This window comes from Neomonachus schauinslandi, chromosome 6 (genome assembly GCF_002201575.2).
Source record: "Neomonachus schauinslandi chromosome 6, ASM220157v2, whole genome shotgun sequence".
In the NCBI taxonomy this organism is placed as follows: domain Eukaryota; kingdom Metazoa; phylum Chordata; class Mammalia; order Carnivora; family Phocidae; genus Neomonachus; species Neomonachus schauinslandi.
In genome coordinates this window covers 116569001-116713179 of record NC_058408.1, presented here as the reverse complement: position 1 = coordinate 116713179, position 144179 = coordinate 116569001, and positions in this window count along the sequence as shown.

Sequence of the window (144179 nt, the reverse complement as noted above, 5' to 3'; positions counted from 1 at the left end):
CCGCCGGAGGCCCCTCCCCCGCCGTCTATCCTCCCGAATATCGCCTCGGATTCACTTCTCCGCACGTCCTACCTTCCAGAAAGTGGTCGCTTTTCTGATGAGAGAGTTGTTGCTATTCTTTTCTTCGATCTCCTGTTGAGTTTGTAGGTGTTCAGAATGGTTTGATCTCTATCCAGGTGAATTCCTGAGAGGAGATGAAATCCAGGTCTCCTACTCCTCCGCCATCTTGCTCCGCCCCCCCAATACTATTAATTTATAGGCAGCAAGCACTGTCCAGGTGATCACTGATGTGAATGAGAATAGTTGTGTTTGTCCCTGAGCCATCTCTTATGCTTGGGAAGGATTAGGCCAGTGCTTATTCAATTCCGTGGGCATCAGGTTCACCTGGAGAGATTTGTGAACTCCCAAGGCCCATGTCCCAGGCTTCTCTGAGGGGCCTGGGGCTTGTGGTCCCTATGATCCTCTCAGGTGATTTAGACACAGGTCAAAGTCCAAGAACAACTGACCAGACAATATGGAGTCCTATAACATGTTTGTGGGACAGAAACACTACCTGTGTGGATAGAATTGCAACCAGGCTGATGGGAAGAGCAACAGAGTTCAGTCAGAATGTCTCTTTAGGGCCTGTCCAGTGTTTTTTACCCTGGCTGCCTATTAAACTCAGCTGGAGAGTTTGAAAAAATAAAGATGTCTGACTCCCCTCCTAGAGAAATTCTGTTTTCGTTGTTCTAGGGTGGGCCCCAGGCCATGGTACTGCTAAAACTTTTTAGGTATCTACTGTGCAGTCATGGCTGGTGATAACCCTTGGCGCACATGCCTGCTGTCATTTTTATCTTGATTTTAGATGCTATCTTTGCTTGCGGGTAATGCTTGGAAAGGCTACTTGATAAACGGCCAACCTTACTTTTTTAGATTGAGAATCAGATATTGGGAATCATAACCATAGTCTACCCCTAGGCATTCTGGGGGAAGATTCTATTGTGGTAGAAATGAGGAATTTGTTAAAAGCTGATTTTGCCTTCACATAGTGCCATTGTTGCCTCCCCTGGCCCAATACATGATAGGGGGAGGGTGACTGATGCAAATGGACAAACTTCCATAGAGACTTGTCACAGGACTGAGAACATAAACCACTTCAAAGAGAGGGTGGTGGATGGTGATGACAGTTTTAGCTGTACTCATTTTGTTTCCATGGCCCTTTTACTAGAGGATTACTACTTACCTATGTCTGTGTCTGAAAGACCTCATGAAGATGCAGTCAGGGAGCACGGCTCACACAGAGCAGCTGTTGACAGAAACAATCTTCAGGACTTTGCAAGCTGTTATTGTGCATTTTCATTCCCAAAGGCTCAGCTCCGGTGGAGACCTAAGAGAACAAAGGAAGCAGTGCTTGCCATGTGAGGCAAACGTGCTTCATGATCACAGAGGATGAGGGCTCAGCCAATGTAGCCTGCAGGCTGCCAATTGCCTGATGGCCCTACTGGAGACTTACTGCTGTGTGCACTCGGCTGACCTCCTTCTACTTCCCTAAGGACCATGCCTTCAGCATTTCCACTGAAGTGGACTCCCTTCCTTTACTGGCCTCAGAGTTGAGAGGAGAGGTTCAAGGTTGACCAAATAGGAGGGGAAGAACACCCATGGTCACTCAGTGCTATGGAGGGCTGTACTATAGGGCAGTGTGGACACTTGGTCCTACATTTGTCAGGCAGGAGAGGTTGCTCATGGGCAACATCCTGCTTATACAGCCCCCTCTCTTCATGTAGAGATCCTGTAGGCACACTGTAGTTTCCATAAATGACAGGCCAGGAGGATAAGAGAGTGGAATGTGACTTTAACATATCTTGAATAAGTAAACCAAGCATACTAACACACAAAACACTTGTTCTTGTCCAGGACAGTCCTTCTTTCTGAGATGTTCTTGGTCTGTTCAGGCTGCCCAGAGGTAGATGATGCACTGGCAAGGGAAGCTTTGGGGAGATCCAAGCTATGCCAGGTTTCCACTGGGACTTAAAGCTTATTTTCCCCAGGACAGTGGTTGGAGTATAGGAAAAGCAGCAAGGGCAGCCTACTTCCTTCTCAGCTCTACTGTTTCTACATTCAGTGCCCTAGGAGACAGAGCTCTATCTCCATTTCAATTCTGTCCTCTCCCCTGGGAGAGTGTTATGGTTTCGACAGACACTGCTAGGTGTTGCTATTTCTCTTGTTTTCCAGGCTACCAATGAGAAAGATTTTACAACAGGATCCCAAAGACACTTTATGCTTCTTCTATTTGAACATTGCTAACAAGGATACAAGAGGGTTGGAACTGGGACCAAGAGCTAAATACTAGAGTGAAGCAGATTTGGACACAATCTGGAAGTTTCAGTGATTGTAGTGGCTCACATGGAGTACTCTCAGCCTTGTGAGGAAGTAGAGCCCTATGCCACAAATACTACAATCAGAGGTAGATATTATAATTAAATAATTCACCAAATATTGGGTACCTTCTTTGTGCCGGGCACATTGTGCTGGGCCCTAGGGTTATAACAATGAAGGAGAACACCAGGATCCTTCTCATCTTGGAGTTGAGAGTGAATGTAGGAGGCAGAGAATGTAAACACGAAGCAAATACATCATGTAGGTTGGGACAAGTGCCTGATGGAAACAAATAGGGTGCAGTGACAGAGAATACGATAGGGTACTAATTTAGACAAGGTTGTCAGAGACCATTTTTGTCCAGGAGGTGCAAATGTAGCTGATTATAACTACAAATTCTGATTGCAAAATCCCAGATCTGAAACTAACCTTGAGAGCAATTGAGTATAAATATGCGTGGTCACAGAGGCAGAGATGTATGGGACCAGAACAGAATTACACTGGGGTTAGAGGCAGAGTGTGGCCAGGACCCAGCAGTCCGGGCTCCCAGTGTAGTCATGTCTCTTCCATTGGACTTCACCTATGAGTTCCCTCAGGTAAGTTAGGTTCTGAGATCTTATAGCCCTTTCCAGTTCCTAGGTAGTAGAATTCAAAAAGTTTGAGAGGCATTTATAGCACCTGGTTGTTGAGACAGTTAAATCAAATTCACCAATCTCCTTGTGGAATTGAATTTTCTTGACTGACAAATTACATTGATTTCAAATCAGATGGATAGCAAATCATCTTGGCTTGCTATTACATTGCTTCAGCTAGGAAATTAGCTCATGTCCTGACTTGAAAGACAAAAATGGGTAGTGGATGCTTGAGAGAGACTTATGGGAAGCATCCAGAGAGCTGGTGCCTTCTGCTAATAGTGAGCTTAGCACTCTTTGTTTCACTCAGGCCTTCCTCTGAAGAGCATATTCCTGGAGGAGACAAGCTTTTGGTTTCCAGCCCTTAGGTGTGGGTGTTTTTGTTGGAGCCTGTAGTCTTGTCTTTAGCAATGAAGCCAGGCATGAAGGCCTAGACACTATTGGAAGGGAATGGAAGAGGAGGATCTGCCTGGAGCAGCTAGGGTAGACAGGGCTCCCACCATCCAGGAGCCTCTGCCCTACTGCCCTCAGCAATGTTCTAGAGTGAAGGGCAAGGGACAAAGGCAGAGGCCTGCAGCTGCCTGAACTGAACCTCACTGAAGCTTTCTGACAGACTAGTCTACTTTTGCTAACCTCAGGTCCTCTTCATATGTCTAAGGTTCTTCCTGGAGCGACATCATCCATCACATGGCAAGTGCAGGGCTGTGCTCAGATCAGGACTTGGCAGTGTTGGAGGGAATCTGGAGCAGGGTGGCAGGACTCTAGAAGCAGACTCAGGATAGCTGGCACACTGGTTGCGTTTTACCCAGAGAAGAGATGACGCAGAGGGAAGGAGTTTGGTTTCAACACCAGAAGGACTGTCATATGGATCGTTCAAGACATTCAGTGGATGATCTTTGCATCTACGTTTTCTAGGCCTAGTTCAGTTCTAGCGTTGATCCAAGCTGACAATCTAACTGAATGAGGGCGGTGGGAGACAATAAACAAGACGAAAGTATGATAATACTGGAGAGTGATAAGAGTAGTAAAGAAAAAAAGATAATGTGATAGAAAGTTACAGATCTGGGGCTCCAGACTAGCAATGCCTCTATGAGAACATGTCAGATGAGAACTGAATGGCATGAAGAATCAGCCACAAGGTGACATGAGGCAGGGAAAAATGAACAGGGCAGAGGTCCCCAGGCAGGAATTAGGTTGGGGCATTTGCAGACTCTCAAGGGGATGAGGTACCCCTTCATATCTGTATCATCAGATATAAAGTGTGAGTGGGTAGGATCATATCAGTGCTTCAGTAGAGAGTAATGTAGTCAAACTGAGGAATTTGGATTGTTTTCAGAGGACGGGGGAAGCCACCAGGAAGTGTTAAATAGGGAGTGAAGGATTTCATTTGTGTGCCCGGGGAAAGAATGACTTGTTGGCAGGCAGAGGGAGAGGCTTGTTATGGAAGACCCAAGAGCAATTGCAGAGCCAGATACTGTGACCTGGGAGACATCACAGATGAAGAGAAGGGGACCCATTAACGATTTATTTCTATAAACAATATGGATTAGGTATGTGGTTTATACATAATGTGGATTAGATTCAGAAAGGCAAATTAGAGCCAATGGTGGACACTTGATGCAAGGCATATTTCAATTTGACACATTGCCATTTGAGAAGCAATACAGTAGCAAGAGCATAGGATTTGGTGTTTGTCAGGCTTGGATTCCACCTCAGCCCTTTCACTCAAAAGGTGAATGACATGGGGAAGCTCAATCTCTGGACCTCCATGAATCTCTGTGAAAGGGAGAGACCCAGATGCCCCTGCAGAGTCACTGCAGAGTGACCACAGAATGTGCTGGGCACACCTGTCCAAGGAGCTCAACACCAGTTAGTTCCTTTTCCCTTTTGTTGTTTGTTGGTTTCCCTTCCTGTTGCCCACAGGAAGTGCTCAGCCTTGGGGGGTCTCGACTGCAGGCCCTTCAAAGTTGGAGGGCCGTGGGAAGGTCTCTCTTCTAGGTGGGAATTTGGACTTATAACTTTAAAGGTCCCTCTCTGTTTTAATGCGACATGGTTCTGTGCATTAATTACCTCCACGTGTAGCCGCTGATAAATGCATGGGGAGGAGAGAGAGTCAAATGCTTGATTTATGAAGACTGTGGCAGTGTTACTGGGACAGCAAGAGCAGTGGCTGACAAAGTGCCATGGCAGGCTTGAATTGCAGGCCTCATGGAGGGCCCTCACGTGTGAGGGAGAGTTCTTCCATGTGCTGGATTTTATTAAATTGCAAAGAATGCGTGATAGGGAAGTTTATTTGAGCTTTTCAAATCAGTTCCTAATTTTTTTGGTCTTGTTTTTTTTTTTTTTCTTTTTAAAGATTTTATTTATTTATTTATTTATTTATTTATTTATTTATTTATTTATTTAAAAGATTTTATTTATTTATTTGAGAGAGAGAGAGAATGAGAGAGAGCACATGAGAGGGGGGAGGGTCAGAGGGAGAAGCAGACTCCCTGCTAAGCAGGGAGCCCGACGCGGGACTCGATCCAGGGACTCCAGGATCATGACCTGAGCCGAAGGCAGTCGCTTAACCAACTGAGCCACCCAGGCGCCCCAAGATTTTATTTATTTATTTGAGAGAGAGAGAGTGAGAGAGAGAAAGAGCACAAGAGGGGGGAGCGGGAGAGGGAGAAGCAGACTCCCCGCTGAGCAGGGAGCCCGACGTGGGACTTGATCCCGGGACTCCGGGATCATGACCTGAGCCGAAGGCAGTCGCTTAACCAACTGAGCCACCCAGGCGCCCCTTTTGGTCTTGTTTTTAAGATTTGGCCTTTAGAGATAAGGGTATTAGGTTTGGTTAAAATTAATAAGTCTTATGAAAGCTGTTGTGAAACAGACAATCAGATGAGTCCGCAGTTGAGTAAAACTGTTGAGTTGACATACATGTCATCCCAGTACAGTCAAGGAACTGTCTGCAGCTTAGAAAATCGCTGGTGGGAACAAAAATAAGTCCAGTTATTTGAAATGATAATTTTCAGATTTTGGATTTATGTAAAAATACAGGCAAATCCTGAAGTTTTGTATAAATGACGAGCCTTGTGTTTTCAATACCTGGGAGTTCTAGTGTCAGCGTGAACAGGAATCCCTGGTGATGGAAGGTAGAGACTTTGCTGGTTCAGCTTCTACTTAGGGAGAAGTTCTGGCATGGACACATTTTCTGAAACTGTGTGTATAGGTTATGTATACCTTAGAAGTCAGAATTCTTGAGGTTATAATACTCTTGAGCTTGAGTTCTTGGGAGTTCTGGAGTGTAACCTCGATTCTTTAAAATGAATAGAGGGTGAATTTATTAAGCCCTAGTTTCTCTGTGACTCAGTTTCTCCCTCTGTGAAGCAGTGGCAAAAACACTTGCTCCTTTACGGTTCTTAAGGTTGGGGAAGGTTTTCAGAATAGTAAAATAATTTGATATTCTTAAGTAAAATGTGCTCTAAAGCTGTGTTTCTCTCCATGGAAATGAAAATTAGCTTGTTCAATTTTTTCTTAGTTGTAATGGCCACTGGAAGATTGTGCTAAAATAAAGGAGTTTTAAAAATAGTGCTGTTCAAGGGCACTCTAATTAGATTACTTCTTGTCCAACTTAAGGGTGAGTTTCATTAACTCTGATTTTCATAAGTTGGAGGCCACTTCTGTTGTGCTCTGGTCAGAAGTCACCTCTAACATTGCTCATGGGTAATTGCACAGCTAGTTGTTAGAAATGCTACAAGTAGTGATTAGAAATGCTATGGTGTGGCCTCTTAAGGGAGTCCACACTGCACACATTTAAGGTTAATGTAAGTCATGAACTTTGATAAGGGTGTGTTTATGTCTGCCTTTCATGAAAATTGGTATTCCTCTCGTCTTTTATTTCAGCAATTATAGTTAAACTATAAAATAAACTTGACAAACTAAGTGTGTGTATTTTGCTTTCTTAGATCCAATATCTTTGCAGCTTGCAAGGAAATTTGAGATGATACAATTTCCTACAAATCATGTGGTGCAGGCTCCAATTTTCTCCCCCCACCGCTAGCAACCTTCCAGCAAATCGAAATGGAAGCTAAAGAATGGAACCTTCTCTTTTCCCTTCATGCCCTTGGCTGTTTTAAAGTCATATTTTATAGTTCTAGTGTATTACAGTTGAAGACATGTTCAGGGAGCTGAGGAAAGGGAAACAGGAGTCTTCTTGCTCTGATGTTTAACTACCTTCCTTCAGGATTATGCTAGAGCTCTATATTACAAGTTATTCCTAGCAGTTAGTCGTTGCGAACTCAGGAGTCCATGTATTAAGAAAACAAAAAGATGGCACAAATGATTTGGGTTGTTAAATGCTACAGGAGGACAATTTCCAAGTCTCTGCTCAGTTGTGGTTCCTCCAGTTTTAATTCTCAGCCATTCGAAGGTGACTGACCAGAAGGATGGGACTCTGTCATTCACTCTGACACGTTTGCTTCAGGTGGCATTCTGCCACCATCCGGAAGCTGGTGGACACTGGTGTCCTTGGGCTCTGGCGACAGAGGAATAGGAGTTGGGTGAATGGAGTGCTCCCCTTTGTATCTTCCAGCCTGTTTGCCTCCCCTCTCCCACCCTCCTTCACCTTCACCAGTCCACAAGTGTCAGTCATGTACTTGGCCCCATTAGATACTGAGGATCCTGAGAGAGACTGTCCTTCTCCCGGGAGAACCACTCATTATGAGACTCTGTAGAGAGTGTCAGGAGGACTCAGCTTAGACTACTGCAGAAATGCTAACTAACCAAGAAATCAGTTACAGGGAGTTGATCCTTCTGCATTTTGAAAGATCCCTCATTTCAGGGCTGGGGGCCCGTGAGGTGCAAAGGCTCCGTAAAGTCCGTGTTTACACATTCCCACTGAGTTGAACTACACACAGAAAACAATTAGTAGCATTTCTTATACCTCGTTATGCAACTTCACTTTGTGTTTGTGGCAGGATTTCTCTCCAGGTTTCTGACAGTAGAACGTCACTCATTGTCCCAAGCCACAGCAGGAACGGAGAGACCTGGAGACAAGGATGGGTCCGAGGCTGCTTGACCTGCACAGCCCAGGCTTGGCTCTGCAGCCTGACTTCCTGCCGCCCGGGCTGCCTGGCGCTCCATCCAGCAGTAGCTGCCAGGGTGGCTGAAGCTGCTGATTACAAAGCCACAGCTCATAGGTTAATAATTTTGTCTGGACTTCTATCAAGGCTGGGAACGCCAGTCAGCAGCAAATGCAGGAAATTTTAAGAGATCAAGAGCAGTTGACACAAAATCCATTCTGGGATGTTTTTAACAAAACAAGGATTCAGCACTTCCTGGGGGTGAGGACCAAAATGGAACATGACTGATAGCCAGCATCACCTCTCCAATCTTGCACGTCTGTTTTGAGCCATGAGGAATGGTCTAAAAATAATGCCTGGACCTCACAGTCTTGGTGCTTTTGTTATTTATCCTTTTATGCTTTGGTCTTTTTTTTTTTTTTAATGCTTTGGCCTTTTGAAAAACATCTTTATATGGGTTGAGAGTTTCCTATCATTTATATTTATAAAGTCCTTTATTCTGAAGGCGTCCAAGTGCCTACTCCCATTTCTGAGAACTAGGTGGCAGGTCTTCCCTGGGGGAAGTGTTAAGATGGGTTATAAAGAGAGTGGTAGAAAAATTAGATGAGAAGGCCAATCTTTTGGCAACTTAGGGGTTGGCTTGCTCATCAGTTGCTCTGATTCTTCCTAAGAAAGGATAGCACTCCCTCTTGATTTCACCAGGGCTGTGGTCCCCACTCGAATCCTCCCCTCCCCCCCATCTAAAGCATACCTTTCCTACTCAGTCCCATGGAGTCGGGCCCGACCTGCCCTTTGTTTCTGACCAGTGCTCCCCTCTCTGATTTCTGAGGGCTCTTATTGTTGGTTGTGACCCCTCATGCCACCTTCAAGTCCGACTTCACATGCATTTGTCTTTCCAACGTGGTCTTAGGCCCCTTGGGGACAGACACCTGACCGGTATATTTTTCCAAATGCCCACTGTCCCTAGTGCGACCAGTAGGGCCTTCATGTAGCCAGCAAGTCTGAACGGAAGTAGTTCCTAGTCCCTAATGCTAAAGATGATTCAGACCCAAATCACAAAAAAGACAACCATCTGGCAGCTGGGCTGTAACCCTGACACAGTGAGGACCATAGCTTATGATATCTGTTCCCTGCATTACTGTGTGATCCAAGGCCCACTTCATTGTTTCTCAGCATTTCAATTAATTCATCTGAGTTAGAGTAAGATACTACAGAGAATTGTGCATAGAGACTGAGAAACCAAAAGGAAGCCCTCTCCCCGTACTGGAAGAGTTTCATAAATGTGGAATAATTCTGATGTGCCAATCATCCTCATAGGAACAATGGAGTGAGAAGCTGTGGCTGAGTGGGCACCCCAGTGGGATTTGGTTAAGATCTAGCACTGATTTGAGAACACTGATCGCAGCCATGGGACAGGAGACTGAGGAAAATGCTACCCTCCTTGGGGGCAGTTCACACTTTACTACACACGCCAGGCTTTTTCATGAAAAGCACCTGGCTTGATGGATATAAAATAAGGTGCAAGCTGGACGGATCACCTCTGGGGAAGGCTCTGGTCTCAGTCCCACTGCCACAGCCAGCCTCAGAATATCAGCTTCTTGGCCCCTAGGTACCTCCAGAGTCCTGGCCACCCTCACCAGGTATGGGGTGCGTCCTGGCGGGCACACTACAGCCCTGTCCCTCAGATGTCTTGTGATCTGGTCTTGCTTTCTATGTTGATCTTGATGTGTCTAGTGGCCTGATGACTAATAGCTTCCAAAATGTGCACAAGGAAAATAGGAGTGAATATTGCCTATTGAAAAAGGAAGTTACTTACTTACAAACTTACTCAGAAAAGGGGGGAATTTTGGAAAGGGTTGGAGAGAATGTGGACATGTGGGGAGGCAACTCTGTCCAGATAAAGACATGGGGGATTGGAGGTCCTGTGTGTAGTCACGTGTGGAGGAGGTAAAACGGTGAAGGGACCAGGTCCCAGGTTCTCAATACCTGTGTGCCTAGAAGAGCCATTGCTAAGAGCCATGGAAACAGCACATAATAATGGAGACAGCTGACTGGGAATCAGAGGTCGTCTCAACTGCTTTATATTCCTCTTCTCCCACTTGCTTAATATATCCTGAACGATTTATTAACCTCCCTCAGCCCTGATTTTGTCATACATAAGATGGTGGTTAAAAGACATACCTTTCCAGAATAAGAATATTTAATGAGAAAAATATACATAGAATGACAACAAATACCATGAAACACCTAGAAGTATTTTTAAGGAAAATTGATGTGATCACAATGAAGAAAATGACAAATCTTTACTGACATATAAAATGTACACATAAAATAATATATACATTTGAACAAATATTATGTTCCCAGATAAGAAAATGACTATTGTGAAAATTTTGTTCCCAAATTAAAGCACAAATTTAATGTAAGTCACTTCAATATCCTAATGGCTATTTTAGAAACAGAAGAAATTCTGAGACTATTAATGTGAATATTTAAAATAAATCTTTGAATAAAAAGTAAAAATAATTTAGCTTTATAATTATTAAACTCTGTTATAAAGATACAGTTCTCAAAACAGGTTGTTTTTTGTTCATGAATAGACAAATCAATGAAAAAGAAAAATAACTCAAAGATCTTGATACATAGAGATACAGATATGTTGATATGTGAATGAATGAAGAGCTATATGGTACATAAAGCAACATGAGTAAGTACAAAATAAATGTATTATTCCACAAATCACATAGGAATAACCTGTTAGAAATTAGGGAGAAAAAGTAATTAGTCTTAAAACAAACACACAAAGAAAAGTTCAAACTAATATAGAAGTTAAAATACAGAACAACTAAAGAGCGATGAAAGGGAAAACTTCATCAGATATTTGGTAAAAGGATCTGCCCTTCATCCTGTGGGCGCAGAAACTCAATTTTTTTTTTCATTGTACCAGAGTTTATCAAACCCCTGAATGCTGTGTGTGTGTATATATATATATACCAGTGTATATATATATATGTGTGTGTGTGTGTGTGTGTATACATATATACATATATATATATATACCAGTGTATACCATTTAGTGACAACTTATTAATTCATAGGGGATGGGGATCTGTTAAGGCTGTCTTTTGTCCCACAGGACACTACAGGGTGAGTGTGGAATAAGAACAAGGAGAGGCTGAAACCTCGCTTAGAGTTTAATCTGCATCCTGCTGGATCATGTGGGAGTTAAGAATTGTGACACACAATCAGATGGCATCACATTCCTTTGTGTCCCCAGATACCGCTAAATCTGCTTTAGCACTCCTCCCCCAGCGTTAGCAGGAAGGCTATTGCAGTGTTGGCTCACCCTTCGGATTTGGATCATTCAAGAAGCCCAGGAAACCGTTTGGTGAGCCCTCCATCTTTCCAGGTGGAGGGGTCTGGTCCTTCAGCTCACTGGTGCCATAACCACAAGGCAACTCTGGGTCCAGGCCAGCGAGGGGATGCTTTGGGTGCCCCCCACTTTGGCTAGCTTGGTGTGGTTTCAGAACTCCTCCCACTAGCTCCTAGAGGTGGTAGAGTGCTTTCAGTTCTTTTCAGCTTGGCCTTCTAAGGCCCTGTCTCTTGGGAGCATCTGTGCTGTGGAGGAACCGGTTACAATCACCTTTCTTTTATGCTCCCCTTGCCCCTTTCCAACCCTCGAGACGGGAAAGGGTCCATCCTAGCCTTTTTGTGCAGCTTTCTGGTCCCCTAGAAGAGGGAGGCCTGGCATTGTCAAATCATCCATAGGAAGGTGACCATGTAATTTATTTTCTGAGACAATACAGTTTGAAAGTGAAATGGAGGTGAGTGAGAGGTATTAATAATAATGCTGAGAAAATGGGAGTAAACGAGGACTGTCCAGCCCCCTCCCTTACTTGTATGGTCTTTTATTTTCTGGGCTTGCCTGGCCAGCCCACTGCTACTTCTGACTGTGACATACTTTAGTTACATTGATGCCATTAATACTGTTTCATTCTTCCCAGCCTCCGTCCCTGCAGGGTAACATCTCAAATTTCCGAACTCCCTGATTATGGGTTGGTTATTATAGTAGAACTCTCAGAGGAAATCTTGTCTCCAAGTTCCTGAGGGCTTCTCAGGATGGTTGTCCACCTATTTCCTCTTGCCTTCCCTTTTCCTGTCCCCTGCCCACCGCGGGGGGGGGCTGGGGGGTGGATTTATCTAAATAAAACAATCTGAAATTGTAGTATTATTTAAAATAATGCAGTAATAAAATCCCAGGAGCAATGCAAATGTTCCACAATAAGGGAATGTCCAAATAAAAGTTGACAGTATCTAGATGATTGGTTAACATTTAGGAAGGTGATGATTTTGAAGAATTTGACAACACAAAAAATGCATATGCGATAATGATTATAATGCTATAATGGTTAGTGAAAAATTAAGAAGGAGGCATAAAGTTGTACCACTTTGACTATAATTATGTGAAAATAATAACAAATACGTTAAAATGTCAGGATGGAAAATGATGCCAAAATGGTAACAATAGCTTTGTTTCAATTATGGAATTAGGAGTGATTTTTTTTCTCTCTTTTCCTATTCTACAATTTTTCTGGAATGTGGTTAATATAATGGAAACAATGTCCTCTCCCTCCCCTTCTGCAGGAATTAAATGAGGTAATTATTATAAAGTGCCTTTCCTTTGTTTCTTCCTTCTCTGTAACCCCATTGTATCCTTAAGACCTTGTCCTGAAAGAGAGAATGGGGCTTGGGTGGATTCCCTTGTTGATAGGGGGTATTCTCAGGGCAAGGCTTTCTCCTGTTTTCTCTCTTGTCCTCCAACTATGTCAACCTTGAGTCACAAATGATATGCTCTTGACAACCCCACTGAACTTATCTTGGGGACCTCCTGCACCTGCAAACCAAAGGCTTCCATATCATTTCCATAGAAACTTCAACCCTGTCAAAAACAGCTTTGTTATGTGAAGTTTCATTGGGAAAGGAATTGTCCTGAGAATTTTCTACAGTTCAGCGTGTTACGAAAGTTCACTCCTCCTCTCTGACACTCACTCAGATTCCTGGCCACCTTGGTGGTCCTGGCTCTCAGCGTGTTGAACTATGATTCCCTGTTCAGGTTCTGAATTCTGAATTTAACCTCATCTTGATGGATGAGGCTATAGATAAAATCTTCAATTTTATTTTATTTTTTCTAAACGATTTGTGAAAAGGAAAGGGATTCTTCTTGAGGACGATGCATCTTTCTACCGTTAATTAATGAAGCCATCTCCAAATAGGACTCCCAAGACAGTCTTGGAGGAACCGATGTGTCCTGACAGCACAGAGCAAAGGGTATGAGCCTTGGAAAGGCCAAGGTTCTGCTGTCAGGGGGACCCTGAACACTCCTCTCAGATTTTCTTCTATGAGCCAACTAAACCCAGAAAACTGCCCCTTAGAAATATTTCCTACACCCTTTGGCAAATCCTAACCTCACTGATGTAAAAGAGCCTTTGAAATACATCCCCAAGGGGCGCCTGGGTGGCTCAGTCGTTAAGCTTCTGCCTTCGGCTCAGGTCATGATCCCAGGGTCCTGGGATCCAGCCCCGCGTCGGGCTCCCTGCTCTGCGGGAAGCCTGCTTCTCCCTCTCCTGCTTCTCCCTCTCCCACTCCCCCTGCTTGTGTTCCCTCTCTCACTGTGTCTCTCTCTGTCAAATAAATAAATAAAAATCTTTAAAAAAAAAAAAAAAGAAATACATCCCCAATATTTCAGCATGGCTTCTAAAGCAGACTATTGGACTCATTCTCATGACCATCAACAGAGGCTGGTTCATTCTAACAACAAAAGTCCTAATTTAAAAAGTGAAGTGCATTCATCTGTGGGTGGACATCTTTCCATAGTTTGGCTATTGTGGACATTGCTGCTATAAACATTGGGGTGCAGGTGCCCCTTCGGATCACTACATTTGTATCTTTGGGGTGAATACCCAGTAGTGCAATTGCTGGGTCGTAGGGTAGCTCTATTTTCAACTTTTTAAGGAACCTCCATACTGTTTTCCAGAGTGGCTGCACCAGCTTGCATTCCCACCAACAGTGGAGGAGGGTTCCCCTTTCTCTGCATCCTCGCCAACATCTGTCGCTTCCTGACTTGTTAATTTTAGCCATTCTGATTGGTGGTATCTCATTGTGGTTTTGATTTGGATTTCCTTGATGCCGAGCGATGTTGAACACTTTTTCATGTGTCTGTTGGCCATTTGGATGTCTTCTTTGCAGAAATGTCTGTTCATGTCTTCTTCCCATTTCTTGATTTGATTATTTGTTCCTTGGGTGTTGAGTTTGATAAGTTCTTTATAGATTTTGGATACTAGCCCTTTATCTGATATGTCATTTGCAAATATCTTCTCCCATTCTGTTGGTTGTCTTTTGGTTTTGTTGACTGTTTACTTATACAATGGAATATAATGCAGCCATAAAAAATGAAATCTTACTATTTGCAATTACGTGGATGGAACTAGAGGGTATTATGCTAAGTGAAATAAGTCAACCAGGGAAAAACAATTATCATATGATCTCACTGATATGTAGAATTTGAGAAACAAGGCAGAGGGTCATAGGGGAAGAGATGAAAAAATGAAACAAGAAGAAACCAGAGAGGGAGACAAACCATAAGGGGCTCTTAATCTCAGGAAACAAACTGAGGGTTGCTGGGGTGGAGGGGGGTGAGAGGGATGGGGTGGCTGGGTGATAGACATCAGGGAGGGTATGTGTTGTGGTGAGCACTGTGTATTGTGTAAGACTGATGAATCACAGACCTGTACCCCTGAAACAAATAATACATTATATGTTAATTAAAAAAATGCAAAAAAAAGTGAAGTGCAGAGCAGTATGTGCCCTGAGGTGTCATTCGTATTAAAATGTATTTAGCATGTATATATTTTCATGTGCATAGGATATTTCTGCAGAGATGAAATCAGTAACATACCTCCTCAGGGGTGAATAAGTGGAGGGCTGGAAAACAGGAGAAAAGACAGATTTTTCTTTTAATTAAATTAATTAATTAATTAATTAATTATTATTATGTTATGTTAATCCCCATACATTACATCATTAGTTTTAGATGTAGTGTTCCACGATTCATTGTTTGCATATAACACCCAGTGCTCCATGCAGAACGTGCCCTCTTTAATACACATCACCAGGCTAACCCATGCTCCCACCCCCCTCCCCTCTAGAACCCTCAGTTTGTTTTTCAGAGTCCATCGGAAAAGACAGATTTTTATGTGTATCTTTTAAAAAAAATTTCTTTTGACTTTTGTATATCTGTATCTATATTTTTATATCTTAGCATTCCTATTTATTATACATTTAATTTTTTTCTAGTAAATATATGTATATAGGTATGGATATATGTATGTATTATATTTATATTTACTAGAAAAAATTTAAATGTACAATTGGTGGAAATGCTAAAGAGACTTTTCCATTTGGGTAAATTACTCCTTAGGACAATTTTCTTATTTTCATCTATCTGCATTAAAAAGGGAAATAATTTCCATGCCTATATTTTTGGCAAGCCCTCTAACCCTACATTCTTAAATTGTGTCAGGCTGCTGCAAACACATTCAAGGTTTGCCTTCTTTGCTTTTCAGCTCCTCACTCTCTTGGGAGTCACTTTAAAATTTTTCTGGCTAAGAACCTGCCCCACCCTTCCCTGCTCCATCAGCAAAAGGTGCAAGAAATCTAAAGCATAAATACTGGATTTTTGATAAGAACTTAAGACATAATATTTATATAAACTTTAGCTCTTGCAAAGTGCCTTGAATATTCTGGATATTGAACGATAAGGAGAATGCAGTTTTCAGCAGCGAAGTCAAGGTGATCTAAAATCATTTACACATGGACAGAAGAATTAATAAATGGATGGTGTAAGTTATGAATTGCTCCTCCACATTCAGGTGCAAGAAGCATCACATTTCTTTATTTTTCTAAATCAAATTACACCTGGCTCCGCACGTCTATTCCCCTTACTAACAGGGTTAGCAAGAAACACAATACTGCCCATCCTTGGGCCTCCCTCCCCTTCAGTTAGATTGCACAAGGATGCTGGGACTCACGAGTCCAAGGAAAAGGGGCAGCTGCTTCTTGGCCTGTGTGTTGGGCATAATTGTCACTGCTGCCTTCCCTTTGCCGCATGGTGGCCCTGTCACCTGTAGGGCGCTGGGGTCTGGAAAGGCTTCTCACACCGCATCATTGGCCAGAGGGAGTGTTTGCCACTCGCTGGGCTCAGAAGCAGCAGAATATAATTTCCAGCTTCCCTGCAGCCCTGAAGGACTGACTCCCCTACTCCCTAGAGACTTAGCTCCCCCCCCACACGCCCCCAGACATTGGTGTGGGATGGGGCACAGGTTCCTAAGGCTCATTTGCCTGTGCTGCCCTGGGCATCTTCCCACTCTTGGGAACACCATCTTTCCTCTTTTTACTTACACAAAAAGCACTATTTCTTTTGAATGCCCAGTTTTCTGAAACAAAAGCTGGCGTTTTCAAGGCTGCTATCCTGTCTTCTGAGATTTGGGACTTGAGTGTTGAAGTCTCAGGAAGACAGTGGCTGTTTCTCTGAGTAGCAGTTTTCTCTGGCCCTCGTGGGTCAACAGCAACAACGCCTCCAGGGAAATGCTTGTTTCCTCGCTGTCCACCTTACGCTCCCCTCTTGGGCTCCCTTGAGCCACACAACACAGCAGCCGTGGGGCTCCTCTCCCGTTCAACTAGGAGAGGGAAGTGCAGGCTGTCTTTGCCTTGAACATTTTAGTTCCTCTCTGGTCCTAGGTCTCTGAGCTCGGTCACTCAGTGCTGCCCAGGATGCCCAAGGCTCTCGGCACCTGTAAGTCACCTGGGAACAGCAGGTTTTATGGCTCACCCTTGGGCAGCAACACCCTTGTGCTCTTAGTCATCATGTGTGGTTTCCTCTGCTCCAGGGAATGAGGTGCCTGCAGGATGTTTGGAAGCTCTCATTCAAGGCTTTGTAATATCTGGCTCACCTGAGCTTTTGCAGTCTATAGAAAAGTGGTTCTCAAACTTTGGTTGTGTTCAGAAATCACCTCTCTGGGTACTTAAGGAATGCAGTATCTGAGCATCAGAGACAGTAGGCCATGGGAAAGGGGACTGTTAACCACTCTCATAGTTAATTCTAATGTGGCTGGCCCTTGGAAACATTCCTTATACTTCCAAAAGACAAGTCTATTCTCACATTTACTCTAAAATCTCCACTCATCTTTCCAATGGTATATTCATTTCCAGAAAGTGGTTAAGTAGGGCCTTTCAGTGCCCTAATTAGCATTATTAGCATTATTTAATTACAGTGTGATGAGCTCTTCTGTTTGCTTTTGTCTACCATGCTATGCTGAGAGCATCTCCAGCTACACCTCAGCTTCTGGCAGAGAGGCTGGGCTGGGATACTGAGTGCTTGTTCTATGACTGAAGGATGGACCGAGGGCAGGTGGATAAAGCAATTAGCTGTAAGGTGCATTGAATACTGGAAAATGAGAGACCAAAACAGAAGGACAAAGGAGCTAGCATTCTGAAGAGAACTTTAAAAATTATTGCCTCATATTGTTGAAATCTGCTTTCAAATTTTATTTTTTTAGATGATAAAGAGTAATAAGTGTTCCAGTTCAATTTACACAATACAAATGTGCATGAATAAAAAGTTAATGCCCATCCCTTCCCCCAGACTCACGCCACAGAGGTAATTGATGTTAAGGCATTGGTATGTATCCCTCCACATTTTTCTTAGTGATCCCAAACTTATATAAACAGGGGTATGGGAATTTTTTTTAATAACCAAAAACAAATACAAAAGTGAAGACTTATTATTTTATTTGTTTCTGTCACCTAACATTAAATAAATGGACCTCTGTCACGTAACAATAAATCCTAGACATCGCCTAGGTCAAATCAAATAGATCTAGCTTATTCTTTTTAAATTATTTCATATATTCCATGATATGGCTACCCTGTAACTAAGTCTTTCTGAGTTTCTTGTCTTTTTCACTCTCTTCCTCTCCCTATGCTCTCCCCTCTACCCCTGTGCCTTATTTTCTCCTCCTCTTTCTTCTCGTTTATACAAGTAATCTTGTAAAATCTTTAAACCCTCCAAGCCTAAATGCTGACTTGGTGCAGTTAAGAAAAGACTCCCCAAGACATTCTACAGCCAGAAAGCTGTGATAAAATATACCTAAATCCATTTTAACATTGGGAAATGGTGTGTCTTAGAGCTCACAACTGTACAACCTTGTGCTGTGGCTTTCACTCTCCCAACATATTCATGTCTCCATGACATAAGACCCCTGACCAATGCATATGCACACTTTAAATTTTAATAGCTTCTGTCAAATTACATTATAAAAAAGTTGTAATATTACAATGTGTACAACTCATTAACCACACTCTTGATAGCATGAATTTCTAGTTTGAAGATGAATGCTTTAAAAATAATGTTATTGCTTCATTGTAAAATGATATAAGTTCATTGCTAAAAATCTCTAGATTCCCAATAGCCTAAGGTAGTCGTTGTTAACACTCAGATCAGCATTTGTTTTGGTATTTCTTTATGGTCATTGACACATATGCCAATACTCTTAAGTGAGTGGCATCACATTAAAACAGCTATTGTTTGACCTGCTTTTAAAACTCAGTGCTGTTAGTATGTAGAAATACATTTGATTTTTATATATTAATCTTCTATCCTGCAATCTTATTAGCCTTATGTACTAGTTCTAGTAGCTTTTTATAGCTTCTACAGGATTTTATATGTAGATAAAAGTGTCATCTGCACATAAATATAATTTTACTTCTTCCCTTCCAAGCTGGATGTCTTTTTTTAAAAATTTTATTTTATTATGTTATGTTAGTCACCATACATTACATCATTAGTTTTTGATGTAGTGTTCCATGATGTCTTTTGTTTCTTTTTCTTGCCTCACTGCCTTGGCTAGAACCTCCGTTTTGATGTTGAATTAAAAAAAAAAAAAGAAGGTTAACTATGGGGGTGATGGATATGGTAGTTTGGTTGTAGTAACCATTTCACAACGTATACACATATCAAAACATTGCATTGTACACCTTAAATATATACAATTTTTATTTTTCAGAAAAAAGAAAGAAAGAAAAAGAAAGAAAGAAAGAAAGAAAGAAGAAAGAAAGAAAAAAAAAGAGTGGTGAGAGCATGTGTCTTGTTTTGGACCTTGGGGGAAGTATTCAGTCTCTCGCCATTAAGTGTGAGGTTAGCTGTGGGCTTTTGTGGAGGACTTTTATCAGATTGAGGAAGTCCTTTTTATTACTAATTTGCTGAGAGTTTTTTAAATTTTATTTTTGAGATAATTGGTATTCTAATTTAAGAAATAACACAGAGAGACCCATAAAGCCTTCACTGTTTCCCCAATGATAACATCTTGCATAACTGTTGTACAATTTCACAACCAGGAAATTGACATTGATATGACCCTTGACCTTATTTAGATTTCACCAGATTTGTGATTTCATTTGTGTGTGTGTACATGTGTGTGCAAGTGTGTGTTTGTGTATGTGTGTGTATAGTTCTATGCAGTTTTATTGCAAGTGTAGATTTATGTTACCACCCCCACAATTAAGATATAAACAGTCCATCACAAGGATCTTTTAAGCTAATCTTTTACTTCATAGCTGCCTCCTTTCCTTTTCTCCTTCCTAAGGCCTGACAACCACTAATCTATTCTTTATCTCTATAATTTTGTCACTTCAAGAATGTGATATAAATGGAATCATACAGTATGTAACCTTTTGAGAATGGTTTTCTTCACTGAGCATAAGGCCCTGGAGATCCATCCAAGTTGTTACATATATCAATAGTTCATTCTTTTTTGTTGCTGAGTAGTATTCTATGGTATGGATGTATCATAGTTTGTTTCAGTATTCACCCATTAAAAGACACTTGAGTTGTTTCCAGTTATGGCTATTACAAATAAAGCTGATGTGAACATTTGTGTGCAGGTGCTTGTGTGAATGTAAACCTGGGATAAATTTCTTTGGGATAAATGGCCAAGAATATGATTCCTGGATCATATGATAATCCTTTTCAGTGAAATGTCTCCCATTTTTTGCCTATTTTCTAATTAGATTGATCTTTACTCTTGAGTTTTGAGAGTTCTTTATACAGTCTAGATACTAATCTCCAGTTGGATATGTAGTTTGCAAATATTTTCTCCCAGCCTGTAGCTCGTGCTTTTATCTTCTTCATACAGACTTCTGCAGAACAAAAAGATTTTAATTTTGATGAGGTCCAATTTATCAATTTTTCCTTTTGTGGATTGTACTTTTAGGGTCAAATGTTAAGAACTCTAGCTTCCAAATGAATGGGGGGAAATCGGAGGGGGAGATGAACCATTGGAGACGATGGACCTTGAAAAACAAACTGAGGGTTCTAGAGGGGAGGGGGGTGGGATGATGGGTTAGGTTGGTGATGGGTATTAAAGAGGGCACGTTCTGCATGAAGCACTGGGTGTTATACACAAACAATGAATCATGGAACACTACATCAAAAACTAAGGATGTAATGTATGGTGATTAACATAACAATAAAAAAATTAAAAAAAGAAAGAACTCTAGCTTCCAAAGACTTTCTCCTGTGTTTTTTTTTTTTCCTAAAAATTTTATAGTTTTACATTTAAGTTTGTGATTCATTTGGAGTTAACATTTGTACAAAGCATAAGGTTTAAGCACTTTTTTCCCCCTATGAATGTCCAATTACACTAGTATTTTTCATTAAAAAGGGCCACCCATCCTTCCTCCTTTGAATTGCTTTTGCACCTCTGTCAAAGATCTATTGGGCATATTTGTATGGGTCTACTTCTAGGTTCTATTGACCTATGTGTTTATCTCTGCTAATATCAACTTTCTTGATTACTGTAATTATATAGTAAGCCTTAACAGTGAATAGGGTGATTTCTCCCACCTACTTATCCTTTTTCAAAAATTGTTTCACTACTCTAGGTTCTTGCCTTTCTGTATAAATTTCAGATAAGTTTGTCTTATTTTATTTTATTATTTTTTTATTAATTTCAGAAGAAGAATTTAGTGATTCATCAGTTGCATGTAACACCCAGTGCTCATTACATCAAGTGCCTTCCTTAATGCCCATCACCCAATTATCCCTTCCTCCTACCCACCTCCCCTCCAGCAACCTTCAGTTTGTTTCCTAGAGTTCAGCATCTCTTATGGTTTGCCTCCCTCTCAATCTTATCTTATTTTATTTTTCCTTCCCTTCCCCTATGTTCATCTGTTTTGTTTCTTAAATTCCACGTATGAGTGAAATTATATGGAATGTCTTTCTCTGACTGACTTATTTCGCTTAGCATAATACTCTCTAGTTCCCTCCACATCATTGCAAATGGCAAGACTTTTTATTTTATTAAGTAGGCTCCATGCCCAGCATGGAGCCCAATGCAAGGCTTGAACTCACAACCCTAAGATCAAGACCTGAGCTGAGATCAAGAGTTGGATGCTTAATGGACTGAGATACCCAGGTGCCCCAAGTTTGTTTTATTTTAAAATCTTGCTGTAATTTTGATAGAAATCATATTAAATCTAGAGATTAATTTGGGGAATATTGAAATCTTTACTATGTTGAGTCTTCTAATCCATGAATATGGTGTATCTATTTATTTAGGTCTTTTATTTATTTCATCACATTTTGTGAGTTTTAGGATACAGATTCTGTGCATGTTTTGTAGAATTGTACCTACGTATTTCATTTTTGGAGAAGTAATTGTCATTTGTATTGTGCCTTTAATTTCAGTTTCCATGTGTTCAATTTTTGTAACTAGAAATTTGGTTGATTTTTGTGTGTTGATCTTATGTAACTTCACTGAACTCAGTTTTAGGGTTTAGTTTTTTTTTTTTTTTTGTAGATTCCTTAGGGTTTTCTATGTACACAATCATGTTATCTGCAAATAATGGTTTTAACTCTTGCTTTTCAATTTGTATGCTTTTTATATTCTTTCTTATAGCACTGGCCAGGACTTCCATTACTTTGTTTCTAAGTGTGGTGAGAGAGGGCATCCTCACTCTATTCTTGAATTCAGGAGTAAAGCATGCAGTCTTCCACTATTATGTGTGAAGTTTTTTTTTTTTTAAGATTTTATTTATTTATTTGACAGAGAGAGATACAGTGAGAGAAGGAACACAAACAGGGGGAGTGGGAGAGGGAGAAGCAGGCTTCCTGCCGAGCAGGGAGGCTGATTCAGGGCTCAATCCCAGGACCCTGGGACCATGACCTGAACCGAAGGCAGACGCTTAATGACTGAGCCAGCCAGGTGCCCCATGTGTGATGTTCTTATAGGCATTTTGTGGATACTCTACACCAAGTTGAGGTAGCTCCCCTCTATCTAGTTTGCTGAAAGCTTTTTTTAAAAAAAGATTTTATTTATTGATTTATTTGACAGAGAGAAACACAGTGAGAGGGGGAACACAAGCAGGGGGAGTGGGAGAGGGAGAAGCAAGCTTCCCCGCGGAGCAGGGAGCCCGATGTGGGGCTTGATTCCAGGACCCTGGGATCATGACCTGAGCAGAAGGTAGACGCTTAATAACTGAACCACCCAGGTGCCCTTTGCTGAGAGCTTTTATCATGATTTTGGATACTGGATTTTTTTTATCATGGCTTTGGATTTTGTCAAAAGCTTCTTCTGTATCAGTAGGTATGATGATATAACTTTTTCTCTTTAGCCTGTTGATATGGTGGATTATACTGATTGATTTTTCAAATGTTGAACCAGCTTCGTATTTTTTGGAATAAACTCTACTTGGTCATGGTGTAAAATTCTTTTTGTAGATTGCTGCATTTGATTTGCTAATATTTATATTGATGTATCTAGGTATCTGAGATAAATTATCCTGCAGTCTTATTGTATTTTTAAAATGAGTTGGGAAGTATTATCACCTTTTTTATTTTCTGTAAGAGATAGTGGAAATTTGGTATGAATTCTTCTTTAAATGTTTGGTAGAATTCTGCAGTGAAACCAACTGAGCCTGCATATTTCTTTTGGGAACTTCTAAATTACAAACTCCATTTCTACAATTATTATAGGATTATTCAGGCTTTTAATTTCATCTTCACAGAGTTTCAATAGTTTGTGGTTTTCAAGAAGTTAGTCTATTTCTTCTGAGTTGTTTTTTTTTTTTTTTTTAAGATTTTATTTATTTATTTGACAGAGAGATACACAGCGAGAGAGGGAACACAAGCAGGGGGAGTGGGAGAGGGAGAAGCAGGCTTCCCGCAGAGCAGGGAGCCCGATGCGGGGCTCGATCCCAGGACCCTGGGATCATGACCTGAGCCGAAGGCAGACGCTTAACGACTGAGCCACCCAGGTGCCCCTCTTCTGAGTTGTTTAATTTAGGAGTGCAAAGTTGTTTATAGTATTTCATTATTACTCCTTTAGTAGCTGTGGGAATCTGTAGTGATAACCCTTGTTGCAAATCTGATATCAATGATTTAGGTCTTTCTACAGGTAATGTTTCTCTGCTTTTAATTTCATGTATTTCTGCTCTTATCCTCATTATTTTCTTCCTTCTGCTTGCTTTGTACTTATTTTGCTCTTCTTTTACTAGTTTCTTGAGGTAGAAGCTTAGATTATAGAGACTTTTTCTATTTTCTAATGTAAGCATTTTAGTGTTATAAATTTATCTCTGAGCACTACTTTAGCTGCATCCCACATGTTTTGACCTGTTGTATTTTAATTTTCATTCAGTTTAATGTATTTTTATTTCCTTTGAGACTTCCTCTTTGATCTATGGATATATTTAATTTACAAGTGTTTGGAGATTTTTCCTGTTGTCTTTCTTATGCTGGTTTCTAATTATTTTATATGTTATGAATGTAGCTGCTCCTACTTTTTTTATTTTTTTTTATTTTTTATTTATTTATTTATTTATTTTTTTATTCTTATGTTAATCCCCATACATTACATCATTAGTTTTAGATGAAGTGTTCCATGATTCATTGTTTGTGCATAACACCCAGTGCTCCATGCAGAACGTGCCCTCCTCAGTACCCACCACCAGGCTAACCCATCCTCCCACCCCCCTCCCCTCTAGAACCCTCAGTTTGTTTTTCAGAGTCCATCGTCTCTCATGGTTCGTCTACCCCTCCGATTTCCCCCGCTTCATTCTTCCCCTCCCGCTACCTTCTTCTTCTTCTTCTTCTTTTTCTTTTTTTTTTTTCTTAACATATATTGCATTATGCTCCTACTTTTTAAAAACTAGTTTTCTTAATGTTTGCTGTAGGTGTGACAACATGCCTATGCAATAGTTTACTCTTACTGACATTCTACTAGTTCAAGTGAAGGCAGAAACCTTATTTTCATTAGGTCCCTTTACCCTTCCCTCTTTTAAAATATGATTGTCTTATCCAAATGGCCAACAGACACAAGAAAAAGTGCTCAACAATGCTCGGCATCAGGGAAATACAAATCAAAACCTCAATGCGATATCACCTCACACCAGTCAGAATGGCTAAAATTAACAAGTCAGGAAATGACAGATGTTGGCGGGGATGCGGAGAAAGGGGAACCCTCCTACACTGTTGGTGGGAATGCAAGCTGGTGCAGCCACTCTGGAAAACAGTATGGAGGTTCCTCAAAAAGTTGAAAATAGAGCTACCATATGATCCAGCAATTGCACTACTGGGTATTTACCCCAAAGATACAAATGTAGTGATCCGAAGGGGTACGTGCACCCCGATGTTTATAGCAGCAATGTCCACAATAGCCAAACTGTGGAAAGAGCCAAGATGTCCATCGACAGATGAATGGCTAAAGAAGATGTGGTATATATATACAATGGAATATTATGCAGCCATCAAAAGGAATGAGATCTTGCCATTTGCAATGATGTGGATGGAACTGGAGGGTATTATGCTGAGCGAAATAAGTCAATCAGAGAAAGACATGTATCATATGACCTCACTGATATGAGGAATTCTTAATCTCAGGAAACAAACGGAGTGTTGCTGGAGTGGTGGGGCGTGGGAGGGATGGGGTGACTGGGTGATAGACATTGGTGAGGGTATGTGCTATGGTGAGTGTGCGAAGTGTACAAGACTGTTAAATCACAGATCTGTACCTCTGAAGCAAATAATACATTATATGTTAACAAAAAAAAGAAGAAGATAGCAGGAGGGGAAGAATGAAGGGGGGGATATTGGAGGGGGGAGATGATCCATGAGAGATGATGGACTCTGAAAAACAAACTGAGGGTTCTAGAGGGGAGGGGGGGTGGGAGGATGGGTTAGCCTGGTGATGGGTATTAAAGAGGGCACGTTCTGCACGGAGCACTGGGTGTTATGCACAAACAATGAATCATGGAACACTACATTTAAAACTAATGATGTAATGTATGGGGATTAACATAACATAATAAAAAATATGATTGTCTTAAGCATTTACACTACATACACTGCATCAGAAGGTGCTATAATCTTTGATTTACCTATCAAATATGACTTAACAAACTCGTGAAAATTATATTTGGTCTTCTTTCAACCATTCTGATATTCTTTCCTTCTCTCTGTCTTTTTTAAGTTCTGTTATCATTTCCTTTCTGCTTAGAGAACTTCTTTTAAGCATTCTCTAAAGTTAGGCTTGCTAGTGACGAATCCTCTCAGTTTTCTTCATCAGAGAATTTCTTTATGTGCCTTTCCTTCCAAAAAGAGGTTTTAACCAGATGTAGAATTAAGAGTTGTTATACTTTCCTTTCAAAATTTGAAAAATGTTGTGCCACTTCCTCTGGTCTCCATGTTTCAGGTGAGTTGGTGATCCCTTATAAATAATGTATCTTTTTTCTTTGGCTTTCAGGTTTTTTTCTTTGTCTTTTGGATTTTGGAAATTTAATTATGATGATATGTCATGGTATGGATGTCTCTGAGTTTATTCTATTTGGATTTCACTCAGTTTCTTAAATCTGTAGATTTTTTTCATCTTTGGGACATTTTTATCTATTATTTTTTCAAATACTCTTTTAGTCCAGTTGCTCACCTTTCTTTTGGAACTCTTATGATACAAATCAGCTCTTTTGTTATTGTTCTACACGTCTCTGAGACTGTGTTTACTTATTTCAATCTATTTTCTGTTACTCAGATTGGGTAAATTCTACTCATGTTCACTGTTCTATCCTCTGAAAGCCCCACTCCACTATTGAACCCATCCAGTCATTTTTAAATTTTAGTCATTACATATTATGGACAGAGTGTGTTCCCACAAAGTTCATATGGTGAAGCCCCAACTCCAAATGTGACCGGACTTGGTGATAGGGCCTTTATAAAGGCTACTAAGGTTAAATGGGATCTTAAGTGTGAGACCCTAATTCAAAAGAACTGGTGTCCTTATAAGGAGTGAGGGACATTGAGGCTCTCTCTCTCCCTCTGAGCATGCACAAAGGGCATGGGAGTAAACTTGTGAGATGGTGGCTGTCTGCAAGCCAAGAAGAGATCTCTCACCAGAAATAGAATGTTCCAGCAATTTGATCTTGGTCTTCTAGCCTCCAGAACTGAGAAAATAAATTTTTGTTAAGTCACCCAGTGACTTATTATCACTTAAGTGATATTTTGCTATGGCAACCCAAGCAGACCAACACATTGCATTGCTTAGTTCTAAATTTCTATTTGGTTTTTTATCTTTATACCTTCTATTCATTTGTTGAGATTTTCTATTTTTCATTTTTTTTTAAGAGAATTGGTCATTGCTGATAGAAGCATTTTTATGGTATATGCTTCAATATCCTAGTCAGGTAATTCTCACATCTGATTTATCTGAATGTTATTGTGTGTTACCTCCCATTCAAGTTGTGATTTTCCCGGCCTTTGGAAAGGAGATGATTTTTCAATTGTATTCGGAATATTTTAGATATTATATTATGAGGCTCTGGGTTTTGTTTTATTTTAATTTAGTAGGTAATCCCCCTTTTGAGGAGTAGCATTTGGGCTGGGTGGGTGAATTTATCATGTTTCCTGATGGGCACCGCTGATGGAGCCTCAGCAAAAGTAGAGCACTGATTCACTGCAAATGACTGACGCAGAGGTTCAGCTTCCCTGTGGTCCTGCTGACACCGTCCTGGTGAAGTAGAAACCAACTCTCACCAACTTACTGCCTCTGAGTGGAGGTGTAAGCTCAGTTCCTTGCTGGGTGTCTGACACCAGGGAGGGAGGAGTGAAGGGCTGACCACTGCCTTGTTGCTGTAGGATGAGTAAGGAAGCTCCACTGCTTTCTACTGAGATCTGCTGAACCAGGGAGGAAGGTGGGGTGAGGGAAGTGCCAACTAGCTCTGCCTCTGACCAACCAGTTCCACCTCATTGATGCAGCATGGGAGAGGAGGCTTGGCTCTCTCTGGGCTATGTGAACACTGTGGAGAGAGAGGAGAGGAAACATCAGCCAGGTCAGGGTGGAATCTAATTCCCCACTTGGCCCTACTGACAGTGGATGGAGGAGAAACAGTCTTGTGTAGTCCTGTTTCACATTGCCTTCTTTGGTCTCCATGATGCTGGCTGCATCTGGAGGGTCAGCTCCCCACTGGGCTCTGATGACACCAGGAGTAGGGAATAGGGGAGTGCTGAGCTGTCTCACACTGACTCACTGATAGTGGGTAGGGGTAGGAAGTGACCTCACTGCTGTGGTCTTTTTCATGTTTCTCTTTTTAGGGTTAATGGAGGTTTTTGGATTTGTGGGTTTATAATTTTCCTCACCTTTGGAACATTTCCAGCAATTCTTCAATATTTTTTCAGTCTGCTACTGACTCCTTCAGGGACTCAATTTACACATATATTTGGCTGCTTGAAATAGTCCCACAGTTTGCTAATGCTCTTTTCATTTTTAACAATTATTATATCTCTCTGTTTCACTTTGAATGGTTTCTATCTCTATGTGTTCATGTTCACTAATCTTTTGTTTTGCAATGTCTAATTTGCTATCAATCCTTTTTTGTGTATTTTTTATCTCACACTTTGTAGTTTTCATTTGTAGAAGTTAAATTTATTTTGGTCAGTTTTATATGCTCCAGATCTCTATTTAATATGTTCAATATTACACCTTTTTGAGCATATGGAAATCAGTCATCACTTTTTAAAAATGTTCTAGTCTAGTAAATAAGTCATCTGTTTCATTTCTTGGTTAGTTTCAGCTCATTGAATTACCTCCTCACTGTGGGTTGTATTTTCTTGTTTTTTTGCATGTCTGGTAGTTTTTTTAATTGGATACCAGATATACCTTGTTAGATACTAGATATTTTTTTCTTTCTGTAAATATTTTTGAGCTTTGTTTTTGGACTCAATTTACTTAAAATATAAGTTCTATTATATTTAATTTTAAGTTTAAGTAGGTTAATTGTTCACTATAAGTTATTTAATAATATGTTCCCAATTGATTAGTACTTAATTTTGATTAATATGCTGGATTATGTTTTCCGTAATAGTTATCAGGAAGTTTCATGGATCATCCCCATTTGGATGACTTACCCATCTTAGATGCATTTCTATTGCTGATAATCTAGACATATGACAACTTGGGAAGTACTAGAGCTCCTGAGTCACACTTTTCCCTTCAAATTTCTATAGTTTCACTGTGTTCTGTAGAAATGCTGAGGAGAAGATTATAGTCAGCTAATAGTTTTCTTTTTAGGATACCAGTTTTTACTTTCTCAATGAATCTGTGATTCTTTATTGGACAAATCTAGATTTTTTTAATCTTATATTTTTTATTGGGACATATTAAGACTTTGTATTGTATTTATGTTTTCTTTCATTGAAAGAAATATCCTATTTGTGTCTGGATACATTTTGTATCTTACAATTTGTTTCCTAGAATTTACTTAGGTATACTAATTATTTTTATGTTAGATTTCCATTTCTCTCCTGTTTGTCTCTGTTATTTTCACTCCTGTCCCTTTCATTTCTTTACTTGTTTCCCTCTGTGTTTCTTATCATTAATTTTTTTCTTTTTTGTTTCCTTGGAGTAAATCTTCCACAGTTTTCTCTTCAACTACTGTTTCCATACTGTATGCTTTCCTTCCCTCAGCCTCTTCTCTTTCACCTCCTTCTCCTTTTCCCTTACTGATCCTATATCTTCATCTCTTCCTCTGTCTACTCTTCTTCTTCTTCTTCTTTTTTTAAGATTTTATTTATTTATTTGACAGAGAGAGAGCACAAGCAGAGGGAACAGTAGAGGGAGAGGCAGGCTCCCCGCCAAGCAGGGAGCCCAATGCCGGGCTCGATCCCAGGACCTTGGGACAATGATCTGAGCCGAAGGCAGATGCTTAACCATCTGAGCCACCCAGGTGCCTATTCTTCTTTTTGTTAAAATTTTACTTAATATTGAATGCTGTGGTTTTAAATATATTTGTCTTTGAATAGAGTGAGTTCTATTTGAATTCGATAACCAAAATAACATGGGTAGAATTTTCTTGACTCTGTCTTTTTTTTAACATAGACAACATTTTGATTATCTCCTTAAGATGAGTTAAAATAATGTATTGGACTCTGTATTAGGACAAAGGACATGCTGAGCTAGGAAGGAAACTGCAGTCATGATTCCATTTCATCTAAGAACCAGTGAGGCAAATCTTACTCAATGTTTGCTCACTGAACGGATGAACCACTGAATGCTTGCTTGACCTGTCTCATAGGAAAGTGCAAAGTTAGGTTGGAGGATTAAAGCCATCTTGATCATTACCAAGTAATCCTGGGCTGAGAATCTCAGAATAAGCCAAGGTGGTGGTAGTTGCAGGATAATGCATTTTGGTAAAACATTTCACTTTCCCTGACACAGCATAGGTTTTTATCCCAAAGAAATTGTACCATGTGCACTTGGGCTCTTTTGCATGACCACAGAACAATCAATGACAGTTATTACAAATTAGAAGTCTGTGGTTATGACCAAATTCCTGGAATGGGTGACTCTAGGGCCTCAGACAGACAATGTCTGCCCTTCTAAGTACAGACTGGGGAGGGAAGTCCCCAGGCAGTACTGCCATTGATGTAACACATCTGTGCAGGATGCTCAGTACAGAGCTCTCTTTTTCCAAACATTTCTACACTGCTGTGTGGGAGTAGATCCCTTGAGGTACATTAAATCTGTGCTCTGCTGAGAGGCCCATGACTCCCAGCAGCCTTCAGGGATGGGCAGTGTGTGTGATTTGGGGAGGTCACTGGGTCCCCTATCACTCTTGTTCTCTCTGCACTGTGGCATTTTATGGAGAGTTCACACTCAGGCATGTCAGAGCTAAATGGTGCAGGCTGATTTGGTGTCACTTGCTAATGCCCTAGATTCTTTATTGCTGTAGATATGCACATGTGAGGGACAGCTCAGACTCCCAGTCGCCCAGCTCTGCCCGTTACCATGCTGAATGAGACAGTGAGCCCAGTCCTTTCTTCACCTCCGGTCAGAGCAAAGTCTTTGCCCTCATCCTGTTTTATATAACTGCCTCTCAGACATTGATTGAACCTAGAATTTTAATATTCATTTGCTACTGCTTGATCTGGCCCATGATTCTGTGTATTGAAGACTAAATGCACCAAGAGAGAAAGGACCCAGAAGTTATTTGCAAAAACAGACGTGAGATTTGCATCACTGAAATTAGGCTTGAATTGATTAAGCAAGTCTCAATTAAAACTTAAAGAAAACTTCTTCTTGGATGTGTATTATAGAAAGTAGATGTCTAGCTCACAATTCTTGCCGAGTATGAATGGGATCATCTACACTGCTCCATGCCATGGCTGAATGATTCAAGGGAGAGGAGCCTGATCCAAACAACTGCATTTTCTCTTTCAGGACTATGAAAACCTGAGTGGAGATAGAAGAGCCAGAAAGTGTGGGAGCACATTTACCTTAGGAGAGAACCTTAGGCCTGAGGTCCACCGGCTGCTGTATCTGAGGTACTTGGCCTCTCCTCTGAGGTCCTCTCATTTCTGCCATACTTCTTCACTCTCGTTTCTACTCATTATGTCCTCTGAACTCAAGAGTCTGAAAATTACCACAGCCAGTCCCCTGCTGTTGGCCATGCCTGTTAGACATGCCCTATAGCTTATCCATGACACAGCTTGACGAAGCATTGCCAGAATCCAGATTTCTAAGCTCACTTCTAAGCTCCACCTTCACCCCCTTCATAGGTCACAAAACCCCAGCTGGGAAGTAAAATGAAGATGGAGGTATGTGGGGTATCTGCCTTTCTAAAATCCAACAAATTTGCTCATAGATCCTTCTGGTCCATTGAAGTAAAATATTACCCACTGTATTCAAGAACATATCTAAAGGCTCTAGGATTATTATTTGGAACTGAGATATATGCACTCATTTAACATATTTAATAATGATTATCATTTCAAGTTTGTGCTTTGTGTTAATGATGGTAGGTAAACAAAATATGGATATTGAGTCAGTCACAAGGAATTTAACATATAACACTGATTTACTTGTTAATTGATGAAATCATTATTTAATTTTAATGGCCATTCATCCCTTCAGAAAACTTTATAGAGAAAAACCTCATGGCAAGGCATGTGTTGGGGGAGATCAAGATAGGAGCAAGACATAGCACTTGTTCTAAGGGAGCTGAGGTGGGGAGTCAATTCTAAAAAATATCAATATGTGTTGATAGGCATGAGAAAAGACTTGTGGGCATGAACTCGATAAAGTAAATTTATACGGGCATAATTGAAGGGGAGTAGACTAGAAGTTTCTTGCAGTCATGCAGGTGAGAGATGGTAATCTACACTACAGTAATGGTAGTGGGTATGAAGAGACATTGGCAATTCCCAGAGATATTGAAGCAGTAGGAACTACGGAACTAAGTGATTGGAAGGGGTGGGGGTGGATGCTGAGGGAGGAGAGTTGAGGGTACAGACCGTATTGCTGAATTAGAGAGCTTGGTAGATGGTGGTAGAGATAAAGATAAAAAAGAACATTTGTGTGGGAAGTTTGTTTCTGTTTCCTCACAGGGACTGGTTAGATCCAAGTGGAAATGCTGAGTAAGTCTGAACTTAGGAGACAAATCTGTGCCAAGCACCTGATTAGAGACTCATTTTCTATTTTTTTTATTATGTTATGTTAGTCACCATACAGTCTCATTTTCTAAAGAGATGGTAATAAAGCCATGCAACTGGAAGAGATCACCAGAAAGAGTGATTCAGGACAGAATGAATAGTTTAAGGATCACCAAAATTTAAAAGAAAGTGTGGGAAAAGGAATATGGGAGATAAGTGAAAAAAAAGATAAAGAGATAGAAGAAAAAGTAGCAGAGTGTGGTGTTAAGGAAGTCAAAGAGAGTGTTTGGATTAGAAAGGAGGAATCATCTCTTTTGAACGCTACTGAAATGCAAAGAATGATGTGTACCAAGTTCTTTATTGATGATTTCTATTTTCTCTGAGCTGTAGGAGAGAAAGTGTTCTGAGGAGACTGAGTTTCAGAGGTTTGAGAACAGAATTTCTGGGCAACTTTCCAGCCTGATGTAGGAAGCAGGATGAGATAATCTATGTAATGTGCTTTGAATAGTGCCTGGCAAAGATTAAACTCTCAGTAAATGTTGGCAGCTATTATAATGGCACCAAATTGTTCAGCTTTGTGGTTTTTCTCTAACAGTGATTAGCACCTGGAATATAAGCACAAAAAAAGTTGGACAAATGCATTAATTCTGAGGGGGATTTTTCAAGAAGTGAAATGGAAGAATAAGGGAGTTGTGAAAATTGGCAAGTGTGATAGAAATATTGTTCTGTGGAATCTTAACTGGATTAAAAAAAAAAAAAAACAGAAGACAAGAGAAGGCTGCTAGATAATGAGAAAATAGACAGTTCCTGGGCCAGAAAGTCTTGATGATATTACAACACTGGTGCAATGGGAGTAATTAAATGAAAGGACTGAGGATGGAAGGTTGAGAAAGTGTGGGATTTGTAAATTTTGGACTTACGAATGCAACAGTAATCGATGATGACAAAGTTCTGGGAGACAATGGAAGCAAGTTGACAAAGTGGAATGGGGTGAAAGTCATTGAACTGATTAAAGGACTGAGAACGCAGGTGTAGGGCTTGAATGTTAAAGTCATGTGGGGGTGGTAGGACCTGGAGGTAAGGGAGTGACCAGGAGGCTGGCAGATGGCAGAGGTGGTAGCGAGAAATAGGGGATGTATCTTAGTCTGTTTTCCCCAAAAGCAAAGCCTGAAACAGAGACTTGAGTGAAAGTTCTTTATTGGGACCTAAGGGGTAGGAGTAAGGGTCAGGAAGTGTGAAGCAAGGGAAGAGGAGAAGCCATACATACGTCACATACGTCAGCCATACATGCTGGCACTGCTTCAGGCAACTGGTCGCTGGATCCCATTGGACAGTTTAAGGAGCCATGTGAAAGGGATCTCAGGATCTTCTCTATGGAAAGAAAGAGAGGAACATTTATCCATTGGATCCCATCCCCATTAGTCAAAGAACCCCTGGTATAGTGCTATCACCCCTAAATTTCTGGGTTGAGCATCTGTGAACAAAGCAGTTTGGACAAAGAGAAACAGTGGGGCAGGAGAAAAGATACTTCTAGGTTGTACCTGCGTGAAGGATATCAACTTCTACAGAGTACTGGTTGCTCCATAGTGGCTAAGAGGGAGGTGAGGCTGAGAGCATCTGAAAGGATGCCCAAGAGGCATCTATTGCAGGCCACCCCTTGTACCAGGTATAGCTGTTCATTCCATCCATTTAGTCCCACCTGTCACAAGTCACCTTCAAGGTAGTGGCCTGCAATCTCAGCAAATATTTAATTTAAAAGTATTAGTCACTACTGCATCTGGCTATGTGGCAATAACTAGTATTCAATGACTATTCCTCCACCACTTATTCTAAATTTCCCTCCCCCTTGGCCAGCACTTGGGCTGGTCTGGGTCACTTGCCTGGAGCTGGAACTTTTACCTTCTTACCCAAAGCATATAAGTCCTTGATTGTCTTGCCCTGTTACCTGGAAGTTGCTGCAACTGACTGTTTACCATCCTCACTGGCTGTGGAAACCCCAAGAGATGCACCAATAAATCACCTGGGTTCTATATAGGCCCTCTCTAAATCCATTACACAGGAGAAGCCCTAGCTCCTGAAAACAATCAGGATCCAGAGCCCCCACCAATAACCTCCCTCCTTCTCCTCCCCTCCTCCTCCTCCCCTCCTCCTCCTCCTCCTCCTCCTTCTTCTCCATACTCCTTCTTCCTCTTACTCTTCTTCTTCCTACTGGTTCACTGGCATTAATGGTCCCAAAGCGACCAGGTGAGAGTTCCAACTTCAAGCTGAATAGAATCTTTATTATGTTCACTTAGAGATAAGCCTCTCCCCTGACCGTCACTGTCCTGTCCTATGAACCAGGGTCTCTGATATATCAAAGCCTAAGGCTGTGCGACAGGAAGCACAAATTCCACATGAGGGTCGGTTACAGTGAGGGGAGAGGCCAGTCTTACTTCTGTACATTGCTTGATTTCCCTGATCTTCTAATCAGGTTCTTCTGGGCTCTGACCCATCAGTCAAGCCATCAGCTCTTCCCAGCAGTAATGTACCTAGTACCTCAGACTACTTCTCCATACAAATTCATCAGCCACATGGGTTCTTGCTACTCTGCCTACCAGGAGGATTTTCCTTTACTCTTGTCCTCTGGGGACCCTGGAGTGGATAGAATACAGTAGCAGTCTACTTCAACTAGTTAGCACCAACTTATGCCAACTCAGGTGTGGGGGCAGGCCTAGTTAGTCCCTCCTCTGGCAGCTGGCAGCAGGGAAGCTCCATGAGTCCATGGATGTGAGTAGAAGGAGAGACACTGGTGCCACAGTGGCGGTGATGTGGGAGACGGGGCCATCGATTTATGGAATGTTCTCTTCCTTTTAGGTCTGCATAGATCAGATCTTAAATGTACCAGTTCCTCTGTGCAAGGATTGCTGTTGTACCCACCCAAACTTGTGACATGTGGGACATCTGAGTACCTCCAGGCCCAGCTCCATGGTACTTTGGTCTCCCCTGGCTCAGAGCTTGTTTTTACCAGGGGCCCAGTGACATGCCTGGAGCTGTTTTTCAAATAGTGAGTAGCTTTCAACCATAGAAGGGTGGCCCTGCTCCAGCCCCCTTGGAGTCTGTGAGCCAGCTCTGCTATAGGGACTTTCTGGATGCTCTGCAGAATCCTGTTCCACCAAATACTGAGGGGCAGGGCAGTTTGCACACAGCTGGACCTGTGGTGGAATCTTTTCTTTCTCTGGGCCCCACTTAAAACTGGCAGCTTACTGGATCATCTGATAAATGGGTCAAATCAGTACTTCTAAGTGTGATCTATGATGTGTCCCAAATCCACAAGGCCTATCAAACATCATCTGCTTTCTTAGTGGTGGGAAGTACAAGATGCAACAGTATGCCCTTTACCTGAGAGGAAGTGTCCCAGCATATCCCAGACCACTGGACTCTACTGACTTCACCAGTGGGGCAAACCCTGGTGGGATTTATCTCCCATCTTCTGGCCCACATGTGTCCTTGATTACATCTAGAGTATGTTCATGTTTTCAAATCCGAGAACTCTGCACTTCATGCCTATTAAAGGTCAACCAAGTTATGATTTACAACATTAGGGTTCTCAAAGGCCAATTCACTTATTTCCAGCTGAAAAATGGGACCTTTAAGGTCTATCCTATATTCCTCACAGTTTTATAATGAGGGTCATATGAAATGATATACACAAAACACTTTAAACTGTAAAGCATTGTTCAAATATTAAATGATTGATATTACCCTTCCTTCCTTCCTTCCTTCCTTCCTTCCTTCCTTCCTTCCTTCCTTCCTTCCTTCCTTCCTTCCTTCCTTCCTTCCTTCCTTCCTTTCTGAAGGTTGAGAGAGAAATGGATTAGTGGTGTTCAGAAAAATCTTGGGAATAAAGCAAACAAGGGACTGCTCTTATTTATGCAAGCCTATCCTCAGGATTCCCTAAGTCCTAGCTGGTGACCTGAGATTGATAACTGAAGGGTGAAATAGAGCATTTCCAAGGTCTGACTTTTTAATTTATATCTCTCCTTTGTGGGGATACTAAATTGTAGCCAAGTTGTAATGAAACTCATCTTGAATAGAAAGTTCGCCAAGTACTTTATGAATTCTATATTGCATGCTTAGCCGGTTATTCCATGAAGAAGGCTGTGAGGGTCGATGCCCTTGGTGTGGGCCTTTGAGAAGGAGGGCAAGGTCCACATACTCTCAGCACCGGCACACTATTTCAGTCTGGGACCTTGGTCTGGGATGGATTAGATTTTCCCAGGCTTTCATTTCTCCTTGAGTAGAAGGTGTGCCCCAGAGTAAGCAATTTGACTTGGGAGCAGATGGATGGCCAGGTGCATGGATTCCTAGGAATAATGATTGGAGCATCATGACAAGTTGATGACAGTGGCACAGGAAGATGCTCTAGGAACAAACCTGGGGGATTTAGCTGTAGGAATGAGTTCCGTCCAGCCTCATTTGCACTATTACTGGGCTGCACCCAGGTTGAAGATGGGGAGGAGGCCAAGTTGCTCCCTTGCAGGTCGGCTTCCTGGGAACAGATATGTGCTGGAAATCCAAGCCTTCTTCCTGCGTGAAACTGAAGGAAATAACTAGAAATTCAGCTTCAGTGTGGATGTTGAACAAGTGTGACTTGCAAGGTACACTTTCAAAACAACTTTTATTGTCAGTGTGCTGATATTTATTTTTCCTGGTAATGTAGGAATCTGAAAGGACACAGGTACATTCATAAAGGTACATGAAAATGAATATCCAGTGAGAGAGGATGGGAGAGCAAAAGTCAAACTATTCTTTCCACAGCTTCATGGTTTTGGGCTGCTGACATCCAGCCTGACCTGAATCAAAAGCCCTCTTCAGAAAGCAGTGTCGGTCTTCATAAACACTTAGCTGTCTGAAACTTTGGTGTAGTATATATATTTTTCCCAGAATTAATTTTCGGACTCTTGGAAAAATCATGGCAAGTTAAAATAGTGAGGAAAAATACATTTGTTAAAGTTTAGGAACAAATTTGATGGAGTATTATTACCTTTTCTCATTAACAACAATTCTAAAGCTGGTCTAGCAAATGGAGTTTAGTCAAATAAATCCAACAACATCGTAAATATCTTGAGAAAACCAGTTTTCAAGCGGCTGCCTTTGGCTCAGGTCATGATCCCAGGGTCCTGGGATCAAGCTCCGCATCGGGCTCCCTGCTCCGCGGGAAGCCTGCTTCTCCCTCTCCCACTCCCCCTGCTTGTGTTCCCTCTCTTGCTGTGTCTCTCTCTGTCAAATAAATAAATTAAAAAAAAAAAAGAAAAGAAAACCAGTTTTCTTTGTATCATACTACAATCTCAATTTCAAAGCTCCATAGTGCTATAACAAACAGGACTAAGGATTTTTGCTGGTGTCTCAATGGAAATATTTTATTGCATTGTAAGGAAAAAATACATGTACTCTGTGAAAGAAGAACTTCACATATTTGTAAATGTTCCCAATACTTTTCTACATTTCTTGGGATTACAATCTAAACAAGAAAACCCATAGGAATCATTTCACTTGTGAGCCTGCAGAGAGCTCCCGTCTTCTCTGGGTCACAAAGCATGTCCTCAGAGACCAGTGTGGTGGAAAGGCCCACCACAAGGGCCGAGTCACACGGGCTGGCCAAGAGTCCCAAGGCTTTTGTTTATTTGCTTTTGACTATGGGAAGTTATATCACCTTTGTAAACCTGTATTTTCATTTGTAAAATGATGATAAAAAATAGCACCTATTTCATAGACCAGTTGTGAGAAGTGATTATAAATGTGAAGTGCTTATTAGCATAGAACTTAAAACTTTGAGGAGAGTTGATAAATGACACCTTTTTCTATTTTTATGATTACTATAAGGAACATTCATCAGAAGCTGAGTGAGTTGTCCTAAATTGAAATTATAAAGCACTTACTTTGTGCAAGACACTGTGAAAGGCTGGCCCATCGCAAGTACCTGAAAGAATAGCAGGATGTAGAGGAGCAATGCTGGGACACCTGGGGAATATAAAAGGCCCAGGCACACACACACAGGTACACGCCCCAGAAGCCCTTGAACACCCACACACCCACACACCCACACCCACACCCACACCAGAGCAGAGCTCTGCTCTTCAACATTTCATGTGCTCCCCGCATTCCCCAGCCTCCCTTGCAGGGGGTTGATGTTTTGGACAACAGATTGTGAGTGGAAGTGACAGGGTCACTTCTGGAATGAGCAGGTAAGGGCCAGCATGCCTCCTCTTTCCCTGCTATCAGGACCTTGGAGGCCATTTTCCTGGGTCACATAGCTCAAGGTGGAGGGGACTGCCAGAACCACATCAAATATTGAGAGATACACCTTTGTGTGTGGAGTAACTGAGGTATTGGGGTTAGTCATAGGAACTAGTCTCATTCACCCTGAGACATTTACCTATAACCTAACAGGGCAGAGCTCTAGAATAAACTCTTGGCAGAGGCAAGAACAACATCCAATGGTTGCTCTTATTAGAGATCTCATATAGGGTTGATTTTCAAAAAGCATCATACCTATGTATGTACCCCTGGAAAGACCATGATGGTGAACCGTTGACGTGTCCATCAAGCCTGTATTTAGAGAAACTATTTTCATCACCATAGTGGTTATGCTCATAGTGGTTGGAAATCTCTGAGAAATGGACTACTTCCCCATCTCTTTCTGGCCTTTCTGGTGATTGAGGCTAATGTCCCTCCCTAATCCAGATTCCAGAGCAAGGGATGTGGCTTCTTGGAAGAAGACAGGGAGGGGCCTGTGAAATACTAAAGGAGTCCTGGTCACAGGCAGAGAATATGACAAGAAAATTGGGGATGGGCAGGGGTGTTGCTATACAGTCTGTGGGATACCAGTGGAAAGTGGCAATCTGAGGTCCAGGCTATGGATGGCATCAAGCAGGGTCAAATGCCCTTACTGGTGATTGAGAAGAGGGAAGAGGCTGGTGGTCACAACTGGGCAAAGTGCTGGTTCAGGGCTAACTAGCCAATGAGTACAAATGTCTGTCTGTTACAGGCTGAATATCTTATGAACACTATCTTTTCTGATCTTCCTGACAACTTTATAAAATAGGATCGATTACATTTTAATAGTAAAAAAGCTGAGGCTCAAAGATGTTAAGTAAGTTGCCTGAGATCACAGAATTATTAAAGATCCAAAGATTCAAATTTGAGATTATTCAAGATCCAAAGACAGATTTCTTAGACTCCAAAGCTTCCTCTTTAGTGTATTACCTCCCAAGAAGAAGTAAAGCATGAAAAAAGGGTCGTTACCCATGCTACTTGGCAGGGCGTGTGTTGGAGCTTCAGCCAGGAGGAAGAGGAAACGGGGAATAGGTGTGGTAGATGCAGGCAAGATCCAAGCCAGTGTCATTTTCCAAGGGGAAATCTGTTCCAGTAGTTGGGCTAATAGCAAATGCTTCCAGTAAACACAGGTGGAAAATGAAGGTAGCGCTATTCTTGTTCCGCCTGATCTATTTGGCTCCTTGCTGGAAGTATAGGGCGGTGTCCAAGCACTTGAGAAGGGGTCTGGTCAGGACTGGGCGGGGCATCAGTCCTTCTACCTGGATCCCTGGGGCAGGGCTCTAGTCCCAGTGGGTGGCCTGGATTCAAATGAGAACATGGATGTGACACCCGGCACACTGACTAGGGACGCGGCAGAGCTCAGCAGAGCTTTGACTGCAAGGGCTGTGACGGTGTCCAGACTTGCCTGTGGGCCACAGGATGTGGACAGGCAGCAGTAGGGTCTGCTCTTCTGGCTGGTGGGTTTAAGTCTCCAAATACTTGGGCTGCGATAGGCCTACAGCTGAGGGTTTTGCACAAAGTCAGCGACTGACAGAGGTTCAGAGGTAACAAACATGGTTCCAAGTTGCATGTTACATTTCACCCTATGTGAGGGTTCAATTCTGAATGGAATTTAGGACCGTGAGAAGTGAAAACTGAGGCTCTGTAAGGTCGGGAGCTTGGCTGTGGACTAGCATGAAGATGAAGATGAGCCAGTTCCCAAAGACTTAACTCCAGGCAGATCCCAAGAAGGGTGGGACGGGAGATAAAGCAGCCATTCTTCAGATACCTACTGACAGGCTGTGGTGTGAGTCTCCAGGAGCCCCACGGAGGGAGTGCCTCCAGCCTTGCCTTTTGTTCCATGTAGACACACTGGTCTAGCTTCCGACTTTCTGGTGCAGGACTGACAGTGAAGGGAGGGCCAGCCTCTCACTCCCTGCTGCCCCTCTGCAATCATCTTCCCCAGGACAGGACATGGAAATACACCCGCGGCTCCCACCACCATCCTGCCCAGTCTGGAAAGGGAGACCAGGGAGGAAGAAAGGAGAGCACTTGTTGAGAAATGATAGCAAGACAAAGGTTGAGAGGGATTAGTAGAGACCAAGGGAGAAAGAATGGCTTTCTCTTGGCAGTCCAAAGGCAATGCTAATATGTCAAGGTGCTTTTATGCATGTATTTCCCAGGTTCTGGGGTTTTTAATCATAAAGTTTTACTTGAACTATTGAGTAAGGAGGACCGATGGAACAGCCGAGAGAGCCATGCTTCACGTACCACCTTCTAGGAGCTGGCAGGCATGGTGCCTTCGAGAGATATGTTTGGGAGTCTCCAGAGGAGGAGGAGACTCAGGTTTAGGGAAGCACAAAGATGTGAGCAGAACTGAGTAAGTTAGGACCGAGAGGGTGATCGTTCTTTGTTGTCCAGCCTGCTCCATCCCACAAGCTAGAACATGTGGCTATTGAGACGGAGAAGTTGCTAGTCCAAAGGGAGATGTGCTGTGGGTGAGGGTAAAATACACCCCACATTTCAAAAACCTGGAGTGAGAAGAAAAATGTAACCTATCTCAGTAAGTTTCACGTATGTTGTGTATTGAAGTGATGTTTTGGATATATTAGGTTAAATCAATATTATTATTAAGTCATTTTATGGGTTTCTTTTTGCTTTTTAAAATGTGGCTACCAGAAAATTTAAAGTTATACATGTGGCTTGTACTATACTTTTATTGGACAACACTGGTCTATGCTCTTCTTAAAGTTCCAGGAGCAGAATATGAGAACCCACAATGACAGACAGACAGACAGGGACACACACACACACACACACAGAGCTGAGAGTTCCAGGCAACTCTAGCATCTGGTAGATAAATCTGAAACGTTATAAATTCTCAAAAATAATGCAGACCCCTCCTCAGCCCTTGGTGACTCCTTGCTATTGATCAGTTTCCCCCTTTTCTCTTGGTCATCAGCCCCTCCATTCCTGATATTTCTGCTCCCCACATGTCTCTCCTCAAACTTAGGCTGTTTTCCACTTTCTAAAATGCCACCATAGATTCAGGGTGTGAGATGGGCTGGGAAAAAGCAAACAAGTACTTACATTTTGGGAATAAGAAATTGTTTTTCCCAGACTGTGGAAGAAAACATAATGGGGCTTTTCTGCATTCCAGCTGCAATGTTGGATCTGGCAGGCTGGCTGCTCTCGGATATAATGTGAAACATAACTCAGTGGTCATTTCAATGTGTAAAAAGTTCAGCAGTATTGTTGGAACTATCATCATAAATCAGGAACAACTTTCTTTAGGGACTCTATTGCCACTTGATTTAGTATTTCCTGGCAACTTGCCTATCATGGAATGAAGCCACAATTGCTTCCTACACAAAATGTTATCTGCAAAACATCCCGCCAGAAACCCTCAGAAAGAACGCTGACCAGCTTGCGGGTTTTGATAATCTATGGCTGCTCTTTGTATTGAGAATAAATTTGACAATGGGACTCATTGTTAAATTGGACAATATATTCCCTGGAACAGCTTCCAAATTAAAATGGGGTTTATACAGTGTTTTATATACCACGTGTTCCAAAGGAAAGAAAAGGGAAATCTTTCAGTTCCAAGAAGAAAATTCAGCAAAATATGTATACTGTGAAACATGAGAAATTATCCTAAGCAACTTTCATGCTAATGTGTTCAGTTATTGTAAATACAGGGGGAAATGTAAATTGCAGAGAGTAGAGGAGCATGACAGTCTTGAGTATAAGACGTTGGGGAATTTCTTTTAGGTTAGTTCTGCGAGGATGTGCCGTTCCTTACAAGTAAAGGAATGATTTACCTGGAAAGTACTAGGAGTGAAGGCTGGAAGAATCTCCTCAATACCCTGTAGTTTTGCCTGGCAGTGTGGTGTCGGGGAAGGGGTTGGGGGTGGATGGGCTGGGCCTAGGAATTCAGTGGATGCAAATGCTGTTTAGTTCACAATCCTGCAGTGGCACCAACACCCAGATGGCCCTTGTGGGCCATGAAGTCAGGAGCTCAGGTCAAGGATAGTACTCTGCAAAGAGCAAGGACACTTTCCCAGGAAACACCCAACACCCTCCAAAACTTAGAAAAGACGATTGAGCAGAGATGCAGAGCTCTGTGCAGGGCTATCTCAGAGTGGCTCACTCCGTAGCTCCCTGTCTTCCCCAGGCTGCTGAATCAGCAAAGTAAAACCTAAATCTATCTTTACTTCCTTTTCCATTCCCTTGGGTTGGAACAATTCAGACTGGGATCTCAACTACTGGTTTTGAACAAATATTGGACTCCTTGTGTAACAATGAACATGCGGAGTACAATTGCCAGGCAAGTGAAAAGACAGCACAGTTCAAAAGAAGGGACCACTCTGAGGAATCAGAGAAAATATCTTCCTATGAAATATAATTTCTGTAAGAGACAGGGGAAATCTTAAGGACACTCCCGATTTGTGTTTCCAACAAACTTCAAAAGGACATTTCTTTTATGAAATTCAAGTAGAGAACTATAAAGAGAAAAACAAATTTTGTTCATTTCAAATTGAAACGGAGGGAGTGAACAGCAAAATAGATCTTGTAGAAAACAGGTAAGTTGGAGCAGAAGTCAACTTGGACATCACAAAACTAAGAGATAAAGGATAAAAAGATACAAATATGGGAGAATATATAAAAAGCATGGACAAGAGATATTGTTAATATATAAATATTAGGAATTTTTTAAAAAAATATTTATTTATTTATTTTAAGTAATCTCTACACCCAGTGTGGGGCTTGAACTCATGACCCCAAGATCAAGAGTCCCACGCTCCCCCAACTGAGCCAACCAGGCATCCCTATAAATATTAGGAATTTCAGAAGAAGAACCAATAAAACTGGAGTCATCATTGAAGATCTATTTGGTGGAAATTTTCCTGAGCTAAACAAGACTTGCGTTTTCTAAATACCAGACAAAATTAACAATAGGTTTTTTTTTTTTAAAGATTTTATTTATTTATTTGACAGAGACATAGTGAGAGAGGGAACACAAGCAGGGGTGAGCGGGAGAGGGAGAAGGAGGCTCCCCGCCGAGCAGGGAGCCTGATGTGGGGCTCGATCCCAGGACCCTGGGACCATGACCTGAGCCGAAGGCAGACGCTTAATGATTGAGCCACCCAGGCGCCCAACAATAGGTTTTTAATACCTAGACTTATCTTGGTTATTCATTTATTTATTTATTAAATTTTATTTTATTTTATTATGCTATGTTAGTCACCATACAATACATCATTAGTTTTTGATGTACTGTTCCATGATTCCTTGTTTGTGAATAACACCCAGTGCTCCATGCAGTACGTGCCCTCCTTAACACCCATCACCCGGGCTAACCCATCCCCCCACCACCCTCCCCTCTAAAACCCTCAAGAATAAAAACAAATTCAGTGAGGATCCAAGCAGATAAAGCTTACCTCCTCCCACTTCTGCTTTGACACATGAAGACAATGATCATTGTCTATTGGAGTGTGAGGAAAAAAGAATTGTGGCCCAAATGTGATTGTCAGATAAAATGTGGGTGCCAGGCAATATTGCTGATATCCTATACTAAGAAGTTATTTGGTATTTATCAGAAATGCAAATTTAACTAGGTATCCTCTATTTTTATTTGCTAAATCTGTCACCGTGAGCTCCTGTGCCTGGCCAGGTTGATATGCATATCCTAGCCCACCAGAGTGACATTGTCTTGTACATAAGAGCCCCAAAGTGCATATCCCATGAGAAAAAAAAACTTACTTAAATAATTTTTAAGTCAACTGAGTGAGGAATCAAAACATCAAATTCAAGAATGGAGAACTCATGATGTAAAAGACTGGTGAGAAAAATAGTCAAACAGATAAACACCTCCCCCCTCCCCAAACAAACAGCCATTAAACAAAATTAATGAATTCTCAACATGATATTAAGACATAACGAAAATGCCAAAAATAATTTCCAAAAGAGGACACGTGACTAAAAATGATAATTTAGTAATGATGATCTAGTTCGGATCACCCACTAAAAATCACTAAAACAAGGAATTAGAGGGCCAGAAGATAAGAAGGACAAGCTGAGTAAATTCCTCATATTATACAAGAATAACCAGTTGAAACTGATTTATTTTTGCTAATGAAAATTAGTGAAAATAGATTCCAATATATATTTATTAAATATCACTACTAATAGAATAAAAATTATAGATCTGATTTCCAAAATCTCAAGGCAAAAGTTAAAACAATAACTATAGTCAATCTAGAAAATTAAAAAGAACTATAAAACAAAATAGTAGAAACAAAACTAAGCATTATAAATCTTGTTAATAAAATGGTTGGAAAGAAATGTTTGGAATCAACTCTCATTTTGAATCACAGACTCATATTGGGTTAAAAATAAAGTATAAATGTTGCATAGTGTACCCAATCAATACAAAAATAATAAAAATAAGGCAATGGGTAAAGATATAGTGGAGAACCCAAACCAAAGGAGAGCAGGAATGGGAACATAAAGACAGGGTGGAACCCAAGGGTGAAACAATCAATATGATAAAATAGCATTATATTTATCCCACTAAAAGAAAAAAATCCACAAAGAAGATATGACAGGGTTGCACTTTCCATGATGAATATAAAAGTATCAAATGTAGTAAAAAAAAAGTTTTCAGCAATACAAGGAGAAAAAGAGAGAAATGCTATTGTAGTGGGCTATGTTAACATCTATTGGGATAAAAAAAAAACCCACCATCTGTTGGGACAGATCAAGTGCAAAAAAAAAAATATGAATACATATGTAGAGGTTCAAACAGTGTAACATATTTGTATCCCAAACATGGAGAATGTATAACTTTTTCAAACATACTTACAACATTTCTATAAATTGATCACAAAAAATATCTTAATAGATTCCCAACCAGCAATTAAAATTGCATCAATGGGCCCAGGTTTTTGGTAGTGTCGTTAAACTACCCAGTGCTGTTGAGAGATCCTCATGATGATGGTTATCAGCATCATAAAACTCTGACCTAGAGCCTGCACTGGGCATGTCCTCTATAGTGTGCCATAGACTGGGAGATCAGGGGAGTTTTCGTCAGTTGTAAAAGTACCATTTCCTGATCCCCAGACTTTTGTTCTTTGTCCAAGTAGCAACTGCTGACTCTTCAGTCAATGATGGAACCAAAATCTAGTTAGCATCTCTGGGGTAAATCATTTCTACTTCCAACACAAACACAGAAACCCGTACTGACCCTCACTCCTGCTCCAGATTCCAGACTTAGTCACTTTGGAGGGCTGCTCAACTCTAGAAGGGTTGTGTTTCAGAAAGAAAGATTTTTATTGTGGAGCCTAAGTTGCTCTGGAAATATTAGCTGTGTAACCTAGGAAAGGCACATCTCATTTTGAGAAACATTGCAGGAACATGCGTGATCTTTATAGATTTATAAAGTGATTTATAAAGTGATTCTTCACTGCACAAACCAACTCAAGGGACCTTAAATACTCAACACTGTTAGTATGCTGCAAATCAGATTAGGTTTCTGTGCAACTTCTCTGGAATACGTTTAGTACACAAGGTAGAGCCAATGGGCACCTAGGAGGAAAAATCATTGAAGCTCTGCACGGCTGTCAGTGGAATGTCAGATGAAGAGAGCATGCGTCAGGAGGAATATGTGCTTAAGGACAAAGTCACCTGGTGCAAAAAGAGTAAATTATTTTAAATACGTAGATAATTGAGAAATAGCATGGAAATAGTTCCTCCAACATAGGGCAAGGGCTCTAACCACTGATGTGGCAGTGACCTTGTGTTTGTTTTTTTATTAAAGATTTATTTATTTATTTGAGAGAGCGTGCGCACTCATGAGCGAGTGAGCGAGAGTGGCGGGATGAGGGGAGAGGGAGAGGGAGAGAATCTCAAGCAGAATCCCCGCTGAGCTCGAAGTCCAAGGCGGGACTGGATCCCATGACCCTGAGATCATGACCTAAGCCGAAATCAAGAGTCCCACGCTTAACTGACTGAGCCACCCAGGTACCTCATGACTTTGTGTTTTTAAGGAGCTGACCTCCTTGGCTATCCTCAGCCAGGTTAGTTGAATCTGAGCAAAAAGAATGGCCCTGGAAAGCACCTCAGCCGCCGGGGTTCCTGGGTTCCCGAGATTGCAGGAGTCCTGCTGGTCTGGGCAGGTCCCCTGCTCGGCAGTGACTGAGTTGAGTTCACACACTTGGCATCTGAGACATGCACGCGTTTACATACATACACAATCTCACTGAGAGCTCCTTTGAATTTAAACACTTAATATCGGTTCTTTATAACTGTGTGATTTCATTCCACATGGTGGTGATATTTTTTTCTCCAAATAAGGACTCATTAGATGGTAATAAATAAAGCGGTCTGGGCGTAGGAAATGCAGTATCCTTCCCCCGGGGTTATTCCAGGGAAGCAGGGACGGAAGCGAGCCTTGCTATTTCAGGAAAGCTGGTGGAGGCTGGATCGGAGGGCTGGTAGCTGGGCGGCAGCTGTCTTCAATCTTGCAGCTTTAACGGAGGGGAGCTGCCAGATTTACATTGTTTAAACACTTAACTAAATTAGCTATGAAAAGAAGGATGGGAGGAGCCCTGCTTCGTGGGGGAACTCAGGCCCTCTGGCTTCACACACTACTTTACACACACACACACTGACTTTTCCTTAGTGTCTGCCCGGAGGAACTGGGGAGAAATTGTGTGCTCCTTATAGCAAGATTAAAAACAACAACAATAATGAAATGCCTGTTTTGGAAAGCTGCGTCTGGCAGGGGCTGGTCAGGGCTTCTGGGCTCAGGGCCTGTAAGCCAGGCTGAGGGTTGGAGCTGGACTCTGACTCAGCAGAGTGAGGACTGGTCTAGGGCAGTGGATCCGAAAACCTAAGGACAAGAACCTAGGGGCTCCAGTGCTGGGGATGGGAAACACTGGGGTAAAGGGAGGTGCTGTAGGTCTGGGTCTCTGAGGCTCTTTGGAACCACCCTGGTCTACTGGAGTTTTAGTTTAGCTACTGCTGATTAGGAGACAATTGGACACGTTCTCAAGGGAGAAATTTGTAAAGGGGGTTGGGTTATTGATCCTGGAAAAAAAGACTTTGCAAAGACATGATCTCCATCTCTGAGGACTCTCATGGAGGACCCTTGAGCGGCTGAGCTCCATCTTCAGCAGGTGGAAAAAGAAGTTCAATCTTTTAGCCAGAAAAATGCTCTAGGCTGAGGAGGCCTCGCTGAGACCAAGGCATGTTCTGGGCCCCACTTGACCTCCCGGGTCCCCCAGGCTGTGCCTGGGCATGCTGGGGACCCACTGCCTGAGCTATAGCCCTCAGAGATCGAGGTGTGTGCACCAGAAGATTAACCTGGCTGTGTGTTCATGTCACTGGACGATGGCCAGATTGGAGCTCTTCCTGTTCCCATTCCGGGGGATGGCAAGAAAACTGGTGTCTATGTTTTGGGGGCCTGGGGATGGGTGAGGGAGTCTTTGATAAAGCTGCATAGGTCCCAGAACCATCACAGGTCCCCAGTCTGTAATTTTCTTCCTAAACTGGTAGCAGAAGTTTTCCCGATTGCCACGGCTCTACTCTGGGCTTGTGACAACCTCAGTCCAGGTTCCATTTCTGCTTGTGCTTGCTGGATGACCCTGGACATGTTATTTGGTCTGTCAGAATTTCGGTGACCTCATCTATAAAGTAGGGAGAATAGTGGCTAACTCGGTGATTGTTGTGAGGTTTAAAAATATAAGCGTGCAGACTGTATGTCTGTAGCTCACATACCACAGGGAGAGGCACATATCGAGATCCTGGGTTATTATTGCTGTTGTTCTCACTATTTTAGGTGATTGCAAATATCTATTTTTCTTCTATGTCACCAGCTTTTTGAAGATAGGACTTATCTTATGTATAGGTCTTATACATTTTTCTATAACCCAGAACTAGTTCCGAATTTGGCACGTAATAGTTGCCCAGGGAATATTTATTACATAAATTAGTAGTCCATATTTTAATATAATGTACTGATAATTACAGAAAGACCATCAACATAATGAAGTAGCTTTGAGGTAACAATAAAAATAATGAGCAATTGTTAATCGCATCCTTTGTCCAGACACTTCACATGCAGTACTGAATCCTCACAATAACTCTCAGAGAAACTACTAAATCCGTTTTACAGATGGAGACATTGAGGCTGAGAGTGTAGATAGCTTGCCTAAAAGCCTATAGCTTGGATTTGAACCCCCAGGGATGTCTCCTGCCACAGCCTGTGCTCTCCACCACCAGGGGACCAGACCTTGGGGCAGGTCTCATTTTATCCACAAGATCTGCATGCAATGGGAATGGCCGCCAACCCCCAAGCCACTTCCGGGTCTGATGCAGCACTCCATCTAGCCCTTACATGGAGCCCTGCAGAAACCATGTTCCTTAACTCAGATTCTAATCAATAGCCTCACACTTTCTATGCATGTCCTTGCTGAGTGTGATTGCATGGAGAGCATCTGTTTGGGAGGCAGGCCACCCTTGATGGGTTCCTCTGCTTCCTGTCCGCTCAGGGCATTGATTTATGGCACACAAACAGTGAAAGACCCAACTGCATGAGTCTTGACAATCATTATTATCATCAGTATTCCTTTGTGGCCAAGAACATTCTGAAAGTAAAGGTCCTCCTCCTAAGTGAAACTCCTTGTACAATTCTGGGGTGTCATTCCCTTTGAAGGCACTCATCACTTGACTTTAGCACATATACTATGACTAATTTATCTCCCAGAAATACATAGAAAAAATGAAAATGAGATTGACTGGGAAGTCATCTTAAATACCTGTTAATTTGGATGTGTTTACTAGACTTGAGCTAACCCGACTGATTAAAGATAGAATTACATTTAAGTGACAGGCTGCAGATTGTGTTATCCTCATGAATATCAACAGGTTCATTTATTTCTGCTTGTTTTGAAGCCACAGAGCTCAAAACCAGAGCTGCCTGTGTGATTTGTTGCATATACTGCACTGCCATGATCTTGCTGAATGTATTTGTTAATATCCTTTTAATCTGTGCTATTTTCCTTAGTGGGCTGGGAGGAACTGGGATAAAAAAAGAAAAAAAAAACAGATAAAAACTTCTCCCCAGAAAATTTACCCACAAAATATATTTCTTTGATATTTTAGTAGCAAAACAATTTTGCATGGAGAGCTCCTAATAATACATTTTCTTATATTTTTATACAAATTTCTTTTTCCCCCCTCCTTCAGAGGAACCAAATTACCCAGACATATTTGTGAAGGTGGTCGACTGCTGGGAGGGGTAAAGCAAGAGGCTAGAGCAGGGGTTGGAAAATTTATTTATAAAAGGCCATAACATTTTTAGTTTTTGTCTGCCCCCACCCCCAAATTTTATTTACAAAACCAGGCAGATTGGTCTCTCAAGTGTAGTTTACCAACCCCTATTCTAGAGAGTTAGACTTCAGTTCAAGGCTTGTCTCCACCACCTATCAGCTCTGAGTGACTGTAGGCTGTAAGCCTCACTTTCCTCATCTGTAAAATGGTCATTATAACACATAATTTAAAGCTGTACTGAGGGTTAGATGAAGTGTAGTGCTTCTGAAGCACTAATTAAATGTGTCCCCCTAGAATAAAAAAGAAGGGTGATCTATACCATAAATGAAATCAATGCAAGAATTTTCTGGTGGAATTTCATGACTATTCTTTGGTCTTTAGACTTTGTCTTACTTGGAAGGATTAAGGAAGAAATAATTGCGTGGGATTTATTTATTTACTGAAAAGATAATGTTATAGATATTTTCTCCTATATTTCTCATCAGTGATGGTCTGGGCAAAACAAGTTCTGAGACAATCTTGTCTTGCCCTGAAAGGTTTTTATGTTGTTTTTACTTCAGGGATACCATCAATCACATTACTTTCCTATTTTTCCATGGCCACAGGGAAGCTCCACATGAAATCTGGGGCTCAACTTTCAAAACTTTCAACAGAAGTAATAATTTTATAATATTAATCAAAATAATGGTGGGTACTTTTTATTGGGCACCTAGTAGGTGCTTGGCACTGTTCTAGGTTACTGGGATATGGCGAGCCACATGACTCGCATGCTCCTGATCTGTTCGAGCGTATCTTTTAGTGAAGGATCTAGATAATAAACATGGTAGCAGAAATACTAAATAATTTCAGAGACTGACAGAGCATCTGATGAAGATAAAGCACCATGACTTGATAGTGATGGGGGGTGCTTCCTAGGAGTGATCGGGAAAGGCCTCTGAGGAGCCATGTAGGACACGTGTAGCGTGTTGGGCCCCTGCAAGAAGGACAGAGGAGCGTCACCAGGGTGGTCACAGAGATGAAGCTGAGTGCGAGTACTCCAAGAATTGCTGGGCATTTCAGTATAATCAGAAGGCTCCAAGGACCTCCCAGCTGGGGAGTCTGTAAGCCTGGATTTCCACCACACCCTGAACTTGTCTCGTTGCCAAAATGACATCTCTCCCCTACCTGCTACTCCTCTGAAGTCTTGGGATCACCAATGTTCTCCCAGTGGCAAGTCTAGTGGGCTTTTTGTTCAATTTAGTGAAAAACTTTACATACAATAAAATTCACTCTTTTCGGTGTCTAGTGAATATTGATGGGTGATAAGAGTCGTGTAACCACCCCCACAACCAAGCACAGTTCATTTGAATTCCCCATCTTATTATCCTCAGAGCATCCACACAATTGCCCATTTTCCCTCCTGACCTCAGCCTGCCTCTCTGGCCACCAGCTCCTGGTGTCCTGTAACCTTTTCTTAAACACGAGTTTTTCTCCAAGTTTCATCTTCCATCCTTTTCTCCTCTCATTCTGTATGTTTTCCCTTGAGGTCACCCACCCACCCCTGGCTCCAGTTGCTAGCCCACTAACAGCCTCCCTTCCCAGATGCCCTCAGGGACCGTGTGAGTCCTTACCTCCCTCCGGTCAGTGCGCAGGTCTGTTCTGAGTGGCGACTTTCCTTGACTCCCTGTCTAAAGCCGCCTCTGCCTTCCCAACTTCCCAGCATTTCATGTTCATCTTTCATAGCTCTTCTTATGCCGCATGGTGCAATCCATGGATTTTTATGCTTATTGTCTGTGTCCCCCACTGAAGATAAGCTCTAGGAGGGAAGGGATTTTACCGGTTTCGTCACATGTACAGCCTCTAGAACCAGGCTTGCTACACAGTAGGGTTTAATAAACTATTTGTTGGATGATCGAAAGATAGAATAGTAATCTATGACCTGGTGCTCCTTTGGACATCTCATTCTGATGCTCCTGGTTCCTCAAAGGCTCCTCGCCCAGCACCGTTCCCCAGCATCACTTCCCTCTGGGGGCAAGAAGGAGCCGAGTCATTTGACCAGGGATTAGGGCTCCCAAAGCTAGGGCTGCTCTGGGGAGAGCCGGACGGGGAACATAGCCCAAGCGCACAGTGTGCACAAACCCAAGCAGGGAGGTTCTGAGGCGCGAGGGCTGAGGGATATGCCTCAAGAGGGCAAAGGCGGTGTCTGCAAGGGAAGGGCCTGAAACGTGGATTAGGATGTTATACCAGGATCCATTGCCTCTTGTGGCAAACAAGATACCAGCTCATCCTTGCGGGAACAGGGAATTAAAGAGCCTGAAAGAGACCGTTTAGTTTTGGGAAGCACATTGGTGAGCTGTTGTATTTTCCCTCCCTTGTTGTGCTCCTCCTTTCCATAGGCCAAGTGGGGAGCTTTGAGATTAGTCCAAGGTCTTGAATCTGAGTCTTGTACAGCATGTGGGGCTTCAGCCATATCTAGGTCTGGCTGCCTCAGGGTTGGCCTCATGTTCTACATTTTGTCAAGGGGTAAGGGGTGCATGAGTGTGCCCCTCTACCAGATGAGACCCAGCCTGGAGACACCTTTGAGACTTGCCCAGCTGGGCCACCCCCCAGGGCACTGGTATTCCAACAGAGGCTCTTTGCATGGTGGGTTACCAAGGCCCAGTCAGGGGGGCTGCAGAGGAGGGAATTCCAGAGTCAAGGTTCTCTGGGGAGTGCAGAGATCACCCCAAGGGACCCTAGGGAGAAACACCATTGGATGATGGTAGTGCCTACCAAGTAAAACAGTTGTAGAACACCTCACCTTTCCTTCCTTGTCTTCCCCAGACCAGAGGAGTGAAAAACTTGGCTAGCAAAGCAGGGAGAGGGATGGGGTGGAAACACCAGGCAGGGTGGGGAAATAGAGCAGGTGTGCACACTGGGCTTCAGCCTGGGTTGGAGCTATGCTGAGGACAACTTTCAACTTTAAGAAGTTCATAGTTGTGACTATTGCAGGTGACTGGACACTTAGTGACTGAAATGGGACTATATTTGTGAGAAGTGATCGGAAAAAGTCTTTATTGTCTGAGATAACCCAACAGATGCCATGACTTACTCCAGGCACAGCAAGGAAGGAGCGAACATGGTGGATTAGGCAGTGAACGCTGCTGGTGCTGTGTGATTACATGGATGGATGAGTTGGATCCTTTCTACCCACTTTGAGGGGAAGAGATGCAGCTGCTGAGACCGCGGGACAGAGGCTTGGGGAGAGCAGGAGGAGGGGAGGGGCTAAGCCTGAAGCAGGAAGGGGGTCATGACAGCCTGCAAAGGTGTTGTGGGCTAAATTGTGTCCCCCCCCCCCGCACCACCAATTTCATCGGTTGAAGTCCTAACCCCTAGTACCTCAGAATGTATTCAAAGATTGGGCATTTTAAGAGGTAATTAAATTAAAATGGGGCTATTAGGGTGGGCCCTAATCCAATCTGACTGGTGTCCTCATAAGAAGAGGATATTAGGACACAGACGCACACACAGGAAAGACCATGTGAAGTCATGGGGGGACGACAGCCATCTGCAAGCTAAGGAGAGAGGCCTCACAAGAAATCAAACTCCTGACACCTTGATCTTAGACTTTTGCCCTCCAAGACTGTGAGAAAATAAATGTCTGTTGTTGAAGCCACCCAGTCTGTGGTATTTTGTTATGGCAGCTGTTGCAAACTAATACACCTCCTAACTATTTATTTTCCTGATTTCTCTTGGTTATTCTTGTATATTTAGTCTTGTTATTTAAAAAAGATACCCAAGTTTCTATAAAGGAAAACGTCAGGTTCTTTATTTCTAAATGTCTGTCTCAGCTCACCTCACTTCCACGGGGCTTCATCTACATTCGGTGCCCGTGAGTCCTTGAACAAAACGTTTTCATGGGGAGAAGACTCAGCATCAGGGGGTCCAGCACAGAGGATGGGATATAGGCACTGGGCGGAAGAGGCTGCTGGCACCATGGATGCGGGCTCCGGATTAATAGCAGGGTGTGGGAAAGTCATGCTTTAACTTGTTTGGTGACTATCCCTCAGCCTGACCTGCTGATCGGCAGCTTTTGGAAACACATTGCTTCGGGTCCCTACAGGAACTCAGGCGGACTATCAGGAAGACGAGGCACCTTTCAGCCCCACAGTCTCACAGGATTTATTACCAGGAAGCACGATTTTCACAGTTGGAAAACAGAATATGGACCGGGGTTGTCTGTGGTCCTGGGCAGCCCCTTGCCTCCGGGACTATTCGTTACTCCATGCCAGGCCGCAGGCCTACCCACGCCAGACCTGGGAGGGAGTGTGGGTCATGGATATTGATCTCAGCTGTTCTGAAGAGTTTTTTTAGTCCTTTCTATCAATTAAAAAAGATCCAGGGCACATTATTAGATTCTGGCTAAACTAAACCAACCTCAGGATCTATGGACCACGTGTCACTGATCTGTTCCCTAAATGAAGCTTCCATGAGTACTTCCCATTCCAAACCAAACTCCTGGCATCATCTTGCTTTGCTGCCTCTCCAAAGGGAGTGAAAATCTGGCCTTCTCAAATAGATATTGATGGACATTAGTGACTAGTGCTAATTTTGGTGTGGATTCCATAAATAACATAAATTTTTTTTGGGGGGGGGTGCCATTCTCAGGCAGCCAAGCCCATCCAGAAAATAAAGGGTGTGTACTTGACCTCTGATCCAGAGAACTAACCTGAGGGTGACCCTGAGCAGATGCCCTATGTGGCCTCAGCACTCTCTCATCTTCCCACCCTCCCCAGAGTGGGGTAGCAGGGGCTCAGCTGCCACACACTGGGCACAGAATCCGCCTGGAGGTGTGCTCAGGTCTCCCCATCTGGAGACTCCTGGAGACCACAGGAGGATTTGGGACCAGAGGAAGCTTGAAAATAATCTGATTTTTAACAGATGAGGTATAAAATGTGCTGCTTGTGTGTAGTTTTAGAATAAAACAGTTTCTAAAGCTTTTAAATGGAAGGAGGTAAAAGAATGCCCATTGTGAAGGCACTGGGCACTCAGAGGAGGAGGCCATGCACAGCCAAGCTGCTAAAACAAGTGAAGCTGGAGGGCTTCCTGCACCAGAATTCAAGAAGGAAGGCGGGTGTCAGAGCCCCTTCATTGACACCTTCCCTACCCTGGCTGGCCAAGAGGAGATGTGGTGTGGTGCCCCCAGACCAACAATTTTCCACTCATTGAAGATGGGTCTGGACCTGTCTTCAGTGTTTCTGATCTGAGTTCTGTCTCCCTCCAGATTCCTCCACCAAGGCCAGCCTGTGTCCTAGTCACACCAATGCTGTTCCACTGGGATAGTCTCGGTATTTCTCCCTGCCCTGGCCGTCCTGTCCTGGGGTAGGGACCATCCTTTCTAGGTGAGCTTCCCCGCCCTGTGACTTGGCCAGGCCCTGCTCCTTAGGGCTTCCCTGCATTCCTCCCTCAGATTGCCCTCCTCGTGAATGGGGTTTTCCCTCCTGCTGGACTGGGAGCAGCTCAGATGAGGGGCTGAGTCCTTCCAGGCTGTCCTCCAGCAGGGGAGCCAGGCAATCTGGATCTAGAGCAAGTCTGTCGAGGAAAGGAACAGAAAATGTGGTTGTGGTGCAACTGCTTTTAAAAGTGATCCTTTTGGGACACCTGGGTGGCTCAGTGGTTAAGCGTCTGCCTTCGGCTCAGGTCATGATCCCACGGTCCTGGGATCGAGCCCCGCATCAGGCTCCCTGCTCCGTGGGAAGCCTGCTTCTCCCTCTCCCACTCCCCCTGCTTGTGTTCCCTCTCTCGCTGTGTCTCTCTCTGTCAAATAAATAAAAAAATCTTAAAAAAAAAAAGTGATCTTTTTTCCTTCTCCATTCACATACAGCAGGCAGGGGCAACTGCCCTTCATAAAATAGGAAGGGGCTGCTGCCCACCTGAAGGAACAAAATCGAATCACTTCTCTGGCATCCCTTGTCCTTTGACAACTCCACCCTTTCCCATTTGTCTTCCTCTGTCTCAGGCTGGCCCGCCAACTGAGCCTCACAAAACCCAACCTCGGCTCAAGGGTGTGACAATGCCAGACTGTTACTTAACCTTTCTTATTTAAAGTTCTTAAGCCTCAGTTTTCCCATCTGTCAAATGGGAAAACTGGTACTTATCCAACAGAGTCGTTGTGAGGATTAAGTGAGGTAGCACAGTACAGAGTCAGTACTGAGCCCGCCTCTAGCGGGCCCACACTGTTCATATCATTGCATCCTTATGATCAGTTTCTCCTGTTCCGGGAACCGCATGGGAACCTCACTTAGCCATCCCTCCTTTCCCTGAATCTCGTGGCATCCATTCTTATATCCCAGCTCAGCCCTGTGGCTCCAACACCCATGAAAATTCCCTTTACTGCCCCCAAACTCACATCTTTGCCTGTGGGGTGGGGGTCATGATGTTATCTCGCTCACAAGGTTACTGCACCATTGAATAAAACAACCAAGTGCTTCAGGAGTGTCTGAAACAGATTACAGTTCCATAAGTGTTCTGGGAGTGGGGTCGTGTGTGATTGTGAAGCTGGCCTGTTCCAGAGTCTCAGCCTAGGAGACATCTGGACAGGAAGCAGAATGAACGGAAGCTGTGTGGGCCATTGCTGGGTTTGAGTCCATGTTCCAGACTGTATCCCCATACATGGGCTTTGGATAAGACTTGTCATCATGTTGGCCTCACTTTCCCTGGCCAAAATGCTTCCTTATACTTGGAGATGTCTGGATTCTGAAGTTGAGCCGTGCACGTGACTACTTAGGCCTATGTCATCCTCTAAGCCCATGGGTAGAGTTGTGACCCATTTACTTCATATTTCTTTGTGTGCTTACAATATTGGGCTTATTGAACTGTTAGCTTTTTGACCAAAAGAATTAGCACTAGGTCTGCATTTCTCTTGCATCTTTCCTCAGAGACTAGGTCACTGTAAAAATGTACAATTTTCCCTCACATGCCCATTTTGTGCTCTAGGGATGAGATGAATGAGCGTACTTTTTCCTCCCTTTGAATCCCATTGCCAACAGGTGACTTGGGCCTTTTAGAGAAGGTGGTAAAGAGAAAACTAGTTCTTTTTTTTTTAATTTTATAAAACAAGACTTTTACATTAGTACTTTTATTATATTATATTAGTACCTTTTATTATTAGTACTCTAATGGTAATATTCAGAAAATGGAGTATAAACTTATTATAAAATAGCACACTTGAGTTAATGAAGTCACTGTAATACACAATAGTAGGTTTTCATTGGTCAGGACTCTATTTATTTGCAGAAAGCATCTTAAGAGAAAAGTAATTCTAAAAGAAGATCATGTCAGAAATCTCTAGGACTCCCTAAACATATAGTTTAAAAACAAAAAAGAATAAAACAAGACTGCAGCGTATGTAGTAGAAAGACACAGGGGGGCCCCTGCAGTCCCCTGAAGTCTCAGCCGAATGGCTCCAGGCCCTGCACGGGGGGGTGGGGGGCGCGTTTCATGACATCGAACTGAGGTTTGTGGGTGTCAGGGGAGATTAGCTGTGTCACTGTGGCCACGGTCTCAAGAATGCATGTCGTGGCCCTGCCTTCAAAAGGGCCCCACACTTGGTTTAATGCTCTGCTGCTGTCATCTCGAAATTCTAAATAATTTTTGAACAAGGAGCCCAGCATTTGAATTTTGCACTGGGCCTGCAATTTATGTAGCTGATCTTACACCACCCTCACCCTAGACCTTTTAGAATCTCTGAAGGTGGGTGCCAGTTGCATGATCTTTGAAAAGAGCTGGACAGGTGACAGCTGATGAGCAGTCACAGCTTCCTGAGAGACCCCTGTCTGCTGGCTTTCCTGTTGTCATTTGCTCCTCTATGAGTGTTCAGGGTAAGCAAGAACAGATCTACTTAGAATTGTCTTGCCAGTTGACGCCCATTGAATTAATAAGCAGGATGCTAAAAACCCACCTGTCTCTTCTGAGAGTTCACAGTATAGCCCCAAGTCATCAGGTCCGAGTTCTCATTTAGCTCCCACACGTTCATGCCAATGTGTGGCACGGCCTGGGCCTTGGTTCGTCTTAGTTTCCAAACACTCTGCAGCTTTTATAATCTCCTGATTATTTTTAGGAATAACAGTCTTCTATGTGATACTGATGATTTTAAACTGCTGTGCCTTTGCTGGAGGTCATGGTCATCAGAAGCGTGTGGAGCCCATTGGGGAAGATGATCATGAATCAGATTGACTCAACATAGGCTATGAGTTGTGGAGGAGGGTGTGCAGGTTACACAGGAGGAGGCAGTGGTGGCACCCAGGCTATCTGGATGCTCAGGAGTGAGGGTTGAAGTGAGTCTCAAGGATGAGTGGAAATAGACACATGAGCATGGCTGTCGCTGAGCACTCCTGGCAGAGCAGGCAGGGCTGATTGAAGGCTGGAGGAGGCTGATAGGAAGTCCTATCAGGCTGAAGCATGGAGATTGCTGGGGAATAGAAAGAGATAAGACACACAGAGACTGAATCCTGGGGAGGGTAGCCAAAGCCACGTTCCATTCTCAGGGCCAAATCTGGAGGCAGAAGCTGACCAAATGGCTCAACAAGTGGCTCGATCCAATCCCCACTCTGACTGCAGAGGAGAGGGTGAATCCCACATTGGGAAGGGGTGAGGGAATGAGGGGAGCCAGGAAAAGTGGACCCCTGGGTTTCTGAAAATCAGCATTTGCAAGTTACCTAATAAGGTGGCTGGATCCAGGGGAGTCATGGGTGACGGATTCCATGTATTTAGAACTAGGACTTGGAGACTGAGATTAGGTAAGGGGTGTGGGGAATGGTGACCTGCTGCCTGCTTGGGGGGCTGTGTGGAGGGCCCTATCCCTGAGATAACATCCCCTAGGAGAAGCAGGTTTGCAATGAAGGCAAGGTGAATGAGTCTCACTCTGCAAAGGCTTAGTCTGTGTCCTTGTGAGACATCGACCAAGTGTCCTGCGGGTAGCTTCCCAGCTCAGAGATGGGGTCTGAGGGTGGGAGCAATCAGCAGACAAATGTACACAATGCTAGGGATGCTGAAGGGTCTGTCCAGAGGAAGTATAAGGGTGAGAAGGATAGGGCCAGGTCAGAACCCAAAGGAGCACCAGCCTTGTGGGTGGGTGACAAAAGAGAGCCAGAAAGTTTCTGTAACCCTTCGTACAAGCTTCTATTTCACTCCCTTCTGAAATACCAGTGGACACCCCTTTGGATGCTTGCCTCCTCTTGCTTGGGCCTACTTGTCTCAAATGTCTAATGTTCCAGAGAGGTGACCCACCTAATTCAGTGGTCCTGGACAAGGAGAAGTCCCCTTAACACATTATTTTCCCCAGAATGTCATGGGATGTGACAGCTTTCACAAGCAAAGATTAATAGTCAAAATTGCTGCACTTAATGATTGGGAGAATGCTTAAGAGAGTAGTCACTCAATAAATATTTGTTTAATAAATGAATACATGCTTAGCAATTTTAGATATTTCCCGGGCCAAACTGACTCATCCTCCATCATGATCTGGGTGATTAGTTTCTTCCTCTGGGACTGAGAAGAGCTGATGTGGCTCAGTCATTCACTCTGTCTGCTTAGGGCTTCAGTTCCTTAGAGGGGCTCTGTATGGTGGCCATTTCCCTCTGGGTACTTACTAGAGCACTGAGGGACAGACAGGTTTGCTTTTTAAAAAAGCATTATTCAATTTAATAGAATTTATTAAAAAATTTTCCAGTTTTATTGAAGTATGATTGACAAAATTATATATATTTAGTTTATACAACATGATTCTTTTTTTAAAGGTGGACAACGTGATGATTTTTTTTTAAAGATTTATTTATTTATTTGAGAGAGAGAGAGAGAGAGAAAGAGAACTTGGCGGGGAGGAGCAGAGGGAGAGGGACAGGCAGACTCTGTGATGAGCTCGGAGCCCGATGCGGGGCTTGATCTCAGGACCCTGAGATCATGACTTGAACAGAAACCAAGAGTCAGAAGCTTAACTGTCTGAGCCACACAGGTGCCCCTCAACATGATAATTTAATATATATATGTATATATATATATATACACACACACATATATATAGTAAAATGATTACCACAAGCAAGTTAACACATGCATCACCTCACATAGTTACCATTTTGTGTGTATATGTGTGTGTGTGTGTGTGTGTATAGTGAGAACACTTAAGATCTACTCTCTTAGCAAATTTCAAGTATACAAAAGAAAGGAGAACAAACCCTACTTACCCTCATGAATGACCAGTAGGGAGCCTGGGCCAGTAACCGGAGCTCCAGTATATAGAGTGAGGCCAAGAGACCTAACTGACCCGGACAAACATATCTGAAGAAAGAGTGTTTTTACTTTTTTTTTTTCAGTTTATCTTAATTGTGGTATGATATGCATAACAAAAAATTTACTATCTTAACTTTTTAAGTGCACAGTTCAGTGGCATTAAGCATATTCACACTATTGTACAACCATCAGCACTATCCATCTCTAGAACTTTTTCATCTTCCCGAACTGAAACTGAACATTTTCAATAATAACCTCCCATTTCTCCCTCCCACCAGCCCTAGCAACCAAACTTCTATTTTCTTTTTATGAACTTAACTATTCTCTGTTCCTCATTGTTTTGTGCTGGCCTCAGCCTATCAATAACCAATGTTGTGGCTGGACCAGCCCTTGTGGTTCTTACTATAATTGCAAGATGCCCTTCAACAATATATAACTGTCAGGAAACTTTGAAGAAAAAAGGTTTATTACTCACAAGACCTGGAAAGTACCCAGCACACTGGGGCCACACAGTGAGGTCCCGGGTGCAGAGAGAGAGAGGGAGGGAGAGCTCGCCAGTGCGTAACCTGGGGTTCTGCTTTTATTGGTGTTGAGGGTGAGGGCCTAGGATTTTGCAGACTCATTCTTTATTGGTGAACTTAAGACATAAGAGTGGGAATTTAAAGTGTGGGAAGAGAAAAAACAGTGGCTCAAATAATTAGTTATCTCAGAAGCAACCAAGATCTCTAAAACAAAGGAGCTTGGGGTGGAGATTGGCTCTCTTATCTAGTCATGTGGCTGGCAGTGCGTTTATTCAAGATAGCCCTTTTTGAAATAGATGCCTAGGCATTAAAAGCTTAAGTCAGATACTTTTATTATGAAAGAGAAAAGCCGACTGTCAAGGCTTACACTATACTCGTGTAAGCGGAATCATGTGGTATTTGCCTTTTTGTAACTGGCTTATTTCACTTGGCATAATGTTTTCAAGGATCATCCATGTTGTAGCATGTGTCAGGATTTCCTTCCTTTTTAGGGCTGAATAATACTCCACATTCCACATTTTGTTTATCCATTTACCCATCAATGGACGTTTGGGCTGCTTCCACATTTTAGCTATTGTGAACAATGGCCCTATGAACGTGGGTGTATGAAGATTTCTTCAAGACCTTGTTTTCAATTCTTTGGGGTATATACTGAGAAATAGGATTGCTGGATCATATGGTAATTGTATTTTTTTTTTTTTTGAGGAACCACCATACTATTTTCATTAGTGGCTATACAATTTTATATTCCTACTAACAGCACACAAGTGTTCCAATTTCTATACATCCTCACCAACACTTGTCTTTTTTTTTTTTTTGATAGTAGTCAACCTAATGGGGTGAGATGGTATCTTATTATGGTTTTGATTTGCATTTCCCTGATGATTGGTGATGTTGAGCATCTTTTCATGTTCTTTTTGGCCATCTGTTGCTTATCTTCTTTGGAGAAATGTCTACTCAAGTCCTTTCCTCATTTTTCAATCAGGTTTTTTTTTTTTTTATTGCTAAGTTGTAAGAGTTCTTTATTCTGGATATTAATCCCTTATCATATGATTTATGGATATTTTCTCCCATTCAGTGGGATGTCCTTTTACTCAGCTGATAGTACTTTTTGATGCATAAAATTAAAAAATTTTTATAAAGTCCAATTTTTCTATTTTTTTGTTGTTGCTTGTGCCTTTAGTGTCATATTCAAGAACTCATCACCAAAGCCAATGTCATCTAGGTTTGCCCTATGTTTTCTTCTAAGAGTTTTATAGCTAAATTTTAGGTATTACATGTACATCATAGATACATTTTGAGTCAATTTTTGTATATAGTGTTATGTAATGGTCATTGACCAACCAAAAAAATGTTTCAGTTTTTTTGCAGGTGGATATCCAGTTTTTCCAGCACCATTTGTAGAAAAGACCGTCTTTCCCCACTGAATCGACTTGGCACTTCTGTCAAAAATAATTTGACCATATATGTGAGGGTTTATTTCCACACTTTCTAGGCTATTCTAGTCTATTCTATTGGTATACATTTTTGTCTTTGTGCTAGTACCACATTGCCTTGATTACTTTTGATTAGCTTTGAAGAAAGTTTTCACACCAGGAAGTATGAGTCCTCCAGCTTTTTTCTTCTTTTTCAGGACTATTTTGGCTATTCAGCATTCCTGGAAATTCCATATGAATTTTAGGATGAATTTTTCTATTTCTACAAAAAATCTCAATGGGATTTTTTAAAAAAGATTTTATTTATTTATTTGACAGAGAGAGACACAGCAAGAGAGGGAACACAAGCAGGGGGAGTGGGAGAGGGAGAAGCAGGCTTCTCACCGAGCAGGGAGCCCGATGTGGGGCTCGATCCCAGGACCCTGGGATCATGACCTGAGCCAAAGGCTGATGCTTAACGACTGAGCCACTCAGGAGCCCCTTAATGGGATTTTGGTAGGGATTATGTTGAATCTGGAAATTGCTTTTGGTATTGACATCTTAGCAAGATTAAGTCTTCCCAAACATTATCATGAGATGTCTTTGCATTTATTTGCCTTCTTTAATTTCTTTCAGAAATGTTTTATAGCTTTCATTGTACAAGTCTTTCATATCCTTGGTTAAGTTAACTCTTAAGGTTGTTTTTTATGCTATTTTAAATGAAATTGTTTTCTTAATTTCCTTTTCAGATTATTCATTGTTAGTGTACGGAATTGCAGCTGATTTTTTTGTGTGTTGAGTTTGTATCCTATTACATTGCTTAATTCATTTATTAGTTCTAATGGTCTTTTTATGAACTCTTTATGGTTTTTCTACATAAGAGGTCATATTCTCTGTGAACAGAGATAATTTTGCTTCTTCCTTTCCAATTCGGATGTCTTTTATTTATTTTCTTGCCTAATTGCTCTGGCTGTGTCTTTACTTTTACACTTATGTTTTTATATGTTAGGCTTCTTTTTTTTTTTTTTTTTCTTTTTTTTTATTTTTTTTTTTTTTAAAGATTTTATTTATTTATTTGAGAGAGAGAGAATGAGAGAGAGCACATGAGAGTGGGGAGGGTCAGAGGGAGAAGCAGACTCCCTGCCGAGCAGGGAGCCCGATGTGGGACTCGATCCCGGGACTCCAGGATCATGACCTGAGCCGAAGGCAGTCGCTTAACCAACTGAGCCACCCAGGCGCCCCTATATGTTAGGCTTCTATATGGCATCGAGTAATTACAGGTTCCTCCCACTCTCCCCCTGCCCCACCTCCCCACCAGGGGAAAAAACAGAAAAAGAAAAACAAATACTTGTTTAAGTTGAAGTACAAATTATGACAACTATGTTGGCTGACAGAAACTACATCTACATAAACTGTTATCTGGGATCCTTGCCTTGGTTAGACAGAAAATGCCATGTCAAGGAGAACACACTCGTGGAGAAGGTTGGCGATCCTATACTGACCTTTGGAACTAAGGCATAGGGCAGCAGGAATCTAAAATGTCACTTTTGAAAACAGGTAGTTTTTCAAATAATTAAAATAGAGTTATATGACCCACCAGTTCCACTACTTGGTACATAGTCAAGAGAAAAGAAAACATATTTCCACACAAAAACTTGCACACAAATATTCAAAGCAGCACAAGCATGATAGCCAAAAGGTGAAAACAACCCAAATGTCAATCAACTGCTGAACTGGTTAACAAAATGTAGTATATTCATGCAGTAGAATATTGTTTGACTGTAAAAAGAATGAGGTACTGATGCAACATGATTGAACCTTGAAAATATTATGCCAAATGAAAAAAGATAGTCACAAAAGACCATATATTATATTATTCTGATTATATGAAATGTCCAGTACAGGAAAAGCTACAGATACAGGAAGTAGTTTAGGGCTACTTTAGGTTGGTTACTTAGGGCTAGAGGTGAGGGAAGGGAGTAACTAGGTGATAGCTAAAGGGTGTAGGGGTTAATTTTCCTTTTTTTTTTTCCTTTTCTTTTCTTTCCTTTCCTTTCCTCCTCTTTCCTTTTTTTGAGGTGATGAAAACATTCTAAAATTGACTGTTGTGTTGCACTTGTCTGTGAATATACAAAAAACCATAATTGTGCCCTTTAAATGATTGAATTATATGGTATATGAATTACATTTCAATAAAGACATTTAAAAAAGTAAACTGAAGATAACAGTAGCACAAAAAAATGGAAGGGCAAGAATGGAAGTGCACTGTTAATATTCTTATAAATTTATAAGAATCTTATATGCTAAAAGCCATAAAGAAATCATTAAAATAAAAAAGAAAAAGAGTGGTCATAGGCTAATAAGGAAGATAAAATGAAATCATAAAAATGTTCAATTAATCCAAAGGCAGAAAGATAGTGGAACAAAGAACAGTTGGGAAAAATAGAACACAAATGGCAAGATGATAGATTTAAAACTAATCAAATCAATAACCACACTAAATGTTAATGGGTTAATATCTCAATTAAAAAGAAGACATTGGACTATAAAAATTATATGCTGCTTAAATAAAACTTACTTTAAATATAAAGATACAAATAAATGAAAATTGTAAGGAAAACTATACTATTCTAACACAAATCAAAAAAACAAAAAGCCAGAATGACTATTTAAATATAAGACAAAATAGATTTCAGAGAAACATATACTACCAGAGATAAGGAAAATCATTTCAAAATGAAAAAGAGATCAACTTATCAAGAGGACATAACAATCTTAAATTTTTATCCATGTAATATGAGAACTTCAATATACATGAAACAAAAGCTGGGAGAACTTCAAAGAAATAGACAAAGCAACAGTTATAGTCAGAGATTTTAATCCCTCTTTCTTAATAACTGATAGCCCATTTAGATAGAAAAGCAATATGGATATAGAAGATTTGAACAACACTATCAACACTTAATGAACAGTTTTTCCTACAATGGTGGAATAAATATTCTCTTCAAGTGCACTCAGGATATTTACCAAGTTAGACCATGTTTTGTCTATAAATTGTCCATAAACTTAAGATCATTCAAGTTATAAAAAGAATGTTCCTTGACCATAATATATTAAATTAGAAATCAATTGAAAAATCTTTGGAAAGTCCTTGAATATTTGGGAACTGAATAAAACACTTCTAAATACCCATGGTCAAAAAGAAAGAAATCTACAGTGAACTTATAAGGTACTTTTAACTGAATAAAAAGAAAATACTACAGATCAAAATTTGTAGGAATCCACTAAACAGTACCTAGGAAGAAATTAATAGCATTGTGGGTCTATTATAGAAAAGGTCTCAAATCAATGGCATCACTTTCTACCTTAAGAAATTAGAGGAAGAAGAATAAATTAAGCCCAAATCAAGTAAAAGGAAAAAAATAATATAGATCAGAGTAGAAATCAATGAAATATAAAACAAAAATAAAATAGAGAAAATTAATGAAATGAAAAGCTGTTTTTTTTTTTTGAGAAGATTAATAAAATTGATAAACCTTATTTCAGACTTAGGAAAGAAGACACAAATTACCAATATCAGGAATGAGAGAGGTAATATCAGTACAGAATCTATAGATATTGAAAATATAACATAAGAATATTTTGAACTTTACACAAAGAAACCAATGACTTATATGAAATGAAATTCCTTGAAAGATAAAATCTACTAGGCTCACTCAAGTGGAAATAATCTGAATAAATGTATATTGAAGAAAAGAGTTTGTTGTTGAAACCTTGCCAAAAAGAAAACTCTAGGCCCTCTTCACTGGTGATTCTTCCAAACATTTAAGGAAGAAATAATACCAGTTCTGTAGATACTATTCCAGAAAGTTGAAGTGGGACAGATACCTCTCAACTCATGCTATTAGGCCAACTTCACTCTGATACGAAAACTCTACTAGAAAAGAAGATTACCTACCACTATCTCTTATGAACATAAATGCAAAATTTTTTTTCTCTGTTATACTATTCTTAAGCATTACAGAGTGTGTATCACTTCCATTCACTGATATAGCAGTGGTCTGAATGTAGCTTGCAAGTAGTGTTCTTAGAATCATCTTATTACAAGTGTTCTCTACATGAATTACAGATGTGTATCATTTCCATTCACTGCAATAATGCTATTTTAAATGCAGTTGATACAAAAATTCTTAATAAAATTTTATCAAGTTGAAGCCATCAATATATAAAATGGATTATGACCAAGTGAATTTATCCCAGGAATGCAAGATTGATTTAATATTTGAAAATCAATCAATGCATTTCATCATATTAATAAACTAAAATAGAAAAAAAAGGAGATCATCTCAATAAACACAGAAAGAGTATTTGACAAAACTTAACATCTATTCCTGATAAAAACTCTCAGGAAACTAGGAATAGAGAGGAACTTTCCTGACCTGATAAAGGGCATCTAAGAAAAAAACCCTTACAGTTCACATTCATACTTAATGCCTAAAGACTGAATGATTTCCCCTTATGATCCAAGACAAAACAAGGTATATGCCTTTAACACTTTTATTCAACATTATACTGGAGGTTCTTGCCAGGGCAATTAGGCAAGAAAATGAAATAAAAGCTATCCAGATTGTAAAGGAAGAACTAAAGCTGTCTTTATGTACAGAGGACATGATGGTCAATGCAGAAGATTTGATGGATTTTACAGAAGCTAATGAAATACCTGAAGAATATACTTCAGCAAAAAGGAAATTTTAAAATCAGAAGGAAGGTCCCCCCATAAAATAGCATTCAGAAAAAAACAGTACAACTGTCAGCAATTTTTAAAATGACTAAGATTGGGGATTAAAAAAAAGGTAGCCCTGAACACTAGACAGTATAATAAGTTGACAGATGGGAGGAGAAGATGTACTGGGACAAAAACATTCTAAAGTTCTTGTGTCATCCAGGAGGAAGTTAAAAAACTTAACTTTATCTTTTGCGAAGTCTAGTATGCACATTAAAATGTAATGGTAGCTGATAAAAATAATAGAAGTAGAATGTGTAATTCTGTATTATTAGAGAAGAAAGGAGTAGGGTGAACTAAGTCTGGTAAATATAATGGCAAGTAGGAAAGGAGAAATAAAGAAGGAAAATATACAATAAATTAAAAAATGAAATAATAGAATGGCAAAATAAATCTAAATGTATCAGTATTTATAATAAATTAAAAATAATTAATCTTTTTAGTTAAAAAACAACTTTTCCTAAATTAGATTTAAAAAATCCAGCTGTGTTCTATTTACTAGAGGTTCACCTAAACCTAAAACCTAGAATAAAAGTAAAAATTAAAAACTAAAACAATACCAATGTTAGATTAAGAATACTGGTAAGCCAGAAAGCACTAATAGGAATAAAAAGCATAATTATTCAATGATAAAAAGAAAATATAAATCAGGAAGATAAAACAATGAGAAAATACGTATATATGAAAAAATCATAGCAGGAAAGGGATAAAATAGGACTGATTAAAATCTTGCATAACTATTGATAAACTTATAATAATAGTGGGAAGTTTTCCCCCACCCCCACCTGGCAGGAAAGAATAAGCAAACAGAAGCATGCTGACACCAGAAAGAAAAGCCTCTTTTTCCTGTAGTGTCCCTCCAGTGTCCTCTACTGACAAAGTTGAACATGTGGGTACCAGTTGCAGAAAAGAAATGCTTATGGCTCTGTCTTTGCTGAGCAGGAAGTAAAGGATGGATTTGGAGCTGAGAGGCATTGAATTGATAACTGGTACAGATTGGATCCAGGGGTAAGGAATTAACTATGACTCCCAAGAAACTGGCTTGAGTCACTGAAAGTGTAGTTGGTGGCATTTACTGAGATGGAATCTTTGAGGAAAAGAAGTTTGGAGCAAAGTATAGACCAATGACATTCTGAAAATGCTCAGTTTAACAAACTGAGAAATGATCAGTGAAACGACAAGTAGGCAGCTAGTTTCTCATGGGTCTGGTGCCTGGAGGGAGCTGGACTGGAGGGGAGATGGGCAGGTCACCAGCACACAGAGTGATGGTGGCATGTGCCAGGTTATTGAGAACCGTGAGTAATATCCAACGGTTTGGTGGAAGAAGCTGAGCAGATGCACTCAAGGTGGTCAGAGGCAGAGAAAGAGGGGAGTGTGGTGTCATAGGAGATGGGCAAGTTCTATTAGGGATGTAATGGCCCATGTGTCACATGGGAGGAAGACTGAAAAGGGACCCTTGACCTTGGACCCAGAGGTCCTTGATCGCTTGTGAGCAGAGAAGCTTCAATGGGGTTGGGGGCAGAGGTGGTGTGTGTTGAGGAACAGGAGGTGAGGAAATGGCCGGTCCATGTAACAACGTATGTGCAGGAATTTGCCTTCGAACAAGAGGAGGAAAGGATCGGAGTAACTGGAGAGATGGGGGATTGAGACAAGTTGTTATTCTGTTATTTGTCCTGGAGAGAAGGGGCATTTTCAGGTTGATGTGGAGGCTGCAGAGAGGGGGGCATGGGAGTTACATATTGTTATGTGTGTGAGTGAAGGAACGAAGAGACAGCAACACAGCTTGTCCTGGACCTGGCAGTCAAGAGATGGTTTAACACGCTCTCTCACCAGCCGGGGAGGGCCGTAAATGTCGTTCGGATATCTTCCAGAAATGAGCCGAGGAACACAGATGGATTTAGTAAGGATGATAGAAGATAATTCTGTTTTTGAATAGGGTCACATGGAAGTGTGTGCTCTGTGTGTATGTGTGTGTGTAATTGTTGCCAGAGCTAAGGTTTCAAAGTGAAGTCATTTGCAAAGGTGAGGGGGCGGGTGGGGGAATCAAAGACTGGAGGACTTCAACATTTATCACAACCTTTAGTTCTGGCCTGTGAGTAATAAGAAGGCATCATTAGCACAGTCTGACTTTCTTTCCTTTTTATTTCCATCTGTCGTGATATCCCAACGCAGCTTTCAATAGGCCACAGTGAATTTTGGCATCCATTGCCAGTACACTCATACATAAAATACATGATCCTCATGCTCAGATCTCCAGAATGCCATGCTTCTGGAAGCAGCTTCCTTGTGCACCCAGGTATCTTTGGCTAGTGAGTTTGTTTTGCATTTGCAGTTTTGTCAGTTTTGAGGTGGACTTCTCTTCTACTTTGTCTGTTAATGTTTCCTTCCTCTAACTTGCTCTCCGATGTGCCCAAACCTAGTTTTCTACCAAGTAGGGAGGTGGTGTTTCTCAGGGCTGCCGGAACATTTGGAAGGTTGTGGTACCTCTCTTCCTCTAAGCCTCCCGTACTCGCTGCAGTGTGGGGCCCCTGGACAGCAGCTTCCCTCCCTTCAGGAATCTTGCAAGGGGAGGCAGGAAAGGAAGTGTGATGATATTCTGCTTACAAAGGGCTCTGCACACCTTCAGTTAAAGATGCTGCATCAGTAGAAGCATTAAGAGTTCAGAGTTAACAAGGCACTGGGGATACTGTTTAAACAACAGCTGGTATTTTGCATTGTAATGTACAAAAATCGCTGTCAGAGCAGACTTGGGGCTTGTCCACTGTATTTTATTTTATGCAAACGTGTGTGGGCCTGAATGGGGCATGCTGCTGAGGACCCACGTCTCTGAGCATCCCTGTGAGGCAAACTGACTGTCCAGCTTCCAAGTGTCTGGGTAAGATTGCCCTGCAATGCATCAGCCTGTCCCACCATTGCAGGAAAATTCCTACTGTTTTGTTTCCGGAAGACATCAAAGTGGATTGACACTAGCAGCCCACAACCCTGCTGCTGGCCCCTCTTGGCCTCAGGGCATTGGTCTGTCCCTTACTGTATGTGCTTCAACAACGTTCAGCAATGCTGTCTTCCTCCATGTGATCATTTAGCCAAACCTTGTATGTTTGTATTCCCCTGATGATGTTTAGGGGAATCTGGCAACGCTAATTGAAGTACATACTCCATTTCATTAACTGAGCTCCTAGAATGTGCCATGACTTTCCTAGGGGCTGGGGAGCAAAGATGGAGTCCATGTCCACAGTTCAGTGAAGGCCACAGTTCCCAAGGCACTGCAGTATGCCTGAGAGAGGCGTGGTGCAAAGCATCACAGGAACTTAGATGAAAGAGCCATCAGTCCTGAGCTGACGAGACAGAACAATGACAGGGGATGACAGGGGTCAGGGAAGGCCATCTGGGCCCAGAAGCATGATCAGGAGTTCATCAGGTAGGGAAAACTAGGCAGAGATACAGAGGCAGGAATATGCCCTGAATGTGCAGAGAAGAGTAAGTATCCCATGTGACAGGGCAGATAGAGAGGTAGAATGAGGGGACCCATGGAAATGAACACTAAAGAGAGTTTTGGTACCCACTTTAGAGGGCCCACCCTATCTGTGGGAGCCATAAAAGGATTCTAAGCTGGGGAGTGAGTGAGGGAAGCCATCATGATAGAAGTCTGGGCAGGGCGAAAGTGAAGGATGCGGAGGACAGCTCCTGGCTCACCTGTCATCATGGAGGCCTCCCCACATTCCATGAGGCCTGAGGTTTGTGAAAGTACTTCTCTTTTGGATCCCTCTGGGGGAATTCAGTGTGCTCGGGAGAGCCTGGTGGCCTCAGCAGCTTTGCAGAGATCCTACCATTCAGACACATGCTGTGCCTCTTGGCACAAAGGTGGGACTTTCAGGGAGCAGCACCTCTTAGCAAGGAGTGCCTTGCACTCTACACGAGGGGCAGGTGGAGGACTGAGGGACAGAGAGTCTGTCTGGCCATGTCTTCTCAGCACCGTCAGGTGAATGTGTGGTTTAAGAAGATACATCTCCCATCTTACGGAAAGAAATAAAGCTATCACTTAAAAGACTCAAGCTGATTCCATCAGCTTTTTGCACTATTCCCTTCAAACTCTTATATCTAACCTAAATCAGTACTGGCAAAACACTCTCTTTGGGTTCAATGGCTCAGAGCATGCATGGATTTTACTCAATTAATACAAGGCGAAGTCTTGACCCTTTCCTGCTAGACAGTGAGTGTTACTTCCTGGGATCCTGTCAGAGGGAAACATCCTATTCTCTTCTGTCCATGGAGCTTCAAAGCAAACTGTCGAATAAAACTTAAAAGCTGGAGGCCTCAAGCTGATCCTGGGGCACCAGAGGATCCCACAGTGTATGGAAGGTTAATTCTGTGTAACATAGTGTTGGTGGCCATTATGTTGGTTGTTCTACATCTTTGAAAATGAGTATTTTGTGAGAAGTCTAGCTGGCCACCATAGGCTAACAAGAATTTGAGTCAACCTAAGAGCTTCCCAGCAGAGGTGTGGGTTCAGAGGGTGGTAGACACTGACTCCTCTTCCCATGTCCCAGAGCCACCATTCGAAGGTGAGTGGGGATGAGTAACTGTTCTCTCATTGTAGTGGAAGAGAACAGGAACTTAGCTCCGTTCTTAGGGAAAGCAAGTTACCTTTCTATTTTTCCTACTATGTACCATCACAGGCTTAAGACATAAATTAAAAAAAGATAAACAGGAGTGTCACGTCACAGTGGGAGCTGCCATGGTCTCAGCAATCCATGCCAGACCCTGTGCTCTGGGGATGTGGGGGTGTGGGGGTGGGGGGGATGTCACTGGGTGGGGGAAGCTGGGTGGGATTCCTCCTGAGCTGTACTCCCCACCCCCAACTCTGTGGATGATCAGAAGTTGGATTTGTCAAGAAGACCCAGTTTATCAAGAAGGTTCTTGTTGAACTGTGGTGAATAGCACTTTGGAGGAATTCTCTTTGGGAAGAGAATCTTTTTCTTTTTTTTCACAAGTCACAGTGATTTGGGTCCTGAGGTGCCTGGTGAGAGACCCACTACTTGCCCCCACCCCTGTCTGGCAGGGGGCGTTAGGCCACCTCAGGAACTGGGCCCTCATTTGCCCTCTGCTCTGTCACAAAGGCATGCGGGGAGCCCTGGACCTGAAATAACTCAGCGTCTCGGAAGATGCCTGTGAGTAGCAGCAACTAGGCGAGAAGTTGGACTCAGGACAGTGACCAAGTTGGGGCTGGTGGCTGCCTTTTTGTTCCTTCGGTCCCTTGTCTGTCAGGGAAAATGCCCTTGTGGGGAGGGATCACACAGCATCCCCCAGCCCTCTGTGCCTCGGTGGGCAATGCGCTTATCAACCAAGCACAGAAGGAGGGACACACAGCTCATCATGGGCCCAAAATGGACCCTAAACCCTTCACAGACTTGTGATCCTGCCTCATTATGGGCCAAAAATGATTTCTGTTGTGGTTTAATCCTGTTTTCTGGTCCTCAGCGAGGATAGAGAATGGTCAGCCATTTCTCAGTGAAATCGTGCTCATTATTAGCAGTGTCAGGCCTTCATCTTAAAAGTGCCTTTGCAAAAATGGTACCGAACAAATTGCACATACTATTTCCAGCCACACATATTTACTTATCCATTTGTCTCAACGTCTTGGCTCTTTTCTTGGAGATAAGCACAAGGAACCCAGAGAGACACATAAATTATCTGGCTGTTTTATTGCTCTGGTTCTCATAATAGGCTGCATTGTGTGACCCGACCATATCTTTTTTCAGGAAATTTATGTTGTGGCAATAATAATTCCTTCTAACTGAAATAGCCCATAACAGAGTGGGTTTATTAAGAGAGTATTTATGGATAATTAAGCTGCCATGAGCACTCTTTTCACTCTCAGGATGCCAGGGAGCAGATGCACATGGGGAGAGGGGGGAGCATAGCAGGAAGTAGATGGGTTTGAAGGCAGGAGACCCTGGGTCTGCTTGTGGCCTTGTCACCAACTACCTTAGAACTGTGGGCAAGATGCTTTCCTTCTCTGGAGAAAAGTTTTGTCAACTGGAATATGAAGGGGTTGAATTGGTTGACCTTCATGCTCTGTGATTTGTGAATCTGAGGGTGGAGGAGAAGCCATGTGTTTGTACAGGGATGTGAGCTGAGTGACAGATCACAGTCTGGTTAGCCCTTCACTCTTGAGACTTCAGCCCCCCAGTCCTAGTCGTAAAGGTGACAGATGGTTTAACCTAGTCCAGCAGGCAAATCCTAATGTAAAAATAAATTAGACAACCCAAAGAATCATGTCCACTGTGTGTGTGTGTGTGTGTGCATGTGTGCGCCTGTGTGCGTGTGAACTCCCAGAATCTGTCCCCGACCCACACCAAGAACATCATCAGGTAAAAATATACCAAGTGACATAACTGGAGGCCATCTGTTAGCAAGAAAGTGCTCATCAATCATCACCTCCCTTAAGTGTGTTTGCTTCCACATGGGGGAGACTAACCGCAGTCTTCCCCCTCAGGAGTCCTCTATCTCTTGGTCTCAAATCCCCAGACAGATGCAGTTGGGAAGAAATTATTCTCACAATCACGAATGACACATCCTTCTTGAAAAACTTGTCAGCTCTTAGAAGCTAAAGCTAAAGTTTCTCCCCGCCCCGCCCTTATTGAGGTACTGGGTGAGTCCCAATCCCAGGAAATCAACTTCGGCTGACCTAACCCTCCCCACTCCGTGCATTTACCTGGAGAAGTAATTGCAGCCTTCCCTCCAACCATGGTCTGACCCCCCAGAGGCGCCGGATGGTTCACACTGCCCCATCCATTATGAGCAGACAAGAGTAAGTGTGTGGCTGTTACAACCAAATACACAAACAGTGGGAAGGCATGGTTGCCTCTGGCCAAAGACGGGCATCATCACCATCACCTCAAAGGTGCGCCCTCTGTGCCCCCCTAGCAAGGTTGCTCTAGGTAATGGCAGCATTATTTAAGATATGGTGCTGGCCCTGAAAGGGTTTGTTGCTTGAGAAACTTCCTCTTCGAAGGAAAAATATTAACAGAATTACTAATTGCTATCAGTTCTGGGAGCTGTTGCTGGACCATGCTGAGAAGGACGAGGGAATCTGTGTGGCAAGGTGGCTGGTAAGACACTGGTTCCCACTGACTGCTCTTGTTCGGATCCCTGAACCTCTTTCCATTCCCACATTCTCAGTGGGAAAACAGCAAGTTCCCCTACCCCAGTATTCAAGGGTCAGACAACCACTTGGAAGAGATATACTTATCCCATCAGCTACCAGAATCCAACTGCTAATTTCAGCTGGATGCACAGCTGGCCTTTGGCTGCCAACACCCTCTGCTGATGACAAGACTAGAAGCAAATCCCGATGTGTTTTCTTGTAGTTTCCTAATAACACTTTGGAGAGTAGAGTGAGAGGTTCTTTTTAATAGGAGTCTGTAAATATTGAGAGTTTAATAAATGACATCTAGCTCTGCCCAGTAATCTAAGGTGAAATTACTCAGTATGAAATAAAAGCTGGATGATTGGAGTGTATACATAGTCATTGGGTGCCTTAAGGTTTTATATGTTCCAATTCGGTTCCTTTAACTAATGATAATAATAATAACAATAACAATGATACTATTAAATACTATTAAATAAATGATACTATTAAAATATCCACAACATTGACTATTTAATAGTCAAAACTTCCTAGGCTGTCAAAACTACCATTTATCAGGTATTATGCTAAACATGTTAGACATGGGACTTACTTTAATACTTCCAATAACTCAGTGAAATAGACCCTAATTTCTCTAAAGAAAGACTCAACAGAAATTAAGTCACTTATTTAAGAGAAAATAGTGACCAGCCCAGGAACTGAGATTTGAATCCAGCTACTTGAGTCCCTTATCTGTGCTGCTTCATACTCTGTATCCACCCATTCAGTCCTGCTGCCCCACGGGAATTATACTTTCTAAAGCCAGATTGCCTACAAAGCTAGAGAATGAATCCTTTATTCTTTCAGTTCAAATCTCTTTAAAAGCTAATACACATCTCCGCATTTTATTTTTTAACAGCTTTATTGAGATATAAACCACATACCATACAATTCACCCATTTAATAACTTTTTTTTTAGATTTTATTTATTTATTTGAGAGAGAGAATGAGAGAGAGAGAGAGAGAGAGCACACATGAGAGGGGGGAGGGTCAGAGGGAGAAGCAGACTCCCCGCTGAGCAGGGAGCCCGATGCGGGACTCGATCCCGGGACTCCAGGATCATGACTTGAGCCGAAGGCAGTCGCTCAACCAACTGAGCCACCCAGGCGCCCCAATTCACCCATTTAAGTATGTATTTAATGATTTAGTATATCCATCAAGTTATGCAACCATCATCATAATCTAATTTTAGAATATTTTTGTCATTCCCTCACTCCCCACTGCCAATTCTACTCATTAGCATTCACTCCCAATCCTCCTAACCACCAAGTACTGTACACCACTAAACTACTTTCTGTCCATAGACTTGCCTCTTCTGGACAATTTATGTAAATTAATTATAGACTGTATGGTCTTTTGTGACTGGTTTCTTTTCTTTTTTTTTTTTTAAAGACTAGCTTTACTTTGTTTTTTTTTTTTTTTCCAAGATTTTATTTATTTGACAGAGAGAGACACAGCGAGAGAGGGAACACAAGCAGGGGGAGTGGGAGAGGGAGAAGCAGGCTTCCCGCAGAGCAGGGAGTCCGATGCGGGGCTCAATCCCAGGACCCTGAGATCATGACCTGAGCCGAAGGCAGACGTTTAACGACTGAGCCACCCAGGCGCCCCTGTGACTGGTTTCTTTCACTTAGCATAATGTATTTAAGGTTCGTTTACTTTATAGCATCTATCAATACTTCATTCCTATTTATTGCTAAATAATATTCCATGGTGTATTTGTGTGTGTGTGTGTATCACATTTTATTTATCCATTTAGCAGTTTATGGACACTGGAGTTATTTCCACATTTTGACTATTATAAATATTGCTGCCGCTAACATTCATGTACAAGTTTTTGTGTGGACACATGCTTTCATGGCTCTTGGGTATATACTTAGGAGTAGTATTGCTGGACCATATGGTAACTCTATGTTTAAGTGTTTGAGGAACTGCCAAAATATTTTTCAAAATCAGCCACATCATTTTACTTTCCCACCAACATATGAGAGTTCCATTTTTGTTTATTCCTAGTTGACACTTGTTACTGACTGTCTCTGATTATAGCTATTCTAGGTGGTAAAGTGGTATCACATTATGGTTTTAATTTGCATTTCCCTAGTGATTAATTATGTCGAGCAGTTTTTCATATGCTTATTGGCCATTTGTACATCTTCACTGGAGAAGTGTCTATTCAGATCCTTTGCCCATTTTTAATTGGTTTATTGATTTGTAAGAGTACATTTTATATTCTGGATATAAGTCCCTTATCAAATATATGATTTGCAAACTCTTTCATTCTGGGGTTGTCTTTTCATGTTTTGTTCATGTCTTTTTAAGCACAGAGGTTTTTAATGTTGATGAAGTCCAGTGATCTATTTTATGTTTTGTTACTTATGCTTTTGGTGTTATATTGAAGGTAGCATTGCCTAACCCAAAGTTATAAAGATTTACTCCTAAGTTCTCTTCTAAGAGTTTTATAGTTTTAACTCTTACATTTAATCTTCTGACCATTTTGAGTTGATCTTTTAATATGGTCGGAAGTGGGGTTCTTGTTTTTTTCTTTTGCATAGGATATCCAATTGTCCAAGCACCATGTTTGAAAAGACTTCTTTCTTGGGAATGTGACAGTCTCCCTGATCACCAGAAGTGTCTGTGGTTTATTTGGGCATCTTTAAGTCTCTCTTTCCCTGATATGCCTGTTAAGTTCCTGGCTGGTCTGCCTTTATTTACTGGTATCTCACCTAGATGCTAGCTTCTACTAATTGCTAGCTGTTGGCTCTAATGTTTTGACAGTACCTTGGTATTGTTAGGCAATACTTTGGTATAAATTGTTCCACAGTCTGATCCAATTAAAGTCATGTTTCTTTTCAGGGATGGGGTGTTCCCAGTCTTTGGGTCTTACTCTGACCCCAGAAGGGCACTTCTTGGCTGTCTCTTTCCTTAGTTCTCTCTGTTAAACATCTAGCTGGTATACCATCTTTTTTGCTGCTACTAGCATCATGGGACCACCAGCCTCTTTTTACTCATCACCAAGATCTGCATTGTTTTTTTAACAGTGTCCTTAAGCATGCTCTTCCTAAACTATGTTATAAATGAAGTTAGTCACTTTAGGGAGAGATGAGGACCTCTGTGTTCTTAATACCTGCTTCTCCCACTAGGCAGAAGCTCTGTGTTAGTAAACTGGAGTTAGGGGTAGAGATAGTGGATAGTGGCCCTCTTCTCCCTCAGAGATAGCCCTTCTTTATGAGCAAGAGGCCTTATTCTCTTGTTCCTCCTGGTGTGGGCCTCCCCTTTAAAAGTCATCTGAGGCAGGGTGATCAGGGCCCCATATCCTTGGCCCTATGAGTGAGGACTCAGTGGGAGAATGAAGCCCCAGTTCTCTTGGGCATGACTGCCTGGATCAGAGCTCCTGTGGAAGGGAGCTAGGGAGGGAATAAAATTTGCTGACGACTTCCTCATTCTGGGGGAAAACTATAACCCAAGGATCTTGAGGAGAAGGAGCCCCATCTTCTTGGCCACACCCACCTGGAGTAGAGCTACTATTATACTGAGCTGAGGGTAGGGATGAGAGCTAGTTGTGGCTCACATGCAACAAAATCTTGCTGTTATTACTGACATTTAGTAGATTTTCATGAACAAATATTTTTCCATTGTATGCCCTTAGAACAACCTCCAGAGACTTTAAATAATTGTTTCATGAAACTTTCTCCAGTTGAATGGTTGCTTTGCTGTGGAGAGGATCTACCAAGTCCCTCATGCTGCCGTTTTGCATGTCGTCTATCTCCATACCTTTTATACACTGAAGATGGATCATACTCCACCCTCTTCTCTATCTTTCAAACACAGTTATAACACAGGTCCTCTATTGAATGTCAAGGGTTTCTTCTCTGACATTAAATGGCCTCAAAACTTTTTCGCTTTAATTTCACAGTTTTTCACTTCTTTCCTTCCCTTTGACAGCCAGCCATTTCTTTTTATTTTGGTAGTCTACGTATCTGTTGTTACCTTCTTTTATGCTTTCTAATTTTCAGATTAAAAACTGATTGTTAGAATGATGGACAATTATAGTGAAAGCATACTGACTGAGTGTCCAGAGCAATCATCTATGAACCAAGTGTCTAAACTCTAAATCATGTCACTCCATGAAGACTAGCCAGAGCCTTTGTTGAGTCTGTTGACTTCCTGGTGTTGATAACCTTCCAGCCAGGAAGGGCTACTGAGGAACTGACAGGTGCTACCTGAGAGACCTCAGAAACTGCTTCTAGCTTCAGCGGTGATGATTGAGCCAAGCAGTGAAGAGGTATGCATAGATATACAGTGACTGTCAGAAAGGGCTAGTCATTTAGGATAGAAAAGGGGCACCTTGCCTCCAAGCTTACATTGTGTGACAATCCATTCTGAGGTAAGGCAAGAAGAAGGTGGGAGGTTCTACCCAACACAAAATTTACCAGCAGTTGCTTTGCTGCTGGTCCAGCCCAAGGAAGGAGTGAGTGATTCCAATAATCTAGGTGTTGCCTTTTCTATGCTTCTGAGTAGTGCTATGGAGGACTGCGTCTTCTCAGAGCCTCCATTTTTGGGGGGTGATAGTCTGCCTTTCCTACTCTCCCTTTTAGAGCTTTGCATGAATAGCACTGCTAGTTGTACCCTGCTACGATGATGAGCTTTCCTGAGCTCACTGCCAGCTGTCCGGCTGTAGAAGGTTCTCTCACGTATGTGCCCGAAGGTCCGTTTGTCAGACCTCATCTGCCTTCTGTGTTCCACCTGCTTGCTGTGGCTCTCACCTGTGCCTTTGCATATATCCTGTCCTGCAACCAGTCTGTTGGAAGGTAAATGTGCAATATCACTTGGGAGTTTTTTTTTTTTAAAGTCCTTACCTCTCCCAATCTACTTCTCCAATAGGCAACCCAGAGAAAGTTAATGGAGCCCTGACAGAAAAAATCACAGGGCTTCTCAAATTTCAGCATGCACAGAATCACTTGGAGGGACCTTTAATACACAGAGTGCAGAGCTCCACCCCCAGAGTTTCTGATTCATTTGGTCCGAGGTTGGGCCAAATATCTGCAGAAATTTTCTAAGTGATGCTGATGCTACTGGTCCAGGGACCACACTCCGGGTACCACTCATCTAGAAGGTAACATTCCCCAAATGGTTCTAGCTGTCATCCCTGGGGAGATCACTGAAGCTGATTTTTAAATTTTTTTGGCAGTTTTTAATTTTCTTTTTCATAATTCAAAATAATAACATAACAGAAAAGAACACAAACACCTAATCCTTGAAATGCATGTCTTTAAATTCCCCACTCCAGTCTCTTTTCTCTGGTCCATTGGCCTTCTTTCTCTTCCTTGCTGAGAACATTCTTGTTCTTCCCTCAAGGCCTTGGCAGAGGCTGTTTTCTCTGCCTGGAAAGGACCCCACAGAATACCCCTGTTGTTCAGGTTAAAGTTCACCTCCCCAGAGAAAACTCTTCTAATACTTGCCACTCTCGATCACCTGAAATTTTATTTTATTTGTTATAGTGTTTCTCACGGCTAGAAATTCTTTTTTTTTTTTTTAAAGATTTTATCCATTTTATTTGAGAGAGAGAGAACGAGAGACAGAGAGCATGAGAGGGAGGAGAGTCAGAGGGAGAAGCAGACTCCCCGCCGAGCAGGGAGCCCGATGCAGGACTCGATCCCGGGACTCCAGGATCACGACCTGAGCCGAAGGCAGTCGCTTAACCAACTGAGCCACCCAGGTGCCCCACGGCTAGAAATTCTTATTCTCTTATTTGCCTATGTGTTTTCTGTTTCCTGAACTGTCCCTCTCCTTTCACCTCTGCTTCCCCACCAGTCACTAGAACAGAAACTTCATGAGTCTTCCTTGTTTATGCTGACTGCCAGGGGCCTGAAGCAATCTGTCATGTAGCAGGTGCTCAATAAATAATGATAAGAGCAAAAATATCACTAAAAAAACCCCCAAATGAAGCCAGACCCTCCCACCCATTCTCAGCTATGACAAGGATGTATACGTTAATTAAGCTAGAACAGAAGCGTGGGGAGATGGTGCCTCTGATCAGGACATGGAGGAGGAGAAGGGATATGCAATGAAGGTGCTGGGGGAGGCGTTGGGAGAGACAGTGGACAGAGTCCTGCCTCAGAGGACAGAGGAGTTTAAGCAGGGCTGGCTCACCTTGTCAAGCAGAGCAGAAGCTCAGGAGGGAAAGAGGAGAGCATTCCATGTACTTGTATTAATTTCCTAGGGCTGTCATAACAACATCCTACAATACGGGGGGCTTAAAGCAATAGAAATTGATTCTCTCATAGGCCAGATGTCAGAAATCATGGTGTTTGTATAACCATGCTCTCTCCAAAGTCTTTAGGGGAAGATCCTTCCTTGATTCTTCCAGCTCCTGGGAACCCCAGGTATTCTGGGTTTGTGGCAGCATAATTCTAATCTCTGCCTCCATAGTCACATGACATTCCCTCCCTGTCTGTGTCTGTGTCTCTTCTCTTTTTCTTATCAGTACATCAATCATTGGATTAGGGCTCACCCTAATGACCTCATCTTAATTTGATTATATCTGCAAAGACCCTATTTCCAAATAAGGTTACATTCATAGGTATTGGAGGTAGGACTTCAACATATCTTTTTGGGGACACAATTCAACCCATATTAATGACCTGAATAGAGCAATTTCTACGAAGTTGTGCTTTATTTGTCAGACAATAGGTTACATCTATCTAACTGAAGGACATTTCACTCCACAGTCCCTGAAAAAAAGAGTGATTTACTGAACCCCAGGAAATGTGCTTTAGTTCAGGACCGCTCAGAATAGAAAGTACCCTCACCCTAGGCCCCCAAAGGAGAAGTGCCTCCATTCAGTATCCTTCAAATAAAATACTGTCATCAACCTACCCCCAAGCATATCATCTAGGCCCAATAGGGCCAAATTGGAGCCCATTTTGGAATAGACTGGGAGGACTGCAATATTCTGATTTCAGCTGTATCAACAAGGCAAGCCTGAACTGTGTCTATGTCCAGCCAAATTCAGACCCCTGGAGGTTTCAGTGCCAGCTGATGTGGAATGTTTGGACAAAGTCCATTCTTTCTAGGCGTGTGCTGGGCACTTTCCTAAGAGCAATGTACAATGATCCCTTTACACCAGGATGGGATAGAGGCTAAGAAAGGTCATGTGACTTTCCAATGGTCACATTACTCAGTAGTAAAGCCAGGTCTTTTGGTACCATTCAAGTGTTCTTTGCATTGTACCATAGTGATTTTTTAAAAAATATTTATTTATTTATTTATTAGAGAGCGAGCGAGAGAGAAACAGCAAGAGAGGGGAGAGGGTCAGAGGGAGAAGCAGGCTCCCCGCTGAGCAGGGAGCCCCATGCGGGACTCGATCCCAGGACCCTGGGATCATGACCTGAGCCGAAGGCAGTCACTTAACCAACTGAGCCACCCAGGCGCCCGTGATTTTTTTTTTCAATCAGGAGGTATGACTTTTTTTAAAATCAGTGAATCCATGCCTGGACCCTGAAGACTGGAGTGTATCTAATGAAGGCTGAAGGGAAATCCTGGAATCTGGACAGTGAACCTAGGGCTAAGGGCTCTTCATATCTCAGAGGGCCATTATTTTGTGTTTGTTGTTCATTAATGTTGGTTAAGCACATACAAAGTGCATAAAAAGCATGACAAAGAAGTTACTCCCAAGGAGCTTGCAATCTCATAGATACAAGCCTTTACATTCAGCATTGTGAGTGAAGGAATTCTGGGAGCAGCTACCTAACCCAGACTGGAAGTTTGTTCCTTGAGGATGTGACCACTGCACTGCAGAAGGATTCTAAGAGTCAGGGACATCATGTAGAAAAGCCTGGAGGAGGCAAGAGAATGGTCTTCATGGGTTTGAACCATAAGAAACAAGGAATCCTAAAGCTGAGCCTAGCCATGGTTCCAATCAGCGGTGTGGCCACGAAGAGCCCTGATACCACATGAAGGAATTTGATGTTCTTCATTGAAGTCCTCAGAGATTTGGGAGTCATCCAAGAAAGATAGGTTTCAGAGGTCCAAATGCCCCCACATTGTGCAAAACTCACTGTGTCTATGTTCCTGGGCCCTGGCATTGCTCAGGGTCACTTTGGGCCTTCCACCATGACTGGAAATGAAACAAAAGCTGCATTGGACTGTGCCTTGTCACAACTGGGATGAGACTTTGTTGGGGCCATGATCCCTGTAAGATCCTGGCTTTTTTTCTAAGTCTGTGATCAGAGAGGGAGGATGAGCAGGGTGAGGGAGAAGCTTTGATACCTCAACACCCCAGTGAGCAGGGGGTGCTCTCTGAGCCTCTGGATTTGTGCCTCATGGCCACAAACAAAGACCATAATGGCTTTGGGACATATATGGTAAGAAAATCGAGGCTGGCAGATAGTCCGGAATTTAAGAGAACCCTTAATATAGGCATCTATTTCATTATTCAGTCAAACATTAAATATTTATCAAGCATCTACTGTGTGCATGACCACCAGCTTACCACAGGGACACAGAGGTGAGGAAAGGATATCCCCTGAATCCTAACCTGCCCACAGTGCAATGAAGTGGACACCCAGAAAATGTCCCATTGTTGTAGTTATTACAACAGAGGTGGGTATAAATCCAGATCTGGGAGCTCAGAGCAGAGAGCAATTAACCTAGATTCAGACACCTGAGTCCATGGATGAAGACAGTCTCCAGTCCTATCTGAAGTTGACTGAACTGCTCCTTTCACAGGATCCTTCCATGAGGAAGATCCTTCTCCCAATTCCTTAAAAGACTGTTTCAGACCTTTAGACCCTTAGCTCTAATCTTCCCACCTCACTGTTAGCTGATGACCAAGGAGACAAAGCCAGTCCTTAGATACCAGTGCTCCCCAGTACCCATTCTTAACAACCTTCATCCTTGGGACCCCACCATCCCAAGCTGATGACTCTCAGAAGGATATCCTTAACTCTGACTCTCTTCTGAACTCTATATCTGTCCCCTCACATATTCAAAAGGTACTTCAAGCTCAGCTTGTCTCAGACTTAATATTCACCAAGTCTGTAGCCTCTCGTCTTTCTGAATTCCATAACTTTGTTGGTGGTGGGAATGCTTACCCAGCTCCCTGATCCAGAATTCTAGGGATTGCCCTTGAATTCCCCCATATGTGTCTTTGTATGTAAAAGTATCTGAATATCGCTTAATTCTCTCTCCTCACTTTCAGTGTTACTGTCACATCATCCCTCACCTGAACTATTGCCATAGCTTGGCTGTGGTTTCTTATAATCTGCCCTTTGCTAGTCCACCCACCCCATGGTTCCAAGAGTAAGTTTTCTAAAAATGCAAAACTTATAAAATCCACTATGACATTCCATACTCACAAAGCAGACAAGATCCTTCAAAATTTGTTCCCTACCTATCTCTCCTTGCATGTCATCAACTCTCCCCATCACCTCTCTATCTTAAGCTTCAGCAACCCCTAAGTGTCCTTGCTATGAACACGGTTGACTGCCCACTTCAAACCCATTCCTCCCCAGTTCCTTCAAGGAGGCCTGCTTTAACACTTTTTATTTTTATTTATTTATTTTTAAAAAGATCATTTATTTATTTGACAGAGAGAGAGAGCGAGACAGTGAGTGCACAAGCAGGGGGAGGGGCAAGGAGAAGCAGAGGAAGAGGGAGAAGTAGACTTCCTGCTGGGCAAGGAACCCGACGCAGGGCTCCATCCCAGGACCTTGGGATCATGACCTAAAAAGAAGGCAGACGCTTAACCGACTGAGCCACCCAGGAACCCTTCTTTAAACCTTTTTATACATGATGTTCCTCTGCTCCATAATTGGTTCAGAGAGGACAGAGAGGCTGAAGGGAAGGTGACTTTGGGGAGGGGTTTCACTCCCACTCTATCTTGTTGGGTGTGAATAGTGAAGCCCGTGGGTCCATTGCCACTGGTCACTATGTTGAGACTAGACTGAGAGGCAGCCCTGGGATGAAACTGACAAAACACAGAAACACAGAAAAGGCACATGGGTCCCTATTGGAGGCATGAAGCCAGTGAATGGCACCTCATCTGCAGGCTCCCTGAGTCTCTAACCATGTGAATTTAGCAAGGGTTTCAAATAAATACTTGCAGCACAAATCTGAAAGATGCTGATTTAAGCCTCCAAGCCTGTGTACACTCTGCCTAGATGTAGGATGAACCTATGACCCAGATGGCCCAGGACCGCCCAGGTTTATGTCTCTCAGTCAAGCATAATTGTTAACAGCATCCTCTTTCACTCTCCAAGGTTCTGAGATCTGGACAACAGAGTGTATATATGTTCTCCCGGAATTACTCTGCATGGACATCCTCTGCCTGGAGAACTCCTACTCAGTCATCTACAGTCTCTGTTTATGCATTGCCTCGATGGGGAGGCTTATCCAACCTCCCTCTTTATTTCCTAGCTTGCCTGAAGCAAATCTCTCTACCCCTTTGTAACAATCCCTGTCACGTGGACATGTCTGGTACCGCATATAATAATTTTCAGTAAATTTCCTGAATATAAAAATAATTTTCCTGAATATAAAAATTTCCTGAAAATAGAAATAATTTCAGTGGTGAAAATGTATTTACCGAAATTATTTATTTTTATTTCTATTAGATTGTGAGCTTAAGGTCAGGTACCACGTGTGCGCAATGAACGACTGCTAAAGACACAAATGTGTTTTTCAAGCTATGTTATTTTGATGCAGTAGATAAGAACATCTGAGCCACAAAGTGGTCTCATAATTATTTATGGGTGACACAGTTTGACAGAGCTTCGGGCTCCTCATCCCAGGTACAGACGCACAGTGACCAGCATGGAGCAGGCATCGTGAGGTATCTCCTGACGACACTCTTAGTCCACTAAGCAGCCTTCAGGGTCTGCCTACAGAACTCAGCTCAGTGCTCTGGGTTTCCCTCTGGCCCAGGGACCCCACAGTAGGACAACACTGAGAACGTTCCTAAGGACTCTCAATTGCTCGGCTGAGCTGGGTGGGGAGCACTCCCTATTTCCAGAAGTCAAGGGTCATTGCAATGGACAGGACCCCTGGGTCCCCATTTCCCATCTCAAAATGCAATGCCCTTTGTTGTTAGGCAGACTTCAGGTGTCTTAGAATTGAGCAGTGTTTGTATTTTTGTCTGGTGGTCTTTGTCCTATGCAGAGGAGGGCAGCCTGGCTGCCACAAATAATTTCTCTATTGGAAAGACTAGAGTAAAAGGAAGCAGATTGGTGTCTTCATTCCACTTTTCTGGACAGTCTACTAGGTCTATGGGTTCTGAGGAAGATGCTGCACAGCCATGTCCTTGGCCATCCTGAAAATCTTAGCTTATTAGGAATTCCTAGCATCCTAGAACTTCGAGGGGGTCAGGGAACCTGGGAAAAGAGTTTACTCCTTAACAAAGATCACTGGGCACATTGACAAGGAGAGTCATGCCTCCCTGATTAGCAAGGGGCTTCAGGAAATACTTTGCAGTCAGGAATGAATATAAAATCAAGGAGACTGAGAAAGAGCAATCAAAGATACCCCACCATTCTCAAGCCAACACTACCAGTGCGGGTAGCATAACCACAGCCACCGAGAAGCATGTGTGTGGCCCATGGCCAGCCTGCTTGGTGTCCAGGAGTGGCATTGTGCCCTGCCTGCTCTGTGCATGGCTCCCTATATCGTTCTGAAAGCCCAGACATGCAGGGGCAGGAGATTTTACAGAGGACTCTCACAACTGATGCACATTTGTCAGAATAAACTGCACTCTGTAACAGGGGACTCAGGATACATTTCCAGCATGATCTCTGCACCCCAGCCTGCTATCTCTGGGACACATGCTCACAGCACCTCAGCATCACTGAGCATCACCAGGCGCTCACACAATTCTCAACCTCTGTGTCTTTGCACATCTATTTACTCGGCCTATAATGTTTCTCTGTCTTTGTTACCCAGCAAAACTGTAAAAAAACTTGAAATCCCAGTCGAAACAACCTCTCCCAAAGAAGCCTGTCTTTTGTGAGCTTCCAAGACCAAAGAAATTAGGATCTTTTTTTTTTTCTCTCCAAAAACTTTGGACATACCTTGACTTCAGATGTTAGGATGCTAGAGTAACTATTTGAGTGTGTGTGTTTGTGTGTCCCATTTTCCATCTGAGATCCCTTAGGGAGGAGGCACTGTCTTGTCCAGGCTTCCAGAATGTTCTCCATTTCACGATCAATGCTCTGAAACATTGAATAAGTTGATTGCTTGCCTGTGGGGGCTGTGAGGAGATAGCCATTTTCGGGAAGATAAACTTTAGAACTATGAGAAATTATCTTTTCTCCTGGTTTGGCAAATAACTTTCATTCTCTAATGGAGAGCTTTAATTGGAACCTTGACTCTGTATTTGGAGGTAATGGGCCTTGCTAAAAATGGATTAGAGCAGTTCATAAACTCTTCCCCTAAATGTTAACATATTGCAGGGCCTGCAAAGGTTACTTAGCTTGGCAAGAAAACTCACATTAAAGATCAAAATAACAATTTCCTGGATTCCTGGGCAGGCTTCTAACTTGTCCCAGTATCCTTGGGCCATGAGTAAACAGCTGTGACATAATCAGTAACTGCTGTAAATGGACAGAAATCCCAAGCTCTTTGCAGTTCTCTTGGAGAACTGGAGGAAGAAATAGGACAGAGTGGACATGAAGGAGTAATTACTGATAACAGCCAATTTTTAGAGTGCTCATTGTGAGCCAGCTTCTTTTCTATGTGCTTTGCCTAAGTGATCTTTAGAACCCCTATGGGCTAGGTGCTGCCATGATTCCCACCCGGAAGATGACTCACCTGAGACACAGAGTGCTTGGGTGCCTTTTCCCAGGTCATATAGCTGAGACCCTACCTGCATTTGATTTTAGAGCCCTGTTCTTAAACGCTCTGTTAACACTGTACTTAATTAGAAACAAGAACCTTGTTGAGGTTCAAGTTCAGAGAGGTTGGCTGAGGCAGACACAGAGACATGTTCTGAAGGATCTCATGTCCTTCGCTCCAGAACAGGGACCAGTGTGCCTTGGGGGCAGCAAAAATGGGCTCTGGAAAAGGGCTGGACTGGGCTCTGAATGTAGCTCTTCAAGAGGCAGGTTGCCTTTGGGCATGTTGTTGGAGCCCTCAATACATTGATGTCCTCATCTGTAAAATGGGATTGTTTTGAAGTTTAATTGAGATATTTCATTACAGAGCTCAACATGGAGTCTGGGCATATGAAGAGATGGAAAAGAAGTGGGAGGAGGAGGAGGGAAGGCAGCAGTGGTGGTAAGGGTCTTCTAGGGCAGAAGATAAGTTTGACAGATAACTTCTGTCCTTCTAGGACAGAAGATAAGTTTGAAATTACTCCCCCTTCTGTGGTCATAAGAGTATTAAAAAAAAAGAAGATTTCCAGAAAGGCTGTCAGGCATCTATTTGTTCCTTTGTGCCTTTCTCTTCTTGGACCTGGTACCCAATTGCTACTTCTCTTTTACCTCTTTCCCTCCAACCCAGCCTTGTCCATTCCCTGGATTATGGGCTGGCCATTCAGCTGCAAGCATTGGCCGTTGGTCTGTGTGTGGTTGCCAGCTTGGACTCAGGCACTCACCATTGCACAAACACAGCTGTCACTTGGGGCCTGGCTGAATAATTTCCTCCAAGCCATGTCTACTGGGGCGGGGGCAGGACCAACTGGAGACACTCACCTGTGTCTGCTTACAGAACGTCCTGCTTGTATGGCAGATTGGAGCCATCAGGTGAGGGTTTTCCCTCATTGAGGCTGGGCCAGCGAAGCTAGGGTCCCCTTCTAAAAAGGTCATGAGGGTGTTTCCCATATGGGAGAGGGGATTGGGGACTATTTCACTGAGACATCACAGTGACTTTAAAACCAGATGGAGAAATTTGTGGATTTCAGGAAAAAGTCTCAGTGTTAATGGCACTCAAACACCAATGGCATGGGCTCTGGTGGTAGGCATGGCCCTTCAGTTTAGCCATCCCTAGCTCAGCCATGTTCACAGCCTGAGCCAAGGTGACTGAATTCCTCTCATAACCATAACACTCATTCATCATGTGTGTTTATAGTAACTGACACACTTCAAGGCCATTGACAAAAAGCAGCCTGCTGATGGCCGAGGGTCTCACTGGTCATGCAGTGGGAAAGGACATTGGCCAAGCCTTGAGATCTGGGTAATATGTGGCTTATCTCAGGAATGCCTGACTTTGAAAAATATACACAGAGCGACCCACAATGGACCCTTAAAACTCTATTTGCTGGCCTTATGCATTCTCTGCCTCATTAAAAATGTTGGTTGTTTAAAATTGCTGAGGGATAATTAAACAGGCTTGCAGTTGATTTATGGGAGACAAACAGAGCGATGAATGCACAGGAATATTGTGTTGTGAGGGAGGTGATTTATGAAGATAAAGCTAAATACTGATGGGAGAAGCCCAACTCAAGGTTGGCGGCAAGAAGCGATATATCTTGAGAGTCTTTTAAGTCCATGGAGGCCAAAAACATCCAGGTGAGTGTCATATCTTTCTGTCTTGATATCTTGGCCTACATTTTGAATGGCAGCTTTTTAATCCTATCTCAAGGCTGAAAAAATAATGAAATGAAAGACTGAACTCACACACACATACACACGCATCCCCATATACATTATGTAACTGCAGAGGCTAAACTATGTTTGGAATTTGATGTGGAATCAAAGGGAGTGGTTGTGATAACAGGGTCTGATGAATGACTTTTTCTTTTCTTTTCTTTTTTAAAAAGAATTATTTGTTTATTTTAGAGAGAGAGAGCGTAAGTGGGAGAGGCAGAGGGAGAGGGAGAGAGAATCTCAAGCAGACTCTATGCCTAGTGCAGAGCCCGACACAGGGCTTGATCTCATGACCCTGAGATCACAACCCGAGCCAAAACTAAGAGTTGGATGCCTAACTGACTGCACCACCCAGGCACCATGATTTTCTCTTTTTAACATGCTGTGTTTCCTAGCAGTGTGGCTAATACTTGCTGTAAGGCTGTTTTTACAAGTTATAAATTGGAGGGTGTGGGTACAGTTCATGGAGTCTGAACTTTCAGTCTGGGAGTTCTATGGGGAGGTGGGGAAGGTTTCCTTTATATCTCTTCTTGGTGAAGCTCATAGTAAGAGAACAAACAAAATGCATGGAGGCTGATTTCCATGGGGGGATACTGTTTTGGAAGGCAGAGAATATCCGAGACTTTCAGGCACTTCAGTTCTTCACTTGAAAAGCTCAGTGTTCTTCTGGGAGCAGCCTCGGTCAGCAGATGGGCATCTCGACAAGAGCCCTACCTTGCTATGGTTTCTGGCTACCATGGCAGGTTCTAGCAGCTGCCCTGAAGTCAGTGCTTATGAAGTCATAGGCTTTGTGCTGCCCTCTCTGTCTTATCACTCTAGTTCCTCAGCAGTCATTCAAGCCTGTGAAGCTCTTTGAAGGGTTGACTCTCTTACCTCAGAAGACAACCCCTTCCATTCTGAGAGCTAGTCCTAGCTTGGCCAGCACCCGCTTGGACACATACATGCAGTTCCACATCACTCACTTCTGGGTGCCTTTTCTCTCACCAGCTCTGCCCTTAGCATGTTTCAGTTTACCCTAGAACCACTTGTAGGGTTCAATACCCAACCTGGATCCCCAGCTTAGGTGTGCTTGGGTCTGAGGTCCAGCTCCACTTTCTCTGCCTGTGTCATCCCAGATGGGCACTCTAAATGTCCCATAGCTTCCAAGGGAAAAAGAAACTTGAGCTCTAAAATTAACAAGTCAGGAAACGACAGATGTTGGTGAGGATGTGGAGAAAGGGGAACCCTCCTACACTGTTGGTGGGAATGCAAGCTGGTGCAGCCACTCTGGAAAACAGTATGGAGGTTCTTCAAAAAGTTGAAAATAGAGCTACCATATGATCCAGCAATTGCACTACTAGGTATTTACCCCAAAGATACAAATGTAGTGATCCGAAGGGGTACATGCACCCCAATGTTTATAGCAGCAATGTCCACAATAGCCAAACTATGGAAAGAGCCAAGATGTCCATCAACAGATGAATGGATAAAGAAGATGTGGTGTATATATATACAATGGAATATTATGCAGCCATCAAAAAACCCCCAAACTCTTGCCATTTGCAACGATGTGGATAGAACTAGAGGGTATTATGCTGAGCGAAATAAGTCAATCAGAGAAAGACAAGTATCATATGATCTCACTGATATGAGGAATTCTTAATCTCAGGAAACAAACTGAGGGTTGCTGGAGTAGTGGGGGTGGGAGGGATGGTGTGGCTAGGTGATGGACATTGGGGAGGGTATGTGCTATGGTGAGTGCTGCGAATTGTGTAAGACTGATGAATCACAGACCTGTACCTCTGAAACAAATAACACATTATATGTCAAAAAAAAGAAAAGAAGAAGATAGTAGGAAGGGAAAAATGAAGGGGGCGAAATCGGAGGGGGAGATGAACCATGAGAGACTATGGACTCTGAGAAACAATCTGAGGGTTTTAGAGGGGAGGGGGATGGGGGGGATGGGTTAGCCCAGTGATGGATATTAAGGAGGGCACGTATTGAATGGAGCACTGGGTGTTATACACAAACAATGAATCATGGAACACTACATCAAAAGCTAATGATGTAATGCATGGTGACTAACATAAAATAATAAAATAAAATTTAAAAAAAGAAAGAAAATTGAGCTCTAGGAATGGTCACAGGTCAAAATAGTGCCCATTAAATAGTTGACCTACATGGTTCCTTTCTTGAAGGTCCTCCTAATAAAAATCAGGGTGATCATAAAGAAAAGGCCTGACCCCAGCTTCCTTCTCGTTTTAGCTCTACCTTCCCTTCTTATGCTCACCAAGTCAGAAATCCCATCTTCCTTTGACCCCTTCCATCTTTCTGCTTCCATGTTTGTTTGAATGTCACCCTCTTTGTTGGGAACGACCTTCCTGTTGCTCCCATGAAAACATCAGCTCCAGCATTAAATGCTACCTGTTTCCTTCTGTCAGAAACCACCTCAGGGGCGCCTGGGTGGCTCAGATGGTTAAGCGTCTGCCTTCAGCTCAGGTCATGATCCCAGGGTCCTGGGATCGAGCCCCGCATCAGGCTCCCTGCTCAGCGGGAAGCCTGCTTCTCCCTCTCCCACTCCCCCTGCTTGTGTTCCCTCTCTCACTGTGTATCTCTCTGTCAAATAAATAAATAAAATCTTTAAAAAAAAAAAAAACCACCTCAGAATCTGAGTGACTTCTTTCTGCTCAGAATCACAGAGCTATTCACATATCACCACTAAAGACCTCTTTGTTCTAACAAAGGAAACATTTTGCCAACCTGGTTTGAGTTACTGTGTGAACTTGGAAATACTTAAAATGCTTAAAATACTCTTGAATGCAGAATTAAGTTGATTTAAAATGTCCTTGCCCTCAGTTTGTTTGAATTGGTAAATTTATTGCATGGAAAAATAAAAATCAATGACTATATTTCCCCTCCCCAATAAACCCAAACCCGAATCTTAAAAAAATTGCCAATGTTTACCTTATTCTATTTTAATGTCTCTAAGACTTAAAGAGACAATCCCATTCTTGAGCTTTCAGTGTTTCTGTCATATTTATCAGTAATTTAAACCTAAGCCCATTAACAAAGTAGAACTTGTTGTTTAGATTGGAAATGAGAGCGCCTCTGTTCTGTGAATCACCAAGGCAACTCCCCATCCCCAACAGTGGTGTCTTGAGCTTTTACAACCAGATCCGGGATAAGTTGGTTTCCTTTTTATATAAATAAGAAAGCTGTACTGATGTACATGTGACTCTGAGACTGGCCTTGGCATTGCCCTCTGGTCTGGGGAAAAGGTCATTCTCTTCTATATGGCAGTTAAAGTATTTGGATGATCTATGACAACACTACTAGGAGCCAGAACAGGAAGCAGAGTCATCATTATCAGTAAATAGAATCAAGTTGTCGATTCAGGGCAAACTGACCCTGTGAAGATTTCAGGGGCAGCAAGGCCATCAGACCCGAAGCCTCACGTTGAGGTAGGTTATTGCTGTGCCGTCTTGCAGAGTCTGGAGATGGACAAATGTTGGGTGTGTGTGTGGGAAAGGATGCAGTGGGGTGGGGGTATCTGTGAGTGTTAAGATTTTGCGGGAAAAAACCCACATTGTCATCTGAAAGAAGATAAATGAAAATTGTTGGAGCAATAGGCCTCCAGAGACTAATTACTTGTCTGCTATAATTCAGGGACTGCTCCAGTGACTTACATTGACTCAACGTGTCAAGTGTCAGTTCTGTGTTATGAAATAAAATACATGTTCTTTTAATGTAAACAGTACAGAAATGTTCTCAAATGTCCCAAGTCATTAGTCACATTGGACACATTCAGTGCCCTATGACTTGTCCCCACGGCTCCGTGCCTGGAGGTCACTTGGTGTGTAAAAAGAAAGGGTAGAGGAATTAAATGGTGCAGCCATGTAATTAAAACCCACGTAGGCACCTTGTTCACTAGGTGTTGAGGAACATCCAAACAGCTGCTCAGGGAAACTCAGGCTTTAATAGCATGTGGGGTTGCACATTCAGAATCCCAGAGTGATCCCAAACAAAAGTCCCCCAAATGTCCCTATCTGCATTCTGCTTTGCTTTTGTTGTATGTTGTTGCAGGAGATCGGAGGGAGGGGGCTGGCCAGTTGGTGCCTTGGTAGGGTTTGACTCAGCAGTGGTGGGGGTTGGGCGGTAAAATGCATGGGCTTCCCATCATACCCCCAGCTTCCTAGCATCGCAGTATGCTGTGTGAGCTGCCTCAGTTTCTCAGGTGTCTTGTACAAATCAAATACAAAATTTACTTAAAACAGCCAAGAAGTTGCACACAGAGAGCAAGCAGTAAGTGCCAACATTGTTTAAATAGCCTTTTAGGGACAAATACACACTGACATTTACTCTGTGCCAGGCTCTGCACCAGGGTGAAGAGGAGTGAGACTATGCATTCAGGAGCACAGGCCCCTGTTCTGGCTGCTTCACCTCTGTCTCCTGATTCAAGTTCTAACAAATGACAGAAACCCAATGTCTGTTGGTTGGAATGAAGACAGGATCTCTATCTTCACACTTCATTCTTTTCATAGTTTGGAAACAAAATCTTATTAATCATCCAAGGATCAACCAGGGAAAGAGAGACCACCCTAAGTATTTATAACAGAGGGACCTGGTTACCCAGGTAATAAGATGGCTGCAAGGCAGAGCATGGAGACATCGGAGGGACCTATGAATCCCCTGAGTTAGAGGAACCAAGGGGGCAGGTGTTGCTACTGGGGTCCAAGTTCAAGAGTCATCCTGGGGAAACTGGGAGCTTGGCTTTCCTGGAAGGAGCTGGAGACCTAGGGAAGATTGCCAGGGACACCACCTAGGTGTGAGGAAATGGTGAAGCAGAAATACCTGGGCTTCTCCCTTTCTTGTACTCTCTCTACCAGTATCTCTCTGTGGGTGAATCCTGCCACAAACCAGCTGGCACAACAGTCCAGGCAACACAGTCTAAAAGGGTCACTGCCTCCTGCCTTGAAGCTCTATCCCCATAAAGCAGAGAAGGAAAAGGTTTGGAATGGCTCTGGGGGGAGACAGGTCCAGGATCAACTTATCTTGCATTTGAACTCGACAGCCTAGGAATTAATTTCCTTAATGTACTTAGAAATCCCCACAAAATCTCTACGAATGGTGCATTCTCACCTCATTTAATGTGTTAGGAAGCTAAGTCTCAGAGGCATCTAGTAAATGGCTCTAGGCCACCCAGTTTGTGCATGGCCTAGCAGGACTCAAAGTTAGGTCTCCTAACCCACATCTAGCGACCCTCCTTCCTCCATGCTACCCTTAGAAGTTTACTTTTCTTCTCTTAAGCATTAAGAAGTTTCTTTCACTCATGAAAGTTTTGCATTTTACAGTGTTGTTCGTGTTTTTCAAGTTTTCTCTTCCCTTGTTGATCTTCTGCCTAGTTGTTCTATCCATTATTGAAAGTGGGATATTACAGAGTCCAACTATTACACTTGAATTGTCTATTTCTCCCTCCAGGTCTATCAGCTTTGCTCCATGCAATTTGGGGCTCTGTTGTTAGATACATACATGCTGATAATTGGTATGTCTTTCTGATAAATTAATCTGTTTGTAATTATAAAATGTCCCTCCTTTTTTTAAAGTAACATTTTGTGTCTTAAAGTCTATTTTGTCTGATATCAATATAGTCACTCTAGCTTTCTTATAGTTGCTGTTTGCATAGTACATATTTTCTATCTTTTTACTTTCAGCCCATTCTTATCTTTGAATCTAAAGTATGTCTCTTATAGATAGCATATAACTGTTTTATTTTTATCCAATCTGACAATCTGCCTTTTGATTGGATTATTTAATCCATTCATATTTAATATTATTACTACAGTTGGATTTATATCTGCCATTTTACTTTTTGATTTCTATATGCCTGTCTTTTTTGTTCCAGCTTTAGCATTTTGAAAGGGCATGTTCCAGAACTATAGATTTGGGTTTTAGGTGCAAAATTTAATAACAAAGTATTATTTTGCTTTCCTTGCTTTGTGCAAGAATCTCCCTCAAGGTCTTCCTTATGAGGAACACAAAAACCTCTTTTTCACCTTGCAGGTCCTGGTGAGCTGCTCTGGGGAGGGGTTTGAGGAGCTCTGGGACAGTCACATGCCTCTGGAAGAGGGGGTGAGATGTGATTATGGAAACACCCACTAGCACCTCAGCCACCACTCTCCCTGCCCTATACCCCTTTAGAGAAAACTCCTCAAGTTTTCTCTCACTTCAGGCATGTTAAGAGTTCAGTACCTGAATGGCAAAAGAATTCTCCTGGACCAGACCATCACTGTGTACAAGGACCAGAAAGGCAGCTCTCTGTGAATTGTGATCAGGCTAAAGCACCTTCTCCTACAGCTACCAACACCAAGGCACAATTTCTTGAAAACTGCAGGCTTCTTGCAAGTGATAACAGGAAAGCGTCAAAGTGGAAAACATCTTTATGATATTACCAAGTAAATAAAGCAAAGGACAAAATTATACTCCTTGCTGAGAGCAACAGGTACAACAGAAGATGCATGTGGACAGCATTGTGTGTGTGTGTGGGGGGGGGGGCGGGCACAAAGCTCAGAAAACATTTTTTCTTGTCATAGTTGAATGGCAATGTGTCTGCAGCTTTACTTTTGTTACATGTTCTTTATTGTTATAAAACTTTTTGGTTTTTGGTTTAAGAAGCAATAAAAACATGAAAAATTAACAAAGGACTGATAAAAAGGAATGAGGGAGGGAACGAGGTAGAAAGGGAGAGAAGACAAGGGAAGGGAGGTCAACCTTATTTGGGCTGCAGGCAAAAGATAATCCCTTCAAGTTTTAAGGCAGCTACAGTTGATGAATAATGAAAGGAGATCTGAGCTCCATTTGTGTTTTAATATTTACTTAGTGTAGTAAAAAATTGGGGAAAAATAAAGTAAGGTATCAGGGGGAGTTCAAGACCTAAAATGGACCATCTGAAACATGATCTTAAAAAAAGATACTGTGATTCCAGTCCAAAGGCTTTAATTTCACACAAGGGAGTAGGAAACTTCATGGCCGGTAAAACATTTTTTACGTCTGGTTATTTGCCTTGGGGGAGGAAGCAGAAGGCTCATCTCTGCACCCCTGGCCTCCCTGAGCTGCTTCTGCCCGCTCTGGGCTCCTGACCCATGCTGTTGCTTGTAACTCACCCTGACACCTACTAGGCTAGCTGCACCTGAGCCCCCACACCCAGGACCCCACTTCCCCTCAGATGTCACCTCCATGGACCCCTGTATCCTATTTTTAAAAGGCACTTCAATGCCCTACAGTTGTGTCCCAGGGCTCCCCGACTCATCTTCCTAGAAGAAACGATCACTACCTAGGTTGCCTCATGCATTCCTGCTGGGTGGATTCATATTGTGTCACCTCGGCTAAGCTGGGACGGCATTTGTCATTCTCGGCTCGAAGTGCTCTGAGTGAGCATGGACAGCACTTGGCAGGAGGCAGGGGAAGCTGTGGTGAAGAAGCAGTTGCCTGCCTAGAGGTCAGCGCGGGCTGTGTTGCCCACCCACTGGCCTGCCCAGTCTGAGTGGGGCAGCCACCAGCACTCTCCCTATCCTTCGGCATCTCCTGCCCCTCCTCTCAGACTAGAGATCAGAAGGGCTCCAGTTGATCCTTCTCGGTGTGGCGCTGCTGAAAGGGGGTCCTGGTTGTCTCTGCTTCCCGCACTTCATGGCTGTCATCCCTCTCCAGCGGCCAGTCCCGCACACCCCAGGCTCTGGCATCAGATGCAGGAGCGGCACCCTCACATGGACTGCGTCTGGCCAAATCCCTGCAGTAAATGTCCGACATAGGCCCTGGCGGTTCTGCCCAGCAGTGGAACCCTGCCCGAGGCCCACCTGCAGGCTGCCCTTTCTCCCTTTTGGGCTGGGCCAGGGATTAGGTCTGATTCTTTTCTGCAAGTTCAGGTACTCGCAGAACACAGGCTAGTTTGGGGGCTTCATTATCTTCAAGCTGATATCCCACTGCAGGGCCCCCGATGGGGCGAGTCAGAGCCGAGCAAGGCCTGGCTAGCATCCCACAGCTGGAAGAGGCTAGGTTTTCTGGGGTTCCCTTTGCCATGAGACTACTTCTCAGAGCAGGTGCTCAGGGATAGGATTCACTTTGATGGCTGTAATTTCTCTGATGCCTTCATGTGATCAGATGGCCTGGAGATGGTGTGCGCCCCCAGGGATAGATGGGGTATGCCCCCAGGATAGGGCGGGGCTCTCAGTGCATCTGGGGCTCTGCGGACTCATGCTGCTTCCTTGCTAGGAAGCCCTCGAAAGGGATTCAGCCTCTTCGCTCCCTTTTGGCACAGGTGTCTGCCTCTTTGGTCTTTCTAATCCGGCCCCAGGGTCTTCCGACTGGAGGACAGACTGTGGCTGCTGCCTTGATTTATGGGCCCTGATTATTAGGGTCCAACCATGCTCTGGGCCCTACTGACATACACCCTGTCACCTAACATGGGCTCAGTGCAGTCACCACGCTTCCGCCTCTGAACATCTTTCCCACCTCAGAGAGTTTCTCTGTGTAGGACCAGGGTAATTTGTGGGGTGTCCAGTGAAGGAGGGAGACCAAATTATCCCTCCCATGGGTCCTTTCTGTTAGAAATGTTCAGTTGGTTGAATGGTGGCTCCATCTCGTCCTTTCTACACCAGAGTCCCATCATGAGAAATGACCAGGTCAGTGGAAAGTCACACGAGGTGTTTTAGAGAACTAACCTCCAGGCTTACTTCTCTCTTATTCTTCCGTAAAGCTCTCTGATCTGCATGTTGCCATGGTTACAATTATAGACCCATTGGAACATTAGCTCTCCAAATGACTGGAGACATTCCACTGCCCCCAGCACCTCTCTGTCACTTTCCAAAGGGCAGTGGATGTCCGAGAAGGGGCACGGGCATATATGGGGTGATCCACTGACTAGTGCCATACTCCCCGGTTCGGAGCTCCCAGGGCTGAATTGTGGACTCACAAAACTCATATGCTGAAGTCCCATTCCCCAGTACCTCAGAATGTGGCTGTATTTGGAGACAGGGTCTTTTGTTTTTTTTTTTAAGATTTTATTTATTTGACAGAGACACAGCAAGAGAGGGAACATAAGCAGGGGGAGTGAGAGAGGGAGAAGCAGGCTTCCTGCAGAGCAGGGAGCCCGATGTGGGGCTCGACCCAGGATCCTGAGATCATGACCTGAGCCGAAGGCAGACGCTTAACGACTGAGCCACCCAGGCACCCCAAGGAGACAGGGTTTTTAGAGTGGTGATTAAGGTAAAATGAGGACATTTGTGTGGGCCCTAAGCCACTATGACTGGTGTCTTTATACAAAGAGGAGATAGGACACAGACACACATACACAAAAGACTCTGTGAGGACAAAGGGGGAGATGGCCATTGACAAGCCAAGGAGAGAAAACCTCAGAAGAAATCAACCCTGATAACTCTTGATCTCAGACATCTAGCCTCCAAAATTGTGAGAAAATAAATTTCTGTTGCTTAAGCCTTGCGGTCTGAGGTAATTTGTTATGGCAGTGCTAAGCAATGACCACAGGTGGTGACTTAACTTACCCTCCGTTTCCTCTAATGGCCCTCACACCTGACTTGGATGTATTTGGTTCCCACTCAGTGTTCATTCAGCAGAACAACACTGAAAGCACATGGTTAGCTTCCTTTTTTACATTTCCTGTGTTTTTCCTGATGTTCCAAACCTGCCAGTTTAAGGCTCTGGAGACCATGCCCATAGGCCACCTTTGAAGGCCCCACTGTGGTGCCTGGCCTACACTGGCTGCCTTGATTTAGGGGGTACAAGTTGGGGGGCATTTTGACATGGAGGAGTAGGGACGCGATTGACAGGTGCAGGACCCCGAGACCCAGGCCTGCAGGTCCTGCTCTGGTGGGGTCCGTTTCCTGCCCCCCCCCCAGTGTCCCTGCATTCTTTTCCTGCAGCTTCTCCTCCATGGCCTCCTCTTTCCTGGCCTCCACCTTGACTGAGGAATTCCAAGGGCACAGACACAGAGAGGGCCAGGTCACAGATCTGAGAGCAACCGTGCCTTGAATGTGGATGTCATTGACTTGGGACCTCCCTTTGTCTTGGTCTTAATTCCTAGAGATGGCAAATTGTACTTGCCAGCCTTAAATATTCTGGCTCAGGGATGTGAAAAAACCCTATATATTGGCCTGTTTTCAGTTTAGCCATATATATGGAACAGCAGGACAGTTTGTCTGCATGTAAACCAAGAGCGTCTCTATTCACCACCACTGCCCATCTGTTAAAGGGTTATTGTAGCAACAGTCATACCTTCACTGTATGGTGGTTTACTGTGTCCTGACCACTTTTACAAGCTTTTTTTGTTTTACTGCATTGTGTTATTGTCTCTGTTTCATAAATATAAAATTAAGATCTGGGAAGGCCGTATTTTCCCAATGCTCATGCAGCTGTGCTGATTCCTAGCTCAGGACAAATGTCCCCTTGGCCATCTCTTTCCTGTGTCGTACCATCTTCTTAGTTGCCTCCTTATCTCTGTGCTGCTGCCCCAGCACAAGGGACCCTGGGTAACTCAGCCCAGGGCACTGTTCTGTACATGGGCTAGGGGAGAAGAAGGCTCCCCCAAATCTGTGAGATCAAGAGAGTCCCTTTTCAGGGAAGTCTGTTTCTGATCTCCCCGGCTTTCCCAGTTCCCAGGATCTGGGTCTGGGAGGAGCACCCTGCCCTCCACCATCGGCAGACCTCAGCCAGCCCGTGCCTGTCAAGAATATCAACAGCTGTCTTTCCCACCCTGGCTCAGAAAATGCCACTGTTTTTCCAAGTCCCAGCCACACTAACTGGATAGTAGAGAGAAGTAGTCATTTTTTGAGAATTACGGTACCTTCTCCCACCTGTACCATTGAGAAATCATTGGCCTTCTATTCTGAGAAGGTTTGGTGATTGTGTGTCGAATTCTGGCATTGCTCAGAATCTACTTATGCTCTGCTAGCTTGAGGACTCCTAGGCTCCTGAGCAGCCCTTGATGGTCATCAACACCCACCTGTCTTAAGACTTGAGGTGGCATAGAGCACCTGAGTTTTAGCTTATCTCAGCCCCCTTCTGCATTGGTTTAATGTAGAATTGGGCTCTGCCTTCTTTCCCTTTTCTGCCTTCTTCAGGAAAGTTTGCCATTTGTCCTGGCCTGGACTCCAGTCAGTGCAGGGCCTGATGTTTCAAGCCCTCTTCCTGGGGTTCCACATCTGTAGTGAGCAGAATTCCCAAATTTCCACCACTGGTATACACACCCCAAGTAATCTCCTCCTCTTGAGCAATACTGGAAATGATGGATTTAATTGCTCTGATCAGGTTTCAAAGGTGAAAGTCAATTTACAGATGAAATTAAGGTTCCTAATCAGTTGACTTTGATAATCTAAAGGAGAGATCACCTAAGCCCTTAAAAGGGACTGGGCCCTGTCTGAAGAGAGATTCCAAATGTGAGAAAGATCCTATCACTGGCCTTGGGGAAGTAAGCCTCCATGTCGTAAGAGGGCTTAGTGTGTGGGCAGGAGCTGAGAGCAACCTCTAGCCAACAACCTCCAGCTGGCAAGGAATCTGGTCCCAGGGTCCTACAGTTGCAAAGAGCTGAATTTGGCCAATAACCATGTGAGCTTAGAAGTGGATCCTGAGCTCCAGAAGGGAATGCATCCTGGCCAACACCTTCATGCCAGCCTTGTGAGGGATACTACCCAGACATCTGACCTATAGAAACTGTGAGATAATAAACACAAGTTGTTTCAAGCTGCCAAGTTAGTGGTGATTTGGTATACAGGAGTAGAAAACTAATGTAGTGCCCCTACTTTTATCTCTACCCAGCATATGGGGTTGGTTTTTATCATAGCTATTAGAGTTTCATTGTTCTCTCTGCCACTGTTTGAGTTCTTGATTGGCTTGCATCCTGGAATCCCATTCTTCAGACACAACCTGAGCCCATGGTATACATGATAAATCCTGGGCTCTGGGCTATAGTTCATCCTCCCCAGGGTTAGCACCCATTGCTCCATGCACCTGAGTGAGTAGAAAGAAAGGAGAAGGTTTGGATCCCATGGTTCTTCTCCAGTGGGCTCCACTCCACATAGCTATGTTCCTAGATCCCATCAGATCCTTTCCAAGAACTTACAGGAACAAAAAAACCCCAGCCACTTGAGATCAGGAACTCTCTCCCAAGGTTTCCCTAAAGAAGGTTAAAAAAAAAATGTTATTTCTTAAAACCCAGACCACAGTAATTTGAGACTAGAGAGGAGTAAACATTTTTTTGGAATTACAGTGGCTTCTCCCATCTGCAGGGTTGAGAAATTATCGACCATCATTTCTTGGGAGGCATGATTTATTTGAGAAATTCTTAGGAGGGATTGCAGTGAGAGAAATCTCAACAAAGTCTCAAAGCTGCTGACCAGCCTATTTAAAAATATGCTATATATTCAGTAAGCACTTAGGGTAAACCACAGGAAAAATACAGGAGAAAATTAATTCCCTGTCAAATACAGTTGGAAACATAAAACACAAAAATGTATTAGTGAAGATGGAAAATGAAGTAAGACCCCTGCTTAATTTCTGTTTATCAAGCAATATTATTAGATTTTTTTTTATATTGAAGTGATTGTGGACGCATAAGAAGTTGCAAAAAATGGTACACAGAGTCCCATGTCCCTTCACCCAGCTTCCCCCAATGGTTATATTTTATATAACTATAGTATAATATTAAATACAGAAATGACATGATACACGTTATAGGTTGAATTGTGTCTGCCCCTCCCCCCAATATATGTTGGAGTCCTAACTTCCCAATGTGAACTTCTTTGGAAGTATGGTTGGCTGATGTAATTAGTTAAGATAAAATCATATTAGAGTAGGATGAGCTCCTAATCCACTATGACTGGTGTCCTTACAATAAGATGATCATATGAAGAAAAAGACACACAGGGAATTTTATATGATGATAGGCAGAGATTTAAGCTATGCAGCTGCAAGCCAAGGAATGTCAAGGATTGCCAGCCAACCACCAAAAGCTAAGAAGAGGTGAGGAAATATTCTCCCCTGCAGGTTTCAGAGCAAGCATGTCCCTCCTAACAACCTGATTTTAAACTTCTATGCTTCAGAACTGTGAGACAATATATTTCCATTGTTCTAAGCTGCCCAGTTTATAGTACTTTGTTAGGAAATGGATACAGTACAATACTAGACTAAGACTACTGACTGTATTAAGTTTTCACTACTATTTACATGCATTCATTAGTGTTTGTGTCTGTATGCATGTGTGTAGTTCTATACAATTTTATCCTATATATATATATCCTGTATATATATAGATTCGCATAACCACATAAATATGAAATGTTAAGAGGATGAAAATACTGGGAGGTATGGACTGGGAGAAAATATTTGAAAGCCACACATCTTGAAAGAATGTGTATTATACTGCTTTTGGGTGGAATATTCTATGAATGTCTATTAGGTTCTGTTGGTTGATGGCTTTATTAAGTTCTTCTACATCCTTGCTGATTTGTGTGTGTGTGTGTGTGTGTGTGTGTCTAGTTGTATGATGAATTTTTGAAATCCCTGGTTATAATTGACATTTTGTATGTTTCTCTTTAAAATTTTATGAGTTTTTGCTTCAGGTATTTTGAAGCTCTATTGTTTGGTTCATACACATTTAGAATTGCTACATCTTCTTGCTTTCTTTTACCATTATGTAATATTCCTCTTCGTTCTTGATAATTTTGTATGCTCTGAAGTCCTCCTTATCTGATATTAATACAGCCCTCCTTCCTAAAAAATTTATATTTTCATAATATATCTTTTCTTATCAACATTTCAGCTACCTATATCATAATATATTGAGTTTCCTATAGACAGCATACATACAGTTAGGTTATGTTTCCTACTCACTTTGCCAATTTCTGTCCTTTAATTGGTGTATTTAGACCATTTGCATTTAAAGTAATTACTGATATGTTAAAGCTTAAGTGTGCCTTTTTATTATTTCTTTCTATTTATTCTCTTTTTCTTGTTCCTCAATTTCCTTTTTCTTTACTTCCCAGGTTATTTAAAAATTATTTAGAATTTGATTTATTTGTAGTATTTTTGAGTGTGTTTATATGGTGTGTGATTTTTTCTTAAAATTTTTTTTGTGGTTGCTCTTAGTATTATAACATGTGTAAAGAACTTAAAATTATCTATTGGTATCAGAGCTACCATATGATCCAGCAATTGCACTACTGGGTATTTACCCCAAAGATACAAAAGTAGGGATCCGAAGGGGTACATGCACCCCGATGTTTATAGCAGCAATGTCCACAATAGCCAAACTGTGGAAAGAGCCAAGATGTCCATCAACAGATGAATGGCTAAAGAAGATGTGGTATATATATACAATGGAATATTATGCAGCCATCAAAAGGAATGAGATCTTGCCATTTGCAACGACGTGGATGGAACTGGAGGGTATTATGTTGAGTGAAATAAGTCAAACAGAGAAAGACGTATCATATGATCTCACTGATATGAGGAATTCTTAATCTCAGGAAACAAACTGAGGGTTGCTGGAGTGGGGGGTGGGGTGGGAAGGATGGGGTGACTGGGTGATAGACACTGGGGAGGGTATGTGCTCTGGTAAGCGCTGTGAATTGTGCAAGACTGTTGAATCTCAGATCTGTACCTCTGAAACAAATAATGCAATATATGTTAAGAAAAAAAAAAAGAAGAAGAAGAAGGTAGCAGGAGGGGAAGAATGAAGCGGGGGAAATCGGAGGGGTAGACAAACCATGAGAGACGATGGACTCTGAAAAACAAACAGGGTTCTAGAGGGGAGGGGGGTGGGAGGATGGGTTAGCCTGGTGGTGGGTATTGAGGAGGGCACATTCTGCATGGAGCACTGGGTATTATGCACAAACAATGAATCATGGAACACTTCAACTAAAACTAATGATGTAATGTATGGGGATTAACATAAGAATAAAAAAAAAAGAATTATATTCTAGGTTATATTCTAGGTTATATTCTAGGTCTATTGTAATTTAGCATTTAGAGTCTATGGTGCCTTTGGGACAAGATACCTCCCTGCATGATCCTGTTTTTCATTTCTACGCTGACAAATACACCATTTCAACTGTCACTTACATAACTAGTTCAAGCTCTACTGTTATTTTAGCTCCATATTGTCAAACAGGTGGATTTATAAATGCGTTACCTGAAGGAAACGTTCCCCCAAATAGCAGAAGTGGAGACTTTATTTATTTATAATTATTTGTTAGATTTGTAAAAATGTTCTTGTTGCCAGAAAGCCTCTGGCTAAATACAAATTAAAACACTTTTGAATGTAATAAAAAAAAATTATCTATTGGTATCAACATTATGTCACTGAGTGAAGTGTAGAAATCCTATGTCCACTTGGTACCTTTATCCTCCCCATTTTATGTTATTTTATTTTATTTTTTTTGAGAGAAGGGGGAGGGGCAGAGGGAGAGAGAGAATCTTAAGTAGGTTCCATGCTCAGCATAGAGGCCCTCACGGGGCTTGATCTCAAGACCCTGAGATCATGACCTGAGCCAAAATCAAGAGTTGATGCTTAACTGACTGAGCCACCCAGACACCCCATGCTCCCCATTAAAAAAATCTACTTTTCTTAATATTTCTTCTACATAAATTGAACACACATTAGATGATGTTATAATTTTTGCTGAAATCATCAATCATAATTTAAAAACATGAGGAGAAAGTTAGTCTACTCCCCTTTTTACCCATTTTATTATTCATTGTACCAAGTTTCCTTCTGTTGCAATTTCCTTTGTGGTTGGAGGACTTTAAGCCATTCTTTAAGAGTAGGTCTGCAGATGGCAAATTCTCTTAGTTTCCTTCGTCCAAGAATGTCTCTATTTTCTCTTCATTCCTGAAGGATAATTTCAGTTGGGATAGAATTTAGGGTAGACAGTTCTTTTCATTCAGTACTTGAAAATGTTTTGTCATTTCTTGTTGGCTTTCATGGTTTTAGATAAGAAATAAAAACTTGCAAAAACAACAAGAAATCTGCTATCATTTGAGTCATTGTTCTACTGGTAATGTATCTACCTACTGGTAATGTATCATTTCGATCCACTTTTAGGATGTTTTCTTTTTCTTTAGTTTTCAGAAATTTGACTATGATGTGTCTTGGCATGAATTTCTTTGAGTTTTCCTATTTGGGGTTTGCTCAGTTTCTTGAATCTGTAAGTTTATATTGTTCACCATGTAAATTTCAGCCATTATTTCTTTGGATATTTTTCATCCCCACACTCTTTCTTCTCTCATTCTGGGTCTTTGATGGCATGAATCTTAGATATTTTTTGTTGATGTCCCACAGGTCCCTGAGGCTATTCCCACTATTTTCCCAGTCTATTTACTCTCTGTTGTTCAGATTGGGTAATTTATATTTTTGTATCTTCCATTTCCTGATTCCTTCATCTGTCCCCTCCATTCTTCCATTGAGACCATCCAGTGGGTTTTAAAAATTCCAGTTATTGTAGTTTTCTGCTCAAATATTTTCATTTATTTCTTTTATTTTTTATTTATTTTAAAACTTTTTATTGTCATATAAAAAGGACTTTACTTCTTTTTATTTCTTCTATTTCTTTGTTGAGATTTTTATGCTTTTTCATTTGTTTCAAGATGGTTCATAATTGCTCATTGAAGAATGATTACAATTGCTGCTTTAAAGTCCTTGTTGAATAATTCCAACATCTGAGTCATGTTCTTAGAATCTTTTGATTGCCTTTTCTTATTCATGCTATGATTGTTCTGATCTTGTTATCATGTGCAGTTTTTTTTTTTCTTATTGTATCATGGACATTTTGGGTATTATGTTGAGAATTTCTGGATCCAATTTTGTTCTTTTTTTAGAAGACACTCACCCTGGTTGTGTGTAGTGCACAGGTTCAGGTAGGGATAAATGTTTCACCCCACTTAGCATTACTCATATCAGGATGGGGGAGTTACAAATGGGGAACTGCTAGCTTTACCTCATTGATGATGAGTTGGAGTGGAAGGTCAGTTCCCCAGTCAACTCTGCTGACACCGTGGTAGGGGTGGTGAGTTGAGGGTATTTTCCATTGATATTGGCTAGAGGAGAACAATTATTGTCGTAAAGGCTGTCTGTTCTGTTAGATTGCCATTTTACCAGTCCTACAGCTATAGGAATAAGGCTTTGCTTGGGGCTTTTTGTCTGCACCTCTTGGTAGTTCCATGTTGCAGGCTTCTCCAGTGCCCTGGCTGAATTACATGGAAACATACAGAAAATCTAGGGACTTCACAGCTGTGTTGTTCCTCAAGACCCAAGGTCCCTAAGAAGAGGCATTATTCTTAATTTTTTTTTAATTTTTAACTAATCTCTACACCCAACTTGGGGCTTGAACTCAACTCCAAGATCAAGAGTTGCATGCTCTACCGACTGAGCCAGCCAGGTGCCCCAGAAGTTGCATTATTCTTTCCACCTTTTGTAGTCTATGTTTGATTTTTAAAATTGTGGTAAAATATAGATAACATAAAATTTACCATTTTAAGTGTATAGTTCTGTGCAATTAAGTATATTCACATCTATGTGCAATCATCATCCCCATAAATGTCCAGATCTTTTCAGTCTTCACAAACTGAAACTCTATACTCATTTAATAATGTCCCTGGCAATCACCATTCTGCTTTTTGTCTCTATGAATTTGACTACTGTATGTACCTCATATAAGTGGAATCATAGAATATTTGTCTTTTTGTGACTGACTTATTTCATTTGGCATAATGTTTTAAGGTTCATCCATGTTTTAGTATGTATCAGAATTTCCTTTCTTTTAAAGCTGAATAATATTCCATTATATGTATATACTACATTTTGTTTTTTTCCATTCCTCTGTTGGTGGACATTTTGGTTGCTTCCACTTTTTGGCTATTGTGAATAATGTTGCTATCAACATGAGTATATATGTATCTCTTTGAGACCTTGCTTTCAGTTCTTTTGAGTATATGCCAAGAAATGGAGCTGCTGGATCATAGGTAATTCTATCTTTAATTTTTTTTAAAGGTTTTTAATTTATTTATTTGAGAGAGAGAATGAGATAGAGAGAGAGAGCATGAGCGAGGGGAGGGTCAGAGGGAGAAGCAGACTCTCCGCTGAGCAGGGAGCCCGATGCGGGACTCGATCCCGGGACTCCAGGATCATGACCTGAGCCGAAGGCAGTCGCCTAACCAACTGAGCCACTCAGGCGCCCTCTATGTTTAATTTTTATGTTTGACTTTTTGTGTTAGTCCAGCATTTTTTATTTTTAAGAGGGAGGACTAGGGAGGAAGTGAGACTACTCCACCTTGGCTGGAACTAGCAAGCTAAATCAATTTAAAAAATCTTTTTCTTAGAGTTAACAGATAAACCACATTACAGCATAACTGGCAAGGATCTCTTGAAGTTTGTGTCAAGATCATGAACACATATCTCCTTGGAATCCATACCTCCTTCTGACTCTCAGAGAATTTTCCTAAAGAATAATTAGGTTCCAGACTGACTCTCTGGTCAACCATGGAGTGTGAATCCAGTGAGGCAAATTATTTTCTACTCCAGCGTGATTTTTTTCTTTATTGGAACTGCTAGTATGTAAGTAACACATAGGTATTAAAATAAAGGTCATAATAATCCTCTTCATTTTCCAAGAAACTTTCTTTTGTTTAAACATACAGTGTTTTATTAGTTTCAGGTGTATAATATAGTGATTCAACAATTACATACGTTACCCTGTGCTCATCACAACAAGTGCACTCTTTTTTTTTTAAATGTTTTTTATTTATTTATTCATGAGAGTCAGAGAGAGAGAGAGAGAGGCAGAGGCAGAGGGAGAAGCAGGCTCCCCACCCAGCAGGGAGCCCGATGCGGGACTCGATCCAGGACCCCGGAATCATGACCTGAGCCGAAGGCAGACGCTCAACCATCTGAGCCACCCAGGCGCCCAACAAGTGCACTCCTTAATCCCCATCACCTATTTAACCCATCCCCTTACTCCCTTCCCCTCTGGTAACCATCAGTTTGTTCTCTATAATTAAAAGTCTGTTTCTTGATTTGTCTCTCTCTCTTTTTCCCTTTGCTCATTTGTTATGTTTCTTAAATTCCATGTATGAGTGAAATCATATGGTATTTGTCTTTCTCTGACTGACTTATTTTGTTTAGCATTATACTCTCTAGCTCCACCCATGTCATTGCAAATGGCAAGATTTCATTCTTTTTTATAGCTGAATAATATTTCACTATATATACATATACATATACATACACACACATCATATATATATATACCACATCTTCTTTATTCATTCATCAATCTATGAACTCTTGGGCTGCTTCCATAATTTGGCTATTATAAATAATGCTGCTATAAACATAGGGATTCCTGTGTCCCTTTGAATTAGTGTTCTTGTATTCTTCAGGTAAATACCCAATGTATGATTGTGGGATCATAGGGTAGTTTTATTTTTAACTTTTTGAGGATCTCTAAACTATTTTCCACAGCCACTGCACCAGTTTGCATTCCTACCAATAGTGCAAGAAGGTTCTTTTTCTTTACATCCTTGTTTATTGTGTTGTTGATTTTAGCCATTCTGACAGGTGTGAGGTGGTATCTGATTATAGTTTTGATTTGCATTTCCCTGTTGGTAAGTAATGATGAACATCTTTTCATGTCTCTATTTGCCATCTGTATGTCTTCTTTGGAGAAATGTCTGTTCATGTCTTCTGCCCATTTTTAATTGGATTATTTGTTTTTTGGGTGTCGAGTTATAAGTTCCTTATCAGATATGCCATGTGCAAGTATCTTCTCTCATTCTGTAGTTTGCCTTTTAGTTTTGTTGATGGTTTCCTTTGCTGTGCAGAAGCTTTTTATTTTGATAGTCCCAATAGTTAATTTTTGCTTTTGTTTCCCTTCCCTTTATCTAGAAGAAAGTTACTTCAACCGATGTCAAAGAAGTTACTGCCTATGTTCTCTTCTAGGATTTTTTGGTTTCTGGTCTCACATTTAGGTTTTTAATCCATTTCAAATTTATTTTTGTTTATGGTGTAAGAAAGTGGTCCAGTTTCATTCTTTTGCATATTGGTGTCCAGCTTTCCCAACACCATTTCTTGGAAAGACTGTCTTTTTCCCATTGGATATTTTTTCTTGATTTGTCAAAGATTAATTGACCATATAGTTGTGGGCTTATTTCTGGGTTTTCTCTTTTGTTCTGTTGATCTATGTGTCTATTTTTGTGTTAGTACCATACTGTTTTGATTACTACAGTTTTGTAATATAGCTTGAAGTCTGGAATTGTGATGCCTCCAGTTTTGCTTTTCTTTGCTTTGGCTACTGGGGGTCTTTTGTGGCTCCATACAAATTTTAGGATTGTTTGTTCTAGTCTGTGAAAAATGTTGGTTTCCAAGAAACTTTCATTTCTGTTATCTCACTGATCCCTATAACATCACTGTGAAGGAAGCAATCAAAGCCAAGATGATTTATCTGTTTTATAGACAAGGAAGTGAACTTGGAGAAGCAAGTTTGAGATGAGAATTCTAAAACTTCTGATGTTTGAGCCACTGCTCTTGCTTAACATAATACCTGTATCATTTGATTGAATTAATGATAGTAGGACTACTTCAGTTAAAACTATCAACCCTATCTTTATTCACAGAGAATGTCTTGTTAATGGGCTGTACCTTGTTTCCTAGCCTGAGGACTGTGGAAGAAGGTAGGGGGTGGAGGGACATGTTGGTGGATTGAGAACATCTGGTTTGCATTTGGCATTGGGAGGCATAATGACTCTGTTATGCAGCCCTGGAGTTTCTCTTTCTGATTAATCATTAGGGGCTGCAGTGGTATACTCTGGAGCAGGACATTAGCATTAGTACAAACTGAGGCAACTTTCTTGTGAATACTAGAAACTTGGGGTCATCTATAGTAGAGGATTATGTGTGCAGATGGTTTAGCGGTAGAACAACTCATGTCAGGCTGGGGCTAACAAAGACAAAGGCAGCAGGAGGTTGGCTGAAGAGATCACTGTACATGTTTGCTGATAGATACACTTAAGCCTCAGACACGTATGCTCTGCCTGAGCCTGGGGTGTCTGGTGGGCTGCTTAGCAAGTTTTATGATCCCATAAAACCCTCTAAGTGGAAGGTCAGATGAAGCCTCAGAGCTCCACACCATAGAGCACGATAAGGTTTGATTAGGATGTCGTGCACGCCCAGCATGCTGCTGACAGGTAGCCTAAGGGGTCCCATGGCCCGACAGCCTCTCTCTGAAAAGCCTTCTTGCCTCCCTGGACTGCAAAGTCAAGTTTCTATGGAATGTGCCCCAGTTATCAAGCTGACGCCATGTGTAGGTTTTACACTAATGTCAGTGGTCTCACCCATGTTATATCACACTAAACGGATGGTTTGGGCAGACAAGTGAGATGACAGGGTTGTTTTGCAAGGGGGTTTCTTAGCCAGTCCTCTGCCTCTCTAAAAGCCATTTACATACTTTATGTTGTTTCCAGTGCTACACGTGCCGTAGGTTTGTCTGCAACATGAGCTGGTTGTATGACTCTCTATCCCCTAATTTTTCTAGGCAGTAGGATAATTTAATTCTATCTTTAATGACTGTATTAAATGATCAGGTTTGGGTTGATGTACTTAGATTCTTTCTGCTTCCCTTGTAATAGGAAAGCAAAAGAAACTGACATTTAGATTTCTATTACAACCTTTAAACTTATCAGCAATATCTCAGGAAATTATGTTTTGCCTGTGAATGAAGAAAATGCCCTTTCTATTTCTTCCATTTGTCATGTTTATAGCCTCTAAAGTACCTCAATCACACATTCTGCTGGAAAGCACCTGCTGGACAAACTCTTGCTCTGGGAACAGGGGAGTTGGTGGGCAGCCTTACAGCCTTCATGCACTGGTGTCCGGGTCTGGTCCTGGGAATGACCCACAGACACTGGGTGGAAGGGCCATCTTGTTCCCAGGATGAGGCTCTGGGAGCTCCACCTACCTCCCTGACTCCCTACCCCGCACTGACCCTCCTGTCTCAATAGGTCCCACCACGTCCCACTTCTCCTTTCTAACTCTGCTCCCCCATACTAAAATTTATGAACATTCTGGGGAGAAGATTTCCTAGGACCCTCACTCAAAGCCTTATTTTCTTTGGACTTTTGTATAGGTCTAACAAGGTTAGCAGATTAGAATGGAGGAAAGAGGCTACATATTTATGGAAACTTTTTTAAAAACAAAATGTATCCAAAGTGATTAAAACATTTTTTTAAAAAGCACCAGAAATGATAACTGTGGTAGGCCAAATAATGGCCCCTGAAGATGTCCATGTCCTAATCCTCGAAAACTGGGAATATGTTACTTTACATTGCAAGGGGGAATTAAGGCTGCAGATAGAATTATGGTAGCTAGCCAGTTGACCTTGAGATGGGGAGAGTATTCTGTATTGTCCCCTTGGCTCAATGTAATCACAGGGTCCTTAAGAGTGGGAGAGGGAGGGAGAAGAGTCAGTGTCAGAGTGAAGCCATGTGAGAAGGCCTGGCCTGTGCTGTGCTGGCTGTGAAGAGGGAGGGAGGTGCTATGGGCCAAGCCTCCAAAAACCAGAAAAGGCAAGGAAATGGACTCCCCCCTAGAAACTCCAGAAGGAACCAGCCCTGCCAACACCTTGATTTTGGTGTAGTAAAACTGATTTCAGACTTCAGACCTCCAGAACTATAAGATAATAAATTTGTGTTGTCACTAAATTGTGCTAATTTGTCATAGCAGCAATAGAAAACTAATACAATAACATACCCCCAAACCTAATTTCCCAAGCTTTGGGACCTGTGAGGTTACTGCTGTAAATTATGTAGGAATACCAGAACCTGGGATCACCTAGAGGGGTGAGTGGTATGTGCAGGTGACTGCCGTCCAGGCCTTTCTCCCTTCATGCGCTTGCTGTGTCTCTTGTCAGGGGCTGGAGGATGTTTCCTTTCTTCTTTCATGACAGTGGGGCAGAGTTGGCCTACACAGAACTGCCCATTTCTAGCGAGGCCCGAAGAGGCCTGGCCACACCCCTCTTGGGCCACAACCCAAACCTTAGCCCTCTTGGAAGCAGCTGATCAGTAGAAAGTCTGAAGACCTTGCTGGAGAGTGAGGCCTGGCAAGTCCCCAGCCATTCTGGCTGCCTCAGTGGGCGCGTCGGAAGTGAACGAAGCTACTGTAACCCTACAGCCCTCGTCAAGCCCAGCAACACTGTGCGGAGAAGCAACAGATACCTGCTGAGCATGGGGCAGACTTCTGAGCAAAGAATGCCAACCACGCATTTCAGATCATTTACTGAGTTTCTCTCATGAACCAAGTGCTGGTTGAGAGCATGCTTCTTGGCAAGAGAGCATGTTTGGTGCCTGTCCGTGTCCCTTCCAGTTTACTGAAGCAAAGCATGACAAACTAGGGAACAATGAAGTGTGTTTTATCATAAAAGGGGAAACTGAAGACCAGAAAGCCCAAGTCACTTTCCCAAGGCCACACAGTAAGTATAAATGAGGACTCATACTGAGAGCTGGGCTCCAAGCCTGCTAGGTCAGGTTGGTTACTCCAGCAAATCACATCTTTTATCCCACAATTATCTCAGATAAGCACCAAAGGCTGTCCAGAGTTCTGCTTGACCAAGGGTTAATGAAGTTAAAGTACACATTTTCCACATACTCTATTTTTCCATTCTTTAAGGCTCTAAATTTTGTTGGTGTAGCCTCACATAAAAGTCTAACTATTACAGAGATAAACCACACAATTTGATTAGGTTTCAATGGGTGGAAAACCATGTAGTCCAAATAAATGTAGAAATGATTGGTTTGGGGACCAATGGATAAAATACTCCCAGCTATAGCTGCACCCTTTCTACCTTCCTTAAAAGAATTTACAACACAGAAAGAGGCTGATACAGCAGAAATGTCAATTAAAACATGTTTTCACTTCTGGGAATCATTCTGATTAAAACATATAATTCAGCTATGCTTAATTGCTATGTATAAAGCACTTTCTGAAATGTTTTCTATTCTTTGGGGTATGTGTTACTTTGTTTTTAAATGGAGGATCAGACTGTCCTTTTTTCAAAGCTCACAGAATCCTTATTTGTGGCCTACCATTGACTTTCCAACATTAAATATTCAACGCAGGGAGGTAAAGATTTGCCCCTCCACGTTCCTGCATTTGTAGTGTACTGCCAGGAGCAGCGATGGAAATGCACATATTGATTCATGTGATCTGAGCTGCAATAGACATGTGTTATCTGAGATCACAGCCTGTCTTTCCCATAATCTTTTATTTTTAGAAATGTGCAATTGGGATGCACAGTGCTGCATTCAGGTGGGTAGTGCTATTGGCAGGATTTTCAAGGAACCAGCATCTGCACAGTTTGGTAACGTTTTCTTCTTCACAACCACATCTAACTGTGCATGTTCGTTTCCTATGCTGCTGTGACAAATCACCGCAAACTTAGTGGCTTCAAACAACTCAGATTTATTACCATCCCTTTGGTAGGTTAGAGGTCCACAAAATGGGTCTCACTGTGCTCGAATCAAGTGTGGGCAGGGATGCTTCCTTTGGGAACTCTGGGGGAAGTATCCGTTTCCTTGCTTTTTCCAGCTTCCAGAGGCCGCCCATATTCCTTGGTGAGTGGCTCCTTCTTCCATCTTCAGGACCAGAGGTGCAGGGCCTTCGAACCTCTCTCTGACTTACCGTCCTGCCTCCTACTTTCACTTACAGGGACCCCTGAGATTATATTTTGTGCCCTCCTGCAGAATCTAGGATCATCTCCTGACCTCATAGCGCCATCCTCCTCCACAGCTACAGAGTCCTTCATGCTAAGTAAGGAAATAGGTTCAAGGTGTGGGATTTGGATGCCAGATGTCTTCAGGGGCCATTATTCCACCTGCTGCTTTTCTGACCCACCCTGTACCAGCTTTCTCTCATGGACCTCCTCTATTTGGGGCTGAGGACCCTACGTCCTGGTTGTCAGCCTGGGACCCATTTCTGTTGGTGACATTGGCCTCCTGGGACCATGAGTGATGCCTTCAGGCAGTAGGAAGACCCAGCTCCAGGTTCCAGGGTGCTTCTCTCTGTCCTTTGATGCTTCTTCCCACAGATGGGGCACTTGGTGGGGGAACTGCCTACTCTGGATGATTCAGCATCTTGTCAACCTTGCTGCTGATGCACCTTGGTGTTCATCCCAGACTGCTGGGTTTTGCAATGGTCCCTGTACCTTCAGAGGAGTGGTTTTCTAGGCCTGTTTGGTATGTGGTCTGCCCTGACCCTTCCATGCCTTGGCTCCTCCTTAACAGTGGGTCTCTTTGGAGTCCCCACCTGCCTGCCAGGATCACTGTCTACTGGGTGCTCCTTGGCCTCATGAACTACGCTCTTGCACCCTGCCAAGACACTCATCCTCCGAGAGGGGCTGGACTCTCCGAGGGTGGCCTTGTCGAGGCTGCTGACCTACATCCAACAGCACACTAAGTATCAGCTGGCTGAGGTAGCCCAGCCTCCTCCGGGGTCTGCCTGACAGGCACTTGGTCCAGGTTCCAGCCCCTCTGGACCTGGCACATCTTGATGCCTCTGAGCACTCACAGCTTAGGCAGCAAAAAACAAAACAGGTGTTTGCAATTCTCTGCTGGAGACTGACATGATAGCATCACAAATACTAATATCTATTAAATTAGAAATCATTAAAGAATCATCTGAGATGATACTTCAAAAGTACTCCCCCCCCCCAAAAAAAGATATTCTACATGGCGTTAAGACTCAAACGTAGAAGTAAAGCAATGAAAACAATTTAGGGGAAGAGAGATGAATATTTATCAGATTCCAGGATGAATGTGGACTTTGTAATTGTAATGTTTTGGAGAAAATTAATTCACCAGAAGCCCCCTGGGAAGAGCACGGCAATTATTTGGAAAGATGTCCTTTAAGCCTGTTGCACCTCTTCTAGTGGGGACTGAGAACCCTGTGTCCTGGCTGCCAGCCTGGGACCCATTTGGGAGGGAGGGGGACCCCAGGATGCTTAAGGAAGGTGAAGGCTTTGTAAAACTGCTTTCCAGAAAGCTGGAGGGCTTTCCTAATGACCTTATGTTCTGCTGAGAGCTGGTAGTCAGTTTAGGGACAAATATGGGGCCCTGCACGATGGTGCAGAAGGAAGTTGAGGTTTTGGTAGTCTTAGGGGAGATGTGCTGGGGGATTGGTTTGAATTTTGTAAAAATTAAAAACCTCTGAAGAAACAACAACAACAAAATGTACCACAAGCAAAAATAAAAGTAAATAAGAAACTAAGGACAATGTTTGCAGCAAAGATGACCAAGGTTTAGTTGGCATATTCTTGCTGCTCCCTGTGCTCCAAAAGAAACTGGTTAAGGACATTGGGGTCAGCCAGGGGCCCTCTGAGAGGAGCCAGAGATGGGGTGAACCGTGGGAATTAGGGGAAATGAGGGTGGGAAGGAGCAGAGGGAGCTGCAGGAAGACAGACTGGAGGGAAGGAGAAAGAGAAGGTGGAGAGGAAGTGTCTTGGGTGCCCCAGGAGTCCTGGGGCCAGACTCAGAGGAGGAGTCCCAGGCTTCTAGGAGCAGGCCAGGCTTTGGTCTCCTGCGCCCGCCTCATGGGTGGAGGGGGTCCTCTGCCCATGCGCAACCTGGGCTGCTGAGCCAGCGGCAGGGCCCTCAGCTATCTCTGCTCCCTGGGGTCAGGGTCTGCATGAGCATTTTCATGGCCAGCACGAATGTGACAAGAAAGTCACAAAGAAAGGCATGCAGGTGGCCAAGAGGTGTTTTATGCAGTCCTACATAAAATACATACATTTTATGTATGTCCTATAGCCCACGGAGAAGGCCAGGCTGACAGGGGAGGCAGAGTGGCATCCCCAGCCATTCTCAGCCATAGGCCTCCCACTGTATAGTCTCTGGGCAGAGGAAGAGAGGCCTCTCATACTGTCCTCAGGGCCTGAATTCATCCCCCAAAGACCCATGGATCTCTGAATCTCAGAGCACGAGTTTCCTTCTAGTGCCCTCCCCGCCCCCGGCTATTCAGCCTGTGCTTGAATACCTCCCATGCCAGGGAACTCACACGCGTTTGAGACATTTCTGGTTAGGACTTGGGCAGGGCAAGTCAAAGCGGAGTCCATGGGCCACAGCTAGAAATGCAGAGCTCCAGGCCCGCCCTGGACACACTGAGCGAGAATTTGCATCTTTCCAAGATCCCACACACACACCATGGGAAAAGCACTGCCTTGGTGCAGGCTTTTGTGGATGCATCTGACACCAGCTTCCCTCCCACAATTACCTGCTGGCTTCAGCTTTGCTTTGGAGAGTCATGTGAGATGCCGCTGCACCCCCCTCGCCCCCTTTCTGCATGGCATATGCTAGCAGTGTGGCCAGCTTGAGCTGGTGCTTCTGAGGCTGGGGGTGGGGGGTGGGGGCGGCGAGTAGCTCAGAGGTGAGCCCACATTTCAGGTGGGTGGAGGTAGGGAAGGAAAGGCAGGTTTGGGGGATGATGGGAAGGAGTTTGTGCTTATGATCTAAGGTTTGTGATGAAGAATGGCCCAGGTTGTCAAGGGCCTTGAACGGCAGGATGAGGACTCTATTCTGTGAACAACAGGACTTTATTCTGTGACTTTCTTTCTGGAGGATGCCTTTGGAGACAATATAAAAGGCAGAAAACAGCCCTTCCTCCCCTGTGCCATGATGCCAGTGGCCCTGAACCTGCTAGGCTCTCTGTCCCGTGAATCTTAGTCTCCGCACACGCACTTCCTTCGCCCTGGAGTGTCCTTTCTGCTCCCTCCTCCTGTCTAACCACCCGCTGCTCAATCTTTAGCTCAGCTCAGCCAGGGAGCACCTCCCCACCTCCCCAGACTCCTGTTGCTGCCCAGCACTTGAAATGTGGTCAGTGTGACCACAGCTGTTAAGTATAAACTACATGGCAGATTTAGCATCATTTTTGTATCAATTCCATGTTGAAATAATATTTTGGATATGTTCAGTTAAATAAAATATATTATCAAATTAATTTAATCTTTGAAAACTTTTTAAAATGTGGCCACAAGAAAATTCAAGAGTACATATGTGGCTCACATCATATTTCTATTGGACAGCACTGCCCTAGACAGCTTAGCTGCCCCTCCTGTCTGCTCCCAAACTGACCTGTCCTCATTCTGGGTTCAGCATACCGCCCTGTAATTGCTGAGCCCGTGACTGTCTCCTCCCGTAGAGTCTGTTTCTTGAAGGGGTGTGCTGGGTCCTGGCCAACAGAATCCCCGGCACCTAATTACAGCAGCATACGCACAGAAAATACTCAAAAATGATTGAAGGGGTGATCGAGGGAAGGAGGGAGAGGGAGAGGAGGGAAAGTGAGGGAAGGAAGGGAGGGAGGATAGAAGGAAGGAGGAGGAAACGCGGATCCCAGTGCAGGAGTGATGCAGCTCTGCATGCCCAGGAGGCTCTGAGTGGGCAGCAAAGGGGGCTCTTCCCAGGCCCAGGCTGCAAAGCTCTTACTGACCTGGCTCTAGACAAGGAAGCCAGTGAAGACAATGATTCAGCTGTCACCAGAACTAGAGTAGGTTTCATGAGATCTTTTTCTAACGCAGAGAGGAGCTAAGCAGAATTAGATGTTCACTTGTGCACACCCCCAGAAATTTCTCTGGAGGAGAAATGCTTTATCTCCTAACATAATGCAAAAAATAGTCTTTAGACCCTATTATTTCAGGGGAAAGTAGCTTCTTCCTCATCTTTCTTTCCATATGATGAAAGCCTAATGGGTTTTAGGATTTATCTACCTGGCAGGCCTTTTTATATTTCTTGGCCCAGAGGCCATAAAACAACCTGGACGTACTTAAGCACAGTGAGTCTGGTCTGTGGGAAGGTGGTGCTCAGATGCGGTCTTTCCCTGCAGTTGTGACGGGGAGGAAGCTCATCACGCTGACAGCCTTTGCTCTGGACAGAGCATTCCATGTGGTGTAATGAAAGTCGTACCCAGAATATGCAGGTAAGATGGATTGGGTGAGTTAAAGACGTCTATGCTGTGGGTAAGACATCAAATAAAACTGTTGCTATTGTTCTCTTTAACATAGTGGAACGAGTGCCTCTATGATTTATATAAAATGCATGTTCTAAAATGAGAAGACAAGATATATTTCAAACATACCCAAACCCAAATTGAATGATTCCTCTTCACTCTTCCTCTACTATTTACAAATTATCTAATTCCACACATGGACTCCGGTTATCATCATTTAGGGAAAAAAAATTCAACTTTGCCACTTATTCCCCAGATGTGAATGTTATTTTACCTCTTCACTTTGCAGTTTCAATATTTCTACAATAGACAGTGGTATTATTTCACAGAGTTTCAACACATATTAAAGCAAATAAAATGTTAAGAAACATTTTACAATGGCATACACTCTAAATTATGGCTGTCTTCTTTTTTTTGGTCTCTCATCCCTAATGAGAAGGATTTTCATTAAGTTACGACATTGTTGAGTGTTGCAAGATGAGTAGGAGTTAGGAGGAATTTGGGGAAGGTAGGAGATGCAGTCAAAGCGGGTTATATACTCAAAGCATGGAGACTTCATCCTACAGGGTGGAGTCCTGAGGAAAGCTGAGTCATGAAGATGGGAAAGGGATGGAGGGTGGAATCCCGGCATGCTTGGGCCGAGAGGGAGGGGTGGGTGAGGCTGGGAATCTTCTGCAAGCAAGAGAAGGGAGTGGTGTCCATTGTTGATTTATTTCAAAGTGTCCTTTGGAATTAGCCACTAACATGTCTTTGGTGGCATTCACGAGAACTGCTTTGGAGGTATTTTGATGTGGGAAGGGTGACTACAATAAGTTAATGAGTGAGAGAGGTGAGAAACTTGACTGTTCTTTCAGAAGCTGGCTGGCGAAGGGTGGAAAAACAGATACTAGGTAGGGGTGGTAGAGAGAAGACTGAGGACTTTTTTCCCCCCTTTTAAGATGGATGTGGTTTGAACACATTCATATTCAGCTGGGAACATCCCACCAGAGAGATGTTGAAACTATAGTAAAGTGAAGGGAAATGTGTGAACAAAGCTCTTCAGCAGCCACCTCATGGGTGGGGGAAGTGGGTAGGATGCTCTGCCCTGCTGTGTATCCAGAAAACAAGTAGAAGCATTTATGTTCGTAAGAGGGAATAATAGAGTGCTAACTTATTCCTTAACTAAGCTCTGGGTTGGAAGAGGGGAGGGCAGGAGTTGAAGGAGTTCTGCCCCATGTCTACCAGTTTCCCTGGAAACAGACTCTGAGAGGGAGTTTTGTGGGTGCTTTCAGGAACAATATCTTGAGGGTGAGCAAGGTAGAAGAAGAGAGAGACATTGAACTGGTGCAGCTGCAACAGTTCTAGTTTATTTGTCCATTGTAGATAACCTCCAGGGTTATCCTACAGGGAGCTCTGGTGCTGAAATGACCCTTCAGATTGTCCTACCTGAGCAAGGAAGCTGGGCTTTTCTATCCCTGTGTCAATCAGTCACTGGATTCAGGCCATTCCCAGGTTTTTGGGATGAGGGAAATTCCTAGAGAGGGACTCATCTGAGGGCCATCAGCTGCCAACACTCCTGGCAACTGGAGCAAAGAGTAACTCAGTCTGGAAAGGGGGGTTTGGATTGCAGATCACAGTCTCTACTACACCCTTTGTATTTGCTGTGAACTAGTTGGTCGTGGGAGTAATGAGGAAGAAGGTGGGCCTATGGGACTAAGTTAAGTCGTGAAGGTTAAGACAAGTTTTGTTTTGAATAAGAAAACATTCCAAAGACCAAAAGAAGGGCTTCGGGGGTGGAGGGTTGTTATGAAGGCAAAGTTGGAGACCAAGAATTTTATTGGCTTCAGTCTTCAACGTTGTGTGAGTTCACCAGCAGAGCTCAGCATCTCAGATATAGTTGTAATGAAAAGTCTAGATGTGGGCTCATTTAATGTCAGGAGGTCCAAGATAGTTGAGTATATTTGGAAAAGAACTTTTAAGAGAGGACTTATGAGACCCAGCTGAAACGAAGAGGGAGATGGTAGCTGGTGGAATCATGATACATTCTCAAACTGTTGGGATCTTCAATTTTGGTTCAAGGTCTCTTCTCTCTCTATACTTTCCCTAGGTGATTTTAAGTAGCATCTATTTAAATTTATTTCATTATTAAATTTGACATCCAAATTTATATCTTGTGATTGAAGAATACCTCAAAATAATTCTTCTTGTACGGGACTTCTGATATAAAATCTCTCAGTGTTTAACTAAATTGTGTTTATATTATTTACATTCTTCACAGATATTTTTTGCCAGATGTGGAATTCTAGGTTGGCAGTCATTTTCTCTCAACATATTGAGGAAATTATTCCATGTCTTCTACCTACCCTTGTCTTATGGTTGCTCCTTTTGAAGTAATTTTTCCTATTTCTCTTCTTACTTAAAACATCTTCTGTTTCTAGATTTGGTACCTTTCAAATCTGCCACACTACTTTTTATAATTTCCAGTTCTTGCCTGAAAATTTCAAACTTGTCCTTTTCTCTTTGAGTGTTGAAATAAAATGTCTGAGGTAGGGCAGTGCCAGTGAAGGGCACCCCCATCTGGACTACAAGAGTGGGCAAGAGTGAGAGAATGGTGTCGGGGGGCATTTGACTTGGGGACCGATGTGTAGGCCACATGAACACTGAGGCAAGTGAAGATGACGATAAGGATGGTTGGTGGGGGCGAGAGAATGAGAGAAAGGCAATGGTGCTGGTGTAGTCTTCAACCAATAATGAAGTGTGAAGGGAAGAGGTAGGGAGAAGGCAGGGGTGATGGCAGCCAGTGAGTGAGATATACTACAAAGAAGAAGGAATAATGGTCATGGCAAACAGAGAGAAGGCCAATCTCTTGTTTGTCTCTGAGGTCAGGGGGACATCTCTCTGTCCATTTGAGAATATTCTGGGGGAAGTGGGTTTCTCAGTGCAGTGTCATATTTCAGTGTAGGCAGGAGAGCTCATCTGTTTTGTGAAAAGGCCAAGGACAGAGTTGAGAGCGCCTGTCATAAAAAGGATACTCCAGACAAAGGATGCTCCAGTGGTAAAGATAGGAAAGAAGGGTTGTGGTAGGCAGCATGGCAGTGGGGAGGGGCAGAGCAATATGGTCAGAGGACATTTGACCAGGATGGAGCCAGGGAGCAGGCCTATACAACAGACAGAGACCAAGAGCGCTGAGAATGTGAGGTGTCATGGGGTTATCGGCCTTGACACTCCAAAGCTGAGTGGTTCTGGATTGTTATGAAACCAAAACAAAGTTACCCTGAGCAAGTGGGCTGTGGGTCCTTCAGCTCCAAACGCATTGACCTCACACTGGACGCTGCACCAGTCCCAGGTGAGTGAGAGAGAAGATGTGCTCCTTCCAGTCTCCCTTACCTCATGTTAAAAGCAGCAGCGACAGCAGACCCAGAGGCCTTCTGGAGATGAGACGTGACTCCAGGGGAGTCTCTCCTTGTGTGGGAAACAACTCAGAGGGACTCTGGCTATTAACGAGTTGGTAAATTTGCCTTCTGCAATAAAATAGAAGAGTAAATCCCTGTCAGAGGGTGGTTGGGACTAAAAACTGAGATAATGTATATGAATGCACTTTAAAGACTACATTACAAAAGTGATCAGGATATCACCTTCTAATTTAAAAACCATACTTTATAAATCAACTGATAAAATTTTGTATTAATTTGAGGACAAAAGAGTTTTAGAAATACTGAATTCTTTCTATAATGTTATTTTAAAATTAGAGTTTTATTGAGAAAATACATACATAGATGGTTGAATATACAAAGAAATACAAAAAGAATAAGAAGATAAATCCTCTGTCACTTCAGAGTGCTCATCTCTTAGGGTTCATACCCCAAAGCAGCTTCTTTCAGAGTTTTCTCATACAGCCTTTCAACAATGTTTTAAACATATAAAACTACATGTAGTCATCTTTTAAAAATGCAGTTGGGAGCACTCTGTAGAGGATTTCACACTTCTCATTTTACAGTCAATCTTGGTAATTATTCCGTATTAGGACATAACGATCTAATTTATTCTTCTTCATGGATACACTGTATTTCATTGTGGGAATATACTGGGATTCTAAGTCTTCTGTTGATGGACTAGTTGTTTCTAGTCTCCACGGCCACCAAAGTCAGCATCAGTATCATTTTACTTAGGCCTGAGTATGTGCAAAAATTCCACTGGTGCCCCTAGACCACCAAGTTTGCAGCCTACAAGCAAATTATTTTGCTAAGGACATTTTGACCTGTGATGAGATCAGCTGGTCGCTATATATTCTCTTAATTGTATATTATCAAGATTTTGTTGAGTCAACAATGGAAAAACAGCATCATTTTTTTTAAGATTTAATTAATTTACTTATTTGCGAGAGAGAAAGAGAGAACGTGAGAGAGGGGAGGGGCAGAGGCAGAGGGAGAGGGAGAGGGAGAGAGAGAATCTCAAGCAGACTCCACGCTGAGCACGGAGGCAGACGCGGGGCTCAAACTCAGGACCCTGAGTTCATGACCTGAGCTGAAATCAAGAGCCGGCTACTCAACCTACTGAGCCACCCAGGTACCCCAAAACAGCAACATCTTAATTTGCTTCCTTTCTATTATTTATGTGCAATTTGCACAGATGAACCTTAGAAATAGGTTACATAGTTCCAGGAAATGTTAATATGTGGGATGGACGTTCTTTATGACATTCAAGGTCATAGTATAACTTCTATGTATTTAGGTCTTTTATATTCCTCAGAAATTTAAAGTTTTCCTCATATAGCCCCTTTACATTTTTTGTTTAGTTTATTTATCAACATTTTTGTTGTAATTGCTTTTCCAATTCTAAATAGGATGTTCTTTAATAGTTGTATTTTATAAATACCTGCAATATATGTTTAAGAAATGTTCTTTGGGGACGCCTGGGTGGCTCAGTTTGTTAATGGCTGACTCTTGATTTTGGCTCAGGTCATATCTCAGGGTCGTGAGATTGAGCCCCACATAGGGCTCTGTGCTCAGGGTGGAGTCTGCTTGAGATTCTCTCTCTCCCTCTCTGCCTTTCCCCCTGCTCACACTCTCTCTCTAAATAAATAAGTAAAACACAGTCTTTAAAAAAAAGAAATGCTCTTTGAATGTTTTCTAATCTGCCGTTTTCCTGAATGATTTTATTTTGAATGTTCATTGAATTGTTTATTTTGAATGGTTTTATTTGAATGATTTTCTTGAGTGGAGGTTCTTTCTAAAGTCCTAAACAGTGTATATTCGTTTTACCACCATTATCATCAGTAATAGCAAGATTTAGAACAGGATTAACAATAATAATAATCAACTTTTCAGGCCATACATTAACCCTATTCTGAAATGTAAAGAGTCAGAGAAATTCAGAATGAATGACTACACTGGATAGGTGGGTCCGTAATTGACAATACAGAAAAATAATGTATGTATTCATTGACTCAACAAAACATTTATGGATTGTCTACTCTTTACTAGACATCTGGCTCTGGCCAAACATACAAAAATAGTCAAGATACAGGAAGAGAAAGGGAAAGCTAACCTTGACTGAGTGGGCCAATCACCTTATGCACATCTCACATAATTCTCCCAAAGCAATTTGTTGGGTGTATATTGTTAATCCTGCTTTTGTAAATATGAAATTGACACTCAGAGAGACTAATTCCCTTGCTCAGGATAATACTGTGACAGATTTGGAGTTGAAATCCAGATCTGTATATTTCCCCAGTCCTCTCTTTCTCTTCTACCTCTCCCTACACCCTGTCATTCAGGAAAAGCCTTAGTCTTGCATTCTTAGATGGTATCCTGAGATAAGCACTGTCAGGCGACCATATGCAGAGGAATCAAATGCCACTTGTGGTTGGAAGAGGTGCTGGTGAATACATGGGCATTCACCAGGAAACCAAGAGCTTGGAGGGAAAGGTATGCCAGAAACAGGGCATAGCGTGTATAAATAAAAGAGGTAATGAGAAAACACTGACCTTAGGGAACTATTTTAAATATGGTCACAGCTTGCTATATCTGAAATGTAGTGTGCTGAGACAGGACAAGTAGGGTGGAGCTGGAAGTGTGGCCAGAGGTTGGAGAAGTTAATACACAGCACGTGTGATATCACACTAATGGGCTCACATTTCTTTTCTGTTTTAACATTTTTCTTGAGATGTAATTCACATACCATAAAATCCATGCATTTGAAGCATATAACTGGGAATATACATCCAGAGGAAAGGGGTATGTGTCTATCTTGGGGGTAGGGATTCAGGAATTGTCAGAGTGTATGGGGCCATCCACACAGGGTGTGGAGGAGAGGAAAAAAGCTTTGAGGACAGACTAGAGAAAGGCTAAGTTTTATTAGGCAGGTGAGGAAGAGAAGTCCACAGACAATATAAGGATATTGTGAACAGAGAGATGGAGGAGAACGGAAGCTGTGCTTCACAGAAGCTCAAATGAAGAAGGTTTAATGGAACAGTAGCATCAAGTGACCCAGAGAAGACAAACACAATGAAGACTGGACACAGTGGCCAGGAAGTCTTGCTAGAGCTTGAGGAACATGGATCCACAGGTAGGGTGACAGATTAGAGTGGGGAGGGTCATTAGGTGAGGTTGTGGAGTCAGCGGGTAAAGAACCATCCTTCTGAGAGACTTCTCAACTCCATGTCGAAATCCAGAATCTCTACGTTGCTTCTGTGTCCATAAGCTGGGACAAACCAGAGGCACTTAAAACAGTCCTGTCCCTTCCCTGGCACAATTAGATCAGATACAAAACTTGGGCTCCCCTCCAGGTAGGCATTCACATCAGCCATCTATGCTCTTTTCTGGAACCCAGGATGAGAACAGAAGACATTCTGGGGACCCACAGCAAACAGACACAGTTAAAAAGACAGCTCAAAGCTTGTAGCAAGATCTCCATTTGATTCTGGGCTATATTAACTCAGATAGTTCTACTGAGCTCTCTTAACTAGTTGGGTCATGTTATATCTGGAACCTAACCTATGAGGAAGGCCCATGACTAGTTCTGGGATGATCTGTAGACTTACTCAGACAAAGGCTCTTTTATTGTTGGGTTCATCAGTACTTCTAGGTCAAGAAGAGCTGAGTCCTGGGCCTGGTGCTTTTGTCATGGTTTGGGTGATGTGTCTATTCTTTGGCGATTGTACTTGGAGTACATAGCAATGCCCCTTTCCTTACTAACAACCCAGAATCAGTACAGTTGGATGAGGCCCAATCCTAGAACCCCGGATTTTTCCTGCAGCCAGAGTTCAAAGAATGGTGCTTCACCCCAGTCAGTGTGGAACAGGCCTAGTCACCCTAGGAAAACTTGAAGTCTTCTGTGGGCTTGCGGTAGAAATGGTCTTATCATGTTGTAGTGAGACCCAGCAGCAGGTCACATATGTCAAGACTTCCTTATGGCTGAGCTCTTTGACTAGGAGATTCTCAGTATCCTGGCCAAGACTTGGTGGCTGAGATCATAAGTAGACCCTTCATCTCCTCAAGTCTGACTTCTCATCTTACATACAACTGAGGCCACATGGGACCATCTGCAAGTGCATAATCTCAGAAGTACTCCTCCTTTCCTCTGGAGAAAAGTTGACATACCACTCTTCTGCATTTCTATGGCTTTTGGTCACTCTGGTGTTGACCAAATACATTCTTATTTTCCAGACTTTAATGCAAATCCTATAATCTGATTTCAGCCCTCCTGTGCAAAGTGTCTATGCTTTTCAGCAGAAAAACTCACATTCAATTACATACACTCTTTAAACAATTATAATAAACCTTTTCTCCATATACATTGATTCTTTTTAAACTAAAGATAATAAATACGATATTTCAAAAAGTTTGGTTTGGCAAAAAAAAAAAAAATTAGCGCTATAGCTTTAATACAACTTCACACTCTGAGTTGCCTCCTTCCTTTGCTTATATTGTTTCCTGTATGTAAATAGCCTCACATAGTCTCATTTATCACAGTTACTGCTCCTCTGGGGAGCTCCTATTTCCTGCCACCTTAGCCTCCTACTTGTACAAAAACACTGAAACAGGGACCTGAACCGCCACAGGGAACAACTCATTGAAAGAAGAGCAATCAATCACATGTGTAAATAATCTATTGGTAATCAGAGTTGTTTATGCAAGGGAATCTCCGCGAGGGAAAGGATAAAAGATTTGCATAAAAGAGCACTGTAAGAAACTCCCCATACTCAGGCCTATCTCTCTGCAAGTGATGACTGGAATTCTTGGAAGTGCTTTCTGGCTGCAGAGCAAAACCAGGTGGTAGTAACTGCTTCACCATGTGGCACTGAGGGCAAAGTCTTGGGGACCAGCATGAATTAATCACAGGCTTTTAGGATGTCATCACTTTCCCTGGGTCTGGCTTTGGCGAATTCCAAAGCAAACGCTGGGAGAGAAAAACCATTTTGGTTTCAGCATTTTCTTTTCAAAATGCCAGCATTGCAATTGCAGGTTCCCTTTGATGTCAGGAGTCTTTGTACAACAGGAATCCCCTGCACCTGGCAGATGCGTTCAGTGTCTTACATAAAAGGGGCACTGAGCGACAGACCTGTCTGAGATAAAGTCTCAACCAGTGAGGCAGCCGGCAAATGCGCAGGGCCTCCACTGTTGAGAAGCTGGCCCAAGATTCCTCCTTTGTAGGCATTTTGCTTGAAACATTCCCCGACTAGAGGTCCATTTACTGTTCTTTGGTCAACTTTTAAAAGAGACAAACTTCTGGGCACCTGGGTGGCTCAGTCGGTTAAGCGTCTGCCTCTGGCTCAGGGTCCTGGGATCCAGTCCCACGTTGGGCTCCCTGCTCAGCGGGGAGTCTGCTTCTCCCTCTGCCCCTCCCCCCTGCTCATGCTCACTCTCACGTGCTCTCTCTCGCAAAAATAAATAAATAAAATCTAAAAAAAGGAAAAAAAAGAGACATACTTCCTACTTCAGACCAACATGGTAATGGTCTGGTGTTGAGACCCCTACTTGCTGAGTGAACTTGGGTTTGTAAGTTCGATTGTTGCTCTTCAATACATACCTCCAGGAAGATACGCTCAGGTAAACTAGTCGGTAGACAAACCAAGCAAATGACAAACTTAGGTAAGTTACCCCAACAAAAACATTTAATAGAACTTAACAGAACTTGTATTACATTAAAATTGTGAAGAATAAATATGGTCAAGTATTTTTGAAAATTGTTTCTGACTTTATCAAGCACTAGAGTCTTAGTTTTCTGAGACTTATGTGTTTAGTTTTATTTTGTTCATATGTAACATACTTCTTTCAATAAAGTCTTTGATGCAGTTTAAAAAGCACATGCCATATAAGAAGATAAAATACATACAATAGGAGGTGTCTAGGTTCTGAATGAAATGTGGTATATATATATAATAGAACATTACTCAGCCATAAAAAAGAATGAAATCTTGCCATTTACAATGACATGGATGGAGCTAGAGAGTATAATGCTAAGCAAAATAAGTCAGAGAAAGAAAAATACCATATGATTTCACTCATATGTGGAATTTGAGAAACAAAACAAATGAACATAGGTGGGGGAAAGAGAGAGAGGCAAACCAAGAAACAGACTCTTAACTATGGAGAACAAACTGGTGGTTACTGGAGGGGAGGGAGGAAGGGGGAATGGTTAAGCAGGTGATGGGGATTAAGGAGGGCACCTGTTGTGATGAGCACTGGGTGTTGTATGTAACTGATGCATCACTAAACTCTACACCTGAAACTAATATTACACTGTACATTAGCTAACTGGAATTTAAATAAAAACTTGAAACTACAAAAAAAAAAAAGAAACTATGTCTACATAAATTTCTTCCTTCTTCCACTGGAATTCCTAGGAAATAAAGAAGGTGCAAAACCTCTAGCACTGGAAACAAGGAGTTTGATCACTGGGTGCAGTCATGGAACTTTTATATGCATCATAGCTCATATCTAAAGACCCGAAACAACACATGACTGGAGAGGAAGGAGGAAGAAGACTATTTGCAGTCACCCCATCTGTGGCGTTCTGCCTCAGAGACCTGGTCCCAAGGGGTCAAGCAGAAAGCCTGGGCACCAACCCCAAGTGAGAGGACTTGCTTTCTGAGATGCTTAAGTCTTTCCTTACACAACCATCCCCCTGCTCTAGCCACCCAACTGGAACTTCCACTTTATTAAGGTTGCTGCTCCTTGGGTGGAAAAGTTTATATGGTGATTCACTGCATTTTGGGATTGAACTCAATAGTATAGATAGTGGAGACAAGTAGGAGCAGTAGAACACTTCCCTCTGGGGACTGCCACTGTGCATGAATTTTCTCCAGCAGAGATGAATAGGAGCATACTCTGCGTATATGCAGCACAGTGGGCAGTCTTGGCCGAGGACAGTTCATCCCGGTCCAACAGAGACATACAAGTTAGAATCCTGATAGCCAGGAGACCTTTAGCCCAAGGCGGCACACAACAACCTGTCACTCAGCTTAAGATCCTGCAGGTGAGAAAAAGGGAATTAAATACTCCCCACCTGTTGGCAAAGAATCCTGAGTTATTTTCTTGTTTGATTACGATTCTCATGAAATAATGAGAAGACACTGGGATTAAAAGAGAGAAATGATTTTCCTACATGATTCACCATCCACAACAGAAGAAAATGTGTATATATACACATTCTCTCTCTGTTTTTTTTTTTTAAAAAGATTTTATTATTTATTTATTTGACAGAGAGACAGTGAGTTGAGTTCGAGCTGGGGGAGAGGTAGATGGAGTGGGAGAGAGACTCTCAAGCAGACTCTCTGCTGAGTTCGGAGCCTGATGCGGGGCTCAATCTTACAACTCTGAGATCATGACCTCAGCCTAAATCAAATCGGGCGCTTAACCAACTGAGCCACTCATGCACCCCTATATATTCTTTCTTTCTTTTTTTTTAAAAAGATTTTATTTATTTATTTGACACAGAGAGAGAGATAGCGAGAGCAGGAACACAAGCAGGGGGAGTGGGAGAGGGAGAAGCAGGCTTCCCGCCGAGCAGGGACCCCGATGTGGGGCTTGATCCCAGGACCCTGGGATCATGACCTGAGCCGAAGGCGGACGCTTAACGACTGAGCCACCCAGGCGCCCCACCCCTATATATTCTTTCTATGTATTCTAATTACATATATTCTATATAAACGTTCTCTCTCTATATATATATATACACACATTTACATATATATTCTATAAACTAAATAAAATACATAAGAAATTATGAAGCATTTGAGATAGAGATAGACATATGGAAGAGATAAAAAATTGAACAAAACATAAAAGTAATGTAAGGATGCCAAAGACTCTTACAGAATTAGAATCTGTACCATAAACAGTGAAGAAAAAAGTTGTCAAAAGGAAAAAACAATGACCCAGAGGCCAAACTACATAGGCTTTCTAGGAAAGTAGAATGAATATACACAGTAGAATACGATGAGAGAAGATAACAGACACCAAGAAAGGAAAATCCCATTTCTGACTCATCAGCATTCTGTGGAATAAAAACTAGAAAAAATGGAGCAGAAAAAAAATCGTCACATGGAAGAAAACTTTTCTGAGGTTATAAAGAAAATATGGGCTTTCTGAATACAATGAATTCTCTTGTGAATAGAAATCTGCATGCATATGTACCCTGCTCAAATGCTTTAATTTCAGTGACAAAGAATAATTATCTAAAATCACCCTTGCAGGAAGAAAGGAAAATTACAAAGGGAAATATTAAAAAAAATCTTCCAGAGATTTCAGAACATCTGTTCCAACACTGTACGTTTAAAGACAATGCAAGGATTCTTTTGGATTTTCTTGGGGAAGGATATAGAGATTCAAAATTTATATATCCAGCCTATAAGAAGGTATCAGAAAGGCTTGTTTGGTTGTCCAAGACCCATGTGCTTTTCTTGGAAAACTTACTGGTAGAGTAAAAAATAAATCAAAGGCAAATATTTAGGAATGGGGAAATCACATTACAAAAGGCCTATGGTTAACAGCTTTGCCAGATACACACTTAGATATAGATACTAAATAGTTTTATAAATAAAGAGTCAAATTGTTTGTGAAGTAAAAAAAAATATTAAATTAGAAGTTACTTGACATTTAAATAGTAAGTTAATAGAAAATAATCATACTGGCGTAAACAAATGGATGAAAGTGTGTAAAACTTCCTCTAACAAGGGAGTAAAAGATTATTAAATTTTCCTGAATTTGACAAGAGAAAACAAAAGATGCATTTTTGGAAAATCTTAAAGGAGACCAGAAGTAAATTTGAAACAGGATATATACCTCCAAGTCACTGGGAGAAGCTAACAAAGGAAATGTTCTTAGAAAAAGCACAAAGGAGACAGTAAAAGCATACCAACGGAGAAAGCATAAAATAAGATGACAGAATTAAGAACAAAAATACAAATTATATATATATATTAAAGCACTCAGGTTAAGAAAATTAATTCAATTATAGTCAACATAAAAGAAAACACTTAAAAAGATACAGAAATAACCTAAGTGAAAGCTAGGCACAGGTACCCCAACCCTTTTCCCTTGCAAAAAATTAACCAGTATGAAGTAAGTTATTGACCAAAGGTACAATCAGCAATAGAGAAATGATAGGAAAATGCTTCTATGTACTAATAAGACACTATGAAAAATAAAGCAAAACTTCATAGAAAGCTTGTAGGTGAGGTACAGATTTACATAAATCCCCTCTTAGAATGCATCCAAATGAATGAAAAAGACTCCAATATAGAGAAAGAATCTTGGTTATTGATGAAACAACCAGACTCACCCCTATAATGGACAGAAGAATATATGTAAAAAGCAACAAGGTATAAATCAAATTAGAGGAGGATATTAAGGGAAGGTGAAATCTCTCCCAATCCAGAGGAAGATTTAGCACCAGGGAGTTCTAAGAGATGGCTGGAACCCCTGCAAACATCCCTCAGCCTGGAAAGGGGGTGCCTGGTATGGGTGGCTTAAGGTTCATTTCCACAGCATAAAAGAATCCAGAGAGGCAAAGCTGAAGAGGAAGCTGTGTAGTCTTGCCTTTTAAATTTTCTCTGATTGGGAGGAGTGACTGGGAAGAGCAGTGGAACAGAGCAGAAGAAAAGTGGGGACATGACTTGGGAGTCAGCTTTGCACCTGCTGAGCCAAGTCCAATGAGCAGAAATAAGTGAGTTCTGACCACCTCCTCCCCAAACAAGATGTTTGCACTCTGTATTAGCTGGCCTCTTGCCCAGGTGACCTGCTTTTCTAAGAGGAGAAATAACCGAAATTGGAAAGGGGAATTTTCCCCATGACACACACATATACACCATCAACTTGCCAGAGGAACCAAATGGTGGAGCAGAGAATAGAGCGTGTTGAATAGGAAAGGCTCAGAGGTCGTGTACAGAAAGTATCAATGCTTAATTCCGGGGTCTCCAACTGTCACCTCTTCCTGCTGCATTTTTTGTAAGATCATCATGTCACTGCTATGAAAATTCCAGAAGGAACCGCCTAAAAGCCACATTGCTTCTTGGTCCCTCCAAGGGGGCTAATAGGCAGAAGCTAGGGAGAGGTGGAATTCAGGAAAACAAAAAGAGAGACTCCAATAATCTAGAATTTTCAAAGATGGTAGGTTCTCCTTGGGCAGAACTGAGGTCCCTATGGCCAGAGGTTTATAAGCAGAGGCTGGGCTACCGTTTGATGGGGATTTCCATCACTCCTGAGCTTACTTTTTGCTGCGACTAGGAAGAAGGAAACACAGGAGGTGGATGTGGCAAAAGCACCGTAGGTACCTCTGCTTGCAGCTTGGACAGCTTCCCATGAGCTGTTCCGGAGCTCTGCAATGCTGTTTTCACTTCGGGGTGTGAGGACACATGCTCTAGCCTTCCCCAGATGTTGTCGGGAGGAGAAAGCCTGCACTGCCCACAGTGCGCGGGTGGTCCCACCTCTCCTGGCTCTGGAAGTCTACTGTCCAAGGTAAATTAGCATCTGCTGAACCTTAAATAGAGGGCAGGACCCTGAAATGCCTTTGCCACCAACTTTCTCCATCAGCATTTAGGGGTAATGGGAAAGTGACTGTTTATTTTCTTTTGTTTTTTACATTTCTGAACTAGCTTTACTGCTATGGAAAAGTAAGACAAATGGTCCCACAGTTATGGAGAGTGACGTGCAAAGACTAAAACGTGCCAAGTTTATGAACGGGAAATTGAAGCCAGCAGTGCTTCTCAGTGACCCGGATGCTCCCAGCCCACAAGGTCTCTCTGTATCTGAGTCCCCTCAGTTTTCTCTTCTGTCCCATGAAAGCACATGTGAAGAGCAGAGCTACATTTTATCAAGAAGCCATTCTTCCCTTGTTTGTTGATATTACATCATAACCATCATGGTGGCCATCTGCATGTCCTTTTTATATTTTATCACTCATCAGAGGCAGGTTGTATCCTCACTGCCGTACCTCCTCCTACCTCTTCCCATTGCTGATTCTCTGGCAACGGCGTGCATTGGCTGATTTCACGCCGGTATGGTGTCCTGGCCAGCACCTGTTCTGAATAGATGGTGCCTGTGTTGTTAGTATCATTAGGTCATTAGGTATTCTGAGTGTCTCTCCTGGTTGACACCAGCCCTCACTGCCTCTCTTCTTCCCCTTCATACAGCCATTGTTCTCCACCTGCTGCCCATCACCATATCATGAAGTGCTTCCTATGGCTGAATTGGACAATGCTCCATAGAGCCCTGGACCTGTGGTTACCCTGCTCATGACATTTCCCCTTTGCCTTCCAAACATTTTGGTCATTCACGGGCTGGCCTCAACCTGCCTTTTCTAGTCTCCATTCCTGTGATTTCTTAACTTAGGCAAACTGGAGTATTCCCAGTTTGTCTGCTTACCATTCTCTTCCTGGTTACTGCCTTGAGGTGGCCATCCTGACTTGTGCACTAACCTGAATTCTGCAGGGCGAGGAAGAACATCTGATCATTCCCAAATCCCCAACCCACTGTGGAGGCTCAAATACATTGGTTTTTCTTCTTGACCTTTCTCCCCACAATTTCCTCTGACCACTTGCAAAGCCAATGGCTCCCAAATATGATCTTTTGCACAGACCTCTCCTAAACAGCAGACCTATTGTCTTCCTAAGCATCTCCTGTCAGAAGACCCACAGGCAATCAAGCTTAACATCTGTGGGACATACACCAAGCATCTACTTGTTCTGTCCCCACCTTGTGTGTGTTTTGATTCGCCTACATTCCTTACCCAAGTGGAAGGCATTGAAGCCAACATCCACACCCATTCTTCTTCCTCATTCACCCATTCTTCTTCTCCTTCACTCCCATTTCCCGCCAGTTGCCACATCCTGACAGTCTCCATCTTGACATCCTTTGTATTTCCCACTCCTCCTCAACCCTGAATCACATGATCCAAGTGGTCTTTTAATTTACTAAAATTATTCCACTTCTTAAAATGCTTTGGAGACTTCCAGTTGCACATAACTGTTCTTCTCAAACTGAGTTTGAGTACCCTAACCAAAATGGCTTTGGTGTCTCAAACACTAGCAAGGAATTCTTTCCCAACTGTGCATGTTTCTGTGGATTGAGGAAAGCAGCTTCCAGCTAAGATACCTCCCTGCTTAAACAGCCCCTCAGTGGTGACTCTTCATGCCACATTTAACTCAGGTGGCCTTGGTTCTCCTTCCTGGGTTACACCACCAGGGCTACATTCAGAGTTAAACCTCAAGATGGTCATTTTCTAGTTGTATTCCCTGGGATCACCACCAGAGGGACTCTGCCCAGGGCTTCCTGGGGGACCTGTTCTTGCCATCACCTTTGATGAATATTCAGACCTACCACAGGGGTCCTCTCCCTCCTACCCCTGTCTCACTTATTTTGGCTGTTCTTGACTCTTTGCATATAAGAAAACTTCTTAACAAGACCTCTTTTATCTTCCTTGAGAAGATTGCATGCTCCCAGAGTTTGGAGATTTTCTATTCCTAGAACCTAACACTGCCCTAGCGGGTGCTTACTACATGCTATTTGGTTGGATGGATGAAGAGATCACTGTAGTGCACATCTTTAAAGTCAGCCCCAGAGAACCTATCTCTCTTCAAGTTCCTTCTCAGGGAAGGAGAGAGCCTCTAGAAGCCACAGTGCTTTCCCTTCTTGCTATAGCTCTGCCTTCAGGGAAAGAATGGTACAAACATCCATGAAGAGCACCAGGCTGAGAAGTCAGCTCTTGCTATCCTTGGCCTGTGCGATGTGGGAATGCATACAATTCCTTCCACCTAAGGGACCTACACTTACCTAAAATCCAACAGGACATCTGCCCTTTCTTTCTGGTCACTAAGTACACTCTCTTGAGAAAGACTTATTCACTCAATTGCCTTGATCAACCCACACCATGACTACCCCACTCTCCCAGACCCTAGACTTTTCTCTCTCATGTGGTTTCCAGGATTAATGTTTTGTTTTTTCCAGGGCCAGCAGCCCTCCCATGATATCAGCATTATAAGTCTTTGTGAAATCCTTGAGTGACTCCAGGACTGGAGTTTACACAGATAATCAGAGGTAATTAATTCTTTGCTGTGGGAAATGAAACAAGTGAAAAAGCTTTAGTTAGAGAATAACTAATTCTTCCTGGGAAAGAGAGGAGTGAAGGAACATCTTCATCAAAGGGGTGATATTCGAACACAAAGGTAGGTGGGTAGCTGGAGAAAGCAGCAAAGAAGATGCAGAACTTCTAAATAGAAGGGAGAAGAGTATACAAAAGAACAAAAGTATCCCTAGCCTTCCTTCAATCCCAAATTATAGGTTTGTTTACATGCATTAATTCTTTTTCTCTTTCCAGAGATAATTTTATACCTTTATGTAAAACTATTTAAAGGCCTTTTATTTCTTAGAATTAAAAAGTCTAGAAGAAAAAGCTAAGAAGAGTAAGACAATTCAGTGTTATCTCGGACAATTCAGAACCACTTAAATCACCTTCTGGAAAAGCCCATCCCAGACAGATCTTCCCGTGGCCCACTTCTCTTTCCTTCTCTGCCACCACAGCTTCCGCTATCATTCCGAACCACGTGTACACATGCTGAGGGTGGTGGCGATGGTCAGCCTGCCAGCCGGCTGGACAGTGGCTCAAGATTGGCAAAGGCTCCTGATGGGGACATGGCCTCTGACTTGGAATTCCCCTGTGCAGAGGTCCTTGTGGGGTGACATCATGCACATTCTGTGTTGTGCTGTGTTTTGAGTGTGTGAGTGTGAACTTTCTTCATGTACAGGAAGCAAAGGAAGGAAAGTGAATTTGAGAGAACAATGGCAATCTTGAAAAATGGGTCAGACTTTAAACAAAAGTATGCAAGCTTCTTCCCTATTTCTACTTATTTGGAAAGAAGGTGGTCAAGCTGTGTTGGCGGGCTCCCTCGGATGGAGCCGCGGCCTGCCCCTGTGCCTTTCACGCAGAGCTCTGTGGAGAGGTTTGCTGAAATGAGCCCCTTGGAACTCACAGGGAAGCCAGAGAAAACTCTCTGTTTTTAAAGGGCTTGTGTGATTAGGATAGTCCTTCTCAAATAATCTCAGTCTCAGTCCCTATATCAGTTAGTCCTCATGGAGTGTTTTGTTTCACATACGAGAAAACGTTCAGAAAGGTGTTCTTTGCCTAAACTCTCAGTACTAGTGAGGGGGGCGGGCAGAATCTTATTTAGGGTCATTTGGGGCCAAATACCGCGATAGAGAGAGGACAAAAAAGAAAGAGAACGGGGCAGGGGGAAGGACCAGTGAGTACTGGCTTGAGGTCAAAGCCTGAGATTGTCCCCTATTGTGGTATTGACATGTTTGACAAGCATAAGTTGATCCCCCCATAAGGGAGCTTGGGAAGATAAAGAGAGTAATAGTAGTCATATGGTAAAAGTGTTAGGGTTTGTAGCAGTAATGAATCAACCGGAGAAGAAAATAGTCAGGTTGGGAGAAGTGAACTAGCTTCCCCAACATCCAACCTCAATAAATTTGTTTTTGATTCAGCCTTGCGCTCTTTAGTCCAACTACTACATCATGTTAGAATGTTCCTGTCTTGAAATGGTAATCTAATAATCTTCAAAACCCTGAGGGAGACAGAGCATCATTTGTTCACCCTCACCTTCTGCCCTTACTAAGTACAGTCTTTTGGAAAACTGTCTTTGGCTCCTTGGATTTCAGCACTGAGGCATCTTTGGCGTGGTTAAGAAAGGATGCACGTTCTCCTCTGTCCTGCTCAGGCCCAACTCCAGGCAGCCACCTCTTGGCCTCAAGTTTTTCATCTTGGGGGGGTGAGCTGGACCCTTAACCTCCTTGACAAATCGTGACGGGCATGTGAACAGAAAGGCGGTCCCCTGGAAGCTGAAAATAATGTTCTTGGCCACTCTTTCTTTCTCTTTCTATTTTAGTCCTCAGGGACATGGCTTTTTTTTTTTTTTTAACTTCTATGAGATTTAGGAGTTTTGAGGTTTTATTGGGAAAAGAAGAATTCTGTGTGGTTTTAGAAGGCCAGTCACTTTGAGTTACTCAAACCCTCATTTATCCAAATATAAAAGCTGAAGGACCACTTAGCAAACGGGGCCCCTTGTGATAAAGCTTTTGGCAAAGGTTTTATATCTGTTCTTTGCACTGTCCATATTTTTACCTAGCAAGTCTAATAGCCATCTTTCCCAGTTGGTCTGGCCCCTGCTAGCTTGTCTTCATAGGTGTGCATTTTGTGCATGAGTGTGCAGACACGTGCACACTAGCATGTGTGTGTGTGTGTGTGTGTGCGCACGTGTGCATGGGGTCCCAGAGAGGGAGGAAAGGCTCCGGCTGTTTACTAAGCCTGTAGCAAATGAGGCTCAAGGATAATTAAGAGAAATCTCCCTTGGCAGAAAAGTGCCTTTTTGGGTCTGCTTCTCATTTTGGACAATTGGAAAAGGCAATCACTCAAGTTTTATTGATGCCAAAGAGTTTTTCATAGTCATCAATATGGGCTACAAAAATGAAGTTGTTGACATCTTATTTCTGGGGATTTTTCTTTCAGATAATTGTGAGCCCTCAAGCATCATATATTCTGAAATAAGGCAGTTCCACTCCATAACTGAGCACTTTCAATGCACTGCGTGCAATTGATCTTACAAACATTCTGTCAGATCCTAGGTCCGTCACATCTGTATCTATCAAGCCATATACATTTCTCCTTCAGCTCAAAGACCGATCTCTCTGATTTGATTTTACACAAAGGAGCTTGAGATAAAGTTTAAAATGTATGTAAATGCTTTTAGCCAGTTATTAACATTATGCATACTTTTTGGATATGAACGCCTAAGTTGTTGGAAGTAGACTTTGACCTGGTCCCTCAAGCCCCATTTCTGCTGGGCCTTCTGGACAATTATGTTTTCCCTCTTGGAACGAGTGAGGCTGTGAGCACCAGTGAGGTGTTCCTGCAGGTCTGTGGGCACTCAGATACCCTCGAAGGTTCCCAGCAAGTGCTCACCTGCCCCAATGGGGCTGGAAAAATCCCCCTCCTCCCTGTTTGCAGAATGGAAGCAGCGGGCCTGGTGCTCTTGGTGGCAGCCTTCTGGCTCTGGTGCGAGAAGGCCAGGCTGTATGCCAAGTACAGCCGAGATGAGTTTGGGAGGCCGGCTCAGCCAGCTGAGAGCTGCCATCTGCGAACACAGGGTAGACTTGGGCTCAGCACATGTGGTGGCTGATCAGGACCTTGGCTCCTGCCCCCACATGGGGGAAGCAAGGCTGATTTCATGAAGGGGGTGCTGTTTCCCTGAGGCCACTCTCCCTGGGGGTCAGCCTCAGGACCAGGTGCACAGGAAGCTGAGTCATGAGTGGCTGCCATGGTTGCTCTTGGCCCAGAGGAACACGGGGAAGCTCATTAGAACCGACAAAAGTCTGCACCATAAAAGTACAGGTATTTACTACCCCAGGAAGGAAACGGAGTGACCAATACAATAATATTAGCCACTGAGCAAGTCTATTAAAGTCACACTTTTAGCTAGATCTTGTTTAAAATGAAAAGAGCGAGATGGAATAATGGGGTAAATCTAAGGGAATTGTCAGGCCGTGGTGATGATCTCACCTGCTTTCTATGGTTACTAGAACTGAAGCCAATTTCAGAAACTGGCCTCCCTTTTGCCAAATGACCCTCCTCAGCCATTGTATTTATAAGTGGATGCTCTTACCAGTCTCCACTGGAATCCACGTGCACACTGAGTGCATAGCGACGTCTCCTTTTTCTGGATAGGGAGCTGAAGGTTAAGCAAGATTCCCATGGCCACAAAAAATGTTAACAAGATCTGGAAAATTTTCTCAAACCATGTCTTCTATCACCCACCTAAATATGTGTCTCTCTCTCCAGATGTGTGTAATATTGCAATCAGTTGCCTTGGTGGCAAAGTCAGAAATCTTGAAGCATCTTTGTGGCCTGGATCCCAGAGCCCCAGCCAGCACAGGGACATCCAGCGTGGTGGCTGGGCTGGGATCTGGGGGAGTCTGGGTGGTCTGGCACATCCCTGCCAAATGTTTAAATGCTGACTTCACACGAGGGGCTGCCCTGACCCGTTGGGGTAGAGAAACTCCTCCCATGAACTGCTGATCAGAAAGGACATTTTAAAAGAAACCATTTGTGAACGGCTAATAGGACACACTGTTGTTCTGCTTGCTCGTGGGTCTGGATTTGCGCAGTGCAAAATGACCCTAAAAGAGCTTTAATATTCTTGCAAGATCTCAGACTGCTCATGAGATGGTTGCTCTTTGCCTTGCTCCTATCTTTCTGGTACGACTTACACAGACCCATATCCACTGAAGTCACACCCCATGCAAAAAAATCTAGTCGTATAAATTAATATGTTGACTACTGAAGGTCAACAAAGATTTTAATTTTTATATGAGCTTGCCACAAACGACAGGGCTGTGGCCATGAGCTGGCTCCAAAGCAGCTGTCTTTAGGTTTTCTGGGCAGTGGCCTGTTGCAACAGTCCTGCCCGGCAAGCTTGCTCCATAGGGCACCATATGGACCCAGTTAAATCCTCTTTCTTTTGGATTTTGAAAATGAGACACACAGAGGGACGTAGACATTGGAACAGAGCGTGCCAGATGACTCACAGAGAGAGAGGATAGGGGCAGCAGCCTGCAGGTAGCCAAGCCCGTGTGAGCAGAGGGGCATTTGAGCAGCAGCGACAAAAGAAGATACAGAGACAGAAAAGCCAGAACGCCCCGTAAGGGACACAGGGAAGGGCACGGGGGACGTCTGCCGCAGAGGAGTCAATGATGCCTCACTGCAGCGGGGGCTGCGTTTTGGACATTTTTGGTTGGTGGATACTGACTTTTTCTCCTCTCCTCTCGACTTCCCCATTTAGGATTAGCTGACCTTGGCTAGGTAACCGGACACCCTCTCCACTCCTCAGGGCTCGGGAGATCCAGACCGATGCAGTGAGATTCCCCTAAGTGAGCCGTTGGTTGGAAATGAAATCATGAGCTTGCATAGGATTAGACAAAATCAACAGCATTTGATGATCTATCAGATGTGGGGGCAGCATGAATAGAAAAGGTAAACCCTGGTATCCAGCCTCTGTGCGGCCATGGCCATCGAGGACCGGGTGTAGACTGTAGTGGAGAGGCAGGTCTGAATGTGTGGGATCCTCACATTCTACCTCAGTGTGGAAACAACATGAACCTGAAGTCCCTTTGAAAACTTCTGTTCCTCCTCTAACTCCTTATTTTCTTCCCTTTTCCTCTTCTTCCTCCCCTTCTGTATGGAGACACATGCATACAACATTTTATCAACGTTTCCCGGGTGTTTTCACTTCAAGCCTCCTGGTCATCCCTCTAAGGAAATGCGTGTTATCACATTTCTGGCTCAGGGCAAGATGTCTTCAGTATAATTACTTGGCGACTCCTTGGAGTAGAAAAAGTTCTGCCAGAAACATTCTGAGTTCAGGGTGAGTGCCTGAGTCATTTCTGAGCTCTGATCCGCAAGCTCAAGGGCAGGAGATCACAGAAATTAGTAACTGGCATCTTTTCTGCAGTCAGTCTCCCTCTGAAGGTCAGTAGTGAAAAAGCATGCCTGGGGAACAGAGTTTCATAAAACAATATGAATAACTACCCCACATAATATTTCTACGTGCCAGGCTCTTTGTTCTAAGCGCTTACATGTGTTAATCCAGTGGTTTGCACAACAAGCATGTGAAGAGATATTTTTTCTGTTTCCTGGATGTGGAAACTGAGGCACAAAGAGGTTAAGTAACTTGCACGAAGACACAGGATGAACAAGGGATGTGCCTGGCCCTGTGGTTCCAAGTCTGCACTCTCGTGTCCCTGCTACACTACTTGGCTTCACCGTGCGTGTCTGCATCTTTCTGCAGTCTTCATCCATGACCCCTATGTGTGGCTCCTCTAAAGTTCTCTCCATTCTATAGTCATTTTGACTTGCTTTTCTGGAAGCAAATCAACTGTGAAACAAATGTCTAGACTGGCCTCTTAGCTTTTAGTGGGAAAAAAAAGCGCGTCTTCCTATAGACTTAGCCAACGAGAGGAATCTATCCAGAGAAGCAGCTTGCCTGGGCTTGGAATATCATGAGATTGCCCCGTCCTCCCTCTTGGTCTGCCGCCCCTTCCTGTGACTGGGGGGAGCATGTGCTTCGGAACTCTGCTGATGGTAAACTGAGGGCGCCAAGGCTAACCTAAGGACCGTCCAAGACCTCAATCTGCCTTCAAAGCCACACTCAATTCTGTTCTGGACACTTTTATAAATGCATTTTATTAAAACCAAGTTGCAAATCATGAATTAAGGTAAAGGGAATCATTCTGGACAGAGTGGGGTCTGCTGTCTGGCAGAGTGAGGGAATGGCTGAACTTGACCTCATAATCACCTAGGAAGGTGGTCACCTGCAGTGCTGCCATACCCCTTCTGGGGGCATGGGTTTGCTAGCAGACACGGGGATGCTGCATGTGCATGAGCCATCTGCACAGGAGTGCTTAGAATGCAGGTCCAGGGAGAAGATGTGGAATCACACCTTAGTCTTCATCGAGACTTTCCACTTGGACAGGATTCGAGCTGAACCCAACCTCAGCCAGCAGCACCACATCTTTAAGATGGGGATAATGGAAAGGCACTTAGTGCCTCACAACATGACATGGAGTGATTGCTTTGTCTGTCCATGAGAGGGCTGTTCCTGAGTGATGACAGTGCCTTGGGTTTTTTGCTTCTAAATTATCCCAGCTACATTGCTCCATCTGTGGACAAAATGATCCCAAAGGGGCTTCTTCCCATCATCAGAGCCTGACTCACTCAATGTGGGGAATGCTAATAGAATGGAGGGCATGGGTCCATTCTCTTGCCCTCAAGATGCTGCATCTGACATCCTAACTTCCCTTACTGTCTGGATACCCCCAGGTGAATTCTTCCTACACAATCCCTGCCTCCCACCAGGCACTTGACCCTCCTAATCTCCATCTGTGTCAGCTTCAGGCTGGCTCCCTACTCAGAATGAGGTCTCTCTGCCTCTCCAAGCCCATCTGTTCTGTAGATCAGTCTGTGTCCTGGGACCTTTACACCCTGCCCACCCTTGTGGTGACTGATCACCAGGTCGGGTTTAATGGCAGACCAAGAAAATGAAAATGTAGAATAAGAATCATTTTTGTAGGTTTCGTGCATGTTCTTAATCTCCTTACTTCAGCACATGGTCTCACCGGCACCTTTGGGCCTCTGTGTGGTGGTCCCTACTCTCTCATCCTCCTCGAGAGAACTCCATGGCTCTGGATGACTCAGCCTTTAGTGAAGATAGTTGCCCCTTCCCTAGGAGCAAAGCTGAAGCAAGGCCATGCCATTTAGACAAGACTTTGCTGGAGTCAGGGCTAATGTAAGGAAGACAAATACTAACCATGGCATGGATCTGGGTGGTCAGGCTCCCCAGTTCTAGATGCTAGAGGATCTTTGCATTTAAGCTTCTGTTTTCCTTTGATAGTGGGCTCTGTCTCTGTGCTTCCCAGCCAGAAGCCCACATGTAGTCATTGACCCTCCCAAGTCCAGAAAGCAGAGTGAGCTTGGTGAGATGTAGAAGTCCCTTATCTGTCTGCCTTAGTAGAGAGAGGAAGTTCTTATTTCCTTTCTGATAAATTCTTTCTCCTAATTCCTGACGTCAGGAATGCCTGCCGCCCCCAACCCCTTTAGGGGAAATCTCAAGTAACCACCTGGCTTTTCAGGCCTCCCCCTAATAACCATATTAAAACTTAATATAATAGGCTCAACATTTATTGCCTGAACACCAGCAACCACAAGCCCTGGGCCATATCACACAGGACAGAAGAGTAACAAGCTGTGGCCTGGTGAGAACAATATCTGCATAGCCAAACCAGCAGGTCTCACACATTACCAGCTAGAGAGGACAAAGGTGGCCACATTTACATTTGTATCCCATAAACACTGAATTCCCTTACAATGGCATGCTCCCCCCTCCTGCCCTCAGCAGCAAGAGTTCTAGTGGCGCCCTGGGACTTCTCTGCAGAGATGTTCCCAGGACTTCCAAATGGGACCATACCCTTGACTTTGGTGTCAGGCCAGGCTGTCCTCACAGCTGGTCTGCTGTGGGTGTTGGGGACTCACACCTACCTACGGAATGAATTTATCTTAACCCTCTAGCCACTGCTGTTTTCAGTAAAAATACAGAAAGGACACTGTGCCTTCTCCTAAGGACCCAAGGGCTGGATCTCTGGTGGTGCAGGCTCACCGCCCTCACTGTCCTCTGATGCTTGGATGCTGGGCCTCTTTGGATCCATCAGTAAGGAGTGTCTCAAAGGCAATACTCCTGAATTCTGAAAGATTATTGTTTTTTTTTTTTAACCCAAAGACATATCTTTTCCCCCTTGGACTCACACATACTGCCAATGTGTTGTGTCTAGATGGGATCCAAAGTAAGATAGACATTATGACATTGCTCTCGAATGTCCATGCCTTGGTCCTCATTCAAAATGTAATTCCCTTACCTTTTCTTGACCTTAGTTGGGCATCTTCATCTACCACCCACATTTTTATATTTCTGAACCTCGGTGAAGGGGACAAGGGCTTCATTTTCCCAGATCTTTCTCTCCCAGGACCCCCTGCCCACCCCATCCCTTTCTAAAACCATGGAAGTACCTAACATCCTAAGGAAAGGATCATAGTTTAATTCACTGGTAAATCCACATAAGCCTTGACTTGTAAGTATGGCCAGAACACTGTGTTCTGAATTGGAGACTCTTGACCAGGCCATTGCCTCAGTTTCCCCAATAACTAAGATAAAGGAATAGAATCACATTTTATGTTTGATTTACACAGTGAGCATGGCTGGAAGCCAATTCCGCCAGCAGCCCATTTTAAAAGGAGAGCTGTCTGGGAGCAGAGCAGTCGGCAATCTCATCAAAGGAAGAAGTAAAAGATAAAAGTGCGGTAGCTTTTTAATAAATGAGGAAACCCCGTGGAGAGGAGTGGTGAGCTCTCCTGGCATATCCCCACATAGGCAGGTTCTGATGGCAGCCTGTGACTGTTCTTGGCTTACTTGTAGAGTCTGACATAGTCTGATTGTACTGCTCTCCTTTTCTATGCAGGTCGAATCAAATCCTACAATTATATCTGAGACGGAACCAAAGTGGGATAACCAGCTGGGAGCTTGTGCCTTTGCTTGTGGCAGAAAATCCCTAAGAAGGCGGGCACTCTCAGAATGGCAGTGTGGCCCCTTTGCGCATGCTCAGAGGCACGTCCTGGGCCACGGTGGGGCTTCACCTTCGCTGCCTTCTGTCTGGGGAGGACTTCAGGTGGTTGTTCAGATCCTAGTGCTTGGAGAGTCTCAGACGTCTTTGGTAGCTTCAGTGTGAAGGGGTTACCTCAAGCTGGAAGGATAGGCCCAGTCTGCTTTTTCTCTCAAGGTACAGTGGCGCATTATTACTATTATTATTGTTATTATTATTTTTAAAGCTTTTATTGATTTATTTGACAGAGAGAGACACAGCGAGAGAGGGAACACAAGCAGGGGGAGTGGGAGAGGGAGAAGCAGGCTTCCCACCGAGCAGGGAGCCCGATGCGGGGCTCGATCCTAGGACCCTGGGATCAGGACCTGGGCCGAAGGCAGCCGCTTAACGACTGAGCCACCCAGGCTCCCCTCTTTTACATTTTTTTTTAAGTGAACGATAATATCATCAGTAACAAATAATGACAGTTACATGTCTTTCTTTCTGTTCCTTACCCTGTTTGTTTCTTTGCCTTATTGCACTGGCTAGACCTTCTATTAAAATGTTGAATAGAAGGGTGATAGGAGACATTATTGTCTTATTTGTGAACTTAAAGAGAAAACTTTCATCATTTCACCATTAAGTATAATGTTTGGAGAGAGTATGTATCCTTTAGTTTGGGGAAGTTTCCCTCTATTTCTGGTTTACTACAACTTTTTTTTTCCATCAAGAAGGGACAATATATATATATATATATTTTAAAGATTTTATTTATTTATTTGAGAGAGAGAGAGAATGAGAGAGAGCACATGAGAGGGGGGAGGGTCAGAGGTAGAAGCAGACTCCCCGCCGAGCAGGGAGCCCGATGCGGGACTCGATCCAGGGACTCCAGGATCATGACCTGAGCCGAAGGCAGTCGCCCAACCAACTGAGCCACCCAGGCGCCCGGGACAATAATTTTTTTTAAAGATTTTATTTTATTTATTTTTTTAAAAGATTTTATTTATTTATTTTGACAGAGAGAGAGAGAAAGAGCGAGAGAGGGAATACAAGCAGAGGGAAA